Source organism: Heloderma suspectum, chromosome 2 (assembly GCF_057233095.1).
Source record: "Heloderma suspectum isolate Gila_16-S chromosome 2, 16-S_ref, whole genome shotgun sequence".
NCBI lineage: Eukaryota > Metazoa > Chordata > Lepidosauria > Squamata > Helodermatidae > Heloderma > Heloderma suspectum.
In genome coordinates this window covers 345449111-345593289 of record NC_139459.1, presented here as the reverse complement: position 1 = coordinate 345593289, position 144179 = coordinate 345449111, and the positions used below count along the sequence as shown (strand labels likewise).

The following is a 144179-nucleotide window of genomic DNA, read 5'->3' as shown; positions in this document are numbered from 1 at the left end:
TGGTTCTGATGCCTAGTCTCTACAAATGCAGATTCAAGGAAACTCTCAGGCTGCCCCCGGCTTGAAACAAGTAATCAACAATTTCTAAGCAGAGGAGATGAACCAGAGGAGATGAACTGGAGAGAAAGTTGTTGGCAGTTTGGGTAGGAACCTCCTGGACAAGCTAGTTTTGCAGTGAAGCCTCTCCTTTAGGGTGGCTCCCTCCTATGTCGGCTTCCAAGAGTGGCTATCTGGGCGGAGCGTCTGAGCCCTGCCTCTAACTTTTCCTGCTTTGCTTTGTGTTGTGCCCTAGCTTCTCTCAAGTCACGCCCCTCCTCCTCCTCCTCCTCCTCCAAAACTTGCGTTCTCATGGTGGAGGGAGGGGGCAGGGACTCAGTCTGGGCCATCTGTTGGTCAAGGTCTTGGAGGACTCTCTTCCAGCGTTTTGGCTCACTAGGAAGGTCCATCCCCTGGCTGGCTCACTAGGGAGGGTCCCTCCCCCGGCCTCTGGTCTAGCTACTGCTCCAACTCTGATTCAGAATCTGAGCTGTCAGACATCTGAAGACGCTTAGACTCATCCCTGACAGCCTGGTGACTTGGTGGCTGACCAATGAGGTCTTGCTTGGACAACATAGAGGGGGATGAGAAGAGGCCCCCAAAGACCTTCAGCCAAGCCTGGTGCACAGCATCACTGTTTGACCAGGAAGGAAGGAAGGAACAGGAGAGGCCATCCACAGCCCACAAAAGGCCCCTCAAATGGCCTTCGGTGGTGGTGCCTGGAGCCAAAGTGGGTCCAGCTTGAAAAATAGAGAAGATGGCTGTAATAAGTGTGTTTGAGCCTTCATGGAAAAAGGTGGGTGGAGTTTTTCCTCCAATCTGATACTGTGCCCTTGGAGCCATTTAATGATTTGCCAAACAACTCCCTCAGTCTCTGGACTCATTTACTTCTGGCAAAGGTTGATTTCTCAGAAGAGGAATGAGGTTTAGCTTACTTGGAATCCAAAGCTTTCCTCCTGAAAGCCCTGGTGTCTTCCAGTCCCTGAGGGGTAGTGTAGATGTACTCTCTAATTCCCATAGGGCCACAGATTTCTGCTTCCTGCGAATCTCGGTTTTCATTTTGTTTGTGGCTTTTTTGTAGCAAGTTTCTAGCCCATATGTCATTGGGGCTAGAAACATGCTTTTAAAAAAAATGAAAACTGTGATTCACAGGAGGCAAAATCTTTGCATAGTATCACATTCTACAGCTTCTTTGTGGCCATACAGAATTAAAGCATGCATAAAGCATGCAAAAACTATGACTACTGCTCTTTTAAAAATACAAAATAAAACAAACATTAAAACACCACAGGTAACAGCAGGGCACCACATTGCTTAATCTCATCTTATGACTGTGCTTAAAAATGCACAGGTGATAACCTGGTGAATCCGAGAAGCCAGTGGAGTTGCTGAGACATTCCAACTATTTCCAGCATTCAGGCAGTAATGTTCAGCCTCTTGCTTGTGTAGCCAAAATAACACCACCTGGGATCAAGAGGGAGGTATTAGCAGGCTTGGGGGAACCCCAAGGGTTGCAGAAGTACCCCCCCCCAAAAAAATCCTTAGGAAAAAAAAAAACCCATCTTGGGGTAGGGAGCCCAATGGCTTTTACTCAGTGAGGGTGGAATGCTAGCTGACAGTTGGGGGTGGGGGGAATGCAATGGAGTGGCTGGAATCCTGAACAAAAGCCCAGATATTGCAACATTTTGTTGTAGGTACAGCTTGTAAGAATTCTGGTTTCAAGGTTCATTTGAAATTGACCTCCTTTGTGTTGGTGCAGGTGGAGCATTTTAGTTGTTCGTATGGATCAATGGAAACAAACATTAGCCTGTTCTGAGATGGACAAGACAAGATCGTTATCAAACAGACTTTTGTTTGGGGGAAAAGGTGCTCAGTGTTATCTCAGGATTTGGGTAATCTGGAAATGTTAAAAAGCCTTTCTCATTTTTGGATTTCCAGCCATCTGTGCTGAATTATATTTCATCATTTTTTTTTCTAATCAGTATATTACATATTCATGATATTAAAAACATTATATAGTAATTATATAGTTTCATCTTGTTATCCCCATATTTTTGTCTTGTTATCCCCAGTACTTCATTTTTGCTATTTCTTGATTAATTTGGAACTAATCTCCTGTGCGTTCATGCATGCTAAAATTTGCAGCGGTCAAGAGATTTATGCTTCTGCCTTTTATAGCTCATTGACCCTCCCCATAACTTCCAGAAGAGATAAAAGCTAAGCAGAATGATTAATATTAATACTTCTTTATAAAAGAAATATGCAGCATCTAGGCATGCTTAATTTGCATAATTTAAGCAGGTTGCAGAATTTAGCATTAGACCTTGCAAAATTTGCATTACCTGATATAGTGGTGCTTTTTTTAAGAGTATACACGATCCTGGCTGTAGTTAACTTGGAGGTGAGGGAGATAACTGCAGCATTTGGGCATCATGGTTTTTCATAATGGAAATGAGCCTAGGTGAGCTTCAGGTTTGCAGGTTTCCCCCCTCCCCTCTCCTCCTCTGACTTGGCTTCTATAAGGAGATCGGAAGCTATCACTTCCATTTGTTTTTAACCACAATTTAGTGTTACGTCTGAACTCTAAACTGTGGTTAATCCTAACTATGGTTTCTTGAAACAAGCCAGCTTTATAACCCAGGGTTCAAAGCTAGCTTGTTTCAAACAAACCACAGTTAAGATTAACCATGTTTTTTCCAGATCAAATGATGCAGCAAGCTGCGGTTTATCAAAACCAGAAGCGAAAGCTTCCAAATTCTTCCTCGCAGCCACACTGGACGAGAGGGGAGGGGGAGTCACGTGAGCCCGATGTTCACCTAGGCTCATTCCGATCACAGTTAGCTGTGGTTTATTGTGATGTCCAAACACAGCCATTCTATGTACACACTTGGATGTCAGATGTCTTGGAAGGCACCACAGTGGCTGGCTTGTGTGCATCCGCACCTGGATAATATCTCTCAAGTGCAGCAGTCGGGAAGCCTGGAACAGTAGAGACACCCCAGCTATAGCTCCTGATTGAAGGAGGATCAGGGACTACTAACAGAATAGCCTGTGTAGAGCGACAGAAAATCAATGCTTTAATCTTTCTCTGTATCAATACTGGCTCCAGTCAAGGTGATCATATCAGGTTTTGGCAGGCAGGGCGGCAAAGCACGAAGGCCCAGATGGGGATGGGGTGGGGGAGGTAACAAGGGGCAGCAGCAAACCTATGGGATGCCCAAAGCCAGGGCTTTATCTAAATCAGATTTCCTCAAGGCATCTTAGATTCCCCATATGTATTAGGTAGAAGGGAAATCGTGCTTTTGATGATATACATAGAGATTTACTATGTGTACATCTCCAGCAAAGATATAGTGGTGGAAATGCATGCGGTGAGAACATATAGTATTTGAAGGAGCTGACATTACTAGTATAATGGCTATTTTTAATCTAAGTATGTTTCTGTAATGTTAGCATTGTCAGACTGCATTTTATATAGCTGCTTAGAAGGTTCTTCAACATGTAGCCCTTCACGGTACATGTCGCTTTTACAAAAGCCCTGTAAGGTAGGCTGTTACAGGGATCTCTGATGTTACTAATTGGGAGTTGAGGCTGAGATAGGTGGCTTGCTGAAGACCAATTGGCTTTTCACACACACAAATTAATTGGGCAACTGACCCAGATGTCAAAAAATCAGCTAGGCTAGGATGGTAATGATGATGCTGATTAAGCATAGTCCAGTAGACAGAAGAAGGACTAAGTAATCAACACAGCAGAGACACATACAGTCAATATGTGTTGTTATAACATCATAAAGCAAGTTTGGACATTTTGAAATAATTGATCTTCGTTACAAAATTTACTAAAAGTCTGGGTGTTGGCAAGGGGTGTTGGCAAGCCTAAAGGGACCAGGAGAACGTAAGAACCCAAACTACATCAGACCACCAACTTCAGCATCCTGTTTCCCACAGTAACCATCGAGTTGCCTCCACAAAGCCCACAAGCATCAGTGAGTGTTCCGTGACACAGAGGTTTCATAACAGCCATCACAACTTTATTTCTGCATTATTATTAATACATTTATATCCTGCCTTTCCCCCCTCTTGCGAGGAACCCAAGGCGGCATATGTAGTCCTCCTCCTCCTCACCATTTTATCCTTACAACAACCCTGTGAGGTAGGTCAGGCTGAGAGTCACTGCCTGGCCCAAAGTCACTTGGTGAGCTTCATGGCCAAGTAGGTACTAAGAGTCAGATCTCCTGAGTCTCAGTTCAACTGTCTTAACCACTGCACCACACTGGCTCTCAATTTATGTATTATTTAATTTATGTATTATTTACTTAATAATGCAGATCCCACTTCGCATAATAAAATCTCCACTATAATTGCTGCAGATAGACCGGTCTTCAATGAATTTGTCTAACCCCCCAACTTCCCACTTATAAAGCCTTTAAGGGACAGTGCTTCTAAAATGAGCAGGATGTAATCTGGAGGCAGCATTCTTTCCCAGTGCCTTTCCTTTAGCAAATCGGCCGCTACTCAGTGGCTGAGGGTCAGGTTAGAGGAACACTGGCAATTCACATGCGACAGCAACCCAGTAACAGTATATCCGTCCTCGGCACATTCTTGGCTCTGTGCGGTGGCTCCAGGCGGGTGTCACCCGAGCTCCTTGCTTCCCCAGCCAGGGCAGAGGACTGTTTACTCCGGGCAGTCCTAGCAGAGTATTATTAGCTCTCTCTGGTTTCTTGTTTGCATTTGAAGATGCGAAGGTCATCGCTGGAAAAGACACATTCGGTCATGTCTCATCCATCTCTTTCTCCCCCACTCCAGATCCCTGCTGTCCGTTCCTGGTGAGTGGCAATGGAAACTCATAGCCAGGGCTGCTGACTTCCTCAGGAAAGGAAGAGCAGGGGTCTAACAGTTGAGGAGCCCATCCTCTGGAAAACGACAGGTGCGGGGGGCTCCACTGGGTTGGTGGGAGAGGAAAGGTTCCTGTGAGGGCACAACAAATGGCAGGGGGTTGGATCAGGAGTTTGGGTAGGTGGGACACCTTGTTTGTCATCAAGAAGAATGAGGCCTGGGGCCCGGGCTCTGAGGTGTACTAATAAGAAAACAGACATGCACACATTCTCTCTCTCTCTCTCTCTCTCAGCAAGAGATAAGATCCAGCAGTCAGGGTGAGCCCAAGTCATTTTGCTGCCTGAAGTTAAGGACAAGATGATGCCCCTCCCCAAATTCTGCATATAGAAGACAGTTGGACTGGCAGTTGACACTTCAACACTGGTGATGGGGCAGCATGCTCCATCACGCCCGAGAGCAACAGGCTAGCTTGGGGGGCTGAGTATGACACAAACAGCACTGTCCTCCAACACCTCCCCATCACTCCCCGCCCCCGCCCAGCCTCTGCCACCTGAGGTGGCCGTCTCACCTGGCATAACGGCAGGGCCGGCTCTGGCTACAGCCTAGTGTTCTGACGACAGGCTTGTGTCGGTTGTCTGTGTGCTCATTAGGCCAAAAGCAAATGAAGCATCCAGAAAGGATGTCAAAACTGGAAAATGTCCCCTTGCAGTAAAAGGCTTAAGAAGAAGACCACAAAAGCGAAAGGACACATCTGGACTCTCATCCTTTCTCCCATGAGTGGAAATGCAACTCTCATTAATGACTATCCATAGCGGTAGCCCTGTTGGTCTGTTGCAGCAAAAACAACAGAGTCTTATGGCCCTTTAAAGACTAACCAATATATTCTAGCACAAGATTTCATGGATCAATCTGGTGAAATTGATCCTGGTCCATTAAAATGTATGCCGTCATAAATGTGTTTTTAAGGTGCCACAAGACGTGCTGTTGTTTTTACTCATTAATTACGTGATTCGTTTTCCCTGAATTTATTCACATTTTTCTTACTTAAAGCAGCCTTCCCGAATCTGGTGCCCTCCAGACGTGTTGGACTTCAACTCCCATCATCTCCAGCCAGCACAGCCAAATTACCTTTTCAGTAGTGGCCCCTCAACTATTCCTTCTTTTGGGCGGTATGCAATTTGTGTGACAGTTTGCAGATAAAATCGATCATATCCTTGCTGACTTGGATGCCATGGTTGATACAGGTCTGGTGGATGTAACATTGGCTCCTGCTTAAATACATCAGTGACCACCACTTGAATATATTTCAGTGCCAGGCCTCAGTCTTGGCTCATGTAAAGTAACAGTGCAAGAAAGAGCACCTCTCAATGTGCACAAATTGCCTGTCCCATAGGTACACATGGACATATCCTGGGGGTGGGTGGGGAAATACACACAGACCTGCCTTAGGGTCACTGGGGAAGGGAGAAGTCTGCAGCCGCCGCCTCCCTTTCCCAGTAACCCTGATGCAATCGCTGCTTTACTGTCGCCATTAGCTTTCTAATGTACACACTTTTTGCACGCAATTTTACCCATATATAATGCATTCACGTGCATATTTTCTCCTAGTGTATGCATTTGCGGGCATACTTTTTCTCCATGTATGCATTTTTGTGTGTTTTCTGAGTTGCAAATTCCATCGCAGAGTTCTGAAAAGTGCAGATTTCAGTGTGCAATTATTTTCCAATTTGCATATAGATCTGAGAGGTGCGAATTGGGCAGGGTTGTATAAAAATTTGGACCAAGCAAATTTCTCATCCATCCCCAGAGGTGATGGGCAACAACCTAGATGGCTTTAAAGGAGGAAGAGACAAATTCATGGATGATATGTTTATGAGTGGCTACTAGTCATCATGATGGCAATGTATTACTTCTAGGGGCACCATGCCTCTTCATGACAGTTGATGGGCAACAACAGCAGAAGAGGGCTCTTGCACTTGTCCTGCTTGTGGACTTCCTATTGGGGCATCTAGCTGGCCACTGTGCTAGACTAGAGAGGCCTTTGGTCTGATCCAGCAGGGCTCTTCTTATGACTCCTAGGCAGGCTTCAGGTCTGGTGTTTTTTCATTTTACAAACCACACAGCTCACAGTCTTAACTGTTCTTACCAACTAGGCTCTGCGGTCCTTCCTGAAGATGAAGAAAACAACAGTATCACTTTGTGCTCACTCCTCTCCAGTATGCCATGTGTTCAGGTCAGGATTTCTCCCATCATCTTTCCTGTCTGTTTCTTACCACAAGCCCATTCACATGATTGCGCTATTGGATAAGTGTCTATATGCTTCCAAGAAAAGAGGGATACTGCAACATTTCACATCTAGGGGCCAAATATTTCACAGTCATGCCTTGCAGATACTCTCCTCTTTTCCCCCTTCCAAAGTACAGGCATTGTCATAAACTTATCCTGTTTTTGATGGCCTACCAGGACCCCACGGTTCTCCAGGAGGCAAGTGGAACATGGTTAGCACTAGGGACATAGAGATTGTGTTAAATCTGTTCCACCCGGGCTTCATGGCTTGTAAGGTGTCTTTCGTTCCATCATCCGCTCATTGATGGAATCAGATATTTTTAAACCAGCATTTCATTCTACTTGTGCTAATTCGCATTAGCACTAATGCACACTTGCAAAAATGCGCTAATGGATACTAGTAAATGCGCATTTGCTCTAATTCTCACTAATTAATGCACATTAGCACAAATCCTCCCCAAAAGTGAAAAACTGGTCTGCAAATCCTCAGAATCCTTGTGACTCAGAAGAAGCCAGTCCATTGCAGGATCTGCAGGTCAGATTAATAGAAATCTGAACTCATTTGAATCCGTTGCGGATTTCTCTCTTATCCCTAATTAGGACAACATCACAGGCTCAAACTGTACCTATTTGACAAGGATAAATGATATTTTCTATTGTTGTTATTCACCCCTCTCATTAGAGTCCTGTGTGCAGCTGGACTCTATTCTACCACCCATTGTAAGCAATCATACAAAAGATGATGCATGAACAGACTTGCCAGGACTTGTGTAGTAAATGGTCATGCAAGAGTTGGCTTTGAACATATGGATTTGAGTGTGAGCATGTGAAGAGTGCCTTTTTCTTAGCACCAAGTAACCAAATCCATCCCCCAAACATATTAGGATAACATAAAGGCTTTCCAGAGCAGCCAGTGTGGCTTATTCCAGAAAGACATTTGACCCCTGCTCTGAGCCACATTTCATGTTAAGGTTGTAGAAATGTAAGAACTGCCTTGCTGGACAAGACCAAATCTGGTGCAGCTTTCTTTCTGCAACAAGGACCACTGAAGTTCTTCATGGGCAGCTCATAAGTAGGACACAACAGAGACAGCGATCACCTGTATTTGTCCCTAATAGCTGGTACTCAGAGAAGTATTGCTGTTATGTATTCTTGTGGTTCCACATGGACCTATGGCCTGATTGGAGTCCACCAGGAGAAGAGCCTTCAGTGTGCTGGCCCCCTTTCCTTGGAATTCCCTGCCCCTGGAGGTCAGGCAGACACCAACAATGAGTTGTTTTTGGTGCCTCCTGAAAACAGCACTGTTCCGGGAGGCATTCCTTAATTCACCAGTCACAGTTTCTATTGGCATTGTGTTTTTTAAAAAGTATAATTTTAATGTGGTGTTTAAATCTTTTATTCTTTTACTGTTTTATCTTTTGTGCTCACCGCTCCAAAATCTGTTCTAGATGTGGAGCGGTATATAAATATTGCATATAAATATGAATAAATAACGTATTCACTATCAAACCAAGTTCAAGGTTTTGTTGTTTTGTAGCTTGGGGCCAGGCTTTCTAAGAAAGCACATTCTTCCACATAAACCAGCTCATTCACTGAGATCTTTGTCTGAGGCCCTCCTAGTCGTGCCGTGTTTACATCTTACAGCATCTTGAAGAAGGGCCTTCTCCAAGCTGGACCCCATATTGTGGAATGACCCCCCCCCCCCGAGATCTGATGGGAGCCAACATTGCAGGTGTTCCACCAGTTAGTAAAAAATGTACCTATTCATGTGGGCATTTCTGGACATTGATGTTTAGTGCTGGCTTGATTGAATTCTGGATATTTGTTGTACATTTTACTGTTGTTTTATTGTATTGGATTTATCTTGTAAAACTGCCTCATCGTCTTTTATGATGAAAGGCAATCTATAAGTCATTTTAATAAATACATAAATAATGTGCCATAGCCCTGATCATCCTAGGCTCCATGAATTTGTATGATACTTAGGAAAAAGTCATCCATGCATTTGAGTTTGCGTTGAGCAGGGGGTCAGACTAAAGTACCTTCTCCAAAGTACCTTCCAACTCTATGATTCTATGGGTGCTTCCAGACAAAACTTTTATGGTGCCATCTCCCTGCCTCATTCATGGACATTTACTGGGGGCAGGGGGGTGTCCCGATGGCACTGTTTTCTACTTGCACCCTTCTCATGTTTACTTACCACTTCATTCATCTTTTTCCTTAACGCAAAAAATCTGTTCAGGAGAAAAAGACAGAACTGCTGTGCAGTACCTTCTGATTTCTAACACTGAGAGCCCTCCATCTGGAAGCACCATATGACTCCATGAAAAATTCCACGAATGAGGCAGAGCGATTGCACAATAAGAGCCTCATCTGAAGTAGCTGTGATTTCTGCATTTCCTGAGAGGGGGATGCCAAGATGCTTGGATTCCGTGTGGAGACAGCGAAGCCTGATGGGTCCCAGAGGGTGGGTCGTGGGAGGGGGTGGCAAGATTAAAAAGCTCCAGGCTAACAGTGATAGATTTTATGCCTCCCGGCCCCTTCTCTGCATATTGGTTGGGCATGGGGGCATCTGTGATCTAAATTAATCTGTGAATAATTTAGTAGCCGTTTCTCTCTCTGACACCCGCTCTGTGCTGCAGTTGTACCAGATGGGCCGGGTGGGTTTCACAGTCCCAGTGGTGAATAATGAATGAATAAGCCCCTGATAATGATGACTCCATATCCCAGTGGGACGATGAGAGAGCAGAAGACAAATGTGTGTGCCAATGCCTCTGAAAGAGGAAAATAATGAGGTTCTCTGTGGGAACTCCCACTACAAGGAGAAGGGAGGCCACTCATAGTTTTTCCTTTGCACAACACCTGCACCCAACAACCTTTCACTACCTAAGCCTAGGAATTAAATGTAAACTTCTTTCACACAGCTGACAAAATAAACCAGTAGGTCGGGGGTGGGACAGAAGGTAGTTTGGGATCCACTGGTTGATTTGCAGATGATCAGCAAGAGTTTTCAGCTCCCAGTGGTTTAACAATAGCAAGTAACTGCAAGAAACACAGCACATAGTTAAGCTGTGGAATTTGCTACCACAGGATGTAGTGATGGCCACCAACTTGGATGGCTTTAAAAGGGGGTTAGACAGATTCCTGGAGGAAAAGGCTGCCAATGGCTACTAGTCCTGATGGCTATGTGCTACCTCCAGTACCAGAGGCAGTATGCTTATGTACACCAGTTGCTGGGGAACATGGGTGGGAGGGTGCTGTTGTGCTCCTGTCCTGCTTGTGGGTTTCCTGAAGGCAGCTGGTTGGCCACTGTGTGAACAGAATGCTGGACTAGGCGGACCCTTGGTCTGAGCAGCACGGCTCTTCTTATGTTGTTGAATAAATTCTGTACCATGCTGCCTTTTTGTGCAAATTGCTAATCCGTCTCAGTATTCCTCACCAGGGGAGGCTCTGCTCTTAAGCCCCTTCTGTTTGTGGGGCAACACTGTGCCATTTTTTTTAATGCAATTGCTGCTCTGTGGGCCCACGTTAATGAATACAGCACAGTATCCACTCAGTTGGATCTAGGATCTGCCTTTCTCAACAGCATGAGCTCCGCTCATGGAAGGTCCCAATGCCCAATTTTGGGGGATCTCCCCCTTGCCCCCCCCAACTCACCCCATTCAGCAGGATCTCCTGACTGTCTATGAGGCATTTGCAGGGGCCCGGAGAGGCTGCTGTGGGAAGGAGGGGGCGGGGACGAGCAGTTGATCCATCCAGCTGAAATCTGGATCCAACCCAGTGTGTTTATAATGCGGTCAAGTGCCACACACCAATGTGCAGTGTGTCATTGCAGGAGAAGTAGGAGGTGTTTGAAAGGTCAGGTATCTTTCATCGTTTGTGTTTATAGCACATGCCTCAAGCCACAGTATAGTGCTGCAATTGCAGAAGTGGGAGGTCACATTGCTGTTTCAGGCTTGCTTCTTAAAACAAACAAAAACCACCACCAACAACAGCAGTAACTGCATGTGCACCTTCGCAGCTGTGCAGGAATGGAGGTTTTAAAATAAATTGTGCGCTTCATCACAGCTGTGCAGCTACATAGGTGCACAGTGAAAAATAGCCTCAAAACATAACAATCACAGATTTCCTACCTGAAAATCCCATCAAAATCCGTTCAAGGAAAGAGGAGGGACGGGGAGGAGAAAGACACGGGAGGGGTAAGGGGGGGAACGTTGCAAAATTAATTCTTCAACTTTAAAGCCACCCTCACTGGTAAGAGTTATAATGCTGCTAGACTGGAGCACACATGACTTTGTACTGCATGGAAACCACAAGCGCTGAAAAAGTTGTTTATTTCATTTATTTATTACATTTCTATACTGCCCAATAGCCGAAGCTCTCTGGGCGATTCACAACAATTAAAACCATAAAATGCAACATAAGATATAATATAAAAGTTGAACGTGACAGTATAAAAGTAAAAACCAAGATAAAACCTAGCACCAATGCAAAGATTTAAAATACAGTAAGGCAGCAACCCTATGGCCTCTAGACAGCAGCTAGACGGCCATAGGATACGTTGTTTTCTGGGAACTGACCTCGGAGCCTGCACTCTGTCAGTGGGTTCCCGGAGAACCGACTTCCTCGCACTTCCGTGCTGCCTCGGAGACAGCGTGGAACAGCCCTGTCCTCCATGTTCGCAAGAGGAGCATGGAGCGTCTGAAAAGGGGCACGTCTGGGGGCGTTTCGGGGCAGGGAGGACGGAAATGCCTGTACAACATATCCAATGTGCCGTACAGCAGCCTCCTTCCCTGCTCCGTCCTCCCACGGCTAGACAGCCTCAATCGGCTGTCTAGCCAAAAATGCAGAGTAGGAGGAACACGGAGGGAATGATCCCCTCAGTGCTTCTCCTGCCCTGCTTTGGATAGGCGGTCGCCTCCGAGTTCAGAGGCAGCTGCCTGTCTCGATAGGATTGCACCCTAATAGATTTAAAATAACAGCAAATGAAAGACTAAAATGCCTGGGAAAATAAGTTGTCATAATGGTAGTATGGGGAAAACAGAATATTGAGGGAGAAATATTGTCTTGGTGATGGGTTGCGGAGTGGACTGTGTGCCACACGAGTGAGCTAGACATTACAATACTGGGATAAAACACTAGTATAGATTGGCCCCAAGGGTAGTTCCAGATGAGCCTGTTATTGTGGAATTGCCCTGCCTCATTCATGGTACCAGACAATGGGCCAGTTCGCACATCACAATAAGCCACCCTGGAAATAAGCTGTGGTGGCTTGGTTGTTCACTCGCTAAGCATGTTACTCCCGACAGATGGCCAGGCACTCATCAGCTTGCAGTGGCTTGTTTCCCTTTAGTCCTCCCACCACTCCTGGCATGAATCTAAGGAGACAGAAGCTAAGAGGTAAGTGGGCTACAGGAAGCCCAGGGGGCTGCCTTTTATCCTTCTGGGTGGCTGTGAGCTCACCAGGGGCTTCTGAGAGCTCCAACTGAATTGGGGGTGTGTGGCCTGAGTACTCCCAGCAGCTGAGCGGGCGGGAAGCCAGGGGAGTTCAGCAGGGGAGGTGAAGGGGGAGGCCCCTAACATTTTTTTTCATTTTTTTCATTTTTTAACTAACTTTTTTTTCCATTTATTTGTCTTGTAACACACACTTCCACACCAGTGGGACTCTGCTTTTAACCTCTACTGAGTGGAGGAGCAGGCACAGGCTAGTCTAGAACAATCACAAAGCTAGACACAAAAAGGGAAAAGAGGCAGTGGAAAGACAGGACTCTCCAGTGGTGGTGACCTGCAAGGTGTGTGCAATGTTTGTTTTCTTGCCTGAGAACAACATGGGCTACACCTGCAACAAGTGCAAGTTGATCACGCTGCTGGAAGAAAAAGTAAGTGGACTGGAGCGGCGACTGTCGACCCTCTGGGGAATAAGAGAACACGAAGATTTCTTGGACTGAAAGGGGGAACTACAGCAGCAAAGGGAAGACCAGAAGCTTGAAGAGCAACAGCAAGATGAGGCAGTGTGGGAAATGCTGAGGTGAAGAAAAATGGAGTAGAGGATACTCCTTGGAAAAGGGTGACAGTTAGGAGAAGAAGAACTAGACGCCTCTCTGTGCCAGTAGAAGCAGTGGAGCTGTGGAACCGATTCCAGGTACTTGCGGATGAGACTGGAGGACAGCCTGCAGAGGAAGAATCACAGGGGAACCTACATGAGAGTGAGCAAGAGGCTGAAGGTCAGTCAAACAGAGGCGATGAAACCCAGGCCTACAACAAGAAGAAGAGTGGTAGTAGTGGGAGACTCCTTGCTGCGTGGGATCGAGACCCAAGTATGTGGCGAAGACCCGTGGACTCGCCAGGTATGTTGTCTCCTGGGAGGACAGATTAGAGACGTGACTGAAAGGTTGCCTGCACTCATAAAGCCCACTGACAGGTATCCCTTTCTTCTAATCCATGTGGGAACAAATGATACCGCCAAGTGGAGCTACGAAGAAATCACATCAGACTTTGAAGCTTTGGGAAGGAAACTCAAGAACTTTGGGGCCCAGATAGTTTTCTCATCCATCCTTCCAGTAGTTAGAAGAGGGATAGAAAGGGAACGAAAAATACTCCGGGTGAATGACTGGCTATGAAGGTGGTGCCGACGAGAGAGATTTGGATTCTGGGACCACGGGCTATACTTCCTGGAAGATGGGCTGTTGGCAAGGGACGGGTTGCACCTCACAAAGGATGGGAACAATGTGTTTGGCCACAGCATGAAGAACTTCATCAGGAGGGCTTTAAACTGAATCCTACGGGGAAAGGAGATGTAATGGGGGTAACAGTGGACGTAGGCGCATGCACTGTAATGGAGAGAACAGCTCTGATAGCGCCCAATAATAGTCTTCAGATGCATGTAGGAAGAAAGCCAGACTATGAAGCACATGGTCTTCAATGTCTATATACTAATGCCCAGAGTATGGGAAACAAACAGAACAAACTTGAACTCTTAATACAGGAGAGAAATTATGACCTGATAGGTATAACTGAGACTTGGTGGGATGACTCTCATGATTGGAATACAGCAACTGAAGCAACTTGAACTTGTTCAAAAAGAACAGGAGGAACAGAAAGGGAGGTGGGGTTGCACTAGATGTGAAAAATACATATCTCTGCACAGAAATACAGGAGGAGGAGCTTGGTAGCCCCATCGACAGCATCTGGATCAAAATAAATGGAGCAAAGAATAAAAGGAACCCGGTGGTCGGAGTCTACTACCGGCCACCCAATCAAGGAGAAAACGAGGATGAAACTTTTGAAAATCAAATAGGCAATGTTTCAAGGAAGGATGATGTAGTAGTAATGGGGGACTTCAATTTCCCCGATATTTGTTGGGAGACAAATTCTGCAAAATATGGCCCCTCCAGGAAATTCCTGACTTGTGTGGCGGATAACTTCCTCCTACAAAATGCAGAGGAAGGAACTAGAGGATCGGCTATCCTTGACTTGATCCTAACCAACAGAGATGACTTAGTGGATAAAGTAGCAGTTAGAGGAACTCTGGGGGAAAGCGACCATGTTGCACTTGAGTTCTTGGTTCTAAGGGAAGCAAAAGCCGAGTGTAGTCAAACGCGTACCCTGGATTTTAGGAAAGCTGATTTTAATAAACTCAGAACAATGATCAGTAAGGTCCCATGGCAAGCGATGCTAACGAGAAAAGGAGTCCAAGATGGGTGGGAGCTTTTAAAAAAGGAAATTCTCAAGGCACAATCACAAACAATTCCAACAAGAAGGTGGAAGACAAGAGAAGAAGCCAATGTGGCTTCCAAAAAGCTTAGGGATGACCTGAAAACAAAAAAGGACACATATAGGAAGTGGAAAGAAGGCCAAGTAAGAAAGGAAGAGTACAGGCAGGTAGCACAGAATTTCAGGGATGGCGTCAGGAAGGCTAAAGCTGAGAACGAGCTGAGGTTACTGAGGGATGCTAAAAACAACGAAAAGGCTTTCTTCAGCTACGTGCATAGTAAAAGGCAGAGGAAATAAATGGTGGTTCAGCTATTAAATAAGGATGGCAAAACGATAACAGATGGCAAAGAAAAGGCAGAGGTGCTCAATTCCTACTTTGGCTCAGTCTTCTCCCAAAAGAGGGTCTATGACCCCCCTGGCAAAGGCGAAGTACAGGCTGAAGGGGCAGGATTGCAGCTTAAGATCGATAGGCATATGGTCAAGGAACACCTCATTACTTTGAATGAGTTCAAATCTCCAGGGCCAGATGAACTGCATCCTAGAGTAATAAAGGAACTGGCAGAAGAACTCTCAGAACTGCTGTCTATTCTCTTTGAAAAATCATGGAGGACGGGGGAAGTGCCAGATGACTGGAGGAGGGCTAATGTTGTCCCTATCTTCAAAAAGGGTAAAAAGGAGGAACCTGGGAACTCTGACATCAATCCCTGGGGAAATTCTGGAGCAGATGATAAAGCAATCCATCTGGAAGCACCTTGAAAACAATGCCATGATTACTCAAAGCCAACATGGATTTGTCAAAAACCAGTCCTGCCAGACAAATATGATCTCATTTTTTGATCAAGTCACCTCCCTTGTAGACCATGGGAATGCTGTAGACATCATATACCTCGACTTCAGCAAAGCTTTTGACAAAGTGCCCCATGATATCCTGATGAGCAAACTAGCTCAAAGTGGGCTAGATGAAACAACGATCCGGTGGATCCACAGTTGGCTACAGAATCGGACTCAAAGAGTGCTTATCAATGGGACCTTCTCAAACAGGGGAGAGGTAACGAGCGGGGTACCGCAGGGCTCAGTCCTGGGCCCAGTGCTCTTCAACATTTTTATTAATGACTTGGAGGAGGAGGTGCAGGGAATGCTGATCAGATTTGCAGATGACAAAAAATTGGGCGGGATAGCTAATACTTTGGAACACAGAAACAAAATTCAAAGTGATCTGGATAGACTGGAGCATGGGGCAGAAAACAACAGAATGACATTTAATAGGGATAAATGCCAAGTTCTGAACCTAGGAAAAAGAAACCAAATGCACACTTACAAGATGGGGGATACATGGCTCAACAACACTACAAGTGAGAAAGATCTTGGAATGGTTGTCGATCACAAGCTGAATATGAGCCAACAATGTGATGTGGCTGCAAAAAAGGCAAATGCTATTTTGGGCTGCATTCATAGAAGCATAGCTTCCAAATCCCAGGAAGTACTAGTTCCCCTCTATGCAGCACTGGTTAGGCCTCATCTGGAGTACTGTGTCCAGTTCTGGGCACCACACCTTAAGAAGGATGCAGACAAGCTGGAGAGGGTTCAGAGGAGGGCAACAAAGATGATCAGGGGACTGGAAACAAAGCCCTATGAAGAGAGACTGAAAGAACTGGGCATGTTTAGCCTGGAGAAGAGAAGACTGAGGGGAGATATGATAGCACTCTTCAAGTACTTGAAAGGTTGTCACAGAGAAGAAGGCTAGGATCTCTTCTTGATCATCCCAGAGTGCAAGACACGGAATAATGGGCTCAAGTGACAGGAAGCCAGATTCCGGCTGAACATCAGGAAAAACTTCCTGACTGTTAGAGCAATACAACAATGGAACCAATGACCTAGGGAGGTGGTGGGCTCTCCCACACTGGAGGCATTCAAGACGAGGCTGGACAGCCATCTGTCAGGGATGCTCTGACTTGCATTCCTGCATTGAGCAGGGGGTTGGACTTGATGGCTTTGTAGGCCCCTTCCAACCCTACTATTCTATGATTATATGATTCTATGAATCCCATGGGTCCTTTGTGGCACAACCTCAGCAGCCTACTGCACTAATGAATGCAAATCCGCCCATTAGCAGAGTAGAGTGTTTTGTAGATCCCCCCCCCCAAGCTAAATATGAGATTTGCGCATATTTAACTCCCTCCCATCTTTGGGGAGATTTACGCATATTTAGCATTATTTTTTTCACCTTTGGGGAGATTTGCGCAAATTTAACTCTCTTTTTTTAAACCACTTTTGGGGAGATTTGCCCTGTCTGCCTGTCTGTCAGTGCAATCCTATGCATGTTTAGACAGAAAAAAAGTCCTACAACTCCCAGCATGCCCCAGCCAGCATGGGGGCAAATTCAAAGGGAAAAAACAATCAACTTTCAAACACACCAAACAACCACAACAACAAAGTGGTAGACTTTGCTAGAAATGTGTAGCCATTAGATGATGTTCTTGACTCTTACAAAGAGATGTCATCCTTCCAGAATGGGGTGTGAGACTGAACAAAAGGTTGCATGGCTAGATTCCTGCTAGCATACAGTATGCGTGAGAACCAATGCTCAATAATGTGATCATTCTGTGACACGCCCTAAAGTCCATGGCACTGCTGTGTAAGTTTGTTCATGAGAGCGAGCCTCCACATTCTTTGATACCACTGAGAAATAGTGATTTGATGTTTTCCCATTCCTGAGAGATCTCTAGCCTAGCTGCTAATAGACACCGTGATAAAGTCCTTCTATGAGAATAATCCCCATTGTCAGAAATGCCTGAAAGTGCTAAGCATGGATCATATCTCAATTCATGTGGCCAATTATTGGTGTGTTGCAAATAGGATTTACTGGGACTCAGGGTTTGACTCAACAATTCAAGGCTGTTTTTAATCCTCCTTCTCATAGTCTCAAGAAAAGGGGCTTAGACCTTGCACTGAGAGGTTAGAGGCAAGGGAGCAGGGCACTTTTCTCAGGGCTGCCTCATGCCCCTCATTTTAAATTTTAAATTGCCCCCTTCTTCTAGAATGGCCTTCCCCAAACTGGTGCGCTCTGGATGTGTTGGACTTCAACTCCCATAACTCCCAGCCAGCATGGCTTTGGTCATGCTAGCTGGGAATTATGGGAGTTGCAATCCACTTATAATTTAAAACAGCAGAAACTCTAGCAGCAGTTTCCCATTTGAAGCTCGCAGGACTCAGAAGACTGGGCAGGACAGGTAAGCTTTTTCTCATCTCCTAAAGAACTCAGTGGAGTAGGCCTGGCAAATCTCCCTTAGGATGGAGTTCTACAATACAGGTGCCACCACTGCAAAGACCCTGAAAGAAAAGAAAGAAAAGTAAAGCAAACGTAGCATATTGACCATAAGAAAACTTCTAGAATCCATGTTGCTGTCATACTTTTATTAGGCCAACCAAAAGACCAGCAAAAAATGTGCAAGCTTCTGAGATCCCTAGATCGCTTCTTCAGGTGAGATGTTATGAATGGCAGGTTGCTGGGGAGGGGGCACAATGGGGAGGGGAGAAAGGTGACTCGATGGAGAAGTCACATTGTCTGCACGCACAGTCAGACGAATCCCAAGGTGTAGTGTAGGGGTAGAAGTCTGCCGGTCAGTAGGTTATGGGATGGTTAACAGGAAGGTCGTGCTGCTCCTGGTTATGCTGGGAAGAAGGGGGTGTGGGGGAAATGCTGGATCCCTTCCATTTGGCAAGACTGAAGCCCAGCTATTCTCAGAAGTGTTCGACGCGCATGGCCTCCTTTTGCTGGTGGATCACAGAGAGAAATTAGGCAGTCTTCATGTTAATAAAGGAGGAGATAATTTTAGATGCTGTTCTAGGTAATAAAAATCAAGTGAAGCCAAATTTGTTTCTGATGATGGATAACCTAATCTCAAATGGCAATGACCCCTGAAGCAATGTCTTCCCAGCTAATGTTTACGTTTAGATGGGAGGGGAACATGTGCAAGATGGTGAAGTGGATTCCAGACCATGGAGAGCGCTAAAGCAAGGATGTCGAATCTCTTTCAACCTGAGGGCCAAGTTCAATTTTGGAGAAGCTCTCAGGGGCCGCATTCCAGTGGTGGGTGGGGCCAAAGGCCAAAAAGGGCAGAGCCAAAAATGCCAGCATATTTTAGCTTCATGCTTTTACTGCCAGCAACTAAGCCTTAGGAGAGGCATTTCAGCCTTTTTAGAATGGGGGAAAAACACACGCAAAAGCCAGAGAAGCAACAAATGATCACCTGCTGACATGGGGAAGGGGGTGTGGCCATGTGGGTAATCCAAGAGGGCCAGATTTGGCCTGCAGAACTGAGGTTCAATACCCTGCTTTAACCCTCACCCATAAGGGTGGGGCGTCAAACCCACCCCAAGTGCACTTTACATTGCAGAATTTATACAGAAGTGGACTTTCAACATAGTCCCCCATACACATATTGGTGTATTCTGCCACCTGCATGATGTTCCCAAATTGCAGCCACTTAGTACTTACTGCTTTATTTCTGGAAACAAAAACATGCCAAGGGCATAAAATACTCCAATATTCTCTTGATTTTGCCATTGGGTGCCTTTATGCCCTGTGAAGGATTGTTGGTTTCACCTCCAACAACCCTGCAAGGTAGACCAGGCTCAACTAGGCTACACGTTCCCCCAAAGTTAACCCAGTAGCTCCCTTCCAGGTCAATAGGTGCTGCATTTAGCATTGAAGTTATTCAGGACACACCACACCAACTGGAAGTTGGTTAAAAATTTATTAGGTGAAAGGAACAAAGAGGAAGGAATAGGGAGAGGTAGTAGGTTGTACAGGAAATTACAAGCAAGGTACAAAACTCTAAGCAAAACTAGAAACACCAAACACCAAGGCACACATACCCAAGAGCAAAACAATAAAGCTAACTAGTCTATCCTATACATACCAAAGTATGGCCTCCCAGAATAGTCATCAACCAGCAGCACACCCTAGGACCATCAGGGCCAAGAAGAGACACCCACCCCCTCCTTAGCCCCCTTTTTATTACCCAGCCCTAGCAACTCCAGGCAGATGTGAAGCACCCAATCCAAACCCAGTCCCAGGACACCCCGCTCCACCCTCCAAAGGGGTTGCATCTTCCCACCAGGCACGGCTGTTATCATTTTCCCAATTAGCCGGAGCAAACAGTGGCCTTGAGCTGCAGGGCTGAGAAACCGCCAAAAACAATCAACCTCCAGGTGGCTGCTTCATAGTGACTACCCCAGCGGCCCTCATGGCTCCCATTATTATTAACCCATTCTTGACATCCCCCCCTTTAAAGGATGGGAACTCAGGGGACAATTTCCCAATTCTCTGTCTCCCACCCCCTTACATAAAACTCTCTAAAAAACACATTTCACAGAAAAGAAACTAGAACCAGATCTGAAAACCCTCTCACAGACTCCTCCAGCTGAGCCCAATGTGGCCTAGGCTCACTGACTGGAAGCCCCCTCTCCGCGCCACTTGACTCAAACCATGAACACGAGATTGGCCAAAATGTTCTTCTTGCCCTAGATGTGAGAAACAACAAAATCATAGTCCTGGAGGGCTAAACTCCATCGCAATAGCTTCTGGTTTGACCCCTTCACTTGGTCCAACAAGCACAGGGGGGAATGGTTGGTGTGTAGCTGAAACTTTCAGCCCCACAAATAAGGGCGGAGTTTGCCCAAAGCCCACACAATGGCCAGACGCTCCTTCTCCACAGTAGCCAGGCGCCATTCTCGAGGCAAAAGTTTTTTTTACTCAAATAGACTACTGGGTGGAGTTCTTGATCTGGCCCTTCTTGTAGAAGAACTGCTCCAGCTCCTCCAGGCGGTTTAGAGCAAGCAGACGGGTTTAGGGCAAGCAGACTGTAGAAATTATCTCTGGCAATGAATCTGGTCGGCCATGAGCCCCGCCTCTCTCACAGTTCTGGGCCTTCGATCTAATGAGGGCTGCCAGCTCTGAGGGAAGCAGAGAAAGAAATTGCTCCAGCCCCACCAGCTCACGCAGCTCATCCAAAGAGCCCACTTCAGCAGCCTCTAACCAAACATCCAGCGCCTTCACCAATCTTCCCACCAAGGCAACATAGCTTTCCTTCGGTGCAGGTCATAAATTCCTGAACAATTGCCCGCAATGATCAGCTGATGAGCCATAATGTTGTTTTACAAGGACCTTAAACAGCTCGTAGTCATGGGCATCAGGACAGGCCAATGACCCCAGTAAATCAGCTAGTTCTCCCAAAACCTGAGCCCGCAGAATGGCCATACCTTGGAGAGGCAACACATTTTGGTCTTCACACGCCAGCTCAGACAAAAAAACTCAGAACATCCTGTCCCGGCTGATAGACATGGAAAAGCTTGCGATCCAAACGGGCAAACACGTTCCTCTCTCTTGAGGCACGCAACTGGGTTTTCAGCGCCTCCAGCTGTAATTCCATCAGCCTCAGCTGCCTAGCATGAGTCTCTTGAGAAGCGCATCTCCAGTCCCCCACGCTGTCCAGGATACTGTCTGGCTCGGAAGGTGGCACCAGGCTCCCTAACCTCCCAGTAGATGGGGGAGCAGCTTCCTAATCCATAGGCCAGTTCTCCACCTCTGCAGCCGCAGAAAGCGCTCCACTTCCCCCCAGCCCGAAGGCAGAAGCACCCACAACCCATTTGATAACAACCGAACTCCCAGGCTCTGCTCCTGGCAGCTGGGAGGAAACTGCCTCCTCCTGTTCGGAGCCAATCCTAGCTGGGCCTGCATGGTGCCTAACTAGCCAAAACAACAAACCTCAGCAGTATACAACCCTGGCTCCGGCGTCTCCCTCTTCCTGGTTCCTCAATGCTCTCAAGCACCCTGGACAACTTCAGTGTCTTAACCCACTGCTAGCACCATGTGACGGATTGTTGGTTTCACCCCCAACAACCCTGCAAGGTAGACCAGGCCCAACATGGCCACACGTTCCCCCAAAGTTAACCCAGTAGGTCCCTTCCAGGCCAATAGACACTGTATTTGGCACTGAAGTTATTCAGGACACACCACACCAACTGGAAGTTGGATAAAAAATTTTGTGAACCGCCCAGAGAGCTTTGGCTATTGGGCGGTATAGAAATGAAATAAATAAATAAATTATTAGGGGAAAGGAACAAAGCTGGGTAGTCTATCTTATACATACCAAAGTATGGGCCTCCCAGCATAGCCACTGACCAGCAGAATACCCTAGTATCATCAGGGCCAAGAAGAGACACCCACCCCTTCTTTGGTCCCCTTTTTATTGCCCAGCCCTAGCAACTCCAGGCAGATGTGAAACACCCAATCCAAACCCAGTCCCAGGACACCCCACTCCACCCTCCAAAGGGGTTGCATCTTCCTACCAGGCACGGCTGTTATCATTTTCTCAATTAGCTGGAGCAAACCATGGCCTTGAGCTGCAGGGCTGAGAAACCGCCAAAAAACAATCAACCTCCAGGTGGCTGCTTCGTACGCAACCTGGGCCCAGTGCTATACAACATTTTTATTAATGACTTGGAGGAAGAGGTGCAGGGAATGCTGATCAAACTTGCAGATGACACAAAATTGGGTGGGGTAGCTAATACTTTGGAAGACAGAAACAAATTTCAAAGTGATCTTGATAGACTGGAGTGCTGGGCAGAAAACAACAGAATGACATTTAATAGGGATAAATGCCAAGTTCTGCACCTAGGAAAAAGAAACCAAATGCACAGTTACAAGATGGGGGATACATGGCTCAACAACACTACAAGCGAGAAGGATCTTGGAATGGTTGTCGATCACAAGCTGAATATGAGCCAACAATGTGATGTGGCTGCAAAAAAGGCAAATGCTATTTTGGGCTGCATTCATAGAAGCATCGCTTCCAAATCCCGGGAAGTACTAGTTCCCCTCTATGCAGCACTGGTTAGGACTCATCTGGAGTACTGTGTCCAGTTCTGGGCACCGCACTTTAAGAAGGATGCAGACAAGCTGGAGAGGGTTCAGAGGAGGGCAACAAAGATGATCAGAGGACTGGAAACAAAGCCCTATGAAGAGAGACTGAAAGAACTGGGCATGTTTAGCCTGGAGAAGAGAAGACTGAGGGGAGATATGATAGCGCTCTTCTAGTACTTGAAAGGTTGTCACAGAGAGGAAGGCCAGGATCTCTTCTGGATCATCCCAGAGTGCAGGACATGGAATAATGGGCTCAAGTTACAGGAAGCCAGATTCCGGCTGAACATCAGGAAAAACTCCCTGACTGTTAGCGCAACACGACAATGGAACCAATGACCTAGGGAGGTGATGGGCTTTCCCACACTAGAGGCATTCAAGACGAGGCTAGACAGCCATCTGTCAGGGATGCTCTGACTTGGATTCCTGCACTGAGCAGGGGGTTGGACTTGATGGTCTTATAGACCCCTTCCAACCCTACTATTCTATGATTCTACCCCAGCGGCCCTCATGGCTCCCACTAATATTAACCCATTCTTGACATGCCCCAACGCAAGCAACGTACTGGGATGTAAAAATGTCCCATGGATTTCTCCAAAGAAAACGTCTTGGAAACAGACTTAAGTAATCTGGGTGTCAGTTGGTTGGCATAAGCCATGAGATTTCACTGAGAGAATATTTACCTCACCAGAGACAGATTTATTATGGGGGTAGAAAAATACCTCACAACACCCTTAAACATTGGTTCTTAGTAATAAATGTTTTACATAAAGTTATACCTTGACACTTTATGATACTTTTCTAAAATTTTCAGTTGATAACATACTTCTTTTGACACCACAGACACATGACACAGACATATATTGAAATTTCAATCTGTATTTTATTATCTTGTATCTGTGGTTTGTGATTTTGTGAATTGTTGTGAAATGCTCAGAGAGCTTTGGCTATTGGACAGTACAGAAATGAAATGAAATGTTAAAAAATAATGTTTGTGGAGGCATCTTAAAACCCTAGGATATATTGGAAAATGGTTTGAGGTAGTAAAATGTGTGTGTGTGTGTGTGTGTATATATATATATATATATATATATATATATATATATATTTGCAACCAAGGCATGAGGGTTTTAAAGGTCAAATCAACACCTTGAACTTAGAAGCAAGTTGGTAACCAAGCACTTAGTAACCAATGCAATTGAGTTTATTACTCTGCCCTTCCACCCTGCAAGCTGCCAGAGTGAATTGAGCAGGGAATACCATACCATTTTGTGTTTGTCTGTCGAAAGGAAGCATTCCATGTATCTGACTGTCTGTTTTTGTCAAGAAGATGAATGCGTATGATTCATGGGGGTATGTCAATGTTCAGACCTGCAACAGCTCAAGCATTCAGCTGCACTCAAGCAGAAAAACTGGACAAACAAGAAACACAAGACTCAGACGAAATGGGATAAAAACATTGGCAGAGGAAAACACTAAGGCCCTGTTTGCACATAATAACAATCCATTGGTTTAGCCACTAAACAACTCAGCACTTCGGGTTCAGATGTCATGCTCCATAAGCTGATCGTAGACTAAAAACAGAACAACTTAGAGTTCACAACCCAGACAAACCATGGGTTTTCTTCTTGGGTTGTTTGTGATTAACAACCCATAGTTAAAACATAGTTCAGGGTTCACATGTAACAACAACCTATAATTCAACAACAACTTATACTCTGAGTTGTTGTTATGTGCAAACCAGGCCAGTGTCAAGATGCTTTGGCAACTGTGGCTGGGATCCTCAGCATAGTTACTTGGGAGTCAGTTTCATGGAAACCAACCTGTCTTCAAGGGGGTTGCACTCTCCCTGAAAGATCAGGCATGCAACTTGGGGGTACTCCTGGATACATCATTGTCACTCGAGGCCCTGATATACTTGCTGCAATCCTAGCTGGACAGATATTGCCTGGTGACCATGCTCTGGTAACCTCCCAGTTGGATTATTGCAATGTGTTGTATATGGGGCTACCTTTGAAGAACGTTCAGAAGCTTCAGTTAGTTCAAAACAGAACTGCTAGGTTACTAACTGGGACTGGCCAATATGGTCATGTGATGCCAGTGCCTTGTCAGCTGTACTGGCTCCCAGTCTGTTTCCAAGCCAAATTCAAAGTGCTGGTGTTATCCTTTAAAGCCCTAAATGGCTAGAGACCAGAGTAGCTAAAGGAATGTACCTGCTCGGACCCTTAGGTCATCTTTGGAGGCCCTCCTCTGGATGCCCCCACCACAGGCAGCTAGGTAGGTGGCTACAAGAGAGAAGGCCTTCTCGGTGGTGTCATCCCACTTATGGAATAAACTCCCCAACGAGGTTTGCCTAGCGCCTATGTTGTTATCTTTTCAATGCCAGGCAAAGACCTTTCTTTTTCTCCTAGGCATTTTTAGAGACCCAGTTCTAGATTGTACGGCTATTTTATCGATTCCTGTGATGTTTATTATTTTGCATTATATTGTATTTTATTCTTTTATATCATTGCATTGTGTTTTATATTTTTAGGTGTTCTATGGCATTTTAGTTTTTAACTGTTTGTAATGTATCCAGAGAATAGCAGTTACTGGATGGATTAGAAATGTAATAAATAAAATAAATCCAGCGAGATTTAATTCCAAGTAAAGGTGGTAGGTATCAGAGTACAAGGCTGCAGTCCTTTTGCACCCAATAATGTGCCTTCCATTTCCATAGAATTCAGTTGAGCTGGATGCAGGATTGTAGTTTAACCAAGTAGAAATTAAAGTTGCGCTTCAAAATTTCAATTTGCAAATGTTGTTCATTCTCTGCATATTTTCTGAAGGTTTAAATATTGGTCTAGAATTTAATATCTTTCTGCTTTTTTTTTTCAGTGTTGGATAACTGACATTTGGCATTTTACATGCAATGGCAGTTAGTATTTGAATAGGACTGATTGCTGTGTGGACATCGCCTTCTGAAATCTCATTTAGAGATCATTTAGAGGACATTTAGACAGGAAATTTGGCAGATGCAGTTACTGTGCAGATAATTGATGGGCATCTAGGCAGACACAGACCCAGTGCAGACATTACATTCAACCATGGTTAGAGTTTTACTAGTGATTGTAAGCTGCCTTGAGTGCCATTTCTGGTAGAAAGGAGGGGTACAAGTGAAATAAATAAGAAGGTTTATAGTTGTTTGTTTACACTACAACTACTCACATGCTTCCAAGATGCTGAACAGAATATTTCCTGTTTTGAAGTCATTAGGGGACTAAACTGCCTGTCAAGGACATCTGGCCAATTCTAAGTTTAGTGCTATGAACAGCCTGATTTGCATGCAGGGAAGGAGCCTGGGGAAGGAGGACCAGCCAGCAGCTGCACCAGGTGGATCCTGAGCCTGCTTCTGCCCCCGCCCACAGGTACTTAAGGTGGGGCTGCCAGAGGCTGCTCGGGAAGGAGCACGTAGCATCGCACTTGGAGTCGCGTAAGATCTGAAGACCTACCCACCTGCCTCTCCAGAGACACCAGCAGCCACAATACCAGCAGCAAATAGCAGCAGCAGAGGGCAGCAGCTTTAAAGACAAGGGGAAAGGGGCAAACGTGGACTATCTGCTCCTTCTTAGCTGCTGTTCTCTTTTATCTTTTATATTCTTTTAAACTGTTGTGCATTTTATACCCTAACATTTTAATATGTGCCTGGGAGGACTATTGGGCAACTCAGGGGGTTGGGGAGGTGCCACCATAACTATAGTCACGGGCAGGGGGAGGTATGGCATTGGGGGATTAACAGGCCAGCTGAGGAGAAGAGCGGCTAGATACCTTATAGCTGTCCCCTCTTCTGGTTCTTCCCCCAACCTGATGGTTCCTGGCAGCCTTACCAGTCTGCCCTCGGGTCTGGTGGTGCTGCTGCTGAATGCCAGGTCGGCCCAATGATTTGATTGTGGATGGGGGGGCTAACCTGGCATGTATTACTGAGACCTGGGTGGGGGAACTGGGAGGGGTCACTCTCTCCCAGTTGTGCCCTCCTGGGTACTTGGTGCAGCACCAACACCGACTTGAGGGTCGGGGAGGGGGTTGCCGTGGTCTATAGGAATTCAATCTCCCTCTCCAGGCTTCCTGCTCATTCGAGTGCAGATCTTGAGTGTTTGTACCTTGTGTTGGGTACCAGGGTACCGTGCCTGGGCACGGTAATGGACTGGATGAGGGCCAATAAACTGAAACTCAATCCAGACAAGACAGAGGTACTGTTAGTGGGTGGTTCGTCTGCCCGGCTAGGTGATATTCAACCTGTTCTGGAGGGGGTTGCACTCCCCCTAAAGGATCAGGTTCGTAGTTTGGGGGTGCTGTTGGATCCAGAACTGTCACTTGAGGCACAGGTGAACTCAGTGGCACGGAGCACTTTTTATCAGCTTAGGCTGGTATACCAACTACGCCCTTATCTGGACAGAGATAGCCTTGCTACAGTTATCCATGCTCTGATAACTTCTCGTCTGGATTACTGCAATGCGTTATACGTGGGGCTGCCTTTGAAAACTGTCCGGAAACTTCAGCTGGTCCAAAATAGGGCAGCAAGATTGTTAACAGGGACTGGCCTGCGAGCTCATATTACGCCAGTACTTTTCCAGCTGCACTGGCTGCCAGTCCATTTCCGGGTCCGATTCAAAGTGCTGGCATTAACATTCAAAGCCCTTAACGGCTTGGGGCCAGGTTACCTGAAGGATCGCCTCCTCCCATATGTGCCTGCCCGGACCTTAAGATCATCGTCAGTGGCCCTTCTCCGTGAGCCCCTGCCAAAGGAAGTGAGGCAGGTGGCTACTAGGAGGAGGGCTTTTTCTGCTGTGGCACCCCGGCTCTGGAATGAGCTCTCTAGTGAGGTTCGCCTAGCACCTACATTGTATTCCTTTCAGCGCCAGGTGAAGACCTTTTCATTTTCCCAGGCATTTTAGCATTTTAGCTTTCTAAATTTTTATCTTTGTTATTTTAAATCTGTATTTTAAACTCCTGCACTGCTGCTAGGTTTTATTGTGGTTGTATTGTTATATTGTGGTTTTAATGTTCTATATATTTTAAATTGTTTTATTGTGTGTTGTTTGGTTTTAATTTTTGTGAACCGCCCAGAGAGCTTCGGCTATTGGGTGGTATAGAAATAAATAAATAAATAAACAAATAACATTTCAGAAATCAAAGGTCTGGCTGAGCAACATCTCTAGTAATTAGGGAAATCTTCTGTGTCTTATCGCTCCCCTAATAAAAAAGAAATGTGTGCATGTGTGTGTTTTTAATGGCAGAAAAAAAATATTCAAAATAGAAGAAAATGTGCCCATGTGTCTGATCTGCAAAGTTTATACGGGTCACAGAATTCAGCTTTTCTTGATGCCGAATTTGAATTACCTGGGTGCGGAGTTTGGATTTATTGGGCATGCACGACTGAACAACAACAACCTAAACAGCCCTGCATGCGACAGCGCCTCTCGGATGATCGTTCCTTTGGCCATCCGCCCTCCTCTCCCTTCTGTCTTTTTCTTTGCTTGGCTGACCGCTCCGTCTCTCTCGCTCTCTCCAGCTATATTTAACCACATGAAACCCCCTGGAATCAGAGGGAGATAAATCCCGCTCTTCTCCCAGAGGCGCCGAGACCTTGATCCCTGCCAAACCTTGCGTGAGGGGTTTAGTTTGTAACCTCGAAAAGACTGAGGCAAGAACAAAGCAGGTCGTGGGTTGGGCTTGCGGGAGGCGGGGCGGGGCGCGGGGGAGACTTCGCGCAGAACTCCGGAGGAGGGTGGCGGCGGCGCTTCTGCCCGGGCGTTGCTTTCCTCCCCTCTCGGGAGATAATCTCCCTGGGAAATCAAGAGCCTCCTTTCTCCAGCCAGAAAACCGCTCCGGCTGGCAGCGCAGAGCCCAGACGGTTTGGGAGGGGCAGGGTCACGCGTTGTCACATTCATGCACTTAGAGAGACGGGCAGCGACGCCGGCAGAAAACTAATGGGCTTCTGAGGCGCGGCTGTTACTGCTGCTCGGAGGTGTGTCTGTGCGCCTCTGTCCTCCTCTCTCAAGGCCGCTGGCTGTTTCCAGCGTCCCACAAAAGTCGGTTTCCAGTATCACCTTCTTCCGTTCTCCAGAGGGGTAGCCGGGCTAGTCTGTGTCGCAGCAAACGCATCGAAGGGCTTGTGGCACCATAAAGACTAACACATTTATTACGGCACACGCTTTTGTGGACAGGGCAGGCATGGTGGGGCACCTGCTGAGGGCCTACACCCCAGCAGGGGCCCACACATAAGAGGCCCTTGAGAAAGCGGATGAGGAGCAATCGCAGCTAGAGACAATGCCAGCGGGAAGGGAGACTTGCTGAAGGTTTCTGAAAAAGAGCCACCCCAGGAGCCCCGAAGACTCTACCTCTGGACGGATGTAGATGACCAGGGCAACATGATTACAGATGCCATGGTTAAGCGCCTGCTACCTCACGCTTGGTTTGGGATTCCACCCGCCTCCGACCAAGGGGCAGGGGATTCCCAGAGCCAAAGCAAGCAGCGGCAGCAGAAATTCAGCCCTGCAACTTGGATTTAAAAATATGTATTTTGACCCCGCCTTTCAGTTTTAAAAACTTTCAAAGTAGCTTACAAGTTAGTAATAATTAAAATGAAACCATTTTAAAAAAAAAAAAACACTTGCCCCCTCCACTACAAACATGCTGGAAAGCAGAGCAGATAACACCAGCTGTTAGTGACAGCGAAATAATGGTGTCAGCCCAGCAGAATTAAACATTTAAAAATTAACCATTTTTAAAGCCTGAGTAAAAAGAAGCAGAAGTGGATAATAGCACTAACAGCTACCAACAGTAAAACAACAATGTCAGGTCAGCAGAATTAAACATTTTTAAATTAAACATTTTTAAAAGCCTGAATAATATTTTTAAAAAGATCTTTGCCTGGAGGCTGAAGATCAGTTTGGTGCTAGGTAAGCATCCCTGGGGAGAGTGATCCATAAAGGAGGTGCCACACCTGAAAAGGCCCTGTCCTTGGTTACCATCTGCCTGATGTGTGGTGATGGGGATACCCAGATGGGCCTCAGACAATGATCTTAATAGTTGGGCAGGTGCATGTGGGAGAACGTATCCAATCAGATACCCGTGTTTCAAGCCATATAAAGACTAGGCTTGGTTCCAACAGAGGTGGGACCTGCAGGAGCCATTGTGGACTCAGAAGCCTCCCCAGAGTAAAGGAAACGTGCAGTGGTACAGCTAGGGATGGACTTTGGGGCCGAAGTCCAGGGCCCTGCAGCCCAGGGTGGGCCCCAAATGACCACCCAGAGAGCTACAGGTGAGAAGCAAACCCCAATTTATTTCTGTAGTCATGATGGTGCTACGATTTGTGAGTTTAAAATGCAAAACTGTGTGGTATACTGGTTATAGTGTTGGACTGGGATTCAGGTTCTAATCCCCACTTGTCCATGGGGAAAATTCCAGTGTGATATTTGAAGAACTGCTGCCAGTTAGAGCAGGACAGCCATGTATGTTGACTACAACCCCCACTATCCCCAATGGCATTGCTGGCTGTGGATGATGGGGATTGTAGTCCAACACATCTGGAGGGTGCCATGTTGGAAAGGCTGGAGTAGGCCATACTGTGCTAAAAAGGGCCTGACACACTATAGTTCAGCTGTGCTCATATATGAGCCCCACCCCCAAATCCTGAAATATACTTTATTTATTAATTTATTATGTTTATATCCTACATTTTTCCTCTTGCAAGGGCCCCGAAGCGGATCACTTTGTTCTCCTCCTCATTTCCATTTTTATCCTCACAACAACCCTGTGAGGTAGGTTAGGCTGAGGTCAGCGATAGGCCCCAAGTCACCCAGTGAGGTTCATGGCAGCGTGTGGACTAGAACCTGGATCTCCAGAGTTCCAGTCCAACACTCTAACCACTATGCCACTCTGGCTCTCAATAGCCCTCTTTCTTGCTTTCAGACCCTCAACTCCGCACCTTTACAGACCAACAGTTCTCCTGATTCCTCTGGGCTCCAAGCTAGTGCCTTTCTCCTTGAAACCATTTCTCTGTGTGTTGTCGCCTTGTTGTCATCCCCCTTTGCCTTCCCGAACCATAAAGTAGTCACACGCACCCAAGCCGAACCAACCCCAACAATTTCCCCGTTGTCCTCTCCTCCTTCTCTTCCCCCTTGCAGACGTCTTACCCAGCCATCTCTTGGCAGTGCCCTCTGCAGGACTCCCCACTCCCTCCCCCATCGGCCACAATTCATTACATGCCAAACGTCAGCAGGGAGGGAGGGAGGGAGTGTGCCAGGCACAGAAGCTTGGCACCCTGCCCTCTCCTTCCTTGGCTTTTGCTGGCAAAGGAACACCAGCCGGGGAGTGGCCCATCCAGGCCTACGGCAAACAGAATAATTGCTATAGAAGTTAACTCTCCACTTGCTAGAAACTTTGCCCTGTGGGGGATGCCAGCTCCGATCCAGGGCATGTAGTCCAAGGAGGGGAGGAACCCTAGCTCTGTGGAAGAGAACATGCTTTGCCTGGATAGGATGGCCGGTTGTCCTACTTTACAGAGGAGAGCCTCTTATTTGAAGAGCTGTCAGAGGACAATCCTCTATTTGGAGGTGTCCTCTATTTGATGGGCTGTCCAGTCCACTTGAAATTGCCCATCAATAGTTAGCACTTGGAGAGCAGACTGAGCAGGCTCACAAATCATCCCCACTAAGGCGAGATGTGTCGTATTTCTATTTATAGTTATTTCTAACTTTGGGCACGTACCTATACATTAGCATATGCAAATATTATGCAAATTGCACGATAAAAGCTTCAAATGCACAATAAAAGCCTCCTTTGGAAGCAACCCTTAGTTGAGAAGGGGTGAGTTGGGCAAAGAGGGAGGGTGCCAGAGAATAGATGTACGAATCACGACAACTCAGATCTTTTGCTGAGGAGGTTCCAAGCAAGCACACAGTCCATCCTTTGAGATTGCCGAGCTGTTTCCCTTTCAGAAGGTTTTGATTAATGATGCTGCAGCTTCTAGCAAGCCAACTGGAACCATCAGTTCTTATCTTTGGTGTCTGGGATTTGGACAGGAGGAGGAGGAGGAGGAGGAGTCAGTCTGAAGATAGGAGTAGTGGGTGAGCAGGTGCAGGTGTTCCACAGCATTCATAAATAGTAACCTCTGCTAACTGCAAAATGAAAGAAGAGAAGGGGAAAAAATCTAGTTGCATTTTTGAAGATTAAATTAATCTTCATTCAAATGCCCGATTGCCTGACCCCTCCTAGATGACTGGAGGTTCTATATGAGCAACCAAAATGTATCTTAGAATCCTGAGAACCCCAGCTTTTAAAAGTTTCTAGTCCTCACTGTTAGTGTTTGTAATCCACCCAGGGAATGTTCATTATTGGGCAGATTTAAACAAGCATAATTATCATTAACATTGGTTGTGTTCTGTGGATCCTAAGCAAGATTTTCCAAAGGCAACTGCAGCAGTATATCTAGCCACCAGTTCTGCCCAAGCTTGGGACCTAAAATGCAGGAGTGAACAGTTATACCATGTATATTGCAAGTGGTGAAAGGAAGTGAGGTAAGAAGAGGTTATTTTTTTCCTCCAGTTCCACAGCCATTTGATTCTCCTTAACCCACCCTTATTTTTTTTGGTTTGTCAGCCCCTAACCACTACCCATTCTCTCCACCCATGATTTGTCTGTCTGATAATGTAAATGGTAAACTTATCACAGAAGGGGTTGGAAAAGATCTTTGTTACTTACATTTATTTAGCAACAACAGGGATATCCAAAAAAGGGCCAATTGTTGTGAAGTTGAAATGAAATTATGCATGGACATTTTCAGGATTCAAGGTTTTATTATGTTTCAGGAAATGTCACAGGAGGAAAAAACACACACACAAAGTTTTATTGCTGTGTTTTAAGTGAATATCAACATTGTTCCATGTTTCCCCACTCGATTGTTGTTATTGTTGTTCTGCTCCACTGCTTTCCTTTAAAAAGTGGGGGCAGGGAGAGTGTAGGTACAAACAATTGAGGAGAACATGGACAACCTGTTTAAATGCACAAAAATTAAAGGAGACCTATCTGCCTTATTTCCCATGTGGTATGGCCATATTGACAGTAGAACCTTAAGTGGTGCAATCCTATGCAGGGTTAGACAGAAAGTAGTCCTACAATGCCCAGGAGAAAGCTGGGAGTTGTAGGACTTCCTTCTGTCTAAACATGCATAGGATTGCACGCTAAATTGATTTTATACCAGTTTAACTGATCCCACCCCCACTCCCCAATCCTGGAAAATGTAATTTGGTGAGAGTCCCAAGAATTCTCAGTTGGACAACTGTAGCACTGTCTTCCCCTGAACTACCACTCTCAAGATCCTCTAGCAAGAGAACGACTCCACTGATAGGGACTATAGCTCCATCGTACTGCTCATGCTTTGCATTCATAAGAGCTGTAGGTTCAGTCCCTAGCCTGCAGAAGGTCTGAGGTTCAATGCCCTGAATCTCCATTTAAAAAGAAAACAAATATTATAGCAGGTAAGACCGCTCTGTGTGAGATCCTGGATTGCTGCTGCCAGCCAGAGTAGATGGTACTGGGCTAAATGGACAAATAATCTGATTTAGTAGGAAGCAGCTTCTTATGTTCTATAGGAGTATTAAATGTCTGTGGCTATAGATATGCCTTTAAGGCAGTCATCCCCAACCTGGTGCCCTCCCGATGTTCTGGATGACAACTCCCACCACCCACAGGCAGGACACCTTGGGATGATGGGAGTTGTCCAGCACATCAGGAGGGCGCCAGATTGGAGAAGGCTGCTGTAGTGCATCTCCCTCTCTCTTAATACTAGAACCCAATGGGGTCATCCCATGAGGCTGATTGGTGGGAGATTCAGGACAGATAAAAAGGACTTCCTTTTGGGGAGGGGCCATAGCTCAGTGGTAGAGCACCTGCTTTGCATGTAGAAGGTCCCAGGTTCAATCCCCGGCCTCTCCAGGTAGGGCTGGGAAAACTCCTGCCTGAGTCCCTGAAGAGCCGCTGCCAGTCAAGTGTCGACAGCGCTGGGCTAGATGGACCGAGGGTCTGACTGATTATGAAGCGGCTTCCTGTGTTCCTATGTTCTTCACACAGCACATAGTGAAACTATGGAATTCGCTTCCACAAGATGTAGTGATGGCCACCAGTTTGGATGGCTTTAAAAGAGCGTAGACACATTCCTGGAGGAGAAGGCTATCAATGGCTACTAGTCCTGATGGCTATACGCCGCCTCCAGTATCAGAGGCAGTATGTCTAGGTACACCAGTTGCTGGAGAACATGGGCATGAGGATGCTGTTGCACTTGTGCCCTGCTCATGGGTTTCCCTCAGGCAGCCTGTTCGTCAAACTGTGAACAGAACACTGGACTAGATGAACCCTTGGTCTGATCCAGCACAGCTCTTCTTATGTTCTTTATGTTCTTATTTGCCCCTTGCTGTCCAAGCCCTGTCATCCCCCACTCCTTCTGCAAATGCCTGCCTCTCTCCATCCTCTTTCCCAAGACTCTGCAGAAAGCAGAAAGGGCCAGCTGAGGGCTGAATTGTCTGTCAGAGGCAATGGAGTGCAGTTGTTTGATTGGACCCATTGGAATCTCAGCACAAAGGGGGCACAGCCCAACACCACTTCTGAAACTCACAAGCTGCCTCCTCTCATTCCCTCCCTCCGCCCCCAACACATCTTTTCATAGTGCTCTCGCTGGCAGACTAATCCCTTGAGACAGGCTCCCCTTCTTTCCCCCACTCACCCACCCACAGCACCTGATTATTCTAAAGCCTAACCTGTGGAGGCCTATTGATTAACCCTGTCTCAGCTGCACTGTCTGCATGAGGGGGGAAGAGGGGGAGTCAGAACTCATCCTTCCCTTTAGATGGACTAGAGCAGGGGTCCCCAACAGTTTTGGATCCATGGGTACATCTGGGAATTTGAGGCCATGCTGTGGGCACCAGAACAAAATACCTAATCACTGGATTGCCATTTTGGGGTCTACCTGTCACGTCTATGGGTCTTAGGTAGGGATGTACGACACACTTACCTGGTTTCGTCCAGGGACATCCACGGTGGGGGGGAGGCGCTCCATCCCTCCCCCCAAAATCCTCAACGGAGGGGGAGGCGATCTGTTCCTCCCCCCCGGAAACCTGCCCGGCCGGCTCCATTCCGTGGCCAGGCCGCAGAGCCACCAGCTGGGCCAACCCGCAGTGGGGCCTCCAACCGCTGCCGGGCTGGTGCGGACACAAATGGCGTCCTGAGTAGTGGACGCCATTTGCGTCCCTATGGTAGCCCATGATAGGCTACATAAATATTTATGTAGCCTATCACGGCTAAAGCAGGGATGCAAATGGCGTCCCCTACGCCATTTGCATTCCCGTTTTATCCGTGATAGGCTACATAAATATTTATGTAGCCTATGACAGCTAAAACGGGAATGCAAATGGCGTCCCCTACGCCATTTGCATTCCCGCTTTAGCCGTGATAGGCTATGTAAATATTTACGTAGCCTATCATAAATATTTACGTAGCCTATCACGGGCTACCATAGGGACGCAAATGCCGTTCCCTACTCAGGACGCCATTTGTGTCCGCAGCAGCCTGGCAGCAGCTGGAGCTGCTGCCGCAGCCAGGCAGGCTCCGTTTCGCGGGGCTTTCGTGGGGTGGAGGGGCGGGGGGCTCCATTCCACCACGGATTCCGAGGGGCCAAATTCACTGGAATTTGGCCCCCCTGGGATCTGTGGCAGAATTCTCTAACATCCCTAGTCTTAGGCTATGTCTTATTCAGCAAAAACGTTTGTTTCTTGTCTCTTGGACACCTCAATGTCTCTTTAATATGGGATTGCCTAATTCAGCTAATTGCTGGCGGTGTAATATAGCTAATGCTTCTTTTAAACACATGTGTTGGCAATATCCAGTAGTTGCTTCTTTTGGGGAGGAGGTTATTACACAGATAAATTTTGTACTGGACTATCTTTAATATTCACTGATGTACATGCTCTTTTAAATTATTTACCTGCTTCAGGGAAATTAACAAATGGTCAGCATAAATGGATTATCTGCACCCTTTTGAGAGCTAAAAGACTGATATTGCAAGATTGGAAGGATACACACTCACCTCCTATAATGCAATGGATTGAGGACCTTACAGTGCTTTCAGTATTTGAATGGGTGGCATATAGACGCCACCTTCAAATGGATACTTATTTTGATATTTGGTCTGCTTTTATTGAAGCATATGTATAATTGCTAGAAAGTTGTATGCATTTCCTATATATTCATTGCTATGGATATATACAAACCCCGCCAAACAGAAATGAATTTAAATTTTTAAAAAGTTTTGCAGGTGCCCTTGGGTGCCACATTGAGGACCCCTTCACAGGTGCAACTGGAGGTGCCTGTGGGTGCCATGCCACCGTGTTGGGGACCCCTGGACTAGAGGGAAATGGGAAAGTCAGGGTGACAAGTCTCTTGGACTGCTGGGTTACGGAGAGGGCCTGGGTTCCTGAGTTGCTTGTGATGGGTATAGAGCAAGGATGGAGAACTGGGTTGGTCCTGGGGGCTGGATTGCCTCCTGGTGCCAATCCGGGGGGGGGGGCAGATGATGTCAGGGGATGGGCCTTTCCCTCCAAAGCCCCTCCTGCTCCCTGAAGCAGTACCCCTAGATGTTGTCTATCCCTATTCTCCAGGCAGAGGGAGGCATGGGGAGAGTGTTCCATGTTTCTCTCTGCACAGAGAAAGGAGCTAGCAGCCAGCTTCCTCTTCCTCTTTCTGTTGCTGGGAGGAGGGAGGAGCGAAATGGGCTGAGCTGTGGCCTTAAGGGGTGCTCCTTATTGTCATGGCACAGTCGCTCTCAACCCCTCTCCCTTCTCGGAGGGGGTGGGGCATTAGGGAGTGGATGGGGCTTCAAGGAGAGGAAGGGGCTTCAGGGAGGGGAACAATCTTCACCTGAGGTCCTGCAGACTGGAGGGGGTGGCCTAGGAGGCCAGATTCAGCCTGTGTGCCGGAGGTTCCCCATCCTTGATGTAGAACATAATTATTTTATTAGATTTAAATACCCTGCCTTTCCAATAAGGAGCTTGTGGACTTACCTGGTTCTCCCCATCCCCCGCCACTGAATCCTCATAACAACCCTGTAAGGTAGGTTAGGCTGAGAGGCATTGTTTGTGACTGGCCCAAGGTCATCCAATGACCTTCAAGTCTGAGTGGGGATTTGAACCTGGGTTTCCCCTGTCCTAGTCTGACACTCGAACCACCAGACTGTGCTGACTCCATGCATATTGTAGTGCTCAGTTAGGATGTGATTGGTGCTATGGACAAACCCATCACTCCACATATATAAGCAGCCACCAATGCCTGGTTGGACCAGATGTGGAAGGGTCAATAACATAACCAAATGAAGAATTCCTCCCTCCAATCTAGTAAATTGTACAAGGATATACAAGCTGACTAGGGTACAGTGGGTGTGGAAATTCCTTAGATATTATCCCTAGCCACAAGGCAACCCTTGCAGTTCACCCCAGGACAAAAGGAGAATGCTTTTTTATATGGGGAGAAAGAAACACAAGCAATGCATGATGAGCCAGGGAAGGAGATGTACCAACCTGCCTTATCCAGCCATTTGGGCAAAGGCAGGTTGATACAGGGCCTTCCCAATCCTACCCTCTTATTCTTTGTCATTTATTTTCTTCCTAGTAAACGTTTGGGGTGTTTCCCCTTTAGCTTGAACGTGCTCTCTCTCTCTCTAATATAAAGAGTGGCCTTTGTTGAATCAGCTAGCCAAACATTCCTGAACAAAAGGAACACATTCACAGAGCTGTATTGTATTGAACAGTATTTCCCCTGACAGCACTTGCATCAGACTTCAGTAGGCCCAAGCCCGCCCGCCTGCCTGTTGCCATGGCCACCAGTCACTCGCCTCACTATGGCCCCTGACCAACCAGACATGTTTTCCCAGGTGGGTGCGGCATTTTTTAATGGGGCCCGCAATGGCTGTCTGCCATGTTAGATTACCCAAAACACAATAGGTTACCCAGCATCAATGTTAGGTTGGGCATTGCATTTTGGGTCATCTAACATGGTGGATATCTGATGTGTGGCTCTCCCAGATGTTGCTGGACTTCAACTCCCATCAGACTCAGCCAGCATGGCCAGTGGTAAGGGATAATGGGAGTTCTAGCCCAACAACATCTGGAAGGCCAAAGGTTCCCCCCATGAGAACGCCACCAAATTTTAACTCAGGCCTTAGTCCATTTAATTCCTGACTTTAGGAACATTCCAGATCAGGCTCTTGGTACATCTAATCCAATATTGTCTGATTTGCAGAAGCTGTCCAGGGTCTTAGCAGAGGTCTTTCCCAGTCACTTGTTACCTGATCCTTTTAACTGGAGATGTCAGGAAGTGAAGCTGGGACCTTCCAGTTGCAAAGTCTTCTCTACCCCTTAGCTATGGTCCTTCCAAAAGTGAACTGAGCCTAATTTTGCTGGATTAACACCATGGTTGCTGCACCTACCACCTGTCGGTTCATTTGAAACAGTCCATTTGAACAAGGACTAGATCCTGTGATCCATTTGAACAGCAATCTGCACAAGGTTTCACATTTTCCCATGTGGTGCAGGTGCCAGGTACACTGGTTTAGGCACACCTTCATATGCTACTTGTGGACTTCCCAGAAGGGCCGGTCCTATTATTAGGCAGCGTGAGGTGACAGCTTCAGGTGGCAGATACTGGGGAGGCAGGGTACCAGTGAGGTGTTGGAGGGCAGAACTATCCCATTGCCAGTGTTGAAACAAGATTCGACTATCACTTTGGTAAGCTTAGCTTCTGTATGTGGAATGGGGACCATTTGATCCTTTGCCTCAGGCAGCAAAGTAACTTGGGCTGTCCCAGCATCCAAATGGCCACTGTGAGAGAGGCATCTACAGTCAGGGCCAGAAATATTGGAACAAGGATAACTGTTTTGGCAGTTGGCCTCTGTACACCACTACATTGAAGTTGAAAGGAAACACACCCAGATGGGAGCGAAGTCAGGACTTTCAGCTGTAATTCAAGGGGTTTGACAAAAGTGGGGCACTAACCATTCAGGAAGTACAGCTGCCCTAATTGTTTTGGTAGCTGGAGTAGAAAACTCAAAAGCTCCTCCCACACAGACTAAAGAACATAAGGCACCATCCACTTTGTGCTCTTGCCCCGATCCTGTTCATTTTCAACATGCCTTGTGCAAGAGAACTGCCTGTGGCCCGTGGGTCAGAGGCATCTGTCTTCTGCTCTGCTGTCCTTAATGATATCCAGAACCTATTGCCTGAGGCAACCTCCTCACCTTGCCTCGTGACAGGGCTGGCACATTCCATTCACTGCCGCCTCCCAGAGCGAACTACAGTGTCTTGTCCCCAAAGATCCCACAGTGCCTGATCAAAGTGTGTATATAGACAAACCATGAGAAGCTATTTCCCCACCCATCCCCAAGGGACTCGGTCTCCCAGCTTGGATCTAACTCCCCTCCTAGAAAATCCCTTATCTTCATTCCTTTTCTAATCCAATAATTCACCCCGTCCTTCCATGAATGTTCAGGCACAGAGTCAGCTCATGTACTGGATTTGACGCTCGGGAACCCAGGGAGTCCTGTCTCCTTGCCTCTCCCCCACCCCCCGCTGTGTAACTCACTTGAAATTCCAGCTTCCCTGTCTTCTTCTCCCCATCCAGCTGCTCACTGAGTCATTTTCAGTTAATCCAGCAGGAGACGTCTAGACCTGCCCTGCTCAAATCTTTTGCTGCTATTAAATCACTTGTTCAGGGTTGATGTTTTACCTGCCAGGGCCTGCAGCAAGTGCCTGGGTGGCAGGAAATCTGAAAAGGAGCATTATGAGCGTAGACTCAGATCACAAGATCCTTCCACTTGTTTTGGAGACAGAGGCTGTCAACTAAATGTGGCATGGGAGATCCGTGATTTCATCTCCTGACAACTTTTTCTTTGTTTAAAAACAGCCAGAGAGGGGCAATTTAGATCAGGGCTGCAGTGCTGGGGGAGGAGGGAGGATTTGATGCTTTCCCCCATGTCACTTCTCCAATTTAGGTTTCCTCCCTGGAAACTGCTGTTAGCTACTGGCAAGATGGGGTGGCGCAGGTGGGGGGAGATAAGTACCTTCATAACGATGGCTTCAGGGAGTATTTAAATTGGGGAAAGGATGCAGAGAAGAAAAGATTCAACCATCCCTTCTTCCAGCACCACTACAGCATATTTATGTATGTATTTATTTACATGTATATACCACTTTATTAGCTAAAAAGCCATCAAAGCAGTGTACAACAAATTTTAGAAATCACCCCCCCCATCCACCCCATGACTGCTTTTAAAATAGACTTTGGGATCTTCCATGTGTCACATTGATTTGATCTGCTTTCCTTTCTCATACAGTCAGTTCCAAACTGTAGGTAGAACCTAGTAGGGATGTACGAAACTCACTTACCTTTTCGCGGAATTTTTTGCGGTGGGGGAGGAGGCGCTCCGTCCCTCCCTCTGGAATCCTCAACGGGGGGGAGGTGATCTGGTCTTCCCCCCAGGAATCCTGCCCGGCTGGCTCCGCTCCGCGGCAGCTCCACAGAGCAGATTTCCGGATTTCCGGCTGCGGACGGGCTGCTGCAGACGCAAATGGCGGCCACCATTTGCGTCCAGCCAGGCTGCTGTGATGGCTATGTATTTACGTAGCCTATCACGGCAAGCCAATCCCCCCCACAAAAAACGGTGTACGCAAATGGCGGCGGGTATGGCGGCTGCCATTTGCGTTCCCTATTTTTCGCTGTTTTAGTCTACGTAAATATTTACGTAGGCTATTACGGCGGAAAAAAAAGGAACGAAAATAGCGCCCACTACGCTATTTGCGGTCCCCTTCTTTTTCGCCGTAATAGCCTACGTAAATATTTACGTAGACTAAAATGGCAAAAAATAGGGAACGCAAATGGCGGCCGCTGCAGCCGCCGCCATTTGTGTACGCCGTTTTTTTTTTTATTATTGGCTTGCCGTGATAGGCTATGTAAATACTTACGTAGCCTATCACGGCAAAGACCAGGATGCAAATGGTGGCGGCAGCTGGTCGAAAGACCAGCCGCCGCCACTGCCATCTGGAACATCCGCCCCAGGTAAGCCTCGTCCCGGGGGGAATCTGTGGGGGGGCAGGCCATTCCACCATGGATTTCGGGGGGCCGAATGCCAGTGCATTTGGCCTCACTGAAATCCGTGGCGGAATTCTCCGCCATCCCTAGAACCTAGGCTTCTTCCAACATGTAATTGCTCAAGTTCACATTTTTTTCTTTTCAGGTTAAATTAAACATTTCCCACTGATAATGCCCCAAAAGTTTACTTTTTGAAAGTGAGAGAGAAACAGTGATCTGCCCACACAGGAGCCCAGCCTGGTTGGATCCAGACTTAAGGCGCAATCCTATGCATGTTTAGACAGAAAGAAGCCCTACAACTTCCAATATTCTCCAGCCAGCACTGAAGAACCATTCTGGATCCAACCCCAGGAGTAGGGAGTCTGTGACACTCTAGATGTTGTTGGACTCTCAACTCCCATCAGCCCCAGCCAGCATGGCCAATGATCAGGGATAATGGGCATGGTAGTCCAACAACATCTGGAGCACCGCAGGTTCCCCATCCTTGGAGTAGACTCATTGAAACAATGGCTTGGTAAACAAAGTGGTGTTCATTAACAGCTCCATTGCCCAACCAGGGGCATTACTAGGTACTTAAAAGACTGGGAAGCCAGGCCCACAGAACACAAATCTGCATAAAATTTGCATACGTTGCTTTATATCTATATATGCAAAGTTAGAAATAATGACTAGGATTTAGTTAAATTTTGATAGGAGGCAAAGCCAGCCAATTAATTTTTCATCTGGGTAATCTCAAATAAAATACATCCTTCAGTTAATTTGCAACCTGACCCAGATCATCCGAAACCAATGGAAAAAAGTCCTCCCACCCCACTCCCAAGCTTCATTGCCATGCAGGTGAAAATGGAGCGGGTGGGCACTGCAGCATATGGAAAGGGGAGAGTTAACCCTTCCCTCCCCAGCTGCAATCCCCCTTGAAAATTACCCCTTGCATGGCAATTAAGCTGAAAAAAATGACAATTTTCCATTGGCACCAATAGACACAACGGGCTCTGAAGAATAGATCCAGGGCCCTGGGAAATACATTTGGGGCCAGGGTGCAGCAACACCCACGTGCCCAACCTGTCTTACCGTTAGGAAATATGTCATAGGAACATATGACTGGCCTCTCAGGACCTGACCAGTGTTATGTCTCTATCAGTGGCCAGACAGATGTCAATGGAAAGCTTGTAAGGAGGGGATGTTGGGTAGTGTCAGGAGTGCTTCTGAGCGCAGGGAGTGAAAGAGTAGTTCAGATTCTGAAGAAGAACTGCCAGACATGGGGGAGATATGTTCCCAGGCTAGTCCAGCCATGGCTAGGCTGGCTCCTCAGGTTTCAAAGGTCCAGCTGGAGGAGGAAGGTCCCTCTTCACCCCCACCCCACCCCGTGAGAGACCACGAACAGGGAGAGCCAGGGTTCGGGGAATTTGAATTAATAGATGCAAGGCGCAGACGCAGAGCCAAGAGGGAGATGGCTGGGGCAGAACTTAGAAGGAGTACCCAATTGGCCCTGTGCGAACAGCAGCACTTAGAAGCAGAGAGAGAGAGAGAGAGCTCCCAATGCCCCTTAAGTTAGGCTAGTGAGACTGCCTTTCTTTCAAATGGTGGGCAACTTTCGTAACTACCTTTTGAACCCCCTGAAGGCATTTCCTTGCAGACTGAGAGTCACTGAGAATTTGTATGACCCTTTGTGGTAATGGATTAAAAGCTGTGGATTGAAGCCTCTTGTCTGTGTTTGATTCAGCGTTTGAAGTTCAGTGTGGGTAAAAGGAATCCTGACAGGTAGAGATATCCCCTTCTGTTTGTCCCCCAGTATCTGGCACTCAGAGACCTATTGCCCCTGAATATGGATGTTCCTGTTTTAGCTATCACAAGGCTAGATGCTGCGGATAGACCTATTTGTTTAGTTTGATCCTTTGTTAAAGCCAATGATAAGCTGTTCCCATCTTGTGACACTGCATATGTTAATCATGCTCTGGATAAAGAAACTCTTCCTTCAGTCTGCCTTGAACCTGCTGGGCTGGTATTAGAAGAGAAATGACTCTCCCCCAAGTCTCTCCAGTCGTTCATAATATTCTATATCTGTATCTTGTCACTCCTAATTGTCTCCCCTGGAAAGAAAAAAAAAAAAGCCCCAATGCTTAGCCTTTCCTCCTTGGGAAGGTACTCATCTCATTTGTCCCTTTTATTCGCCTTCTCCACCATCCTTTTTGTGACTAGAACTGTATGCAATATTCCAAATGTGTGGACATCATCCATAATAAGATGGTTGATGCGGATACTCAACCTGAATCAACTCCTGTGCACTGTGAGCCCTTGCACTGCTTCTTGGCCCTTCCCTTAATGTTTCTGTCTTCTTGTATACAGCAGTCTCTCCAACTCTTAAGAGAATCATTGCCCATCCATCTTCTCCTTGATCTTCTTTACGCGAGGCTACACCTGTGCAATTCCTTTGGCTTTTTCCCCTCTGATAATCACGCATTCCAAACCAGTAATCATCTGTGTTGATCTCTTCTGAATCCTTGCCAGTGTATAAGGGTCAAATTAGATGTGATGCGGAAAATCCATAAACAGGATCTCTTCCTTGTCTTTTTTTTTTTTTTTAATTAAAAAGTAGCCAAGCTGCAGAGGTTCCATACTGCTGGTGTCAGAGAAATGCATGGACGTCAAATGAAATGCCAATGGCTCCCTTCATTTTACCCAAATCTTGGGTCAGGGCCAGCCTTACCATTAGGTAGAATGAGGCGGCCCTCTCAGGCAGCTGATTTTGGGAGACATGAAACGTCAGTAAACTGTCATTTTTGCATTTTTACTTCCAGGGAGAGGCGTGGGTGGGATTTTCTGTCTCAGGTGCCAACATAATTTGGCTGGCCTTGGGTAGTATGCACTGCGTAAGTAACTTGCGGGAGGGAGTGTGTCCCTGTTTGTTGTTCCACCTCATGGAGCAAAATGTCTTTGGCCAGCCCTGACATCTGAGGGCTCCAAACTGTGCCCACATCAGGGTGCTCACATCTTGCGGTGCATGGATAACAGTGTAAAAATGGTTATTCAGGCTCACAACACAACTCCCTCACCATATGCATGAAGATAATATGTTTAACCCCCTCTACCACAGATTCCCATGACATTCTGGCTTAGAAAACTATTATTTAGGATACTTGTAGCTTTCCCTTTGTGCTTGTTAAGGGCCCTCAAGGCAACTCACCACATAAAACCACCCAGACAATATAATAAAAATAACAATACAATCTGCATCTCAAAACATCATAAAATGCAATAAAAATTCAGCGGCAAAAGAACCATTAAAAAAAATCATTTGCACCAGGGGAGCAGAAATACCACATAAGCCCCTAAGGCCTAGAGGAAGTCCTTGTGCCTTAAGTCATTCCATTGTTTCCTCTTAATGATACCATCTGTAGGTCAGGTTCAAATCACAAGAGTTGGAACAGAGGCAGTTTGGGTGGCTATCCTGCACTCCCCATTATGGGCCTCCCTCCCACTATAGCTATTTATTCTTCCTTTCCCGCATTATGAAACTGTCTAAACATGAACAACTGTTGGTGTTGAGGGTGGAATTTGGCGCTCAAGGTTAAGTCAGGAAAGGGTGGGTTAACTTCAGTTTGATTCTTTTCTACTGGTGGTGTTTGTTATTGCTACTTTTGCTACCTTTTGAATGGGGTTGTGTGCTTGTGTGTGAATATACACCATGCCATCTGCACAGATCGAGCGTGTAGTGGTTGGAGCAGTGACGTTTTGGGCTACAACTCCCACCATCTCCAACCAGTATGGCCAATGTCCATGCTAGCTGGGGATGATGAGGCATGTAGTCCCACACCTCTGGAAGGCACCAGGGTGTGGAAGGCTGGGTGACTGTGCACTGTTAGACTGGAGAGATTCACATTCCTGCTTCAGCAGTAAACGCGACTGGGCGATCTTGGGCCAATTGCTGTCTCTCAGCGTAACCTACCTCACAGGTTTGTGGTGAGGATAAATGGCAGATGGGGTGGGTGGGGGTTCCAGGGAGAGGAGAAAACTATGTATGCTCCCTGGAGAAAGGATGAGATTTTTAAATATGGATAAATATAAAGGGGCAGGACCAAAATACAAAAAAATACCAGCCTGTTTTAGCTTAAAGCTCTTACTGCCAGGAACTAAACTGCAGAAGAGGTATTTCAGCTTTTTAGAATGGGAAAAAACATTCAGAAGCCAGGAAACCAGCATCTGGAGAACCAGAGAGGCCAGATTGAGGCTGGGCAGGCCACATTTGGCCCACATGCCTGAACCTCTGACTTTTTCTCTTTTTCTTTCGTGTGTGGTTATTAAGTCACATCTTCCAGAGCTGAGCCCTAGCACCGAAAGAGGTTCTGGAGCTGTGCTCCTGTAAGCCTTGGCTTAAATAAAGCGGGGGTATTGAACCTCAGGCATGGGTTGAGCTCTGGAAGACATGACTTAATAATAATAATACACAGAAGAAAAAGGAGGGGGAAGGAGAGCCAGAGGGAGTCCTCTGGCACCTTAAAGACAAACAGATTTATTATGACATAAGCTTTTGTAGACTAGAGCCCTCTTCATCAGATGCATCATGAAAGCTTGTGTCACAATAAATCTGTTAGTCATGAATGCAAGACTCTCTTTTGAGTGTGTTTCTTATAGCAGATGAACACGGCGACACGTCTTGTCATAATAAGAATGAAAGGGAAGTGGGAGGAGATTGGCACACACCAATTAGAATAGGTTTCTACATCATTGCGGCACATTCAGATCTCCTCTCCATCCAAACTGGCTCCTGGAGGTAGGGAATGGCCTGGCTTGTAAGTTATATATATATATATCCCCTTTCCCAGTTATAGAAAAAGAATGATAAGCATAATTGTTGTCCCCTAATCAAACTCTCAGATTGGCTTCAGGCTCATCCATGGAAACAAGAGGAACCCTTTGACCTTGGGAAATCCTTTCATAATGTTATGCTCCGATGTTCTCCTAGCTTATTTTCACTTTTTGCTAATTCTGGAATTTCCAGTCCCGAGAGGCACTGTGGAAAGCTCAGGGTCAGGAGGCAAGCAGGACCTAAGTCATCCCTGCAGCCAGGGCATCCAGAGTTTGATAATGGTATGATTCACTTGGAAGCCCTGGACGTTCACTTTATGCCCCAAAATAACATTCTTTGATGGACTGTTGTTGGACAAATGGTTAAAAAAATAAATAAATCCATTCTGATTTTTTTTTTACCTGGCGGAACTAATACCTTGTGTTGAACCTGAGAAAGTTGAAAATTCTCCTTCCCCCGCTCCTTCTCTTCCCCTTGGTGCAGTCGTCTTTTCACACCTGGAACCCAGCTTTTTAGCCCAAACATGCATTTGGGGAGCCACCTTTTAATATTTTTGGCCATATATTTGTATATAGTGGAGGTGAGGAATAGATTTAAGGGATTAGACCTGATAGACAGAGTGCCTGAGGAACTATGGACGGAGGTCCATAACATTGTTCAAGAGGCAGCAACTAAATCCATCCCAAAGAAAAAGAAATGCAAGAAAGCAAAGTGCCTGTCTGATGAGGCTTTACAAGTAGCTGAGGAAAGAAGGGAAGCGAAAAGCAAGTGAGAAAGGGGAAGTTATATCCAACTGAATGCAGAGTTCCAGAGAATAGCAAGGAGAGACAAGAAGGCCTTCTTAAATGAACAATGCAAAGAAATCGAGGAAAACAATAGAATGGGAAAGACTGGAGATCTTTTCAAGAAAATCGGAGATCTCAAGGGAACGTTTTGTGCAAAGACGGGCATGATAAAGGACAAAGAAGGCAGGGACCTAACAGAAGCAGATGAGATTAAGAAGAGGTGGAAAGAATACACAGAAGAACTATACAGGAAAGATCTTAACGTCCCTGATAGTCATGATAGTGCGGTCACTGAACTTGAGCCGGACATCCTAGAGAGTGAAGTCAAGTGGGCCTTAGGAAGCATTGCTAACAACAAAGCTAGCGGAGATGACAGTATTCCAGCTGAGCTATTTAAAATCCTAAAAGATGATGCTGTTAAAGTGCTGCACTCAATATGCCAACACATTTGGAACACTCAGCAGCGGCCACAAGACGAAAAGGTCAGTTTACATTCCAATTCCAAAGAAGGGCAATGCCAAAGAGTGTTCAAACTACCGCACAATTGCACTCATTTCACATGGCAGCAAGGTTATGCTCAAAATCCTACAAGCTAGGCTTCAGCAGCATGTGAACCGAGAACTACCAGAAGTACAAGCGGGATTTCGAAGAGGCAGAGGAACTAGAGATCAAATCGCCAACATTCGCTGGATCATGGAGAAAGCAAGAGAATTCCAGAAAAACGTCTATTTCTGCTTCATTAACTACGCTAATGCCTTTGATTGTGTGGATCACAACAAACTGTGGCAAATTCTTAAAGAGATAGGAGTACCAGACCACCCTACCTGTCTCCTGAGAAATCTGTATGAAGGTCAAGAAGCAACAGTAAGAACCAGACATGGAACAACCGATTGGTTCAACATTGGGAAAGGAGTACAACAAGGCTGTATATTGTCGCCCTGCTTATTTAATTTATATGCAGAGTACATCATGAGAAACGCCGGGTTGAATGAATCACAGGTCGGAATTAAGATTGCCAGGAGAATGATCAACAACCTCCGATACGCAGACGATACCACCCTACTGGCAGAAAGCAAAGAGAATCTCAAGAGCCTCTTGTTGAGGGTGAAAGTGGAGAGTGCAAAAGCTGGTTTGAAACTCAACATTAAAAAAACTAATATCATGGCATCTGGCCCCATCACTTCCTGGCATATGGAAGGGGAAGAAATGGAAGCAGTGACAGTTTTTACTTTCTTGGGCTCCAAGATCACTGCAGACGGTGACTGTAGCCATGAAATTAAAAGATGCTTGCTCCTTGGGAGGAAAGCTATGGCACACCTAGACAGCATAGTAAGAAGCAGAGACATCACCTTGCCGACAAAGGTTCGTATCATCAAAGCTATGGTTTTCCCAGTAGTAACGTATGGCTGTGAGAGCTGGACTATAAGGAAGGCTGAGCGCCAAAGAATTGATGCCTTCAAACTGTGGTGCCGGAGAAGACTCTTACGAGTCCCCTGGACTGCAAGGAGGTCAAATCAGTCAGTCCTAAAGGAAATCAACCCTGACTGCTCACTGGAAGGACAGATAATGAAACTGAAGCTCAAATATTTTGGCCACCTAATGCGAAGAGAAAAGTCACTGGAAAAGACCCTGATGTTGGGAAAGACTGAAGGCAAAAGGAGAAGGGGACGGCAGAGGATGAGATGGTTAGATAGCATCACGGATGCAATGAATATGAACTTGAGCACACTCCGGGAGAGAGCGGGGGACAGGAAGGCCTGGCTGCTATGGTCCATGGGGTCACGAAGAGTCGGACACAACGTAACGACTGAACAACAACAACAACAATAAGTGCTGCTGTTGCGACCCACCTTAGATCAGGCTGTGATCCAGGAGCGGGGCCTCCTGACCAACCACTTGAAGATTTGAAGTAGATTACACTATTATACATTAACGAAGTATTATTATTATTATTATTATTATTATTATTATTCCTACACCCTACTACTGTAGCTAACTAAGTATAACTATACTTAGTATAGTATAACTAAGCCGAAGTACTCATCAGTAAAATAACTGAACATTTTTCTCCTGTGTACCTCTACGTCCATTTCCCTCCTATTCTTCTGCCGTTTCCCCCCTGCCATATTTTAGATTGTAAGCTTCTTGGGCAGGGGTGGGCAACTTGTGGGACCCCCAGATGTTTTAGCCTGCAGCTCCTATCAACCCTCAAGTTTGGCTACACTGGTTAGGGCTGATGGGAGTTGTAGGCCAAATCAAGCCGCCGACACCTCAGCAGGGGTGGTGGTGAGGAGGCACCTGACTTCTTGTACTTGATAAAGTGCGCTGATGGCATAATAACAAGGATCCATCTTTGATCCCCGTCTGATTTGGAGGGTTGATGTTGTAGGGCAATTTCCCTCCCCCACCCCTTTCTGGCAAAGATTCATGGGAAAGGGTGAGAAAGGGTAACTCAAAACTGACTTTGTCTTATCTCACAAAGAAATACAGAGGGGTTCTTTTCTTGCGGGTCGCCTGCTGTCCAGACAAAGAGCCTGAACGACGGGGGGGGGGGGATCTCCAACTTTCCCTTAGGGTAACACCAGCTTGCTTGCTCTCTCTCTCTCTCTCTCTCTCTCTCTCTCCATGCACAAACCAGCGCCACTAAGCCAGGAGAGGGGGGCCCTCTCGGGGGAGGGAAGGAGGGAGGGAGGCCGCCTGCCAACAGCTGAGCAAAAAGGCGTGAGTTAATTTCAGAGAGGCTGGTGGGAAGAGGGGAGGGAAAGCGAAGGCTGGTACAAAGAGAGATGGACATGGCAAAGAAAGAAGGAACAAGGAAGGGGGGGGGGGCACTGCATTCGGCACCAGCACGCCGCTGGCAACCGAGTCCCCGCCCCGCCAGGGCTGGGAGGTGGGGGGAGAGGGAGCTATGCAAATCCTGGATGAGATCAGCCAGGAGCAACTGGCTATGCAACTTCAGAGCAGGACTCTCTCCCTCGTCAGTCGCAAGCCAGAGGGGAGCGGGACTCGTTTTCTGGTTCGTTATTTGTTTGCCCGATCGATTCCCACGGCTTCTCTGCACGTCCCCGCTTTCCTCCGACCGGATTATCAACCCTGCACGGCGAGATTAGGGGTGGATCGCTTGTCTTCTCTGGTCTTTGCGGAATTAATTCTTTTGCTTTAACCCCTCGTCCTGTTGTAATCGGGTGGATTTAACGCTGCTGGAAGTTGGAAGCGGACAAGCCCGAAAAGGTAATCTCCATGTACGTTTTGGTAACCTTGAACCAGGGTTAAGAGTGTCAAATGGTGCTGATATAATTCAAGGCGAGGCAGGAGCCGAAAACCGCGAAAAGCAAATGGAGCTTCTAAATTCGTGATCTCGCCTTGGCTTAAAGCCAGAGTCACCTGCTGTCTGTCTTTGAATACGTAAGGTGTCAGAAGCGGATTTTGGACTGACGAGGTGCGAGTCTGGAGTGAAACCCAGTGAATGGGCAAATCAGGGCTTGATTCGAGTCAGGGCTCAGCAGCCTTTAGCAACAGAATGTTCTCCATGTCCCGTTTAGCCCCGTAATCTGTGAAGTAGTGAAGGAGAGAGCGCCCCTGATCATGGACAGAGTGCCGTTCTTTCACGACTTAAGGGCTGTGGCAAACGTTACAGAGGGACAGTACTTTGGTATGGCAGTTAGGGTGCAATCAGAGTATAACCTATACCAGGGTAACGTATAAATTGCATTCACCGTTGTACACATAGTAAAACACACGTACATTAAATGGTTTATTATATGTATTTGTATGCTTTTACAGTTCAGCATTTGCTGTTTTTTTTAATTATACACATCTCTGATCTCTGTTGGGCGTGGGGGAAAGAGTGTTAAAATTTGCTGCAGACGTATAACAAAGGTATGTTTACATGGAACCGTATGTAATACAAAGGTTGCACTCCACTTTGTACATGGTGCTTTCCGTGTACAAATTCTGTCACGCCTGAAAGTATCCCTACTTCCCCCCCCCCCCCCCGCACCTTTCTGGGATTAGGAAAAAAAAAGATTTTCAGGTAGCCGTGAGCCCCATCACGTTTCCTCTGAGATATATTCTGATCTTGGTTTCCCACACTGCGAATCTTACAAAACTGAGGTTGGATCTCATCTCACCCTTTGATGGATTTTTTCTTAATCTGGATTTTGGGGCCATGAGGTTTCACAGACAGGACGAGCCTGAAACCCCAGCATGTGTGAAGTTGCCCTTCATTTCCCATTTTTCAGTGGTGACGCCAGCTGTTTCGAAAGGCAGGTGGGTTATTATGAGCTTTTGTGCTTCCTGCATATGTGCAGAGAATGCGGACTCCCTTTAATATGCAGCAGAAAAAGAAGCTGCTCTCTGTAAGGTTGGAAGTCCAACAAATGCCATGTTAATAAATGGCAGCAACAAATAATTCATTGGCATTTTTAGACAGCGATCTTGCAATTAAGTTGAATAATCAATACTTCTAATTTAATGCATAGGGACAACAGTGCTAACCTACAATACAAGGGTGTTGTAAGATTTATTATGGAGATAATTCAAGGGAAGCACTTTGGAAAAACACTATATAGAGTTATGTTATTCTCAGCAGCAGCATTAGTATTTATCGTGTATAATGAGTGCATATGTAAGATCACACTGCAAATTTGTCATTTGTTTATGCTTTCTAACCACCTTGTCCTATAAATTGATGTTCTTCAAGAGGCCCCACATGGTTAAAGAAGGGAATCTAATCTTCTTAGGGATTGTGAGTGCAGAATCAGAGAATGTTAGTTCTTCCAGATAGATTAATTCAGGATAAAAGGGTTTGATGGTATGTTTCTATATATATATGTGTGTGTGTGTGAGACACATGGTACTTTTATTTATTGATTTGTCACATTTATATTCCACCTTTCCTCCAAGGCAGCGTACACGATCCTCCTCTCCATTTTATCCTCACACCAACCCTGTGAGGTAGGTGAGGCTGAGAGTCAGAGATATATACAAGTCAGTGAGCTTCATGGCAGAGAGGGGACTAGAACCCAGATCGCCTGCATCCGAGTCCAATACTTTTAACCACTACGCCACACTGTTTCTCACATTGGTTCTGTACTTTAACACAAGAACATAAGAAGAGTCCTGCTGGATCAGATTTCAGCATCTTGTTTCCCCCAATGGCCAACCAGATAACGCTGGGAGGCCAACCAGATAACGCTGGGGAGCTCACACGGCGGAGATAGAATGCCACACTTCCTCTGTATATAGGGGTTTGATACAGCCACAATAACTCATGGTCATTGATAGACCTGTCTTCTATTAATTGGTCTAGTTCCCTTTACTTTTAGTGTGGCATCCCAGCTGTATGGTCTTGCTCTATTCCAACACTACCCTATGAATCGAGTTATTGTTGTTATCCCTGTCGGCAAATCGCATGCATTTCATTATGACCATGGTGTATCCATGTGTGAGGAGGGAAGACTCATAAAGCACAGGGCCAGCGTCAAGGGTAGGCATGGTTGGGCACCTGCTGAGGGCCTAAACCCCAGCAGGGAGCCACTGACAAGAGCCTTCTTGGAGATGCTCCTCCTTTTCACCATTGCAACTTGCTTGTTCACTCTTGCTCTGGCCCTGCGAAGGTGATGGTGAGAAGGAGGAACAGCAGGCACCACTGCATACTTCCTCGCTGGCTCCCTGTCTGTCAAGCAAGCAGGCGGCTGCGAGGATGAAAAGAGGTGGCAATGGAAGCGAGAAGATGGACTCATTGGCCCAGTTCTTGAGGGTGCCTTGTTCAAGGGCCCTCAGAAATGAGCTGGCATTGATAAAGCAGATACAGTACATCTCTGTTTTCAGAGACATATCACACCTCCCGCAGGATCAGCGGGGGCTGAGCCACTCAACATCTGAGATGAAAGGCAACTTATGCCCTCACTCCCAGCGCTGGGTCAGTGTTGGGATTGGGTTAGGGTCTGGAGGCTGAGTAGACTGCAAAATGTTATGCACACTGAATTGTGGGGCAAATCCTCTTTGAGCATGGTGGGACTTACTTCTGGGTAAACATATATAGGGCCACAGGGCCGTGATCCTCTCTGGGGAACCAGTGTGGTGCAGTGGTTAGAGTGTTGGACTAGGGCCAGGAGACCCAGGTTCAGATCCCCACTTAGCCATGAAGCTCACTGGTGACTTTGTGCCAGCCTAACCTACCTTGCAGGGTTGTAAGGATAAAATAGAGAGGAGGAAAACTATGTACACTGCCATGAGTTCCTTCAAGGAAAGGTGGGATGTAAATGTAATAAAGCAAAGGGCCTTGTATGCCACTGTGATTGAGGGGGGAGGGAAGACTTTTCCCTACTGGCTGATCCCCCTTTCTATAAGCCCCCTGCGAAAGAATAGGCTGCCACCACAGGCTGTTCCTAGCCTAAACATTCTGCTACCTAGCTGTTGCCTGCTGTCAAGGACCCCTTCCTTAAGCCCAGTTCTGGAAATATTTAAGAGTAAGGTGCTTTGGATTTACTTTTCCAAAGCCCAAAGGACACAGAACTTAACAAAAACATGTGAAATATCCCAATGACACAAGAGGTATCTTAACAACTTTGCATTTCTAGCTCATGGGAATTTTAGTGGGACATTGCAGAGAATGTCGCGGTGGCTTCGTGGTTAAGACGCTGAACTGCAGACTCGAAGGTCGGCAGGACAGCAGTTCGAGTGAGCTCCCGTCTTCAGTCCCAGCTCCTGCCAACCTAGCAGTTCGAAAGCAAGAAATTTCAAGTAGATAAATAGGTACCGCTTCGGCGGGAAAGGTAACAGCGTTCCGTGCACCTCGGTGTTCAGTCATGCCGGCCAAATGGCCATGGAAGCGTCTGGCTCTTCGGCTTAGAAATGGAGATGAGCACTGCACCCTAGAGTCGGACATGACTGGTTGGGGACACCTTTACCTTTTTACCTTTTTTTCCAGAGAAATACCCTTTGAAAACAAGCCAAATATCCTTGTATATAAAAGGATTTATTTGGGAAAGAGGGGAGGGGGAAGAAAAAACAGGGAAGGCACAGCCTTGTAAATAAAAATCAGTAAAGTCAATCTAGCTTAGCTGGTTACATTTTGCTTTCTTGATAGAATCTTAGGTTTCAGAGCATGTGCAGAGCTCCTTGTACGAAAGATGTTCTGAGAGAGCATAAGAGCATTTTTGGACATGATTTGTATAGTTCTAGAAAGATGAAAAAGTGAAGTGATGCTTCACATATTTATGTGAATCTGAGGCCTGTAAAAACCAGCCTCTCAACATAGATGCATTGTTGTGTAGACCAGTTGTGAGAGGCTCCACTCCTGATGTGAGCGGCCCATGTAGCCAATCAGAAATTAGTTTAGAGGCTTGTTCTACCTCCTTAGTGTTCTGGGACTTCGATTACAAAAGAGCTAGCCAGTTTAGACCAGCTGGCCTATTGTAAAAAAAGAGATTATACTGTGGCCAGGTACTGGGATCTAAAACACAGGATACCTCACTATTCAAGACTTCACTTCAGGAATGCTGAATTGCAGAGACTGCAGGGGGCAATGTTGGTCTGTTTAGAGTATAGGACTTTGTCGCTCACTGCCAACCCGAGCTTGTTGGAGGAAGGGTGGCATGTTGTTGTTGCTGCTGCTGCTGCTATTATTATCATTATAATTATTATTATTGTGAGACCTGCAACAAAATGTTACAGTGTAGAGCCATATCCTCTTGCAGGATACTCCATTTTATTCTCCCTCTCCAACAGTTTCCATTTCCCCCCTTCCAACAGAGACTCATCAGTCTGTACTCACAGTTCTCATTAGTTTAGTTAGTGTAGTTTATTACATTTACATATCGCTTCACATAACCCAAAGGAGTTCCGAACAATTCACAAAGAAGTAATAAAAAAACCTCCCCGGGCCCGAATATAATATACAATAACGTATTCATTGAAATCATACAAATTTACAAAAATATCCATCAGGCTGCCCCCACACTGCACTTTGGGGTTTTTCCTTTTTCCTGCTGACTTTTTGTACATCTGCAACCTTTGAGGTTCCCCAGGCTGGTGATATCTCCTTCTTGTGTATGGATGGTGCCATTTTGGCTACAGACTCAGAGAATGAGTTCACTATTAGTACATGTAAGATAGGTTGATCCTTGGTGATAGTTTCTTGGTCACACTAGTGATAGAACCTTTAGATCTGGTTTTTGTATATGGAGATTATACAGATAAGAGAGCAGAGGCTGTTATTTGTCAAAAGCCTCTCAGCACATGTGCTAGTGAACATGGCAAAATGACATTAACAGCAATGCTCTTTGACAACCTAACACTCGTATGTAAAATCATTAGAGAGCTGTGGTCAACCCTGGTTCCCTGACAAGTGTACCTATATAATATACTTGTTTGCAAACATGTTTTTTGGCTCACTCATATATTACATTTTGATGTGTACACATAAAAGATTTTATGAGAGCACCTTTAAAATGCAGTGTGTGAAGTGGCTCTGAGTTCCTAACATTTATATTTTTTTAATTAATTCATTCATTCAAAGTATTTTTAGTCTGCTCTTCAGCCAAAAGGGCTCCCAGAATGGCTTACCTAAGATCAATAACAAAGCAGACAGTTGCTGCCATCAGGGTTATAGTCTCTTTTAAAGACACAACACAAAAGGGAAAGGTGATGGGGAGGAAAGAGGAAAGCAAGCAAACACAGATACCAGTTCTTAAAGATACAAAACTCCTATAATGACTTGCTTGAACTCTTATAATAACCCTTCAAGTTGAGGGAGAGGAGGAGCCAAATGGAGCTGGGGGTCTCAGCAGAGCTGATGGAGCAGGTCTTGCTTCCCATCTCTTCCTCTGTTGCAGCCAGGTGAAATAGCTGTGAGTGTTACTAGATGACAGTTGAGGGAGAGAAGGAGCCAAATAGAACTGGCATCTCAGTAGAGCTGATGGAGTGGCTCTTGTTTCCAGTCTTTCCCTTTGCTGTCGCCAAGTCATGTGGAATCCTCAAAATGGGATTTTGAGCCAGTTATTATTATCTCATATAAGCCAAAATATAGGTCCTTGCCCTGAAGATCTTATAGTCTAAATTTTGCCCATGGGGTGATAAGGAAATAAAAGGAAGCCCAAGAAGGAAGATAGAGGACAAAGTAGCAAGATTTCCAAAGTTCCTGGCCAGCTTGCTAGCTATTGCACCATAATGGCTCTTCTCACTATATAACTGCAAAATGGAATAGTTAACTAAGCTGACATATTAATAAAGGAAACATATTATTGATCAAGCACTTCACCGATTTAAGCACCCCTACGAATAAGCACTCCTCACAGAATGCTCCAGCTGAATCAGCAGCCTCTGAAATAGAAGCCTGTAGGGAGCTGAGGTGAAGGTATCTGGGGCCATGTAAATGAACAAGGCAGAATGACATTAACAGCAGCGCTTTCTGACAACCCGACCTTCCCACATCCGCTGAGATATTGTAATCAGCCTATACGCAAGCACACACCATTTTAGGACAGTTGCATTGGTTGCAGAGGTTAAGATACATTTAGGTTAAAGAGCAAGTTGCCGGCGCTGCATGCATTTTACTGTGCTGGTTGCACAATTCACCACCCTGAGAATCCCAGACTTCATTGTTTTAGGAACTCAAGTTTCTAGTGCTTATCGTGGCAAAGACATGCTTAAAAGTGGGACCCAGAGTTGGGTCGGGGTGACTTGAACACATTGCACAGCTCTTTGCCCCCAGGGTTCCCATGTGCCCTACTTGACAGAGGACAGTCCTCTATTTGACAGGCTGTCCAGTGCATGTCCAGTTGAAAGATAAAGGATCATAAGGAGGGACAGCAGGGCAGGGGCCTTGAAATTGCCCATCCACCATTTTTTCTTTCATTTATTCATTTATTACATTTTTATACCATCCAATAGCTGAAGCTATTGCCAAAGCCAGTTAGCAACCTAGACAGTTAGCAAAGCCAGTTAGCAACTGGTAGACCAGGCAAGGCACGCAGGTCACCTGGCCATAATCTTGCCCACTATGGTGAGATGTATTTAAATTATACTAATTACATCGTAATTTGCATCTCTACATATAAATTAGCATATGCACATTTTATGCAAATCTGTGTCCACGCCCCCCCCCCCCCTTGGTGATGTGTTTGCTTTTTTTAGGCAATGTGTAAGTGGCAACCCCATTTGCCCCTCCAAGATTAGGGAAAGCAAAGTAAATAAGCAGTCTAAGAACTGGATCCTGTGTATGTTTATAGGTAATGCCATTATGTTCAATGGGTTTTACTCCCAGATAAGTGTACTCCGGGAGAGACCGGAGGACAGGAAGGCCTGGAGTGCTGTGGTCCATGGGGTCACAAAGAGTCGGACACAACTTAATGACTGAACAACAACATAGTGTACATAGGATTGCCTAAGTAATAACGTCTGTAATATAAACAAGCTAGGAAAGGCCCCCTTTTTTAGCGGAAAATTCAGGGAAGGAGGCCAGGAGGCCCCCCTGCCCCCCCAGGAGGCCAAGCCCTCATAATCCTCCCTGCTTTTAGTTGCAACTAGCATATTAACAGTGCAATCCTATATGTGTCTACACAGAATATGACCCATTGAGTGTTGTGCAGCTTACTCTCAAGTAAGTGAGTACAGGGTTGTGGCCTAAATAGCTTTTTCTTAATACATTAGATACATCCATAAAGGATTACAAAAATACAGCCTCCATATTCAAAGACTGTCTACCTCTGCTCACCAGATGTTAAGGATTAATTAAAAAGGGAGGAAGGAAGGATATCTTCATGGTGCCCTGCCTGTGACCTTCCAATCTGGCTGACTACTGTCAGGAGGTAAAATATTGAGATAAATGGGCTCTTGGTCTGACCCAGCTTAGCAGTCTCACATTTTAGTCAGGGAACTGAGGCTCAGTGTGATTTGGGAGGGGTTCTGCCTCAGGCCTTGGCATTCTGATTATAACCCCATGGGAAACCACCCTGCTTGTGGGTTTCCCATGGGCAGCTGGTTGGCCGCTGTATGAACAGAATGCTAGACTAGATGGGGCCTTGGTCTGATCCAGCACGGCTCTTCTTATGTTCTTATCTTAAGACTGTGCAGCCCAGATCTGAGCATACATCATAGATTAAGGTGATCTTCATCTTAAGTTTGGGTCTCTTGAAGCAGCCTCTGTACGGTGGTTGCTTTCCACATGCTCCTTCAGTCCTGCATGGAGAGTTTCCACAGCAGCCTTAGCTACAAAAAAAGAGCTCAGGCTATGTAATGCTTACTTAGGCATTACATAGGACCTCTCCACACCACACCAGGCAGGGAATTCATGCATTCTGGATGTTACTGCAGCTAGCACACAGAAGTTGTTTGTGGCCCTTATATACCAAGCAAGTTCATAGAATAGTAGGGTTGGAAGGGGCCTATAAGACCATCGAGTCCAACCCGCAAGTCCCCCCCCCACAGACACACTGTAGAAATGTATATTGTAAGCTCCTTGGGGGCAGGGATCTGATTGGGGGGGTATGTTATATTGTCCCTTGCAGTACTGCCATTATGTAAAACAAGGGTGCAGAACCTCAGGCGAAAACAACACTATGTTGGTGCCTGCCTGAACTCCAGAGCCAGGGAGTTCCACAAAAAGAGGGCCACCACACTGAAGGCTGTTCTTTGGGTGGACTCCAGTCAGACCATAGGTCCATGCGGAACCACCAGGAGCATGCCATCTGATGACCTCAGTGACTGGGTAGGCTGTCGTTGAATCCTGGGTTGTCATTACATGTGAACCCTGCACTATGGTTTAACTATGCATTGTTACCCGCAAACAATCCAGGAAGAGAAGCCATGGTTTATTGTTGGGTTGGGAACTCTGGATTGTTCATGGTTAATAACCCACAGTAAAACCATAGTGCAGGGTTCACATGTAAAGGCAACCCATGATTCAACAAAAAACCGTGATTCAACAAGAGCCCATACTTAACCTGTATTTTGGGTTGTTGTTACATGTGAACCAGGTCTGTGCTAGACTAGATGGACAAATAGCTTGACTTGGTATAAGGTCGGTTTCCAGGTGGTATTGTCACTTTGACTATGGTGTGTTGTGGTCTATAGTGGCTTTTTCTTAATTGTCTTTGCTAAGATTGTTATTAATATGCCTATTGCTTCATAGTTTAGTGCAGTCTTCCCCAATCTGGTGCCCTCCAGATGTTTTGGACTTCAGCTCCTATCAGTACCAGTCAATGTGGCCAATGGTCAGGAATTCTAGGAATTGTAGTTGAAAATATCTAGAGGGCATCAAGTTGGGGAAAGCTGGTTTAGTGGATGGATGTTGCCACCAGTGCTTGAATTACAGGGGATGGGCATCGGGTAGAGGCCCTTTATCTTTTGTGACAGCTCCCTAACCTACCCTTTTTAGAAAGCTATGTGTGATGGCATGATTCGGCTAAAATTAGGGGAAATCGGAAGATGGAGGTTCTGGATTTCATTAACCATACATGCACATCTTTTGCAGCATTATTTTGGCACTAGTTGCCACTGGTTTTCTCTCTTGTGGGAGTTGAGTGGCCGGATGCAAAGCTAGAGAAGGTTTCTGCACCTTTAAGAGTTACATGGAAGAGGGAACTTCAGTGGCTGCAGCTTTTCTCTTTTCTGATAACCCCTCTACGGTAAGCTGCACATGCTGAAATTCCCTCTTCTACAAAACAGGTAAAGGTCCAGGAGCTGGGTTCTCCTCTGCTTCTGCTTACTCCATGCGGTGTTCTTTTCACAACTACATCTGTTGCACTATATGTGTTGGTTTTTGTCAGATGTTATGAATGTAGTGTCTGTATCTGCCTTGCATGTTGCTGGGTTGTTGTTTTATTGCCATTTTTAGAAAAGGAATGGGACTTTTTTAACAATTTGGATCACTATGGGAATACACGATGGGATCATTTGCCATCTTTCTTCCCAGGCCAGTGCCAGCTCCAAATCTTTGAGAGCCCTTGAGCAGGACACCCTCAATGGGCCCCCTTCCTCAGTGAGTGTGCTTCCTTATCACCATTGTCACCAGCTCCTGTTGCTCCTCTCCTTATCATCGCTACCACTTTCTAGCTTGATAGAGAGAGCCAGCAGACAGGAAGGCAGTGGCATCTACTGCTTGTCCTTCTCACCATCACTGTTGATGGGGTCAGAATGAGAGGCAGATGAACAAGCAGGAGGAGCAAGTCCCGGGAGCTCTTGTCAGTGGGCCCCTGCTGGGGTTTGGGCCTTCAGCAGGAGCCCAACTATGCCTCCCCTTGACACTGTCCATGTCCTTATCCCCCACCTCCTGCAGGGCTTCTGCACCTTTAACAGCTGCATGACAGGCAGAAATCCAAGTGCACCTTTCCCCATTGCTGCATATCTGTATGAGGAAATACTGTACCTATTGATTTTTCTCCTGACACATGCAAAGGCCATTCATCCATTTGTTCATATTAATAGTGACCCTGTCTCACAGTTGTATTCTGAGGATTAAATATTTATTTATGAATGTATTTATTTGTTACAATTATATCTTACCTTTCCTCCAAGGAGCCCAAGGTGGTATACATGATCCTCCTCCTCTCCATTTTATCCTCACAATAACCTTGTGAGATGGGTTAGGCCAAGCGTCAGCGTCCCAGTTCGCACGACTTGTTAACCACTGCTATGTGTACCAGTTGATTTACCTAACTGCCCTCGCTGGGTGTGGCTTGTCATGAGGCCTGACGCGGGCTAGGGTGGTTAACGTGGCCTGTTCTAGGGTTCTTGGATGGTTTATTAACCATCCCAACCAACCACCCTTCCAGCGAGAGTAATTTGGTAAACCAATCGGCACGCAACCAGCATGCACGGGGTTGGTTAACAGGCCAGTGTGGCTTATTAACCACCCTCATGTCATGCAAACCAGCACAGTGACTGACTGAAAATCACTCAGTTAGCTTCATGTCCGAGTGGGGATTAGAACCCAGATCTCCTGAGTCCCAGTCCAACTCTCTAACCATTATATCACACTAGCTCTCTAGTAAAGATTGAAAAGCACTTTGCACAATAAAAGTGCTGTAGAAATTTGTGATCATGGTGGCAACAAGTATTTAGTTATTTATTAGCCTGTCCCAATGTCATAGTAAAGGAAACATTTAAACATAACAAACATTAAAACTCCACTTTATGATTTTCAGAGTTGTTCCCCTCCTCTTTGTACTCTGACTGCTTAAATCAGCCCACAAGCTGATTTAGAAACAAAACAGCCTTAACAGGTGCAATCCTATGAACACATGCCTAGCGGTAAGTCTCATTGAAATCAGCAGAATAGGATTGAATCGGCAGTATTTCTGAAGGATGTTTAGGCTTGATGGGCCTGAAGGGGGAAGAGCTGCAGAGTCAGACAGGCATTTATCTGAATTTGGGTGTGGATGGTATGTTAAAAGAGTATTCCTTGACTGTTTGAAAAGGGACAAAAAGAAGATTCAGGACAGATTCCCTCCAAAAAAAGTACTGCTTCCAACAGTGCCTCATTAACTTATGGCATTCATGGCTGCAAGATGTGCGGCTAAAGGCCATTGGCTCAGCTCATTTTAAAGGGGATTAGACACTGCGGTGATAATGAAGAGGCGAACACCGGTAATGGATGAAATATTGCTGCAACCTTTATTAAATATCACAGCGTGATGTTGGCTGTGACTGTCCAAATCAATCAGTCTCTCTGTTTGTCTGTCTCCAAACGGGGTTGAAGGAAGCAAAAGGAGTGAAGGGGCCCAGTCCCTACACTTCGCATCCAAGGAACTGGCAGTGTAGTGTAGTGGTTAAGACTGTTGGACTGGAACAACCATGGGTTGTTCTAGGGTTATGTGAGAGTTGTTTAACCCTTGCATAACCCATGCTGCCCAGGTTTGCATGACACAACAAGCCATGGTGCATGTGCTGCAGCTTACATATTCAGAATGCCAGCCGGTGCATGCTGCAAAGCCCAGCGGGTTAATTAACCCATGGTGGCTTAGTGTTATGTGCAAACCAAGTCATTGGCTGGCTGGAATCCTGAACAGGGGCACCGTACACTGCAACATTTTCTTGCAGATCTCACTTGTGTGAATTAATAAATAAAAGAGTGCCCCTGAGTATATGCAGTTTATATTTATCTCACCTCTGACTAGCCAGAGCATGCCCCACACTAAGACTGGAGCTACATGTGAAACAGAATTAGGTAGAAAGGTTCTAAAAAGGCTCTCTCCTTGGTGTGGTAATTTTTCTACTTCCAGGGAGTTTTTATCAAATCTGGGGGGGGGGGGCAGGGGAGGGGAGGCATCCAAAAGTGGTGTCCCCCTTTGCAGTCTTAAGTTGTACAGTTTGTTCTCCTGCCTAAGGATTCTATCACCTTATTCTGCTCTTAAGTATAAATCGAGACTAACAGTGCAATCCTATACATGTCTACTTGGAACTTACCCAAGTGTATATAAGACTGCAACATAAATGTGTTGGGGAGTGCAAATTTCTTCCAGCTCATACTTATGCTTGTTTACTCAGAAGTTCTACAGAATTCAATGGGAGTTACTCCCAAGTTAAACATGAATGGGGTTGCAGTTTTTGAGACATGAGATCTGCAGCACCTCTTTTTTTAGAAACTAGCCACTGTGCATCTCTTCACTCACCCGCCCTCTCCTTGGAAACTATTCTTATTCAAAGGCTATCCGCTCACTGCCATATATTTCTCCCCTGCATTAAGATGATTCCTGCAATCGACGTGTCCTTTTTGCTAAGAAGGTTCATTAAAATCAAAAGCTTTTAGCATGGATTTAGTTGTAAGAGACAGTACACTCTCTTCCAGAGTATAATTGGCCTGGCAAAAAGTACGTAACACTCTTGTGTGTGTTTTTAAAAAGATCTGTTCTAAGAGTTTTCCTCCTTAGTAATTGCCATCATTGCACAACCACCAGCCTAGCACTCCCATGTATGGTCAGTGCCAGGATTCCTAAGCCCTTTGACCTTGGTGCCTGTGATTGACAGCCGGCCTTCCAGGATACTCTTTGCAGAAACTTTGCATTAACTCTTGGTTAATGGTCCCAGGGAATCACTCATCTCCCTTCTGGACCATGAATTCTACCCTGGTTTGAATCCCTTGCACTTTTGGGGGGTTGTGCCATGTCTTACCCTTTTCTGCCTACGGAGGGTTATAGAGCCACCAGGCTATGGACTGAGACAAGTCACTGGAAACATACCTTGATGGTATTGAAAGAACTTCACTGGCTTCCAGTCCCTTTCTGAGCATAATTCAAAGTGCTGGGGCTTACCTTTAAAACCCTGTATGGTTTTGTACCTGGGTATCCTCAGGTATCTGAAGGGATGACTACTCTTATACCAACCAGGCCATGTATTGAGGTGACCTTCTGAAGTTCTCCTCCTTCCAGGTGCCTCAACCATGTGGTGTAAGTTGGATGATGACCAGGAAGAGAGCCTTCTTGGTGGGGACACCCTATTTGTGGAGTTCCCAGGGAGGCCTGACTGGCACCAGCACTTGCAAAGACATTTTTACTCTCCCAAGGTTTTTAACATATTTGTCTACTCAGAAGTAAGCCCAATTAAGTTCAATGGGACTTACTCTCAGGTATGTGTTATAGGGTTACAGCCTTAATATATCCCTCCCCACCCCCCTTTTAACATGTCACTTACTATATTTTATTAATGCATTTTATGTTGGTTTTTGTAACTGCCCTGGAAGCTCGGCTGAAGGGCAGTATATAAATCTTTCAAATATATTTTTTTAAATAATAAAAAATAATCACAATGCTTAACAATACAACACTAGAAACCATTAAGAGGAAATGAAACAATAAGAACCATATTTGGAAGGGTCTTTCTTTGGTACGGCTTAAATTTAGGGAACCTTGCTCTTGCAGGAAGCTGGGGTAGATAATTCCTCAGGCCTCTTTCCAAATGTATGAATCATACAGACACAGTGACTGGAGCTATGCATGATGGGAGGGGATTTGAGGTTGGGTTTTGGTTCTTGGCACATGGGGCCTGCGCTAAAGCAAATAAAGCTGGTAGTCAGCCAGTTAGGTGCGCTAGAGAATGTGTGAACACCAGAAATACTAAAAAAGAAATGGTGATGTAACTGAGAATTGTCTAAATATAACACAGACAACTCTGTTTATATCACAGCAATATCTGTGTATTCTGTATGTTAGCATATATAAGTTGCAGTTTTAGCAAGTAATGCCCAATATCACAAAACACAAAAACAGTAGGATTTTACTGGTAATTGTTTTATTAATACTGCAAGCTGCTCTCCTCTGTACTCCTTTTAGAGGAAGGGTGGAGTATAAGGATTTTAAATAAGTAAGTAAGTAAGTCTGATTTTTAAAAGCTGTTATCAGCAGTGCCAACCCATTAAAATACTGTGGCTGTGTTCAATATAACAGGAACATGCCTTATAACTGAGTCAAACCACTGTTCCATCTAGCTCAGTATTGTTGATACTGACACTGGCTGACAGCCTAGGGCTTGTGCACTCCCTCCTGCACATGTGAAGGAGGGACATCAGAAGCTTTCAGTTGTGGCTAGTAGCAAACCATAGTTTGCTATTGTGTGCAAACCATAGTTTTCTGGGTTCAGATGCAACAGCAAACTGTGATTTGCCACTGATTGTAATCAGAAGGATCTAATCTCCTTTTATACACAGAGGAAGGTGAGCAGGGAGTGTACACAAGCCCAATGCTTGTGGCTGCTTGTGCATATAATGATAAAAAGTGATTTAGCTTTACATCTGAATACAGCGAGTATGTATCTGGCAATAACATAAAGACCTTTTGTCGGCCAACAATGGTGTACAATTAGACACACACACACACACACACACACACAGTATGTGTTTATGATATATCTAGGATTCACGTTGCATGTACGTCTGCAGTTTTTAAATATTCTCGTAATGAGATATTTCATTCCTGTGTTGGCTTCTTATGTGCCAAGGAGTGGCATTTGCAAGGGAGAAGTGGCGTGTGGGAGTGCTTGGCCTTTCTGCACTCTCTATTTTCCTCAGCAATTGCTCCCACCAGCTGCTTTTCCCCCAGCCTAATTCCAACACTTCGGAAAGGCAAATGGTGGCAGGAGTTACAGAGCAAAAGCAGATGGCAGGGAAAGGATTAAACACTGACACACACACACACACACATCCATACACACACCTCTGCCTCATTACCACTCCTCATACTAGAGGGAAGCACAGGATTGGGAATACCGTGTTTGTTACCAAACATCTATTTGAGGCCTAAAGTTTTCTGCTTTGCTTGTGCACTGGAGGATATGTTTCGGTGTTAAATACATCAGCCACAAACCCAGTAAGGGCAACAGACATTACTTTAAATCTGTGTCTAGCAGCTTTTTTATTTTGACTCAAAGTAGCCATGGGTCCCCGATTCAGACCAGGACCCTGGTGTGGAGGCAGCGCTGGTGCAAACTCTCCCACCGCCTGAGGCAAGAAAGCACACTCATGCTGCCTGCCACTGCTGCCGCCCTCTCCCTCCTTCCCCTCTGCTCTCTGGGTATGACTTGATGCCCGCCCAGTCTGTCTCCCTCTCCCCTGCCCCCCCATGTCTATCTCCCTTCTCCCCCCACTCCCGGCTGTGTCTGTCAGTCTCCCTCCTCACCTGAGCAGCTGAGCTATCTGAAAAGCCCTGTCGGCTGGACAAGTGGCTGGCACGGCTCTTCAGATAGGCAGCCAGGCCCAAATGCCTGGCTCTGAGGGGACCTTCTTTCGAGCCAGACATTGTGGGAGGAAGGGTGTCCTTGGAGATCACCTGTACCCTGGAGATCGTCTGTATTTCAGAGAGTTTGGCCACCTGCCGGCTCGCTCTGGGAGGATCTGCAGAGCGGGCAGCGGCAACAGGGTAGGAAGGGAGGGAGGGGTGTGTAAGACATGGCTGTGGTGATGGTAGAAGGAGGGTGCACAGTGGCAGGTCCTTCTGGCGGGGAGGAGGCAGCGTGCAATTTGCCATTCCTCCTACTCTGCCACCTGATCATCCTGCCTCATGAGAGGGTCGGCCATGTGTGGAGGGTGGGGGTGGGGGTTAAGTTCCAAGTTGGGGTCTCTGCACCAGCTCTAGAGTAAAAAGTGAAGGGGAAAAAAGTGATAGCTGCTAGACACAGATTTCAAGTAATGTCTGTTTTGGCCCAGAGTGGCTTTAGGCAAGCTGCTTTCTCTCAGCTACAGTACCACACTGCATTGCGGAAGTAAACATTTGTTGTAGGGTCTAGTTAGGGCAACTAAGCATGGCGGCAGCAACACCCGTTTGCTTCTTCACGTGTCTGTGTCATTTGTGTATAAAGCAGCGTGTGAGGATCTAATTGTAATGCCAAAAGGGATGCAAAGGTGAGGGGAGTTAAACTCTCCCCCACCTTAGCTCTCTGCCTGTGATTCATGACCCCAGGTGCTTTTCTCCCATCGCAGCTCACTCCCAGTGTCAAAGGCAGACTGGCCAAAAAGAAAAAGAAGAGTTCAGTAACAGACTTTGGTGAGGCAAAGTAGGGGCGGTATCCCCCTTTTGATGCTAAAATTAGATCCACCTGCCTGCCTACTTTATACATGAATAGGGCAGCAGACATGTGAACAAACAAGCATGGCTCCCGCCATCATGTCTAGCCTGGCCCTGAGATATGCAAAGTGCTTTGAACAATCTGAAGCACTTTACAAATGCTAGTTAATTATATCCCACAAGCAACTCTCCCTTTCCCTGGAAGTAAAAATCCAACAACAATGAATGAAATAATTAGTAGTTTGCTGCCCTTTCATGACACCCAAAATATGCTGTCTGAGGCAACTGCCTCACTCTACCTAATGGTAGGGCCGGCCTTGATTATTATCATTCATCCTACTGATCCCTGGGCTCACTATTCAAATTCAGGTGAACATTTGGGTTTCTTGGGTGAGACGAGTCAGGGTTTTGGAATGAATTATATCTCAAACACTTGATAGGGAGATTTTTAAAAAAAATCAAGGAAAACAGGTGGGGAAAATCCTTTGGAGGAATTGTTCCTGTGGGCTTTATTTCTGAAGCTTTTTTGACTGAGTGACCCAAACTCACGTCACTAATCCTGACCTTTCCCTTGTCTGAAGCTAGACAAGCATCACGATGTGACATTCTGAGCCATCCACAGATGGACTTTCTAAACAGGTTGCTGAGGCTACCTTTGCTATGGGGCAGCAAAGGCCATCCTATAATTAGAGGGAGCATTGCTTGGCGGTGACACTATGTGAAGAATTTATAGAAAAGTCACATATGGATCCCATTTCTGAATTACTTTCCTTTTCTAAAATTGATTTTCCAGCCAATCAAACAAACAAACAAACAAACATAAAAGGCTGTTCTTTTAAAAAAGGTGGAAATGATTTAACCCGGCTCATATATCTGTGTCAGGTTTCGATAGCTTAAAATGTCTTTTTGTATGTGTATCTCTAGAAACTTACATTAAAAAAGTACTCCAGTTTAGAAAGCCTCCATTCTTTCTCCTTTTTCTTTCATATACACTGAGATTGTTATCATTAGTTAGTCCATGTAGCCTATTCTAGTAGCCTAGCCTAGTCTGATTGGCAGTGGCTTTTTAGGGTCTCAGTCAGACGTCTTTTCCACACCTGCTACCTGTTCTTTTTAACTGGAGATCCCAGGGTTTGATCAGGGAACCTTTTGCATGCAACCATGTGCTCTGCCACAGAGCTACAGTCCCACCCATCCTCTTCCACAGTGTCTGAACCATTCATGAATCTGTGGCATGTCCTTTCCCCCTCTGTTTTCTGGCTATTACAGTCAATATTACCCAATATTACCCTATTACAATCAATATTACCCTTCCTCAACCTGGTGCCCTCCAGATGTGTTGAACTATAGCTCTCAGCAGATTGGGGAAGACTGCCCTATAAAAAATTCACAGTAGGATGTTGGAACAAAAGGTGTGCTTTTCTTTTTCTTTGATGCTTTTGAATGCAGCAGTGCAGTTCTTAGGCTCTGGGGTGACTATTAGGCAAGGCCGAAACAACAGGACAAAAGAGGGCACCAGTTTACATAACTTGTGCATATGTTGATTTATATGTGGACATGCACATTTGGAGATCATTTCTATAATTTTAAATTAAGTGGGCACAACTGTGTCCAGGTGACCTGTGTGCCTACTCAGCCTTCTGTCCAGGTCTTAAGTGTTGATGGGTAACTTCAAGGACCCTGCTCTCCCTTTCCTATGGCCATGCTGGCTGGGGGTGATGGGAGTTGAAGTCTAACACATCTGGAGGGCCCCAGGTTAGGGAGGGCTGAAATGGAGGATATAGAGAGCTGTCCTCTGACAGCCCTACAAACAGAGGGGTGTTCTCTGTAAAGTTGGACATATGGCCACTCTACTAGTAAGTAATCAGCACTAGCTGCCCAGATTTGATTTGGATTCATGATCTGGGACCATCTTGATAAGGCAGATGGAAAACAAGTTGTGCGTAAGCTGCTGTTTTAGATGGAGATAGAATGTGTAAGTGGTTGTCTTGATTTTAAAATTTTCTGCTGCCTCAGAGGGGTCAGGGGACATGGCCCAACCAAGCCATGAGGCAACACCTAGTTAATAGTAATGGTTAAAGGGTCAAAGCTAGTAACAAAAGTTTTCTCTTTGCTGCTGTGGATAGCCATCACAGGAATGGTGGTCTGAGCAGGCACTCAGGGTTCAGCATGGATGGAGGAGCTGCACAGGGAAGTAAGTGAGCCTGTGAGCAGTCATGGCATCTCCTTCTGTCTCGCTACCCTTTGCAAAGCCATCACCTTTTCTTTCTGGTCTTTGGCCACCCTGTGTCACTCAGCACAACAGGCCCTGTGGAAGAAACTCCTGAGGAACCACAAAGAGGGCACACGATACTCTTGCAGGCAGCCGGGTCTGAAATGGCTGCGCTGAGCCAGCTGGCACCTCAGCACCCATGTGTGGGATTAGGCAGTTCAAGCATACGTGGTAAATGGAAATGCTGATGATAATCTTTACTCAAACTATTCTGGGAACTGGCCCATTTTTCAGGCTTCTTCAAAAACAAATGGCCCAGATATTTATTTTTATTTTTAAACAGTGTTTTTACTCCTCTTCAGTCAGTAACCCTAGTTAGGAGAGGAGGACCTAACAGTGCTAATGACTGATTGAACTTGTCATTGTCAAGTATATTCCTTTGCCAAGAGGGCAGTGGGCAGGGTAATTAATTGCCAATACTATGCTTCTAATATCTATGTCTATATATTTTAAACTGGCAACAAATTGTATGTAGATCTGTTTTTACAGCAGCCTGACATGCAGATTATACCTAGGTGTGACTTTCCTTCATCACTTTATTTCCATGTCAATTAAAGCTTCACTTGCTGAATTCTGGCAGGATGGGCTACTGCTAATAACAGCCTTTTAAAAGGTACAGGAGCATGGACAAAAGTTGGACATGCATGCTACCTTATACTGAGTCAGACCTTTGGGTCTATCTAGCCCTGTATGCTAGATGCATTCCCAATACTATGGCCAGCAGCAGCTCTCTGAGGATGAAGACAGGGGTCTTTCCAGACCTGCTACATGAGATCCCTTTAAGTGAAAATGTAGGGGATTGAACCTTGATCCTTCAGCATACTTTACCACTGAGCTCTTCCCTAAGGGTAATTGTAGAGGAGCACATATTGCTTAGCCCAATTACTTGCCCACCGCAAGTAGAAAATTATACCTTTGCTTCATTTTCTGGCCACTGACTGATCTGTTAATTTCCCATTTCCTCTTTTAATCGTGTTATCAATTTGAAAACTACAAGTGGCCCTAGGATTCTGTAACAGAATTTATGCTCATCAAATGTAGCTGGTTCAGACACCTTACACTGTGTTGTCTTTCCTCTGAGTTTTACAGTCTGTGCAACAAGCCAAGTTCTTGTGAGCATTTACCAAGTCAAGTTCATTTACCAAATGAGCAGGATGAAAAGGTGACCTAACTAGATGATATATATAGCCATCTAAATTCTGGCTGGCTGGCACTTTTATGTGGCCAGATCAGGAGATATCATGTCACAATTTCCAACATTTATTTATTTATTTTTCATTTATATCCCACCTTTCTTCCATCATGGAACTCAACGTGGCTACATGTGGTTCTCAGGTAGTCTCTCCTCCAAGCACTGACCAGACCCAAACCTGCTTAGCTTCAGCAAGGTGACTGCCTCATGTGCCTTCAGACTATGCCCTGGGACAATCGTGGGTTGTCGTTACATGTGAACCCTGCTCTATTATTTAACTATGGGTTGTATAACCACAAACAACCCAGAGAATTCACAGCACAATAAGAGGTTCTCTTCCTGGGTTGTTCATGGTTAACAACCATAGTTGTTAAACCATAATGCAGAATTTGCACATAACAAGAACCCACGATTCAACAACAACCCATACTCAACCCATACTATGTGTTGTCACTACGTGTGAAACAGGTCACTGGGTGTTCAAAAAGGATTTTTTTCCTGGATCACGAGATTCAACATTGATCAGCTGCACAATAAAAGTAGTCATGTTGAATTAAAACATTGTCAAATTAGAAAGGAGAAAGGAGCAACTCCTCTCCCCCACAAATGAATGAATTCAAATTTGAAACACAGGTGACTCTTGTGTGATCTAGGGTTGGGGCATGAATCTGTTTTTAGTGTGGAAAATCTGAGGTTTAATTCAGAATGAAGTTCCTTAAAGAAATGAAACTTTAGTTTTGCCTTTGTGAATTGCACATGAGATTTTGTGAACTTCCAAAGTGTATGACTTACTTCTGTCAATCTGTATGTGCTTTCTATGTTCGTTTTAGCTAGAAAATTAGATCTGGCCCATAGCTAAAAGATTTTTGCATAATAGCCTGGCATAATAATAATTTCATCCCCACCTCTCTCTCACCCTTGTGGGGAATGTTCTTTGCTTATGCAATTAAACCCATTGCTAGAGGATGGCTTATCTGTACCTGTGGATGCTGAAGGGCAAAACTATATAAAGTTTATAAAGGGAGTGGTAAGTTATGTTAAGTGGAGAATTTTGTGTGTGGAGCTGAGACAAGTTCAACATGTCTAAGAATTTGGCAAATGCTTCAGTGGATGCAGAAGATTAGGTTAGTGGTGTGGGAAACTGCGGTTTCTTAGGCTTTTTTCTTGGATCAGCAGTTTCTGAAGTAGACAGAATCTGTCCAGACTGGGAAAGAGACAGGGAAAGCTGCAGTACTGATTGGATGCACACTGATACAGCTGACTGCTGTAATATACAAAATGAAAGAAGGGTGCACCTCCACCCCCCCCACACACATTTTAATAGCCTGATCGGGGATGGTGAAGAATAAGTGCTTGCTTAATGGGCAGTTCAGTGGCCCACTATCTAAAATCATCTTGAAATCCAGGTCATGCCTTCCTGCCAGGGTGGGGTCTGGAACCAGTTTTACCCACCCTCACCAGGGTATGCATGAGGAAAATTGGAAAGTTTCCAGTCTGGAGGGACAAAGGGGAGCTGAAAGAGGGACAGGCAGAAGTATAAGCAGGCTGTTGCAACTGCATGAGTTTCGTGCCTGGGCAGTAGCCGGAATCAGTTCCCTTGAAGTATACTTACAACAGCATCCCCCAGTGTGATACACTCTAGATGGGTTGGACTTGGACTACACCTCCCATAATCCCAGGCCAGCTAAATGTAGGAGGGGGAAGCCTTGCTCAACTGGCATTGTTGCTGTTGTTGTTTTCTAGTCTGCTGATAATTTTACTTCCATTTGCCCAGTGGGGAATGTGGTGTAGTTAAATGACATCTGTCAACACAGGATAGCGACCACGGCTCTTGGGCTTGGGTCACTTCTGCTAGGGTGGCCACTTATAGACTGAAAAGAAAGAGGAAATACATCACCAAAAAAGAGGACACTTAACGATTTGCATTAAATGTGCATATGCTAATTCAGTGCATATGCTAATATAGTACATTACTATACGTTGAATAGAAATACAGTACATCTCAACATAGTGGGCAAGACTGTGACCAGGTGACCTGTGTGCCTGCTCAGTCTGCTCTCCAGGTGCTAACTGTTGATGGGCCACTTCAAAGACCCTGCTGCTCTCCCTTCTTGGGGTTATTTATCTTTGCATCGGACTTGGACTGGACAGCTCTTCAACTGCAGTGTCAGACCTGTTTGAATGTCAGGCCTCTCGAGCAAGGAATTCTGGGAACTGGAGTTCTGCGAAGGGCTAGAAAACAAAGAATCCTCTGCAAACTACAATTCCCACAGTTCTTGGGGGGGGGGTCTATGCTGGAAGCCATTAAGCGTTAAACCAGTTAAAAAAGTTTTAAAAATTTGTAGTGTAGACATGCCCAGAAGATGGGACTGTCAGGTAGGCTTGTGGCCTACCAGTGGGTTCTTGTCTTTTAGTAATCAAATATTGCCCACTCATGAAAAACATTTACAGAACAATTGAAGTACCTTAGCCTTTGTTACTTCATATGCTGCCTCAGATTATTCTCTTCAGCAGGGAGGGCTTGTGATGACATTCTGCTCTATGGTCTATTTAATATAATGGTTAATTTACTGCTGGCAGCCAGTCAGGACTTTAGGGCATCCACTGAGCTTTGCAGCTCTCCACAGCAGGCCAGTTAAGCTGGGCTGGCACTGGGATCCCAGCTGCCATGCATTCCTGCCGCATAGCTGGGATGCCTCGCCTTCCTTACCCCTTCAATGCATTTTGCCTTTTTCTCCAGGAAGCCCTAGGAGATCTCTGGGCTGCAGGGGGTTAAACAACCAGCTGGGCAAAATGAGGACACCCTCATCAGCTGCAGTCAGAAACTGAGGAGAAAGGAACTGAAGAAATACCCAAATTGGTTATTTGACTGCCATTCATTCTACCCTTTAATCCTGACTAGGCTTAATATGAGCCAGACTTTAGCCCCAGAACATGTTTTTAATGTTAAGAGCTCAGCCCAAGGCACCATTTTAGGTTTAAGTAGGTTTCAGTTTCAGGCCGATGTTTTGCGGGTAGGAGATTTATAGCAGAGTTCAAAGGTCTGATCTTAGACATATTCATAACTCTTACACATTTCAATCTATTATTATTATTATTACATTTCTATCTCACTCTTCCTCCAAGTGACTCAGAGTAGTGTACAAAATTCTCCCCCGCATGCAATTCTATTCTCACAACAACCATCTGAGGTAGGTTAGTTTAGACAGAGATAGTGAGTGACTCAAAGTCACCCAGTGAGCTTCTATGACTGGGCATTTGAAGCTGGGTTTCAGCACCCCTACCCTGACACTTTAACCCTTACACCACACTGGCTCAATAATTTGTAAGGACATTTGTTGTGGTTACTTATCTGAACCCCGCAATAATCAGCAGTATAGGTATTCCAGAGGAATAATCACCAGCAGTCTTGAGTCACAGAAGAGAGGGTTCTATGTCCTGCTTAAACAGACCTGTTCACTCATCCCCTGGTGCACAGTGAAGCGATAATAAAGGAGGGCGTCTGTGCATAGGAAAAGTACATTTTCCTAATGTATACCATCATATGAGGGTATCAGAAAATACAACTTCCTGGACAGTTTGGCACCTCACTTTTTTCAACATATATTTCTACAGCTTCTGCCTCACTTCTCTCATAGCCCCACAATTTCCCATAACCCCCTCAGTCCTCTCCTGACCTACAGCCATAGGAAGCTGCCTTATACTATTTGGCCATGCTATTTGACCATCTAACTCAGTATTGTCTCCACACTGACAGGTAGGTAGCAGTTCTCCAGGCTTTCAGGCAGGGGACTTTCCCAGCTCTATCAGAGATTATTTATTTATTTTATTACATTTTTATACTGCCCTGAGATCTACTGCATGCAAAGCTTTTGCTGTTCCACCGAGCTGTGGTCCATCCCTTAAAGTACAAGTCCCCATTAGATTGAGATCTGAATACTTCCAACTCAGAAGAGCGGTGGTCCCTCCAGCTCTTCTTCTGCCATGTCTCTTTTGTTGGGGTATTTGGCCTGCTTTAGATACGGGATTTATCTGCCCCACTGGATACAGAGGGGGCGTCTGATCAATGCCTTGATTCATCTCCTTTCCCCTTTCACGTTGGCACCCCCCACTACAGCCTGTCAGCTGCTGTTTACTAGCCTTAGATCAGGCAGCTGTTGGAAGGGACATTCCAGCAAAGGATTATGGGAGCAGCTGGCCTACAGCCCTTTCACACCCACACACGCTTTCCCCCCAACCCACTGGTTAAGGAACAGTGGAGGGGGGTGGCCTTGGTTTCTAGGAAACTGGAGATTTGGATGCTTGTGTCTGTTTCTTAGGGACACTGCACGAAGTGGTAGCGTGATTACTTGGGGCACTTTTCCCTCTCCTCACAAAAGGAGAACATTGCCAGCAAAGAAGGATGTTTGATGTGTGGTTGCCTTTTCAGGGAAATGTTCCGTATCTTGTAGGACGTGATATATCAAACCAGTTCTTTGCGCTAATTATCAGGCAATCTAAGTCACTCATTAACTGCAGACTTTGCTGTCTCTGCCTTGGGGCCCATTGTAAACATGTTTGGGGAGAAGGCTGTGAATTTCCAGAGAGAGATCTCTGTCTGGATGCCACAGCACTGAGGGCCAAAGTAGACGTGACATGAATGGTATTGTTGTCATTGTTTTAAAAAAATGAGATGGCAATGAAGGTAAATAGCAGTGGAGGGGGGACCAGTCTGAATTGGGCTAACATAATTATGGGGGCTTTAACCTTTACTCTCACCACACTCCCATATTGGATCCCTGCACCCCTGGTGACTGTTATTTGCCTCAGGAGAAAAACTCCCATTTATTTTTCTGTATTTATTATACTTATATCCCACCTTTTTTCCTCTTGCAAGGAACCCAAGGTGTCTTAACATAGTCCTCTTCCTCTCCATTTAATCCTCACAACAACCTTGTGAGGTAGGTTAGGCTCAGAGTCAGTGCCTGGCCCAAAGTCAGCCAGTGAGCTTCATGGCTGAGTGGGGGCTAGATCGTCCCAGTGAGCAGACAGTTGAGATGCAAATGTAGTATAAATTGTCAGGAAATGTCAGTTCCAGAGCAAATGTTTTAAACTGCTGCAGTATGCTGGAGAGATATGCAAAGCCCAGAATTGCCCACATGAATCATTATACACACACACTCTCTAATAGTGAATGCATTCTCCAAATGTGGATTCTTATGTAGCCAAAAATGATATCAACTACACACAAGGGCCCCATCTACATGAGCCTTTTACTCTAGGGCAGCCGCGTGTCGAGGTTCTTTGGGACAGACGACACAGTCGCCACTTTGCAACCATTCGTGGTTTTCTCCCGGAAAATGCGGATTTCCAAAGAGGCATTTTGCTGCAATGTTTTTGGTTTGCTGCGGAGTCCCGCAGTTGCGAGCTGTCTGTCCCTTCCCCAAACTGACTTTGCATTTTGCGGTGGGCATGTTGTAGGCATACGTAGTGCTTGCATCACTCTGTGATGCCTCTTTACTCCCCCTGTCCCTTTGCAGCTGCACAGTTACAGAGGCACAGAGAGGCGTTTTCATTTATTTAATCACACTTTCGCGCATTTTTGCAGCTTTGTATCTTCGCAACGGTTGCTTTTGGACTCAGTGTCCAAGGGCCAGGGGGGGTCTTGGGGGCGGAGCAACTTTGCTCCGGCCACCATTTCTGAACGATGGGTGAGTACATACTGCTCACACCTTGTGAGTGCGAACCATTGTGAGACTCTCAGGCTGGGGAATTGCCCAAATAGTTGGCGTGGAAATGAAGGAGCACAGAACACCCACTTTTTACCTAATGAGGGACGGACAGACACACAGAACCCCTAAAATACAAAACAGCCACTGAAGTGTCGCACCCCCATGCTCACGGGCCTGCACAGCTGCGCATTAAACTACAATGGCAAAAAAAAGGCATGGTGGAGTCTGTTAGGGAAGCGCACAGTAAATTCTGAGTGTATCGCAGCAGAAGCTAATTCGAAGCTGCAATGGCTGCTCAGTTGCGATGGAATGAAGGGTGAAAGTGATGCCATGTAGATGGGGCCAAGAGCTAAGGTATCAGCAGGCTTGGGGGAAACCCCAAAGTTTACAGAAATACAATAAAAAACTTTTTTGGGGAAACCCCCAAAACAGCCTAATGAGGAGTGAGTATGCTCAGTGGCCACAAGATGTTAACTGACTGTTGCAGGGATGGGATTGGGGTGGAATGGAAGAAAGTATCTTAGAAGAGGACTTTGCCAGCTGACTGGCTGTCAGGAACCCTGAACAGGAGCACTGCACTCCACACTGCAATATTGTGACGACATAGTTTGAAACAGCCTGATTGGGATCTCAGATGAAGGCCTAGCTGTATTATTTGAGACCCCTTAACTGCTTGTGACATAAATCAATAGGGTTGCGATGCCCACCAACTGATGAGTGAAATGTTGTCAGTTGACAGCCTGTTATGGACTATGGTCAAATATTATCAAATCATCCAGATTGTCCTTATGTAGATGTTGGTCTAGCTTTTTAATTATGTTATTAATTGCATCTGACAGCAAATGCAGGAGAGAGGCCTCCTTACTCCTCAGCCCGGCAGGTTCTCCTGGCACTGCACTATTAGCATAACCACATTTAAAAACCAAAGCCAAACCAACCTTTACAAACAAATGCATGCTTTTAAATCCTGATGACAGCTTTGTTTATGGAAAAGCAGCTAGGTAGTGGGAGAGCTAGGGCAGAAAAGCATCAGGGGAGAGTGTGTTTAATCCTTTCCTTGTCCATCTGCTTCCTACTCCCTGGGCATGGGAAAAGCACATTATTCAGTGACCTTGCAGATTTGGATCTTGTCAGTGCCTGGATAGGAGCCAGTATTGCCTTGCATGATGGAACAAAGGTGGTACATAAACGTATTTCATGAATGAATGAAAGAAAAATACTCCCAGTTCTCCCCACAAACCACTTTCCCCCCTACTGGGTTCCAGATATATGTTTACCCCACAAAATAAATGCCCCCTTCTTTGCCCTCCTCCTCCCTTCCATTGTTCTAAATCACCCTCTTCCAAAGCTGCTTTGATAAACAAAGCCGCTGCTGGGACTTAATGTAGGTTTGCAGGTAATGATCTGGTTCACAAATTGTGGGTTTATCATGGTTAATTAACCCACAGTTTGACAGGTATGAGCAGGAGGGAGTGAACGCACCGCCGCCAGCACATTCCTCACTTCCGCTTTCATTTTACAGCCTATGATCACCCCAATTGTAGGTTGCTCTTGTGATGTCCGAACCTGGGCATTCTGGGTTGTTTAGGGGTTGAACAAACCAGAGTTAAACTATGATTTGTTCTTGGGTTAACTCTGGTTTGTTTAACCCCTAAACAACCCAGTGCCTAGGTCTGGACGTCATGAGAGTTACCTATAATCAACATGATTGTAGATTGTAAAATGAAAGCAGAAGTAAGGAGCGTGCTGGAGGCAGCATGCTTGCTTGCTCCAACTCATGCCTGGCAAATTGTGGGTTAATTAATTAACCCACAATTTGCCGTTATATGCGAATTGAGTCAATGTTTAATTGGGCCCTTTCCTTTTTATAGTTGCTATGTGTGTATTTGTTTAATTATGTCTTTTTAAAAAATGTTTATGTTTGGGCTGTCCCTGAAGTTCCATATTAAAAGCCAAGAAGAACTGTTCAGTATCTTGAATATTGCTTGCAATCATTTGTATTTGCATGACATTCTTAGATGGGAGCAACCATCAAAGACTGTTGATTCATTGCATCAGTTGGACTGCAATCCTGACTGGTTAGGCTGCTTAAATCCCACTGGATTTTAGCTTAGATGAATTAGACCAGCCTTCCCTAACCTGATGCCCTCTAGATGTATTGGATTACAACCTTCCCAGCCAGCCTAGCCATGCTAGTTGGGGATGATCGGGTTTGTAGTCCAGCACATTTGGAGGGCACCAGGTTGGGGAAGGCTGAATTAGACAAATTCATGGTAGGGAGATCCATCAGTGGCTATTAGTTGTGACAGGTAAATAGAACCTCCATATTCAGAGGCTGTCTACTAGATGCTTGGGGCAGGCAATAGGGGATGGCTGCTTCCATCTCTCTCTGCTTAGTTGGGGCATTGGCTTGCCACTGTTGGGAGACAGACTGCTGGACAAGACAGGCGGTTGGTCTGATCCAGAATAGGCTGCTGTTATATTTTTTTATGAACTCAGCAGGATTCAAGCAACCTAACTGTGTAAGATTTCCAGCCTTGTATTTGTGTGTGTGTGTTTGCTCTGTGATTAGCATCAGCCTCTCTCTTTGTTTCAGTTCTCGTAAATAGCATCGTTGTTTGACCCTGTCTGAGCATATTTCACCAATATTTAACCTAATTGACCCAGTCAAATGACCGGCCCTGTTGTTCAGTCTTGAGATCTCCCACATGCATGGCATACGCTCAGCTGCAGATTTGGCTTGTGGCCCTTCTGCCTGTGATGATTATGTGTCACGCTGCTACCAGTGTGCCAGCTCCATCCTTTTCTCGTTCAGATAGGAAAGTAAGGACAATAGCAGGATGCTAGTGACTCCTGTCCGTGGAATGTGTGTTATTCAGTAGCACAGGAAAAGTGTCTTTGCCTGGGAAGAGGAAGAACAGGGCTGCCCATTTATGTTGAGTCACTTAGCCATTGAGCTCAGCTCTGCATGTGGTTAACTGTGATGTTCTACCCTTTCAAAAGGCATGAAGACTCAACTGTTGGTGTAACCGATAAGGCCAGAGAGCATGATGGGACCCACAATGCTTTGCTTGCTGTTCTTGGCCTCTGTTGCTGCATCAGAGTTGGAAGAACATTTTGATCCAGGTGAGTGGGATCCAGGTGAGAAAGACTGTGACTTATCAATTGGGGAGAGGAAAAGGGATGATGCTGAAGAGCCAGTTTGTGCCAGGGTCCAGCTCTGTTTTCAGTCCGAGAAAACGTGAAGGAATAGGAAAGCCAAATGCCTTGGGACATATCCCCAGGCACTTATGGGAAAGCAGAATAGCCTCTTAACTTACATAGCGTGGTATGGCTTCCACAGTGGCTTGACCCCTGAAATGCAGTAAATCATAGGTGGGGAAGCTGTGACCCTCTAGATGTTGTTGGACCACAACCCCCATCAGCCCCAGCCAGCATGGCTAGTGGCCAGGAATGATGATAATCCAAAATGTCTAGAGGGCCACAGGTTCCCCCCACCCCTGTAGTAAACAGAGTGTTAAGTATTCAGGGAAAGGGAAATGGCATGAACTAAAGAGGACAAGATGGATTGAACTGATAAGACATTCAAGAATTCTGTTCAAATACACGTGTGTGTATGTGTGTGTGTGTATATGTACATCAGATGGACAGTGTCCGTGAAAGTTTATGCCAGAATAAATGTGTAAGCCTTAAGATACCAAGAGACTCTTTGTTGTTCTTGCTGCAAGAAACTAACATGGCTACCCCTCTTGAAACAATGGGGGTAGGGGGAAGGATGTGCAAAACCATTGGGTTTTGTCGGATTCTTCAGCACTAAGAATTTTTTAAAATCCTGCAGATGAAACGCCTTAAAGCTGTAATCCGTTGCACACCTGGAGTCCAAGGTATGGTCTGAAGGTACATGATCTTTGCTAATGCTCATCTCAACAGGTCTGGTCTGATGAGTGCCAGGATATTTATTTATTTATTTATTTATTTCATTTCTATTCCGCCCAATAGCCGAAGCTCTCTGGGCGGTTCACAAAAATTAAATCCAAGCAACACACAATAAAACAATTTAAAATATACAGAACATTAAAGCCACAATATAACAATACAACCACAATAAAACCTAGCAGCAGTGCAGGAGTTTAAAATACAGATTTAAAACAGCAAAGATAAAAATTTAGAAAGCTAAAATGCTAAAATGCCTGGGAAAATAAAAAGTTCTTCACCTGGCGCCGAAGGGAATACAATGTAGGCGCCAGGCGAACCTCACTAGGGAGCTCATTCCAGAGCCGGGGTGCCACAGCAGAAAAAGCCCTCCTCCTAGTAGCCACCCGCCTCACTTCCTTTGGCAGGGGCTCACGGAGAAGGGCCGCTGATGATGATCTTAAGGTCCGGGCAGGCACATATGGGAGGAGGCGATCCTTCAGGTAACCTGGCCCCAAGCCGTTAAGGGCTTTGAATGTTAACACCAGCACTTTGAATTGGGCCCGGAAATGGACTGGCAGCCAGTGCAGCTGGAAAAGTACTGGCGTAATATGAGCTTGCAGGCCAGTCCCTGTTAACAATCTTGCTGCCCTATTTTGGACCAGCTGAAGTTTCCGGACCGTTTTCAAAGGCAGCCCCACGTATAACGCATTGCAGTAATCCAGACGAGAAGTTATCAGAGCATGGATAACTGTAGCAAGGCTATCTCTGTCCAGATAAGGGCGTAGTTGGTATACCAGCCTAAGCTGATAAAAAGTGCTCCGTGCCACTGAGTTCACCTGTGCCTCAAGTGACAGTTCTGGATCCAAGAGCACCCCCAAACTACGAACCTGATCTTTTAGGGGGAGTGCAACCCCCTCCAGAACAGGTTGAATATCACCTAGCCGGGCAGATGAACCACCCACTAACAGTACCTCCGTCTTGTCTGGATTGAGTTTCAGTTTATTGGCCCTCATCCAGTCCATTACCGTGCCCAGGCACTGATTCAGAGCAGTCACTGCCTCACCTGGTTTTGATGTAAAAGAGAGGTAGAGCTGGATGTCATCTGCATATTGATGGCACCTCAGCCCACACCTCCGGATAACCTCCCCCAGCGGTTTCATGTAGATGTTAAACAGCATGGGGGATAAAATAGAGCCCTGTGGAACCCCATGGCACAATTGCCATGGCACAGAGCAGTAATCCCCCAGCACCACCTTCTGGAATCGGCCATCCAAGTAGGAGCGGAACCACTGTAGTGCAGTGCCTCCTACTCCCAACCCAGACAACCTATCCAGAAGGATACCATGGTCGATGGTATCGAAAGCCACTGAGAGGTCCAGGTGAATCAACAGGGTCGCACTCCCCCTGTCCCTCTCCTGGCAGAGGTCATCCCACAGGGTGACCAAGGCAGTTTCCGTTCCAAAACCAGGCCTGAAGCCCGATTAAAATGGACCTAGATAATCCGTTTCATTCAACAGTGCCTGGAGCTGTCCTACAACACCCGCTTAAGCACCTTGCCCAGGAAGGGGATGTTGGCCACTGGCCTATAATTGTTAACATCCTCTGGGTCCAGGTTAGGCTTTTTCAGGAGTGGTCTAATTACTGCCTCTTTTAAAGCGGCAGGCACCACTCCCTCTCTCAAGGAGGAATTTACAACCTCCTGGACCCAGCCGGACAACCCCTCCTTGTTTGATTTAATAAGCCATGAAGGGCAAGGGTCAAGCACACAAGTGGTCGATCGGACTTGGCCATGCACCTTGTCCGCATCCTCAGGCCTCAGTAACTGAAACTCATCCAATAAAACTGGACCAGACGGTGCTCTGAACGCCTCTACCAATGGAATTTCATTAATGGTGGTGTCCAATTCATGACGAATCTGAGCGACTTTATCCTCAAAGTGCCGTGCAAACTCGTCACAGCGTGCTACCGAGGGTTCCACCATCTCTCTCCCTGGCCCAGAATGTAACAGGCCGCGAACCACTCGGAAAAGCTCCGCTGGACGACACTAAGAAGATGTAATGCTGGTGGAAAAGAACTGTCTCTTTGCCACCCTCACCGCCACAGAGTAGGCTCGATAGTGGGCTCTTACCTGTGTTCGGTCAGACTCAGCACGAGTTTTCCTCCACCTGCGTTCTAGCCGTCTCCCCTCTTGCTTCATTGCCCTCAGCTCAGGTGTATACCAAGGAGCTGGCCGGGCTCTGCTCAGAGGGAGAGGGTGCTTGGGCGCGATCGTGTCAACCGCCCGAGTCATCTCTGCATTCCACAGAGCGACCTGGGCTTTGACAGGAGCACCAGCCATACCAGCAGGAAAATCCCCCAGAGCCCTCTGGAATCCATCAGAATCCATTAATCTCCGGGGGCGGACCATTTTAATAGGTCCCCCACCCTTGCAGAGGGGAAAGGCTGCCAGGAGTCTAAACCTCAGCAGGAAGTGATCTGACCATGACAAAGGGACAGATGTTAATTCCTCCACTTTCAGATCACCATCCTCCTGCCCAGTCGAGAAAACCAGATCAAGCGTGTGTCCTTTTGTATGCGTTGGGCTGATGACATGTTGGGACAGCCCCATGGTTGTCATGGCGGCCATGAAGTCCTGAGCCGCCCCGGATATAGTGGCCTCGGCATGGAAGTTGAGATCCCCCAGGACCATCATCCTGGGGGTCCTCAACACCAAGTCCGAGACCACCTCCGTCAGCTCAGGCAGGGAGTCTGATGGGCAGCGGGGTGGGCGGTACACCAACAGAATCCCCAATCTGTCCTGGGTACCCAACACAAGCTACAAACACTCAAGATCTGCGCTTGAATGAGCAGGAAGCCTGGAGAGGGAGATGGAATTCCTATAGACCACGGCAACCCCCCCTCCCCGACCCTCAAGTCGGTGTTGGTGCTGCACCGAGTACCCAGGAGGGCACAGCTGGGAGAGAGTGACCCCTCCCAGTTCCCCCACCCAGGTCTCAGTAATACATGCCAGGTCAGCCCCCCCATCCACAATCAAATCATGGATGAGGGAGATTTTATTTTGGACCGACCTGGCATTCAGCAGCAGCACCACCAGACCCGAGGGCAGACTGGTAAGGCTGCCAGGAACCATCAGGTTGGGGGAAGAACCAGAAGAGGGGACAGCTGTAAGGTGTCTAGCCCCTCTTCTCCTCATCTGGCCTGTTAATCCCACAACGCCATACCTCCCCCTGCCCGTGACCACAGTTATGGTGGCACCTCTCTGACTCCCTGAGTTGCCCAATAGTCCTCCCAGGCACATATTAAAATGTTAAGATATAAATAGCACAACAGTTTAAAAGAATATAAAAGAGAAAAGAGATAAAAGAGAACAGCAGCTAAGAAGGAGCAGATAAAGTCCACGTTTGCCTCTTTCCCCTTGTCTTTAAAGCTGCTGCCCTCTGCTGCCGCTATTTGCTGCTGGTATTGTGGCTGCTGGTGTGTCTGGAGAAGCAGGTGGGTAGGTCTTCAGGTCCTACGCGACTCCAAGTGCGACGCTAAGTGCTCCTTCCCGAGCAGCCTCTGGCAGCCCCGCCTTAAGTACCTGTGGCAGGGGCAGAAGCAGGCTCAGGTTCAGGATCACCCGGTGCAGCTGCTGGCTGGTCCTCCCATGCATACCTCCTTGAACTCCATTGGAGGAAAGGTGGGAGATACACATACTAAAGACATTACTTGAAAGAAAACCCCACTGGATGCATTGTGATGTTTACTTTGCAGTCTTATGCATTTCTACTTAGATTCCAGAGATTCTTATGTTTCAGAACATGTCCCCTTGATTTCACTGGGGCTTACTCACAATTAAATGAGTATAGGATTGCAGCTTTACTGTCATAGGATTGGGCTGTGGAACTCCAGGTAGAGAACAGTATCAAAATACAAAAATAGTCAGAATCAGAATGGTAATTTGACATCTTTCCAGGTCTAGTACTTTTCACATGTACCCAAAGGTCTCAGATGCCTCAGAGTTTTTTTGCTATCATCTTCTCAGACCAACAAGTGGTTACAGGACACTGCAGTTCCATCATGGACAGTTAAGAGCAAAGTCCTGTCATCATAAGAACATAAGAAGAGCTGTGCTGCATGGATCAGACGATTATTTATTTATTTATTTATTTATTATATTTCTATACTGCCCCATAGCCGAAGCTCTCTGGGCGGTTTACAAAAGTTAAAACATTAAAATACAAGATACAAAGTTTAAAAACCATTTACATAAAAATGTATGGACAGTATATACAAAGATACAACTAAAAACAACTTTGAACTAAAAACAATTTTTAAAGCAACACTGCTTAAAACAGTATACAAAAGTCAGCAAAAGGAACAAGGGTTCTAAAAAGGGAAGGCCTGCCAGAATAATAGCATATTTAATGCCTGCTTAAAAACCTTCAACTAGGTCAGCAGGCGCATTTCAGCTGGCAGGTCATTCCATAATTGAGGAAAGCAAAAGGTCCTCTTGCGTATGGCTGCCAATCTCACATTAGGCAGCTGCAGCAGATAGCCCTCAGAGGGCCTTAGGTGGTGGACTGGGACATAAGGCTCCATCTACATAGAAATGGAATGAGAAGCGCTTTCTGGTTATATCCAGGTTTTCATGAAATTGCTTTGGTCCATCAGGGGCACACGAAGCAAGAAAAGCGGAGTATAAAAAGGTAAAAGGTAAAGGTGTCCCCAACCAGTCGTGTCCGACTCTAGGGTGCGGTGCTCATCCCTGTTTCTAAGTCAAAGAGCCAGCGCTGTCCGAAGACGCTTCCGTGGTCATGTGGCCGGCATGACTGAACACCGAGGCGCACGAAACGCTGTTAGGGGCCGCAGTGGCTTAGTGGTTAAGACGCTGAACTGCAGACTGGAAGGTCGGCAGGACAGCAGTTCAAGACCCGAGTGCTGCGTGACGGAGTGAGCTCCCGTCTTCAGTCCCAGCTTCTGCCAACCTAGTAGTTCGAAAGCAAGAAATTGCAAGTAGATAAATAGGTACCGCTTCGGCGAGAAAGGTAAAAGCGGAGTATACATTACCTAAAAACCTGCTTTCATGGGTCACAGAGCACTTGAAACCCCCATACTTCGTGGTTGGGTGGGTGGAGTAGAGCTGAACGTCATCAACACTGTATGTGCTGTTCAGTGAATGAGAGAGGCTTGTTCCCTGCCCTTGTCCACGCTCCCCTGCTCAGAGAAGTTTACTGGAAGTGATGGATCACTGCCTTGTTGTGGCGAAGGGGCTTGCGTAACTCAGTGAAGCCATAAGCTATGCCGTGCAGGGCCACCCAAGACGGACAGGTCATGGCAGAGAGTTCTGACAAAATGTGGTCCACTGGAGAAGGAAATGGCAACCCACTCCAGTATTCTTGCCAAGAAAACCCCATGGAACATATCACAAGGCTAAAAGATATGACGCTGGAAGATGAGCCCCTCAGGTCGGAAGGTGTCCAATATACTGCTGGGGAAGAGCAGAAGGTATTTCCAAGTAGCGCCAGAAAGAGTAAAGCGGCTGGGCCAAAGCCGAGAGGACACTCAGCTGTGGGTGTGTCTGGCGGTGAAAAGAAAATCCGATGCTGTAAAGAACAATATTGTTTAGGAACCTGGAATGTCAGATCAATGAATCAAGGTAAGCTGGAGGTGGTCAAACATGACATGGCAAGATTGGACATCGACATCTTGGGAATCAGCGAACTAAAATGGACAAGCATGGGCGAATTTAATTCAGGTGACCATTATATCTACTACTGTGGGCAAGAATCCCTTAGAAGAAATGGAGTAGCACTCATAGTCAACAAAAAGGTAGGAAAAGCAGTACTGGGGTACAATCTCAAAAACGATAGAATGATCTCAGTACGAATCCAAGGCAAACCATTCAACATCACAGTAATTCAGGTCTATGCCCCAACCACTGATGCCAAAGAAGCTGAGGTTGATCGGTTTTATGAAGACCTACAACACCTTCTAGAACTAACACCAAAAAAAGATGTCCTCTTCATCATAGGGGATTGGAATGCTAAAGTAGGAAGTCAAGAAATCACCGGGATAACAGGCAAGCATAGCCTTGGTGTACAAAATGAAGCAGGACAAAGGCTAATAGAGTTTTGCCAAGAGAACACGCTGATCATAGCAAACACTCTTTTCCAACAGCACAAGAGGCGACTCTACACATGGACATCACCAGATGGTCAATATCGAAATCAGATGGATTATGTACTTTGCAGCCAAAGATGGAGAAGCTCTATACAGTCAGTCAAAACAAGACCTGGAGCTGACCTTGGCTCAGATCATGAGCTGCTTCTTGCAAAATTTCGGCTTAAATTGAAGAATGTTGGGAAAACCACTAAACCATTCAGGTATGACCTAAATCATATCCCTTATGAATATACAGTGGAGGTGAGGAATAGATTTAAGGGATTAGACCTGATAGACAGAGTGCCTGAGGAACTATGGACGGAGGTCCATAACATTGTTCAGGAGGCAGCAACTAAATTCATCCCAAAGAAAAAGAAATGCAAGAAAGCCAAATAGCTGTCAGATGAGGCTTTACAAGTAGCTGAGGAATGAAGGGAAGCGAAAAGCAAGGGAGAAAGGGGAAGATATATCCAACTGAATGCAGAGTTCCAGAGAATAGCAAGGAGAGATAAGAAGGCCTTCTTAAATGAACAACGCAAAGAAATCGAGGAAAACAACAGAATGGGAAAGACTAGAGATCTCTTCAAGAAAATCGGAGATATTAAGGGAACGTTTTGTGCAAAGACAGGCATGATAAAGGAGAAAGAAGGCAGGGACCTAACAGAAGCAGAGGAGATTAAGAAGAGGTGGAAAGAATACACAGAAGAACTATACAGGAAAGATCTTAATGTCCCTGATAGCCATGATAGTGTGGTCACGGAACTTGAGCCGGACATCCTCGAGAGTGAAGTCAAGTGGGCCTTAGGAAGCATTAGTAACAACAAAGCTAGCAGAGATGACAGTATTCCAGCTGAGCTATTTAAAATCCTAAAAGATGATGCTGTTAAAGTGCTGCACTCAATATGCCAACACATTTGGAACACTCAACCGTGGCCACAAGACTGGAAAAGGTCAGTTTACATTCCAGTTCCAAAGAAGGGCAATGCCAAAGAGTGTTCAAACTACCGTACAATTGCGCTCATTTCACATGCCAGCAAGGTTATGCTCAAAATCCTACAAGCTAGGCTTCAGCAGTATGCGAACCAAGAACTACCGGAAGTACAAGCTGGGTTTCGAAGAGGCAGAAGAACTAGAGATCAAATCGCCAACTTTCGCTGGATCATGGAGAAAGCAAGAGAATTCCAGAAAAACGTCTATTTCTGCTTCATTGACTACGCTAAAGCCTTTGATTGTGTGGATCACAACAAACTGTGGCAAATTCTTAAAGTGATGGGAGTACCAGACCACCTTACCTGTCTCCTGAGAAACCTGTACGAGGGTCAAGAAGCAACAGTAAGAACCAGACATGGAACAACCGATTGGTTCAAAATTGGGAAAGGAGTACGACAAGGCTGCATATTGTCACCCTGCTTATTTAACTTATATGCAGAGTACATCATGAGAAATGCCGGGTTGGATGAATCAGAGGTCGGAATTAAGATTGCTGGGAGAATTATCAACAACCTCCGATATGCAGACGATACCACCCTAATGGCAGAAAGCGAAGAGGATCTCAAGAGCCTCTTGTTGAGGGTGAAAGAGGAGAGTGCAAAAGCTGGTTTGAAACTCAACATTAAAAAAACTAAGATCATGGCATCTGGCCCCATCACTTCCTGGCATATAGAAGGGGAAGAAATGGAAGCAGTGACAGATTATACTTTCTTGGGCTCCAAGATCACCGCAGACGGTGACTGTAGCCATGAAATTAAAAGACGCTTGCTCCTTGGGAGGAAAGCTATGGCCAACCTAGACAGCATAGTAAGAAGCAGAGACATCACCTTGCCGACAAAGGTCCGTCTAATCAAAGCTATGGTTTTCCCAGTAGTAATGTATGGCTGTGAGAGCTGGACTATAAGGAAGGCTGAGCGCCGAAGAATTGATGCTTTCGAACTGTGGTGCTGGAGAAGACTCTTACGAGTCCCCTGGACTGCAAGGAGGTCAAATCAGTCCATCCTAAAGGAAATCAACCCTGAGTGCTCATTGGAAGGACAGATACTGAAGCTGAAGCTCCAATATTTTGGCCACCTAATGCGAAGAGAAAACTCCCTGGAAAAGACCCTGATTATGGGAAAGACTGAAGGCAAAAGGAGAAGGGGACGGCAGAGGATGAGATGGCTAGATAGCATCACGGATGCAATGAATATGAACTTGAGCACGCTCCGGGAGAGAGCGCAGGACAGGAAGGCCTGGCGTGCTATGGTCCATGGGGTCACGAAGAGTCGGACACGACTGAACGACTGAACAACAACAAAAAAGCCTTTGATTGTGTGGATCACAACAAACTCTGGTAAATTCTGAAAGAGATGGGGGTACCAGACCACCTGACCTGTCTCCTGAGAAACCTGTACGAGGGTCAAGAAGCAATAGTAAGAACCAGACATGGAACAACCGATTGGTTCAAAATTGGGAAAGGAGTACGACAAGGCTGCATATTGTCGCCCTGCTTATTTAACTTATATGCGGAGTATATCATGAGAAACGCCAGGTTGGATGAATCACAGGTCGGAATTAAGATTGCCGGGAGAATGATCAACAACCTCAGATATGCAGACGATACCACCCTAATGGCAGAAAGCGAAGAGGATCTAAAGAGCCTCTTGTTGAGGGTGAAAGAGGAGAGTGCAAAAGCTGATTTGAAACTCAACATTAAAAAAACTAAGATCATGGCATCTGGCCCCATCACTTCCTGGCATATGGAAGGGGAAGAAATGGAAGCAGAGACAGATTTTATTTTCTTGGGCTCCAAGATCACCGCAGATGGTGACTGTAGCCATGAAATTAAAAGACGCTTGCTCCTTGGGAGGAAAGCTATGGCCAACCTAGACAGCATAGTAAGAAGCAGAGACATCACCTTGCCGACAAAGGTCCGTCTAATCAAAGCTATGGTTTTCCCAGTAGTAACGTATGGCTGTGAGAGCTGGACTATAAGGAAGGCTGAGCGCCAAAGAATTGATGCTTTCGAACTGTGGTGCTGGAGAAGACTCTTACGAGTCCCCTGGACTGCAAGGAGGTCAAATCAGTCAGTCCTAAAGGAAATCAACCCTGACTGCTCATTGGAAGGACAGATACTGAAGCTGAAGCTCCAATATTTTGGCCACCTAATGTGAAGAGAAAACTCTCTGGAAAAGACCCTGATGCTGGGAAAGACTGAAGGCAAAAGGAGAAGGGGACGGCAGAGGATGAGATGGCTAGATAGCATCACTGATGCAATGAATATGAACTTGAGCACGCTCCGGGAGAGAGCGCAGGACAGGAAGGCCTGGCGTGCTATGGTCCATGGGGTCACGAAGAGTCGGACACGACTGAACGACTGAACAACAAAAGTTTACCCCACACCTCTCTACTCTCATCCACCATTGGGATATTGTGAAAGATTAAAAGATACTGCGCTATTGTGAATGGGAAAAATGGGTTACATAATCTGAATGGGTGAAACAGCTACTGCACTATTCTGAATGACTGAAACAGCGCTTCTGTGATTTTCTGAATGGGAAGAACAGGCTGCAAACTGTGAATGGGTAAAGCAGCTACTGCACTATTGTGAATTCCCGAAACAGCGCTACTGCGATTTTCTGAATGGGAAAAACAGGCTACATACAGTGAATGCAGAAAGCAGCTACTGTGCTGTTGTGAATGCTTGAAACAATGCTGTTTCAATACTTTGATACTGTGAATTGGAAAAAGAGGCCAGATATTGTGAATCGGAAAGCAGCCCTACTGGGAACAGGGAAAAAGAGGGAATGGGGCGGAGGCGTCAGCCCCACCTCTTGACCAGGTCACTGCCAGGTCACAGAAATAGGGATGCCCAGGATTTAATGCAGGGGCACACTACAGTGGAACTGCGCAGGAGCTGCCTTTAAGGAGAAAAGACGCACTAAAAGGACATTCCGAAAATGCACCTTTTCCAGAGGAAAGCTGAAGTGTTGCTGCAGTTTGGCGAAAGCAACATCTGTCGCGAACGGCCCTAATGTGCTGTCACTCCACACTAAATTGGCCATGTAGATTGGGCCCAAGAGTCTGTCTAGTCTGGCATCCTGTTTTCCACAGTTCCCAACCAGATGCCGCTGGGAAGCCCACAAGTAGGGCATGAAGGTAACAGGCCTTCTCTGCTCTTGGTCCCTCCCCCCTGAGCAAGTGGCATATTGCCTTGAAACAACGAGGTTCTGCATAGTCATTCTGACTAATGTCCTGTCATCCTCTTATCCTCCATGAATTTGTCTTGTCCCCTTTAAAAGCCATCTAAGTCAATGGCCATCTCCACATTGTGAGGCAGCAAATTCCATAAATGAATTTCATATGGTGCAAAGAAGTACTTCCTTTTCTCTGCTCTGAATCTATTGCCAGTCAATTTCATTGTGCAACCCCATGTTCCAAAAACTGCTGTGTCCACAGGGGGAGAAAACTGAATCTCTGTCCACTTTCTCCATACCATTCATAATTTTATAAACTTTACAGGGGTCCCCAACAGTTTTGGGTCAGTGCGCACATTTGGAATTTTGAGTGTGAGATGGGTTCTCACAAAATGGCTGACAAGGAGGGGTTGACCAGTCACAAAACACCCATTTCCTAGAAGGCAAACTGGTGAAGCTAAAAGTAACTTACCCAAATACAAGGCAGAGGTGGGGGCTGAGCTCCAAAACACAAAAACACCCATTTGAACCCAGATAAAGATGGCGTTAGAGAGCAGCACTTTGCTTTGCAGCATACTTGCCTCCTAGTTAAAAAAAAAAAAAAGAGGGGCAGGGAACCTGGTGGGTACCAAGAGAGGTCTCAGTGGGCATATTGGTGTCAACAGGCCCCATGTTGGAAACCCCAGTTTTAGCCTTTTTCCTCATAGGGAATGTGCTCCAGTCCAGTCATTTCGGTTGCTTGCTTCTGCACGTTTTCCAGCTTGGTGAAAGCTCTTTTTGAAATGGAGCAACCAGTTCAGTACCCGGTATTCCAAATGTGGCTACACCATCATTATGTATGAAGGCAGGTTAATACTGCAGTTTTATTCTTGGTGTCTTTCCTAATAACCTCTAGTATGGAATTTGCCATTTTAAATATTCCAGACAATATTAAGTATTCCACACAAGAGATTGTTGACCTGAAAGTTTGCAGAATATTTAACACATAGCCTGACTCTAGTAAAGTATATCCTTGCATTTTCAATTTCTGTTCTGGCATCCTTCTCTCTTATGTGAGTTTAGAGTGCCCTCTTCTGCATGACACTGGCACACCAGTACTAAATATTTTGCTTCCTATGGGTAGGAAAACAGCCCCTTTTCTAAAATCTTGGTTCTTGGATTTTCAAAAGGGTGACTTTTTTTTTTCTTTTCACTTTTTGGTTCAAACAATTTGGCTTTAAAAAATTGCTACATGTTACTTAGGTTGGAGGGAGCAAGAACACCTCGCCCGCAACAGAGCCCAATAATCTTTAGAGGTCTAGGATATTTTTAAAGCTTTATAAGCAACTGGCAGCAGAAAGTAAGGTGACTGGATGCAAAAGAGATCAACTTTTAATAGTTGTATAGAAGAGAAAATTTCAGCAGGTATAGGTTGCATGACAAGCTAAACCTATGGAAATTACCTCTTCTGCACAACTATTAAAGGTGCAGGAGCCCTGTTCTTTTTTGTGTCTGGCCATCCTAGCAGGAAATGACCTTTCACAGTTACTCCTTACCCTAACTGTCAGCTTCAAAATGGCAGTATTATTGTAATTATGTTTCTTGAGAACTTTTCAGAGTATTGGCCAAAATCTTAATTCAACAACATTTCAGATCAGTTCAACCTGTTGCCACATTTTGCCCCCCAAATATTCTCTCTGATTTTTTGATGCCTAAAAATCACAGAGATGCAAACATGATATATTGGTTATAATACAATGACCTTAGGGTTTTGTTTTGTTTTTAGCAATCAAAATATATCAAACCCTGTCTGCAATTAAAAAATAATAAGCATTTGCCGATAATTTCATTTTGAATGTTACAAAAGACTCCCAGCTTTTGTTCAGCTTTAGTAGTAACCAGAAATTAATAAGAAATAAATATAGTAAGGATCAAAGTGTATAAAAAGTGATGATTGCGTAAGGGAGAGGATAAACAATATTGTTTGCATAATCTAGCGCAACCTTGTACATAAGCTCACCTGAAAACATTTTTACTAGCCTGCTAAGAGGCAGGTAGCCCGCATTTCCATGCTGGCTGCATTGGAAGGGATGCCCCCTCCTCCATGGCCAGCATGGAAACCCAGGTTATTACTATTAGCCTCTTAACAGGCTACTAAAAAAAATGCCTTCCGTCCAGTGGACTGGCAGGGGAGGAACAGAGAGATCCATCACTACACCAGTCGCCTCACTTCCCCTTACTGAATTACTCACCTTTGGCTAGTCTAGCCAAATGCATGGCTAGTCTAGCCCTTATGATAAAGGTTTATAAAACTATGAATAGCGTGGGAGGGAGGAAGGTGTTTTTCCCTGTCTCATAATCTTAGAGATCAGTATTAGTATAATAGAGGTTGCAGAGGGAAAGTAAAGGAGGCAGAAGAAGGAGAGGGAAGTGCCTTATCCCTCTAACCAGTCCACTGACCCCCCCTTTCCGCCTTCTCTTTCTAATCCCCAAGACCCCATCACTTTCCCTTGCTGTTGGGGGGGGGGCAGCCCAAGGTTTGATGCTGCCTTTGTTGTTGTTTATTCGGTCAGTTGCTTCCGACTCTTCGTGACTTCATGGACCAGCCCATGCCAGAGCTTCCTGTCGGCTGTCGCCACCCCCAGCTCCCCCAAGGTCGAGTCCATCACCTCCAGAATATCATCCTTCCATCTTGCCCTTGGTCGGCCCCTCTTCCTTTTGCCTTCCACTTTCCCTAGCATCAGCATCTTCTCCAGGGTATCCTGTCTTCTCATGATGTGGCCAAAGTACTTCAGTTTTGCCTTTAAGATCATTCCAGCAAGTGAGCAGTCTGGCTTTATTTCCTGGAGTATGGACTGGTTTGATCTTCTTGCAGTCCAAGGCACTCTCAGAATTTTCCTCCAGCACCACAGTTCAAAAGCATCTATTTTCCTTCGCTCAGCTTTCCTTATGGTCCAGCTCTCTCAGCCATAGGTTACTACAGGGAATACCATTGCTTTCACTATGCGGACCTTTGTTGTCAGTGTGATGTCTCTGCTCTTAACTATTTTATCAAGATTTGTCATTGCTCTCCTCCCAAGAAGTAAACGTCTTCTGATTTCCTGGCTGCAGTCAGCATCTGCAGTAATCTTTGTGCCTAGAAAGACAAAGTCTGTCACTGCCTCCACATTTTCTCCCTCTATTTGCCAGTTATCAATCAAGCTGGTTGCCATAATCTTGGTTTTTTTGAGGTTTAACTGCAACCCAGCTTTTGCACTTTCTTCTTTCACCTTCATCATGAGGTTCCTCAGCTCCTTCTCGCTTTCAGCCATCAAAGTGGTATCATCTGCATATCTGAGATTGTTAATGTTTCTTCCAGCGATTTTCACTCCAGCCTTGGCTTCATCAAGCCCAGCACGTCGCATGATGTGTTCTGCATACAGGTTGAATAGGTAGGGTGAGAGTATACAACCCTGCCGTACTCCTTTCCCAATCTTAAACCACTCCGTTGTTCCGTGGTCTGTTCTTACCGTTGCTACTTGGTTGTTATACAGATTCCTCAGGAGGCAGACAAGATGACTTGGTATCCCCATACCACCAAGAACTTGTCATAATTTGTTATGATCCACACAGACAAACAGAAATAGATGTTTTTCTGAAACTCCCTGGCTTTCTCCATTATCCAGCAGATATTGGCAATTTGGTCTCTAGTTCCTCTGCCTTTTCTAAACCCAGTTTGTCGATCTGGCAATTCTCGTTCCATGAATTGCTGGAGTCTACCTTGCAAGATCTTGAGCATTACCTTACTGGCATGTGAAATAAGCGATAGTTTGAACATTCTTTGGTGCTTCCCTTTTTTGGTATGGGGATATATGTTGATCTTTTCCAATCTGTTGGCCATTCTTGTGTTTTCCAAATTTGCTGGCATATGGCATGCATCACCTTGACAGCATCATCTTGCAAGATTTTAAACAGTTCAGCTAGGATACCGTCATCTCCTGCTGCCCTGTTATTAGCAATGCTTCTTAAGGCCCATTCAGCTTCACTCTTCAGGATTAGGGGTGCATGAAAGTCACTTACCTGGTCTCGCAGCTTGCTTCGCGGTGGGGGGGAGGCGCTTCGCTGCTCCCCCCGAAGTTCAGGCCAGGGGGGGAGACTTCCCTCCTCACCCGGCTGAAATTCAGGCTGGGGGGGAGGCTTCCCACCTCGCCCGGCCGAAATTCAGGCCGGGGAGAAGCGCCCCGTCTCCCCGGCCGCGAACTTCAAAAGGGAAAAAAAAAAACGCCCCTGTGATAGGCTACGTAACGATTAACGTAGCCTATCATGGCTAGATCTGCAAAGTCAGCCGTGATAGGCTACGTTAATCGTCACATAGCCTATCACGGGTGACTTTGAAAAAAAAAAAAAAGCACGTACACAAATGGCGGCCCCCATAGGGAGCCGCCATTCACGTTCTTTATTTGGTCCCTGTAGTCTATGTAAAGATTTATGTAGACTACGGCGAAAATAAGGGCAATGCTTACCTATCACAGGGGCGTGTTTTTTTTTTACTTTGCTTGTAATGGCGGCGGTGGCAGCCGGTCGAAAGATCGGCTGCCGCCCCCGCCCCTGACGAAGACCTGCTGAACCGCCGCCGGGACCCGCCGCCGGGAGGGACATTCGTGAAAGGTAAGTCCCATCCTGGCGGGGGGTGGGGGGGCGGAGAATTTCTCCCCGAACAACCTTCGGAGGACCGAATGCGTTGGCGCTCGGCCCCCCGAAGTTTCAGGGAGAAATTCTCCCCCATCCCTATAATTAGGATGTCTGGCTCTAGCTCACTAACCACACGGTCAAATCTGTCCCCGATTTTATTATCCTTCCTATACAGATCTTCTGTATATTCTTGCCACTTTTTCTTGATCTCTTCTGCTTCTGTTAGGTCCTTGCCATCTTTGTTTTTGATCATACCCATTTTTGCCTGGAATTAACCTCCGATGTTTCTAATTTTCTGGAAGAGGTCTCTTGTCCTTCCTATTCTATTACCTTCTTCCGCTTCCACAAATTGCTTGTTTAAAAATAATTCCTTATCTCTTCTGGCTAACCTCTGGAATTTTGCATTTAATTGGGCATATCTCCCCCTATCACTGTTGCCTTTTGCTCTCCTTTCTTGGGCTGCTTCCAGTGTCTCAGCAGACAGCCATCTTGCCTTCTTGATTTTCTTTTTCTTTGGGACGTTTTTTGTTGCCGCCTCCAATGTTGCGAACTTCTGTCCATAGTTCTTCCGGGACCCTATCTACTAAATCTAGTCCCTTAAATCTATTCTTCACCTCCACTGCATATTCATGAGGAATATTCATGAGCTCATATGTAACTGATCTGTGGGCCTTCCCTATTCTCTTTAGTCTGATTCTAAATTGTGCAATAAGAAGTTCGTGATCTGAACTACAATCAGCTCCAGGTCTTGTTTTTACCAACTGCATAGATGTCTGCCACCTTTGGCTACAAAGGATGTAGTCAATCTGATTTCGGTGTCGACCGTCTGGTGAAGTCCATGTATAAAGTCGTCTCTTAGGTTGTTGGAAGAAATCGTTTGTTATGCACAGTGAGTTGTCTTGGCAAAATTCTATCAGCCTATGTCCTGCTTCATTTTGTTCTCCCAGACCATGCTTGCCTGTAATTCCAGGTGTCATTTGACTACCCACCTTAGCATTCCAGTCTCCTGTAATGAAAATAACATCTTTGTTTGGCGTACTATCCAGTAGGTGCTGCAGATCCTCATAGAACTGATCTACTTCTGCTTCTTCAGCATTTGTGGTTGGGGCATATATTTGGATCACTGTGATGTTAAATGGCTTACCCTGAATTCGAATTGAGATCATTCTGTCATTTTTTGGATTGTATCCAAGCACTGCTTTAGCCACTTTATTATTAATTATGAAGGCTACTCCATTTCTTCTGTGGTCCTCTTGTCCACAGTAGTAGATCTGGTGGTCATTTGATGTGAAGTGGCCCATTCCAGTCCATTTCAGTTCACTGACACCCAAAATGTCTATATTTAATCTTGACATCTCCCCAATAACCACATCCAATTTGCCCTGGCTCATGGATCTTACATTCCAGGTTCCTATGGTGTGTTGATCTTTAGAACATCGGATTCGTCATTCACCACCAGCACCATCGGCTGCTAGCCGTCCTTTCGGGTTTGAGCTAGCTGTGTCCTCACATCTGGGGCTAGTTGAACTTATCCTCTGTTCCTCCCCAGTAGCATTTTGACCATCTTCTGACCTGGGAGTCCCATCTTCCGATGGTATACCGACATATCTCTGGTTGTACTGATCCATTTAGTTTTCATGGCAAGAATACTGGGGTGGGTTGCTGTTTCCTTCCCCAGGGATTGTATTTAGTCTGACCTCTCCACCATGACCTTCCCGTCTTGGGTGTCCCTTCACGGTTTAGCTCATGACGTCATTGAGGTGCTCAAGCTTCAGCACCACGACAAGGTAACCATCTCCTTTGCTGAAGTGATGCTGCCTTAGGCAAATTGAAATCTGTGCCATCTCACATCTTGAGCAGCATAACAATAGCACATTCAATTGTGCTGTTTTTCTCCACACTTTCACTTAGCTGCTTCCTGCCCTTTCCATCGGAATCTATGCCCTGGGGCAACCAGTAGAACCCAGAAGGCTTTGGAATGCTGGGGAATGTAACCCAGCTGCTGAGCTGCTCAGTGGCCTCTGTGATTCTCCTGCAAAAGCCTAGGGCCTCAGCAGTGGCCTTCCCGCCAAGGCATATCCATCACAGCGGTGGGGGGTGGAATGCTGGCACCATAGGCAATTGCATGGTTTGCTTGTGGGGTGAAGCCGGCCCTGCAGCTGTTACCAGTGGCTGCTGGCACTCCAGCCCCACTCTCTTGCATTCCTTTATGATATTGTGTAAGGCAGCCTTCCCCAACCTAAGGCTCTCCAGATGGCTTGGACTGCAATTCCCATCATCCCCAGCCAGCAGCAATGCAGGTATGTAGAAGAGGGGATGGCCATAGACTGGAAGCTTAGGAGTGGAGATTGGACAGTCCTCCAAACAAGGGCCTCAGCCCTGCTAAACTGAATCATGACATGCAGGACGATACATGCAGTGCTTATCCAGAAGCAAGTCTCACTGTTTTTGGTGAGGTTTACTCCCAGGAGTGTATAGGGTTGCTACCCAGGCTGGGAGTAACATAGGAGTAAACCTCATTGAATGCTGTGGGACTTACGTCTGAGTAGACATGCATACGATTGTGCTTTAAAGTGTGGCTCTCATGTTTCTATGTTGGCGGCCATCTCTCCCCGCCCCCCCCCCCCCAATAATACTCTAGGATGACTCAACTGCCAGGGGATTGGGGGCAAATGCAAATCTGGAAGCCACTCGGTGCCAGAGCACCAAATATATAGGTACAAAATAATTCTAACAATTTCACAGAAGGGAGACACAGGGCTTATGTCAAGGGTGGACCCTCCCAAGGTGCTTGGGCCCCAGCTTCTGCCCAGGCATGCCTCTTGGTGGTAACGGGTCTGGCCACAAGTCCCATTGAAAGCATTTGGAATGATCAATTCCAGGATAGCATTTGGACACACTCCTTATTTTCATTGGTTTGAATTTATATAGTAGAAACGATGTATGAGGAAGTTGAGTTATTATTTATTTTTAATTTTTATTAGTATTTCGTTAAACAAATTAAATTAATATATTTAAAGCATTAGGACTTAGGTAATCTATGGTTTACTTTTTTCATTGGTTTCAATGAGATGCATTACCAGTAATATTAAAATAACATTGACACTGTTACAGAGAGATATGTATATGGGGGATCTTCACTAGAGAATGTTCTTCAGTCTCTGACTTTTCTTCCCTCTTACAGCAAAGTGCCGCTATGCATTGGGCATGCAAGATCGTACCATCCCAGATGAGGCCCTCTCAGCGTCCAGTGCATGGTCTGACTCAACTGCCGCTAAACACAGCAGGTGATCATAGCTTTTAAACCATAAATGTTGAGCTTAACTGAACACCCATGCCTGACTTTAACCAGTGTGTTTTTTTAAAAAAAAACTTAAAAAAAATATGTGCCAATGAAAGCTGAATGTTGCAAATGAGCTTGCATCATGTGTACAGTTCACACATATTTGCTTATTTTTGCATGCTTTCTTCAGCATAACCAAAAAGTTGCAAGGGGCACTGAATCTCACTCTCTGACAATTGGAAATGTCGTTCAGTATGTGTATATATATGTACACACACACACACACACACACCAGCTTCTGAGATTTCACCAGAAATTACATTGCTGGCTTACTCTCAAGACAATTGTTGCAGCCTTAAGGGCTAGAAACCTGGCATTTATTTATATTTTTAAAAAAGTAAAAGTTGAGTCCGTACCAGTAAGGATTTTGCAGTTGTACAATATACTTGCAGAACACACATGCCCTGCTTGTATGCCATTGTAATCCATGTTATTTGTCTTCATAGAAATTAATTGCTGGACATATGCATATGATTTCTAATAGGCAATTGCCAGACCATAGACAGTTTTCACCTGTGGAGCTTGCACTGACTCTTACATGTGTTGGGCTTATAAAGGTGCTCTTAACTAGAATGCTCATTTGCATGACAAAGGCCTTTCCAAAGCTTTCTCTTCCTTATTATCAATCATTAGATGCTGATGAAAGGTTGTAAAATTTTAACCATCTTTCTCTGCTCCCCCTTCTTGCTCTCCAGGTTGGCGCTGAGTGAGGGGGATGGAGCCTGGTGCCCTGCAGGACCTGTGTACCCTAATGACGCTGAGTACCTGGAGATTGACCTGCGTCAGCTGCACTTCTTAACCTTGGTGGGGACGCAGGGTCGGCACGCAAGCGGCCATGGCAAGGAGTTTGCCCGTGCGTACCGGCTCCATTACAGCCGTGATGGGCACCGCTGGATGCCTTGGCGTGACCGGTGGGGCAACGAGGTAAGCAAGAGATAGAGCGGAATGAGCAAAGGCAAAGGCAGCAGCCAATGAGAATTGGGAAGCCGGCGGAACGTGTGGCTTCAGCGGAATCCACGGCAGAGCTACTCATCAGCTCAAATGCCAGACTAAGCTGGAATGTCACTGGTTAAAGGTGACAGTGACCAAGGCACTGAGTGCCTTAAAATGTAAAACTACAGACAAATAACATCTATAGGATGGACTATGATGATGTAACTGGGGGGAAACGCAGAGGCTCCGCATGTATTAAGAAAATAAATCCTATAATAAAAAAACTAAATTCTTCAACAATCAGAAATGAGACGGATTCTCATAAAATAATTTAAAGGTTTGAAGCAATTTGTTTCTTTGTTTTTAAGTGTTAACCAATGGGGTAGGAAGCTTTTGAATATAGGAGCAATGAGAGATGAAATTTAATAGGAATAAATGCCAAGTTCTGCACCTAGGAAAAAGAAGCCAAATGCACAGTTACAAGATGGGCGATACGTAGCTCAACAACACTACAAGCGAGAAGGATCTTGGAATTGTTGTTGATCACAAGCTGAATATGAGCCAACAATGTGATGTGGCTGCAAAAAAGGCAAATGCTATTTTGGGATTTTCCAAATCCCGTGAAGTATTAGTTCCCCTCTACTCAGCGCTGGTTAGGCCTCGTCTGGAGTACTGTGTCCAGTTCTGGGCACCGCACTTTAAGAAGGATGCAGACAAGCTGGAGAGGGTTCAGAGGAGGGCAACAAAGATGATCAGGGGACTGGAAACAAAGCCCTATGAAAAGAGACTGAAAGAACTGGGCATGTTTAGCCTTGAGAAGAGAAGACTGAGGGGAGATAGGATAGCGCTGTTCAAGTACTTGAAAGGTTGACACAGAAAGGAAGGCCAGGATCTCTTCTTGATCATCCCAGAATGCAGGACATGGAATAATGGGCTCAAGTGACAGGAAGCCAGATTCCAGCTGAACATCAGGAAAAACTTCCTGACTGTTAGAGCAATATGACAATGGAACCAATGACCTAGGGAGGTGGTGGGCTCTCCCACACTGGAGGCATTCAAGATGAGGCTGGACAGCCATCTGTTGGGGATGCTCTGACTTGGATTCCTGCATTGAGCAGGGGGTTGGACTTGATGGTCTTGTAGGCCCCTTCCAACCCTACTATTCTGTGATTCTATGATTCTAAGTTTAACTGTGGGGCTGGCGGGGAAGGGGGATAGGTGTGGAGGGGAAGGGAGGAAAAATTGTGTCATGTTGATGTTAAGGTAGTCTCTCTCCTCCCCATCCCCTCTCTTGATCTCCTCTGTTTCTATATCTTTTTAAAAGAATTTACCAGTCGTCCTCTGCCCCACCGCACTACCACCACTGCCAGTTTTCCTCCATCTCCATCAGAGCTAGAAACATGCTTTATGAACTAAAAGCAAACATTTCCCCAGGACTCCCTTCGAGAAGTAGCTGTCAGGGGGGTCACAAATACTTGTTGGGGTGGGGTAGGGAGTGTCAAACATCTTCATTTGGATCCTTGTTTTTCACTCTGTGGGTCTTTGAGGCTCCTAGATGCATGGAAAGCTGTGCCGATCATATGATTACTAATGTCTTGTTCTCACTCAGGTGGGAAATCTGTTTCTGGACCATCCCTGTTTCAGACTGCAAGTGGGGGCTGACATGAGGGAATGTGCCTCTCCACAAAACAAATCCTTGCAGATAGAAATCTAGCATGACAGGGAACAGGCTAGGCTAGAACTCTTCTTGCCGACCTGCCAGTTTTTTATGTGGAAGTAATTTTTTTCTATGGAGAAACATTCCATCTTGTTAGCCACCAAGGCACATTCTGAAGCGGGACAGCCCAGAGAAAGGTTGACCTCTCAGTGTGGACTGGAATTCTGTCTAATACAGAGAGAGGCGTTTTCCTAGCAAGCCAGGCAGATATGTTGGGTTATGTGCCATTTCTTTACGCGGTGTTAAAATGTAGAATTGACTCTCCAGATTCTTGAGAAATGACAGTGCCTGTCTCTTAGGTGATTTCGGGCAATGAAAATACAGAAGATGTGGTACTGAAGGATCTGGGCCCACCCATCATCGCCCGGTATGTCCGCTTCTATCCCCGTGCAGACCGCGTCATGAGTGTCTGCCTGCGTGTGGAGCTGTATGGCTGTGTCTGGAAAGGTGAGCGAACCAACCTTTGTACCCTTGACATACTACAGTGCCATTCAGCTTTCTCTTACACTCATGTATACCTGTAGAACCAGTGTGATATAACAACGAGAGTGCTGAACAGGGATTGGGGAGACCCGAGTTCAAATCTCCTCTCAGCCATCAAGCGCACTGAGTGACCCTGGGCCAGTCACCTTCTCTCAGCCTAACTTACCTTGCAGGGTTGTTATGAGGATAAAATGGAGAGGGGGAAGATGATGTACCTTGCGTTGAGCTCCTTCAAAGAAAGGTGGGATGTAAATGTAATAAATCAATCAATGTAGCTTATCATTTTCCCCACAAGCTTCTCCCCAATACTTCTTGCTCTGTTCCATGCTACAGAAGCTTACGGTGGGTTTGCATCTGAATTATCTCAGAGGCTGTAATTCTGGTTTGTCAATTGCTCCGCTAAGCATGGTTTCCGATTCTGGTTTTCCAGTCCATTCCAAACGATGAGTTGTCAATTCAGACATCGCACGAAACCACAATGAATGTTTTGACACGATGGCTGGATTGAGCCAGTGTTCAGCCTTTGCAGCAACAAGGGAAAGGGCTTTCGTAATGGTGGCTCCCTGATTATTGAATGCTCTCCACACTGAGGCCCGCCTGGCACCAACTCTGTCATGGTTTGGCACCAGGTTTTGATGGCATATGATGGGGCATTTATGTCAGTTGTTCTACAGTATCTTACTGTGACTGTTTTAGCTGTTTAAAATTGTTTTACATTTTTTGTGTTAAAGAATTTAGATTATGTTTTTATTATTTTGTATATGTGGTTTGTAATTTTTGTGAACCGCCCAGAGAGCTTCAGCGGTATACAAATACAATCAATCAATCAGTGGGAGGTGCTGTGGCTCAGTGGCTTTGCCTGCAGAAGGCCCCAGGTTCAATTCTCAGCTTCTCCAGATAGGGCTGGAAATACTACAGCCTAAAACCCTGGAGAGCCACACCAGTTAGCGTCAACTAGGGTCGATGCACCAGTGGTATAAGGCAGCTTCCTCTATTCCCAGTGAGTTCCTTGCTGAGGCAGTACTTGAACCAGGAACTTCCCAGCCTGTACTTTGTAGAGGTCACACTATGCCTGCTATATATCTACCCTAATGGCTCAGGGGCATAGCATGTGCTTTGCATGCAGAAGATCCTGGCTCCAATCTATGGCATCTCCAGTTAAAAAAAGTTCAGGTAGTAAAGGGATGGGGAAAAACTCTGCCTGAGACCCTGGAGAGGGCCACTGTCAGAGCAGTCCAGCCTTCCCCCAGCCTGGTGCTCTCCAGGTTGGGGGCAACAACTTCCATCATTTCTGACCATTGGTCATGCTGGATGGGGCTGATAGGAGTTGAAGTCCACGACATCTGGAGGGCACCAGGTTGGGGCGGGCTGGAGTAGATGACAGTAGGCTAGACGGACCAGTATTCTGACTCAGTGTAAGGCAGCTTCCTCCTATGTTCCTATTTTACTTACTACCACATTCTGCACTGGCCTTTCAAGCTTGCTCCAAATACCCAGATGCCTTTGCCATGCATGAAGCTTTCTCCTCCTGAGACATTCCACCCACTTGCGTTCCCAGCTGGAGGTCTCCCTTTGAATGTGTGATGCCCTCTTGTCTCCTTCCGCAGATGGCCTTCAGTCGTACACAGCCCCTCTGGGCCAGGTCATGCCGCTAGTCCCAGAACCCGTCAACCTCAACGATTCCACTTACGACGGACACAGCGTCAGCAAGTGAGTGAGTGAACATACTTGAACCCAGCCTTCCCTGACTTGGTGCCCTCGAGATCTGGTTGGATTAAAACTCCCGTGATCGCCAGCCAGTGTTACACATGTGCCCCTGCCCCCAGTATAGCTGGGGATGATGAGAGTTGTAATCCAACCACATCTTGAGGGCACCGAGTTGGGCAAGGCTGCCCTAGTCCATTGTTGCATGCTGGGCTTGGGTAGCCCTCACACATGGTAGTTCTGGCCTGAAACTGCAGCTTCGAAGGCCCAGTCATTCAGATGACCAGATAAGTCACACGATGATGGCAATTGATAGCTGGCTTATTTGACATTTCTGTCATCTATGGACACAGAAGGTCGTGATTAGACCATCTTTTTGTCTCCCAGGAGAAAAGGAAGAAAATTCCCAGCTGATCAGATGGTGGATGGGCTTGCTGATTGTGGGAATCCACCAAAGGGGGGGGGGGGTCAGTTTGTGCCAAAGCAGGGTGATGTAATGGATAGATGTGGGGTTCAAATCACTGAAGCTCACGGGGTAATCTGACGTATAGAAGTAGATAACTGTGAGGAAAAGGGGGAAAGAAGAGAGGGGTGGGACTGAGTGGTAGGAGGGAACTAAATAATTATGCCCAGAGATTCCTAGCTTCATATTACAATAGTCTTAGTTGCATCCAGGTTTGATTATTGAAATGCGCTCTACATGGGGTTACCTGTCTGGGCCCAATTCAGAGTGCTGGTATTGACATTCAAAGCCCTAAACGGCTTGGGGCCAGGGTACCTGAAGGATCGCCTCTTCCCATATGTACCTCCCCAGACCCTAAGATCATCTTTCAGGAGTCCTTTTCTGGGAGCCCCCGCCAAAGGAAGTGAGGCGGGTGGCTACCATGAAGAAGGCTTTTCTGCTGTGGCACCCTGGCTGTGGAATGAGCTCCCTAGAGAGGTTCACCTGACACCTATGTTGTACTCCTTTTGGCACCAGGTGAAGACCTTATTTCCCCAGCATTTTAGCACTCTAATCTCTTAGCTCTGCTGTTTTAAATCTGTATTTTAAATCTCTGCATTGCTGCTAGGTTTTATTCTGGTTGTACTTTTATATTGTACTTTTAAGCTTTCATATTTTATATTGCTTTATACAACATTCTGTGGTTTTAACTGTTGTGAACCACCCAGAGAGCTTTGGCTACTGGGTGGTATAGAAATGAAATGAAATAAATAAATAATACCTTAGAATTATCTTAGGAAGCTTCAGGTGGCCCAGAATGCAGCTACAAGCACACACATAGGATCATGTTGCAGCAATCCTCCAACTGCTGCGCTGTTTGCCATTTTGCTTCTGGGCAAAATTCAACATGTTGATTCTAACCTTTAAAGCTGCAAATGGCTTGGATCCAGTATATCTGAGCGATTGCCTCCTCTTGCCCGGTTCCTAAGATCATAAGAAGAAGCTCTTCTCTGCAGCCTCCCCTAGGATAGAGGCATATTTGAGAGAGAGGGAGAGAGAGAGCGAGAGAGAGCACCTTCTCAATAGCGTACCTGGATTATGGAACACCTTACCCCATGAAATGTGCTTGGGCCCCTTTCTTGCTGTTCTTTTGATGGTTATTTTATCCTGGCAGGGTTTTCTTGGATGTGGCAGATCATTTTTTTCTTACGTTTTGGTTTTAACTGCTGACCCTGTCGTTTCATATTGTTCTTGTGAAATTGTAATCTTCAAATGTTGTAAACTGCTCAGAGCAGTGCTTTTGCACCAGCAGGGCAGGATATATGTTTTCATCAATCAAACAAACAACCCAAAGTGTCTCGGTTGGGATGTCACACCAACAACCTACCAATGAGCTGATTATAGGTTGCTGTTGAAAAGTGGAAGCAGTTTGCATGCAGCACTTGTGTCCCCACAAATCATAGTTTAATTAACCCATGATTTGCCACTTAATAACATCGTAATGTATGAGATGCCACAGTATTTCTCTCCCCATCTCTTGTTGACTTTCTTGTAACTCTGCTTCCATTCTAACCACAGGTTGCACTTTGGGGGCCTTGGCCAGTTGACTGATGGGGTGGTAGGCCTGGATGATTTCACTCAAACCAAAGAGCTACGTGTTTGGCCAGGATATGACTACGTGGGCTGGAGGAACAGCTCTTTTCCTGCCGGCTTCGTTGAGATGGAGTTTGAGTTTGATCAACTCAGAGCCTTCACTTACATGAAGGTAATGGGGAATAGCTGAGCATCCTTCTGGAAAGATTTGTTGGGCATAAACAGAATGACAGGAATGACAGACTGACCCTGTTGGAAGACACCACTCCTGATATTAAAGACTGGGGAAGTGAGATTATGGGGAAAGAAATGAAATGAATAGATGCAACTTATGGAAGAAGGTGATCTCTAGGACTGTTAGAAGTATATGAAGGGAAGAACAGTGAATGTCCAAAATTTGATGACTATCAACATTTGGGCATTCACAAAATCCATCTGCAAAGGGATAAATATTTTTCAATTTTTTGGACACATACCAGTGAATGTCGACAGTTGCATTTAGGTGACTGTCAGGATTCACCTGTGCATCCCTGAGTTTTCAGAAAGCCACAAACTTCATCTGGGATTATAACAATCACATGCAAATTTTAATAGTCACTGACTATTTTCAGTCATTTCAGACATTCACTGTAAATTATATAATTAGTATACACCAAAAAGCACTGTAGGTTTAAACTACAGAAAGGCAGATTGTATAAGAATGAGGAGTTTTGTGGCTCGGATGCCTCAAGGGTGGGAAAGGACAGAAGTATAAGTCCTATTCAGAAAGTACCAGTAGGTACTGAATGCATTAAGGGGCAAGCAGAAGCATGTGGGGTTAGCCCTGCCCTCTTGAAAGCAATGTGGGGCAGCCACAAACCCTCCTGATGGGCTATCAACTCAGTCTGTAGCAGTCTCTCTTCTATATGTGTAGGTTTTCCAATACGGAGACAGAGGCCCTGGCCAATCAGTGTTCTAGTCTCTGTAGAGGAAACTCTATGTGCACAGAAGGTGGCTCCCTTCAGATGGAGCCAATCATGCACCACCCAGGAAGAGGCATAGTTGGCACACATGGCAACTTCAAGTGCCTGGGGCTAGCCCCACATGTTTCTGCTTGCCCATAGGTTTCGAATGCCTGAATAGGGCTGTAGTGGTGGATGGGTGTGGACCGGGACACACAAGTGTAGGAGTAGATGAAGAATAGAATGGTAGAGGAATGAGCTTGTCTGTCATCTATCCCTGGTGGTTCCACATGGATCCATGGCCTGGCTGGAGTCCACCAAGAAAAGAGCCTTCAGTGTGGTGGCCCCCTTCCTGTGGAACTTCCTGCCTTCAGAGGTCAGGCAGGCGCCAATGTTGTGTTGCTTTTGGCACCTCCTGAAGGCGTTGTTATTTCGAGAGGCCTTCCCTGAGTGAGCAGCTGTGGTTTATTAAGTTTGGAATTTGTTCTTTTAAAATGTTTTAATTGTTTTAATTATGGGGTTTTATTCTTTTATGTTGTTGTTCACCACTCTGAAATCTTTGATGTGGAGCGGTACATAAATATTGTAAATAAATAAATGAATCTGTGTCCTCCCTGCCTTTTCATCCTTCTATCTCTCCTGTTCCACCTCAACCCCTCCAGGTCCATTGCAACAACATGCACACGCACGGGGTGAGCGTCTTCCGGCAGGTGGACTGCCACTTCAAGCGCAGCCTGGCCACGGCCTGGGAGCCCGCAGCCATCTCGCAACAACTGGCAGTGGACGTGAGGGACCCCAGCGCCCGCTCCCTCACCGTGCCCCTGGATGGGCGGCTTGGCCTCTTCGTCCAGTGCCATTTTCACTTTGCCGGGGAGTGGATGCTCTTCAGTGAAATAGCCTTTCTGTCTGGTGAGTTGGGACTGGTTGACTGGCTGAGGGCAGGGGCCAATTGAAGAAGCCTTCAAGAGTCCTCAGTCACAGAATCCTGCCAGTTCCACCTCTTAACTGGGCGGGCGCCGTAGAACAGGGTGGAGCCCATCCTTCCATTCAAGGGATCTCAGGTAGCCGGGCTGGGAAAGATCCCTGTCGGAGGGCATGGAGAGCCTTTTCCTGTCAGAATAGGCATTACTGGGCTACAGAGGTCATGGGCTTGGCTCAGAAGAAAGCAGCTTCATGTGACTGAGGGGCAATTTTTATTCTGCACTGGTCACCTTCGTTGAGGAATCTTTAGTTGATTAACGGATTAAAGCCTGCAGCTCCAGCTCGACACAGCTGAATGCTACCTATAGTCTACATTGATCATTCATTTATTTATTTATTCATTCATTCATTCATTTCATTTCTATTCCGCCCAATAGCCAAAGCTGTCTGGGTGGTTCACAAAAATTAAAACCAAACAACACACAATAAAACAATTTAAAATATATAGAACATTAAAACCACAATATAACAATACAACCACAATAAAACCTAGCAGCAGTGCAGGAGTTTAAAATACAAATTTAAAACGGCAAAGCTAAAAGTTTAGAAAGCTAAAATGCTAAAATGCCTGGGAAAATAAAAAGGTCTTCACCTGGCGCCGAAGGGAATACAATGTAGGTGCCAGGTGAACCTCACCAGGGAGCTCATTCCAGAGCCGGGGTGCCACAGCAGAAAAAGCCCTCCTCCTAGTAGCCACCTGCCTTACTTCCTTTGGCAGGGGCTCACGGAGAAGGGCTGCTGACGATGATCTTAAGGTCTGGGCAGGCACATATGGGAGGAGGCGATCCTTCAGGTAACCTGGCCCCAAGCTGTTAAGGGCTTTGAATGTTAACACCAGCACTTTGAATCGGGCCCGGAAATGGACTGGCAGCCAGTGCAGCTGGAAAAGTACTGGCGTAATGGGATCTTGTTGGCCAGTTCCTGTTAATAATGTTGCTGCCCTATTTTGGACCAGCTGAAGTTTCCGGGCCATTTTCAAAGTCAGCCCCATGTATAATGCATTCCAGTAATCCAGACGAGAAGTTATCAGAGCATGGATAACTGTAGCTAGGCTATCTCTGTCCAGATAAGGGCGTAGTTGGTATACCAGCCTAAGCTGATAAAAAGTGCTCCGTGCCACTGAGTTCACCTGTGCCTCAAGTGACAGTTCTGGATCCAACAGCACCCCCAAACTACGAACCTGATCCTTTAGGGGGAGTGCAACCCCCTCCAGAACAGGCTGAATATCACCTAGCCGGGCAGACGAACCACCCACTAACAGTACCTCCGTCTTGTCTGGATTGAGTTTCAGTTTATTAGCCCTCATCCAGTCCATTACCGTGCCCAGGCCCTGATTCAGAACAGCCACTGCCTCACCCAGTTTTGATGAGAAAGAGAGGTAGAGCTGGGTGTCATCCGCATGTTGATGGCACCTCCGGAACCTCCCCCAGCGGTTTCATGTAGATGTTAAACAGCATGGGGGATAAAATAGAGCCCTGTGGAACCCCATGGCACAATTGCCATGGCACAGAGCAATAATCCCTCAGCACCACCTTCTGGAATCGGCCATCCAAGCAGGAGCGGAACCACTGTAGTGCAGTGCCTCCAACTCCCAACCCAGACAACCTATCCAGAAGGATACCATGGCCGATGGTATCGAAAGCCACTGAGAGGTCCAGGAGAATCAACAGGGTCGCACTCCCCCTGTCCCTCTCCCGGCAGTGGTCATCCCACAGGGCGACCAAGGCAGTTTCCGTTCCAAAACCAGGCCTGAAGCCCAATTGAAATGGATCTAGATAATCTGTGACTTAAATCTGTGACTTATGAATTAATAAGTCTCTTCACCAACCTGGTGCCTTCTAGATGCATTGGACTGCAACTCATGGAAATTGCAGCCCAGCACAACTGGACTAGCCATGCTAGCTGGGAATTATGGGAGTTGCAGTCCAATACATCTGGAGGGCATCAGGTTGGGCAAAGCTGGTATAACATCTCCTGTCCAGAGAGAAATGTTTTCCTTTCTTCCTTGCTTCCTTCCTTCCTCTCCCTATATTTGGCAGCCATTGCTTGTCTGGGAAGCCTACCTGCTGCTTCTTCCCTGCAAAGTGACAGTGGACTGTGGAGTCTCTTGGAGAGGAGAAGCGGCAGGGATGCTTAACCCTGTCCTCATCTTTTCCCCTGCAACCCTGCCTCCCACCCGGTGCTTTTCCACACTTGACTTGGCAAACCCCACACTAGGGGAAAAGAGGCAGGGGAGGGGTTCTCTGGAAAAGCAGCAACTGGGGAAGGGCTAAGCAGCCTTCCCCTTGCGTTCCGCTTCTCCCTTGCAGATGCTTCCCTCCTACCACCACTTTGCAGCACAGAAGCTATGGCTGGGCTTTCCAAACCTATTGTTTCAGCCATACTATCCTACTATGTCCTCCTTCTGTTCTTCCCTCCTGCTCTTCCACAGCCCATTATTGTATCCAATATTTTCCTGCTCTGTTCTCATTCATCATTTCATTTCCTTACCTTCCAGACATTGTGGATGACCCCTCTCTCTCTGCTTCGAGCCACCGACCCCCAGTAGTGGTGCTGCCTCGCCCCTCTGGCCACGACACGCCAATCTCCCCAGCCCTGGGTTCTGCACCAAATGAAAAAGCAGGTGTCAACTCAAACTTCACGCTCCAAGGTGAGTCATTTGCAAAGCTGACAACAAAGCTGATTTTCTCACCCTTATAGTACTACCTGTTTCAAAATGCTGGAGTTTGGAGGTCTCAATTAAATTTCTTTTTCTATGTTTTTCCCCTTTAAGACCTTGAGAGTCCAGGGGAGCCGAAATCAGGCCAGCCCATCGCAAAGGATGATAACAGCAACACCTCCATCCTGATTGGGTGCCTGGTGGCCATCATCCTACTCCTGTTGGTTGTGATATTCCTCATCCTTTGGCGGCAATATTGGCAGAAGATCTTGGGGAAGGTAAGCCAGGCGGGGTCAGGGGGAGAAGTACTCTGCAAGCAGTGCCGTAATTAACCCTACTATTGGACTCAGTGGTCTTGTAGGTCCCTTCCAACCCTACTACTATTCTGTGATTCTGTTGGGCAGTGAGCAACATAAAAATCTGCGTTCCCCGAGGTGGCGCTCTTCAAATGTTTGGGGCTACAACTCCCATCACCCACGACCATTGGCTATGCTGGCTGGGGCTGGTGGGAGTTGTAGTCCGAAACATCCGGAGGGTGCCATGTTGGGGAAGAATTACCCACCTGTAGAAGAACCCACCCTCTGTTCCTGCATGTCAGCAATCAAGGAGGGGCTGTAGTTCAGTGACAGCACACGTGCTTTGCGTGCAGAAGCTCCCAGGTTCAACCCAGGTAACAGGTGATGTGAAAGACCTCTGGAGAGGTACTGCCAGTGAGAGCAGACAATACCAGGCTAGATGGACAAATCATCTGATGCTTCCTATGCATTTATGATCTGGATGTGTAAGCTAGGTTTGGAAGGAGATAAGCCCAGGTCAGTGACTCATGCAGATACATAGCAGGCAGTCTCATCTGAGGGAGGACAACTCAGCTGCCTCTCTGCATCAGAAGCAAGCGAGTGAGATATGGGGAAACTGTCTGCTTCCAGCAGAGGCCCAAAGCAGAAAATCATGCAGGGATGCAGCAGGCAGACTCCCTTCTGTGGGTGGGTCCTTTGGGCTCACAGAAACCTTTGCATTATTGAATTAGTTTCTCACCGCACCCTAGCAGTTTCTCTCACAGCACATAGTTGGGAATTCTTGGAATAAGATAATTAGATGAGCAATGATGAGCTCCCTTTTGGAAAAGATGGCAAGTCCAGGGCTGGGCTTCTGAAGCATTGACACATTGGAGGTGGTGGGCGGGGGAGGGGGGAGAAGGGGCAAAAATAGTGCTGGTGGCACTGGCTGGAAATGAAATGCCTCTGATGATCTTTGAAAGGAGGTGGGGGATTGGACCTAGTAGATGCAAGTAGAGAGGAGCTAAGTTTCTACTGCTTCTCTTGAAGGAAGCATGGCTAGTGCAGTGGCATGGAATTTTACATTTTATGTAAAGAATTGCTTTTGAAGGCAGGATCTAAGCCCAGACTTGCCAGCTGTGTGTGTAGATCTTTGGTTTGAAGTGTGAAGGAGAGTAAAGTGGGTAGCCAGGATAATCTTAGGGTTTCTGATGGAGAAATGGGCCTATAACACCCTACCCTCAGAGAACCCCTTTCCAAATTAATTTATGTTACGCTACATTTTTATCCTACCCTTCCTTCCGAAGAGCTCAGAGCAATGTGCAAGGTTCTTCAGCCACATATCCATTTTATCCTCACAACAACCCTGTGTTGGGGGGGGGGGGAGTTAGGCTGAGAGATGGTGACTGGCCCAGGGTTGGTCAGTGAGCCTAACAGTTGTGGGGAGTTGGATCTAAGTCTCCCCAGACCTAGTCCAATACTCTACCTCAGCCATCCCCAACCTGGGGCCCTTCAGAGGTGTTGGACTGCAACTCCCATAATTTCCTGCCACATTGTAGGGTGTCAGGGCTGATCTGTGGGCAGCAGTTTGAGGTGACTCAGGAGCTGGGCACTAGGAGCCGTGTGACAAGCCAGCAGTCAGAACTAAAAGGCAATCCAAGAAACTGGGTTAAGGAGCAAGCCAGGAGCCTGTTCTTTTATACTTCTTCTGGCTCAGGAGGATCCAATGGCCAGCCTGGGTGGGCAGAGTCAGTCTAGGGCCTGAAGCTCCCTCATGGAGAAGCTGCCACCTGCAGTTTAGTGGTTTGTTTGTTTGTTTATTTATTTATTGCATTTCTATACTGCCCCGTAGCCAAAGCTCTCTGGGCAGTTTACAGAAGTTAAAACATTAAATACAATATAAAGTGTTTAAAAGCCTTTTGCAAAAAAGCACATAAAAGCACACAGACAATATACACAAACATTGAACTAAAAACATTGAACTATCAGTCATAACTAAATACACATCCAGGACCGATTAAAACTCATAATGTGCTGCCAAATGTCTGGGAAAAGAGGTAGGTCTTAACCTGGCACCGAAAAGATAATAATGTTGGCCCCAGGCGGTCCTCATCAGGGAGCTTGTTCCACAGATGGGGGGCCACCACTGAGAAGGCCCTCTCCCTCATTGCTGCCTTCCAAGCCTCCCTTGGGGGAGGCACTTGGAGGAGGACCGTAGATGCTGAACATAGTGTATGGGTAGGTTCATTTTGGGAGAGGCATGCCGTCAGGTATTGTGGTCCCAAGCCATGTAGGGCTTTATAGGTTAAAACCAGCACCATGAATTGAGCTTGGAAGCATATAGGCAGCCAGTGCAAGCGGGCCAGAATCGGTCTTATATGTTCAGACCTTCTGGTCCCTGTTAGCAATCTGGCTGCTGCATTTTGCATGAGCTGCAGCTTCCAAACTGTCTTCAAAAGCAGCCTCATGTAGAGCACATTGCAGTAATCTAACTTGGAGGTTACCAGAGCATAGACAACTGAAGCCAGGTTATCCCTATCCAGATAGGGGTGTAGATGGGCCACCAACCGAAGTTGATAGAAGGCACTCCGTGCCACTGAGGCCACCTGAGCCTCAAGTGACAAAGATGGCTCCAGGAAGATCCCCAAGCTACAGACCTGCTCCTTCAATGGGAGTACAACCCCATGCAGAATAGGTTGAGCACCCTCCATCTGGTCAGCAGAACCACCCACCAACAGCATCTCAGTCTTGTCTGGATTTAGTTTCAGTTTATTAGCCCTCATCCAGTCCATTGTCGCAGCCAGGCACTGATTTAGCACATCCACCTGAAGAAGATGAAAAGGAGAAATAGAGCTGCATGTCATCAGCATACTGATGACAACGCACTCCAAAACTCCAGATGACTGCACTCAACGGTTTCATGTAGATGTTGAACAGCATGGGAGACAAAACTGACCCCTGTGGAACCCCATATTGGAGAATCCATGGGGCTGAGCAGTATTCCCCAAGCTCCACCTTCTGGAGCTGACCCTCCAAATAGGAGTGAAACCACTGCAATGCAGTGCCTCCTGCTCCCAGCTCAGAGAGCCATCCCAGAAGGATACCATGGTCAATGGTATCAAAGCCGCCAAGAAATCAAGGAGAATCAACAGGGTCACACTCCTCCTGTCTTTCTCCCGACATAGGTCATCATACAGGGCAACCAAGGCTGTTTCTGTGCCAAAACCTGGCCTGAACCGATTGAAATAGATCCAGATAATAGGTCTCATCCAAGAGTGCCTGGAGCTGATTGTCAACCAGTCATTCAAGGACCTTGCCTTGGAATGGAACATTTGCAACCGGCCTATATTTATTAAGGTTTTCCAGGTCTATGGAGGATTTCTTCAGGAGTGGTCTCACCACCACCTCTTTCAGGCAGCCTGAAACCACTCCCTCTTTCAAGGAGGCATTAATCACCTCCTTAGCCCAGCCGGCTGTTTCCTTCCTGCTAGTTTTTATTAGCCAAAAAGGGCAAGGATCCAGTATGGAAGTGGTTACACGAACTTGTTCAACACCTTGTCCACGTCTTCGAGCCATACCAACTTAAATTTATCCAAGAAAACTGAACAAGACTGTGCTCTGGATACCTCACCAGATTCACCTGCAGTAATACTGGAGTCTAAGGCCCCGTGGATGCAAGAGATTTTGTTCTGGGAGTACCTAGCCAGTGCATTACAGTGGGCCTCAGATGGTTCCATAGTGTCCTTAGGGCCAGAATGTAAAAGGCCCTGGACAATCCTGAAAAGCTCTGCTGGGCGGCATATGGACGATTGAATACAGGCAGTGAAATATTTTTTTCCTTGCTGCTCTCACTGCCTTTGAATATACCTGGCCATAGGCTTGCACCAGGGTTTGACTGCATCCACTAGGAGTTTTTTCTCCACCTGCACTCAAGCCTTCTCCTATTGTCACTATGTGGGGCAGCTGCGGACAGCAGCTCCTTACACCAGAGAAGATTGATTACAACAGGCAAGTTGTTTGTTCATCTGCTTGTCTGCCATTACTGGTGTCCTCATCAAGGAACCTTTGAGAAGCTTTCTAGGAAAGCTTGGAAACCACTGGATTAGACCAAGGAAGAGCCAGTCATTCTGAGTTCTGGAATGATCTGAGGCAGTGGGGAGGCAAGTCTAAAGTGGAGTGTAAGTGGAGAAGGAACTGGAAGCTGAGACTTTTCTGGGTTTCTTGAAGGGGGAGTATTGTGGATTAGGTCTTCTTGAGGAGCAGGGAAATGGGATGCCTACTGTCTCTGCCTGACTATCTTCACTGTCTCTCTAGTCACTGACACTCCGTTGCCCCGTAGGCCCAACGCCGCATCTCTGATGACGACCTCACTGTTCACCTCTCCGCCCCCAGTGACACCATCGTCATCAACAACACAATGGGTTCCCACCGGCACTCGAACCGCTACGAGCGCATCCACTCGGGGGAGACGGAGTACCAGGAACCCAACAGGGCCCGCATGAAACTGCCAGACCTGCCCCACAGCGCTGAGAACTCTGGTGAGGGGCTGATTGTGGGACTGCAGGAGGGAGTGGAGCTAAAATGGGGTGATGGTCAGTAGGAAGGCAAAGCATTTGAGGAGGTAGGAAGCAAATGGGTGACGTTTGTTGAGGGATGGCAGAAGGCAGGAATAGACAGCATCTGTGTTCTAGGAGGCCACACACATGTATGGGGACTAGAACAATACTGATCCTTCATGAATGACTTATGGAGGCAGAAAGACAAGGGTGCAAAACCTCAGGCCCAGGGGCCAAATCTGGTCCTCCAGGGTTCCCTACGCAGCCACGCTCCCTTCCCATGGTCCCGCCCCCTTTCCCCAATCACTGATCCTTTAGTAGTTCTCAGCTTTTTTGCAGTTTTTCGCCCGTTCTAAAAGGATGAAATGCCTCTGCTAGGGCTTAGTTATGGGAGTTACTTTCTCTGCCTTCTTTCACTGGACTTTGACCAGAGGTTTTCATGTTTATCTCTTCAATCATAAGGACTAGGAATTTGCTTTTTCTCAAAAGTGAAAGCTGATATTCTTAGGATGCTAGATTCTGTGCCCAACACCCAATTTGACACTTACGTGGTGTTTTTGTGGAAGTTCAGGGTTTATGCAGCCCAGCAAATAGGGTGTGAGACACTGTTAGTCTTAGTTTGTGATGAAAAAGGCAAGTTGCTTAGGAAGAATCTCAAACTTTTGTTGAGGTGTCTCATCAGGACCTAAGGAATTCACTTTAGAAAAATGTCCAAAAAGGATGAAAGGCTTTTAACTTTATCAATCATCTGTCTTTTAACTGGTGAATTAGTTTTAAATTTAACCTCCCCTAACCCATTTGGGGTCATAATTGACCTCAAAAGGTATAAAAACAAATGCAAACTTCCCCCTAAACCAAGGGTGGGTAACTTCTGGCCCTCCATATGTTTTGGCCTACAATTATCATCAGCCCTAACCAGCATAGTCAATAATGAAGGATCATGGGAATTGTAGGCCAAAACATCTGGACGGCTGCAAGATTCCCCCGTCGCTCTAAACATTCCCCACTTCCTACTTCATGTTTTTCCTTCAAGAAAGAGATTGATCTTTCTGTGATGTTTCAGTCGTACACCTCCCTCCCATTGAGCATTGTGTAAAGCACAGCTGGGCAACACCTGGGCCATAGACCGCATGCAGCCCCTGATGCCCCCCAAAATCAGGGGAGAGGATTTTTTTTTTTAAGGCATCTGTAGTGACTACAGAACATCCAAAGGGTCAAAATTAGCTTGTTTCTAAGCTAAATTTGACCATTTTAGCGCTATTGTAGCTGCTTATAGATGCCATTTTAATTCTTTAATTTTAAATTTTATTTTTGGCACCCACTGGACAAAAATGGTCCCTGGACCTCTCACAGTTGCCCACAATAAAATATGTCTAGAAGGCCTGGGAAAATAAAAAAGGTTTTTACTTGGCACCAAAACAATGTTACATTTGATGTCAGGTGAAACACCCTTGAGAGAGAATTCCAAAACAAGGGTGTCACCACTGAAAAGCCCCTCTCTCCCATCACTAGAAAGGCGGTGAGATCCAGGGATGGGCCTCTGAGTTAGATCAGGTAGGCTTATCTGGGAGAGGGAGGCTCTCGGGGTGCTTAGGTTCCAGTCTGCTTTTTTCACAAGTCTAGGGCCCCATCTACACACACTAGGCTTTTACTCTGGGGCGGTTGCGAGTCGAGGTCCCTTGTGATCAATGATGCAGTCGTGACTTCACAGCCATCCGTGGTTATCACCTGGAAAATACGGAGTTCCAAGGAGTTGTTTTACTGTGATTTTTTGGGTTTGCTGCGGGTTCCCCCATGGTTGCGGGCCGTCTGTTCCTTCCCCGAACCAACTTCACATTTTACAGTGGGCGTGTTGTAGGCGTGCGTAGTGCCTGCGTCACTCTGTGATGGCCCTTGACTCTCCTCATCCCTTTGCAGCTGCACAGTTACAGAGGCACAGAGGGGTGTTTTCATCTATTTAATCACACTTCCGCACAGTTTTGCAGCTTCATACCTTTGCAATGGTTGTGGACTCAGTACCCAAGGGCCAGGGGAGGGGGGCATCTTGGGGAAGGGCCAGCATCGCTCTGGCCACCATTTTGGAGCGATGGCTAGGCATGTAGTGCTCACACTTGTGAGTGTGAACCATTGCGAGAGTCTCGGGTTGGGGAACTGACAAACCGATGGTGTGGAAATGAAGGAGCACAAAACACCCACATTTACCTAAAAAAGGACTGAAAGACACAGCAGAGCCCTCAAATACAAAACAGCCACTGAAGTGTTGTACCCCCACACTCATGGGACTGCACAGCTCCGCATTTCAGTCTAATGGCAAAAAAAGGGCATGGCGAGTCTGTTAGGGAAGCGCGCAGTACATTGCGAGTGTATTGTAGGGCTTGCTGAGTCAAAGCCACATTGCTGCACAGTTGCAACGGGGTGGGGGGTCAAAGCGGTGCCATATAGATGCGGCCCAGTGGAGCAATCCTACAGGATAGGCAGCTGCCTCCAAACTCAGAGGCGACTGCCTATCCAATGCAGGGTAGGAGAAGCGCGGAGGGGATCATCCCCTCCATGCTTCAGCCACCCTGCATTTGCAGCTAGACAGATGATTTTGGCTGTCTAGCTGCAGGAAGTCAGAGCGGGGGAAGTGGCAGCTGGACGACACACTGGATGTGTCATACTGGATTTCCGACTTCCCTGCCCTGGCATACCTCCAGGAACTCCCCGTTTTCACTGCTCTGTGCTCCTCTTCCGACCACGGAGTGTGGGGCCATTCCACGCTGCCTATGAGGCAGTGCAGGAGGGGGTGAAGGTTGGTTCTCAGGGAGTGCGGGCTCCAAGGTCGGTTGCTGGGAACTTACCTATCCTATGGCCATCTAGCCACTGACTAGCGGCCATAGGATTGTGCCCTAGGAGACTGGAATATATTTGCACATTTCCAAGGTATCATGTTAGCTGCCCTTTTATGATATTGAAGGAATATCGGGTTTCATTATGACTAAATAAGTAAAAGCCATTCACCATGGTTATGATGAATATTTTCTTTTGATTTTATATCACAGTAACAAACCATGGCCAAATTTCTTAACACAGAGAGCATGCCCTTGAAATGTAGTCCCATGAATTAAAATTTGCCACACCAATTAAAGTTTTAATTGTTTAACTGCTCAGTTAAAATGGGCAGCCCTAGTATAATATATAAATACTGCCAGCCACTATTATTGTTCAATAGCATATGTTAATGTATTTAAAGCATTTTACCCCACTCTTCAGCCAAAAGGGCTTCTAGAACAGCTTACTTAAGATCAATAACAGTCCCTGCATGTAGGTAGACAGACAAGAAGATAGATAATTTATTCATTATATTTTTAATATGCCCAATAACAAACATTCTCTGGGCAGATTACAAACAGTTAAAAGCCTAAAATGCCATACAGACAGTTAAAAATATACAATAAAATAAAAATATTTAAAAGAATGAAATACATTACAAAACTAACAACATATGAATAGATAAAACATCTATAAAATCTAAGATTAGGTCTCTAAAATGCATGGAAGAAACAAAAAGGTCTTTGCCTGGCTCTGAAGAGGTAACTCACTCTCTCTCTCTCTCTCTCTCTCTCTCTCTCTGTATATATATAACAGACACACACACACACATCCCTCTTCTACTGGATGAACAGTGGCAGATATCAAAGAAGCACCGGGAGTTCAGTTCAGCAAATCCTGCAGCCACTGAAATAATCACCTGGGTTTCACAGTCACCGCAGCCCACTGTGGCTTATTTAAGCTAGGTTGCCAACTCACATCCCCGTCCTGGCTTCTCGTGTCTTCCGAACCAGCGAGGGTGGCTTGTTGGGGTGGTTAATAAACCACCACACAACCCTACAACAGGACATGAGTTCTGGGTGCTTTGCTAACCACCCCAACAACCTACCCTTGCTGGGTCCGGATGTCATGACAGCCTGCACCCAGTGAGGATAATTAGGGAAATGAGCCAGCATGTGCAAGGGTAGTTAACAAGCCACTGTGAGCTGGGCGAATGGCTCATAATGCAGCCACTCTGATCGTTCAGTGTGGGGGGGTTTTTGAATTAGCTGGCAGGAAGGATAGAAAAAACGATGAGGGTGTTCAAGGCTGATTGATGTGGCTGGAGGGAAATGGAAGAACCAGTGTAGAAACAGTGGGTAAAAGTTCTTAATGCATTGTTGTTTCCTTGCATGTATCAATATACTGTTGTGTATTGATAGGCTTTTGCTGTGAACTGATACCAAGCTGTGAATTGTGGGTGACTCTCAAGGAAGGAAAGAAGGAAGCAGAGTGGGGGAGTAAGAAAAGGATGGATGGGAAGCTTAGTTGTTTGTTCACTGTATTTAAAAGGCCATGGAAATGGTTTTCAAGCCAAAAAACAATGGGCTGGTCTACATGTCTACAAAAATTTAAGCCATAAAACCCTTCCTGGACTCTACCAATTCATATTGCAAGTATATGGGTCAGAGTTTTTGATGCTTCACCATATAAAAGAGACTCCAGGCAAATAGAGAGCTTGCACACTTAAGAGGGTGAGATTTCTTCCTGATGTGCTACTCTTCTACATGCAAGGAGGAGCCTTTTACATGAAGGAGCATGCAATAACATCACACCACCTGTGGTCTGGAGCGGTATAGTCTAGAAAGGACCCTTAAGTACATGATTTTGCTAATCATGTAAGTTTGCCCAGTCATTCCCAGTCAGATGGTAAAGAACAGGGAGGAGAAGTGAGAACGGAAGCAAAAGGAGAAATAAAAAAGTGGGATGAATGAAAAATATGGAGAACGAGAGAGAAATAAGACCCTGTCCCATTTTCCTTTCATTTGCACACCCATTTCCCACCCATCTTTATTGCATTTGTTCTCTTCCCCTGTTTCATCTTGCCTGCATGTTCAGCAGCCTGCGTAGAAACATGAAGGACCGTACATTTTTGGCAACTGTTCCAAAGTCAGTTAAGGCTGTCCCCTGAGGCCTAATTTACAGAAACAGCAGACAAGTTGGTAAAACTGTTCCTGGACTGTAGCATTTCATACTGTTCGAAGGGGTTTTACATGGTTGAATGCTTTCCCTTCCAGGGGGAATCTCTGAACATATCTAGGGCACAATTCCCCTAGAACTCTTCTCCTTGACATTTAGGCTGCACTTGCACAGACCGCTAAGCCATGGTTTATGTTAACTGTGGTTTGTTGCTTTTGCTGTGAATTGTCTTGCAGACAAATAAACAAACTGCAACTTGTTTTCTTTATTTCTTGTTTGTTTCTCTCCCACCAATTTTGCTAGCCTTCAGAGCGGTTTTGTTTTCAGGCTGCTCTTTCTGGGAAATGTTTCAGGCCAGACATGAGTGCAAACAAACCAGGGATAATCCACAATTTTGGATTCAGACATCATGACAAACCATGGTTTAAACAAGCCAGGCTTTGCAAGCCAACAACAAACCATGGCTTCTGTTTGTGTTTGTAGCGGGTTAACATATCATGGTTTGTTTGCAGGGATGGGTTCAGACACAATGAAAAGTCGTATTTCAACAAACCATATTATGGCTTTGCTTTATGTGGGCACCAGGCCTTAGTATGCTCTGTGCAGGGAGGGTTTTCTATTTTGGTTGGTTTTTAACACTGAGGAACATTTAGTTGTGTGATACCTCCACCTGCAGTCGGAAGTGGTACAGCCCAAGAACAGTTTTATCACCTCACCTGCTCTTTCCGCGAACTAGGCCTTAATTCTGGGGAGCTTTGTTTCTTGCCTGAGAAGTCCTAGAATGTTTAGTGATTTGCTTGCTAGTGGGTTGAAAACAGACAGGAGGAGTGGGGAACTAAGGGTGAACCTCTTGGGGATCCTTTTGTGGAAGAGAGGACTTAGCGAGTCAGAGCAGGAGGGCTGGAAAAGCCAGGACTCCTGGGTTCCTTCCTTCTGTCCAAAGTGCTAACGATGGCATGTGTACATCATTATACCATATGTCATTTGGTGTCTGTGTCTCTTGCTGCTGTGTTTGGGATGAGAGGCCTCAGAGGGACAGGAATCCCTAAAGTGCTGCCTCTTCTCTGTGTCACGCCTTACCTTTCGTATGCGTCTCTCCATCCGTCTGTCTGTTCCTCATCCGTCTGTTTGTCTTCTCCACCCACCTGCCCTCCCCTTCTCCCGACAGCTCTGCTGCTCAGCAACCCGGCTTACCATCTCTTCCTGGCCACTTATGCCCAGCCAATGGGAAGGCCTGCTTTCCCGCCACCCAACCGGGTTAAGCCAATCAACACCAATGGTAAGGAGGGTGCCAAGCTTGTGTGGCACGACTGGGAACCTGGGTGGCCACACTCCAAGCTAAGAACGTTCTGCCTTCTGCAATTTCTCTCCCTCCCGCCAGGGGGTGCTGTCTGTCTCCATCTCTTCTTCCCCCGCCATTGTCTGTCCCCAGTTCATCTCCCTCTTGTCTATCCTGTGCATGGCTCTAACCCCTCTTGCTGAGACAACGTTTAACCTTCAGCTTTGCAGGTTCTGCGATGCAGCAGCTTCTGGGGTGGACAGGGTGGTTCGGAAGGCAGGAATTCCTACAGGGCTGCTTTGGTCCAAAGCTGAGATACAGCTGGCTCTGAGGTTGCGATGGCTGCTGGGTTCCTACAAGAGCAGCCATACGTGGGGTGGAGCAAACACCTCCCAGTATCGACTGCTGAGATGAACTCACCCTTATTTGTCTCTTTCCTTCCCCAGCATGTGGGGCTGACTACATGGAACCAGAAACCACAGGCAGCCAGATGGGCTTCCAAAACAACGTTCCCCATTATGCTGAAGCTGACATCATCAACCTGCAAGGGGTGACCGGCGGGAATACGTATGCTGTACCGGCCGTCGCGGTGGACGCCCTCGCTGGCAAGGACATGGCGCTGGGCGAGTTCCCCCGGGAGAGGCTCATCTTCAAGGAGAAGCTAGGGGAAGGGCAGTTTGGAGAGGTAAGTCCATCAGTGCACATGTCCCAGTAGAAGGATACAATTCTAAAGGTTGTTATTTATTTATTTACAGCATGTTCCCCCTGCTCTTCAGCCAAAAAAGGCTCCCGGAGCAGCTTACAAAGATTTACTATTACGGCAGCCCTGTCCTCAGGTTTACAATCTAAAAGACGCGAGACAAAGGAAAAGGGATTGGGAGCGAGGAGGAAAAAAGCAAACGCATCCCCGGCTGACGTATTGGGCCTAGTTGGACTTGCTCTTGCCATGTTGTTCTTCTTGGGAGACTGGGGGCGCAGCCTCCTCGTGGCGCTTGGTTCTCTGAGCTATCTTAGATGCTCGTTTCAGTGGAAGGGCCGGGTATACATTTTGAAAAATAACAGAGTATAGACCTCAGTGGTAGATGCTGTTAACTTCCCATGTTCAGTCACTAGCCTCTCTCTTTGGAGGAGGTAGTGCAGGGGTGGGGGAACGTGTGGCCCTCCTGCTATTGTTGGACTGTAGCTCTCATCATCCCTCAACGTTGGCCTGGATGGCTGGGGCACATGGGAGTTGGAGTCCGACAACATCTGGAGGGCCACAGGTGTCACCAGCCCTGATTTAAGGAAGCAAGGCTAGGAAAGGCTAACACTTCAGAGCCTGGGAAGCTGCTGGTTGTGACCGACAGCGCTGGAGCAATGGTTTGACTCTGGGTACGGTTGCCCCTTGGGACTAAACAAGACGTGACAGGGGAGATCCATGATGGGATCTCCCTAACCCTTTTCTTAGGTTAAAGGCAGCCGTGGGAAGGGTGAAATCTGGATCAGGGCTCTGGTGACGGGAGTAGAGGTTTAACACTTAACCCTTTCCTTCCAGCGCCATTTCTTTAATTTAAATGCCCCCTCCCTGCTGCTAACTAAATGAAACTTATTTTCCCCTTCTTCCCCCATGGCTAATAGCAGTTTTGGGGGATGGATTTAAGTTTGGGTGGGGGGACGGATAAACCCCCAGTAGTGTGACCCTGATCCAAATCCCAAACACCCCATGCAGATGCTTTTAACCAATGTTAAAGTCATCAGGAGATCCGATCACATATCTATGTTGCATCTAGCTTTCCCTCTTATTTGGCTACATGCCTTTTCTCCACTCTCACATATTTGTGTCCCTGCCCCCCTTCACTGCCATATAGGGATCATTATACTGACCTATCTTACAGGTTAACAATATAATGCACGTGAAGTACTTCAAACACTCTAATGTTCTATAGAAGTCATTCCCTCTAATGTTGAATGTGAGTGGACCGTGCTGATAGTTTTATTAAGCAAAACGGACCCACCGAGAAGCAGGAGAGAGGTATCTGCATGTTCAGGTACACCCTGAGTTTTGTAGAAGTATAAAAATCTTTAAAAAGAAAGAAAGAGGGCAAACCCCAGAATAACAAATGGCTGAACATGCCTGCACTCACAGAGGGGAATGGGGAAGGAGCAAGGAGTGAATGCAGAAGTGGGGGGGGGGGGCAGGGGGGAGAGATCAGCCAGGTCCCTCTCACAGCATGAGCCACATACAGACCACATTTAGACAGTTGCAGGTGAACAGCCGCTGGCTCTGGGAGGAGGAGGAGGAAGCAGGAAAAAGAACATGAGACAGAGGTGGGGGAGGAAAGGTGAGCAAGGACAGGGGACACGGGGAAGATGGAAACAGGTGGAGGTGAGGGAAGTGGAAGATGGAGCAACAGGGCACAAAGGAAGAGAAAGGAGCAAAATGGAAAGCACAGCAACACACCAGGAACTCAGCACAGTATTTTCTTGCAGGAAATTTGCACTGTTAGCTTAAGAAATCTTTGCTAAACTTAAGCATCCCAACAGGTGAAATCTAAGTTCTGCTTGCAACAGTTTGGTTCTGGTATCTAATAGTTCCTTCAGTAAAATTACCTTAACATGCAAAGGAACTGCAGAGTTTGCAGGGAAGTTGAGGTGTGTGGCTCTGGGGGCTTATTTTTCTCTAGCATTGATCTCTCCTCTTTGGCCATGTATCTTAATTGCCTGTGATGGTGCTTAGGAGATGCCCTTGAAGGGGAAGAACCAAGATGGGGGATGGTACTTGTCATTACCTCTTTTTTTTTTTTTTAAGCAAGAGATGAAGGCTGTGCCAAAGCTGAAATCCCATACACACTTATCTCGGAGAGCCTTGAACTCAATGGGCCTTGAGTAGGCAATAGGCATGTATAGGATTGTGCTATAACTCAAGTGATATGCAAGAGTTTAAAATGCACAGGTCCCTGCCAAATTGGCTTGTAATAATAAAACATTTCTAAGGAAGAGGCAGATTAACATTGATATTTAGTATCTCCTGGGGCCAGTCTAAATGGAAATGCTTTGTGAAGCAATGTCGGCAAAATCCGTGTTTTCATGGAATTGAATTAGCTCTTTCCACAGTACACGCAGCGCTGTATTCCTCTGCTTTTGAAGTGTATACGGGAACTGAAGCCGCATTCGTTGGGGTGGGGTGGGCGAGTCCCGCTGCAAGTAGAAATTAACATCAGCAATTGCGTAGGTGCAGGGCGGCCAATGAGTGGAGGCTTGCTGCCCCTCCCTCGCGTGTTCAACGAAGTACAATGCAGGACTTGCTTACGAGTAGATGTTCATGACAGACTCTGTATACCCCACATACACACACACATTTATGAGGCAGGTAGGCAAGCAGGCAGCCGTTGCTGCCTGGAGACTGAGCAGGAGTGCAAGAGGCTCTGAGAGCAGAGAGCACGGAGCTGGTGAGGGGGGGAGAGTGATTAGCACGTTGTCTTTGATGTATATTAACTCCCCAATCAACAGCCCCCCCCCCCGAAACATGGCTCAGTGTAGTGCTTCTGTGTACATGTTCATGAAAATCATCTGCCCTGGCAATCACCCTTTCTTAGCTGCACAGCTTTGAATCAAAAGGCATCCGCCGTTTCTCAGCTGTGCACCTTTGTAGCTGCACAGTTTCAAAACAGCAGGGCTGGCTCCTATCTCCACTCTCAAGCTGAATGACTATTTAAAGTGAGAGGCAGATACGTGGAACTGAAGGCAATGAGTTACTTCCAGGTAGACAAGTTTACCCCCCTGCTCTCCCCATGACCCCGCCCCACGCTACTTTCCCTTCCTCCAACCAGCGCCACTTCCACCAGCCTGTGCCAAAGCCAGCTGAGGTCGCACAGACTCCCGAACAGCACTGAAGCTGCTGTGACAGGAAAATCCGACACCAAATGAGGTTGAAAAAAACCTGGATTTAGGGCAAGAAATGCCAGCCTAGCTACGGAGAGCAGTATATGTCATCTGACACTATTGATCTGGGGGTGGAGTAGAACTGGAGTAAAAGCCCCATGTAGATGGGGCCCTGTTTAAATTGGAAGATTGTTAGTTATGAATCATTTTTGTCTCATTGAGTCTTTCTGATTCTTTTTCTGACATTTTCTTTCTCTGCTATCTGCTTTCCATCATTCCTCTTCCCTTCTGCTTGCTTTCTATCCAGTCCGTTGCCAGCAGCAACGTTTCACCCTTTGCTGCTACCAGGCCTCTTCCTTTTCAACCCTCTCCTCATCTTTCTCAATTCCTCTGTCTCCCCCTTTGTCTGTAGAAACAGCAGCCTCATGCCATCCTGGCCTCTCTAACTAATTTGCAGTCCTGGCCATGTGAAACAGTCACTTTAGGAGGCAGATTCTCTTGGAGGCCATTTTTTGGACTCTAGCCTGTTTCTCTGTGTATCATTTTAGAAACTGATTTTCAGTCTAAGATGGCGGTAGTGGGCAGGGGGGACAATTTTGTCTTTTTGCTTCTGGAAAAAGATATGGTAAGTAGGCAGGGACAGAGGTAGATCTGGGGGTGGGGGTGGGCAGAGACAGGTTAATGGGCAGATCTTGTCAGGGGAGGGGCTGGTCAGGGGTAGAGCTTGGTGACTGGGGTACACCAGGGAGTGGGGCCTGACTGATTCTTCGCTCCCTGACCCCTTCCTCCAATTTTTAAAAATAAAAACCTTGGAAAATCTTAGGGCAGTCTTTCTCTCCCTTTCTAGCCTCTATAGCCTTGCTCTTTCCTCTCTTCCCCTTTTCCTTGCTATTTCCCCCTCCCCACCTCCCTATTTCTCTCCCTTCCCCACCTCTTTAGTTCACTCTTGACTAGCCAGGCCCCCACAGCAGCCACTATGTAGCTGGCCACATCCTCTGTGGGAGCCATTTTATGGTGGTGCCCACAGCAGTTTCTCAAATTCCCAAATGTGCCCATAGATTCAGAAGGGTTGGGGACCCCTGGATTAGGGTATGGCATCAATAGAATAAAACAATGGAATCCCCATCATAAAGCACCTACTTTGTTGAACAAGATATGTGATTACCAAACCTGAGGCTAAAATACTGAATGGACAGGTAACATACTTGACAGTTGGCAACCATATTTTCCCTTTAAGTGTGAAAATGTCTAAGGCCGGCCAGGCTATTTTGTGATGGAAGGACCAAGAGGTGGAGAAAAGGGGCCTTCCTCTCTGACAGCCGCAACTGTTTCCTCTTCTTTGCCCTCCCCTTGTGATTCGATGGTCTTGTTTCTCCCCACAAGGTTCACTTGTGTGAGGTGGAGAACCCTCAAGACCTTCTAAGCTTGGAGTTCCCCTTCAATGTGCGCAAGGGGCGCCCTCTGCTGGTGGCGGTGAAGATTCTGCGCTCTGATGCCACAAAGAATGCCAGGTGGGCGTACAACCCTCTCTGCCTAGGTAAAACTTGAAAAATAAGCAACACCAAAGGGCAACCCATTATAGAGTCATGGAATTGTAAGGCTAAAAGTCACCAGATGGCACCATCTGGTCCATTGACTTCTGCAGTAACGCTGGGTTATTAGCGTTACCAGTGGAGGCTGGTGGCCGCAGTTTTGGTGGGGTTGTGAGTCCATTCTGGGTTTCAGTCAGAACCAGCCAAAACTCTAAAGCAGCTCTCCAAATTGCTGAGCCTATTTTGGGGATAGGGTTAAGCACCTTGGATAGCTCCTTGAGAGTTCTGGCTGCTTCTGGCTGAAACCCAGAATGGATGCACAGCCCCACTGAAATCTTAGCCACCAGCCTCCACTGGATGTTACTGAAGCCCTATCAGTGGGTTTTATATTGATGTAGACCCCTGGTTTGTCTAGCCCAGAACTGTCTACCGTGCCCGGTGGTGGCTCTTCAGATCTCGGAAAGCGGTCTTTCCCAGCTATGCTAACAGAGACCTCTTTCACTTGGGGATGCCGAGGATTGAAAGATCTTATTCGTGCAAAGCCTGTGTTCTGCCACTGAATGGCAGGCCTTCTTCTGCAGAGGTTTATCTATTCTCATTCATGAAAATCTGATAATGGGATATCCACAGTCCTGTTCCAGCCCTTGAGCGTTACCAGCTGTTCTTGATATGTTTAATCTTTGCTCTCCTACTTTGGATTTTCTTTAGCTCTACCTTCAGCCAGGGCCTATGAGAAGCGAATGCAAGGGGATTTGTCCATGGCTGCAGGCGTCAAGTGAGGCAGGGGCCTCACCTAACAGCTGGTGTCGCCCCATTCCTGTGGCCACACATTTCATCTCCTCTGTTCAAGACCAGTCATTTTGGCCTGGCCTGGGAAATGATTTGAGTGGAACACAGCGTTGCTGCTAAGCAATTTCAGTTAGCCCTCCCCAACCACTTCTGTATGAGCCAAGTTCAGCTTTCATTCATGCCCCTGCATTATCAGAGGGTAAAATCCAACCTAAGTCCCAGTTAGAATAGACCCATTGAAATGAATGGGTCATAACTAACTTAAACCCCTTTCATTTCAATGGGTCTACCCTAATTAGGACTTGCATTGGATTTTACCAAGAGTTCTCAGTTCTATGGAGGCTTCTGCTTGCATTCAAGCAAGCACATGAAGAACTCACACACCCTGCCTTAAGACCTCCCACAACATGGGAAGGTCAGGGATGGAAGTGGGGGGCAGAGACATTGAAGGTGGGGCATGCATGTGTGCCTACATCCCCTCCCCACTTTTAGCCCTCATGTGAGCAGGCTGAAGGCCTGCATAGGGCTCTAGTGAAGACGAGATATATGCTACATTCAAACTTATGTGGGGTATGCAACTCTATTTGGGAATAGTGCTTTTGAGTAGAGAAGATAATAGTCATTCATTCATTCATTAGAATTTGTATCCTGCTCTCAGCCAAAAAGCCTCCCAGAGCAGCTTGCATGCAATTGGTAAAACAAGACAGTCCCTGCCTGCAGGCATACAATCTAAAAAGACACAACACACAAGGAAAAAGGGATGGGGAGGGAAGAGGAAAAAATTAAGGAGTCTGTCAGCAGGGCTGATGGAATGGTCCTGCTTCCCCTCTCATTTCCCTCTGTACAGCCTGCTGGAATGGCTGCTGGTGGCAATCATGTGGATGTTCTTTAATAGGTGACAAAACAGTGGGGTTGGATGGGCTACAACCATATCCCATAACCAGGGCAAAGGTACTGGAAATTGTGTTGGGAGAAGGGTATGAAGATGTTGAAATCGTATTTTAAAACACTGCATCAACCTGGCGGTCAAAAAACGAGATAAAAATCAAATACTTCACGCACACAAAAGATGCTGGGGACCAGCTTTCTTCCCATGAGAGCAGTGAGTCACCCCCTTGTCTGTGTCCTCTTCTGCCTATGAAGGAATGACTTCCTGAAGGAGGTGAAGATCATGTCTCGCCTGAAGGACCTCAACATTGTGAGGCTGCTGGGCGTGTGTGTGCAGGACGACCCCCTGTGCATGATCACCGAGTACATGGAGAACGGCGACCTCAACCAGTTCCTCAGTGGGCATGAGCTGGAAGATAAGATGGGTGGTAGCCCCAGCGGGAAACCAACCATCAGGTACTAACTCTGGATACCTGAAAGCAACACCCAATAATTCAAGACTAGGGCTGGAACAAAATGCTAATCTATCTTCATCTGTACAATGCTGCCCTAGAGAGAGACTTTGTGTATGAAGCGCTTAAGGTATTTAATCAACAAATAAACAAACAAATTTGAGGAGAAATATTCACAAATGCTATAGATTTGACTTTACCTTTTCCAAATTAACTTTATTTCCAAAGCCAGCCAAGAGTCCTGAGCCATCTTAAAGGGAAACCAATTTATTGTGGTATTAATGTCTCATAGGCCTCTTTCCTCAGGACTCTTTGATGCAAGAGACAAACTTGGCTATTCTTTTGGAAGGTTTGTCGGAATTTCCAGTTATAAATACCATTGGATTTAGGGGATGATTTTTTTTTTTTTTTACGTCAGAGGAGTATTGAATTTGGCAAACTGATACATAACAATATTACCTTGGGGGTTCATTAACTAGATTTCATATCTGAACATTTTAAAAGTAGCTATCAAATTTTCAAAGCAAAGTTTGAAATTCAAGAAGTTAAATTTCAATTCTGAAATGTCAAATTTCAAATGTGTGAAATTTTATTTCCTCTCTAGTGTGAGGGGGCTATCAAGATAGAAAGTGCTGGGCCAGCCAACAAAAAGATATGATGTTTAACTGGATTCACATTCATTGGGTCACTAGACTCCTGAGACAAATTCATTTCAGTTTCATTCACCTCCGACCCCCGCAGATGTGTTGGACTACAGCTCCCATAATTCTCAGCCACATGGCCATTATGGGAGTTGCAGTCCAACACATCTGCAAGGCAGTGGGTTGGGGAAAGCTGTTTGAGTTTGGTTAGTTAAGTACCCTAAAGGCAAGTGCTGTACCCAGCTACCCCAGTGTCTGATGGGAACATCCTGTACATCTCTTCTCTCACAGGGTCTTATGAGAGCATTCCTGACACGTCTTTGTTCTTTCTGTCCTCATTACTCAGCTATCCAACCCTGGTTCATGTAGGGGCCCAAATTGCCTCAGGAATGGCCTTCCTGGCCTCCCTCAACTTTGTGCACCGGGACTTGGCTACACGAAACTGCCTAGTGGGGGAAGGGTTCACCATCAAGATTGCGGACTTTGGCATGAGTCGGAACCTCTACGCTGGGGACTATTATCGGATCCAGGGCCGGGCAGTGCTGCCTATCCGCTGGATGGCCTGGGAGTGTATCCTCATGGTAAGAACGTAAATCTGGAGGCATTTCTTTAAGGCAGGGTTAAGCAACCAGGTGCCCTCCAGAGGTTGTGGATTGTAGCTCCCATAAGCCACAGCCAGCATGGCCAGTGGTCAGAGATTATGGGCGTTGTAGTCTAAAACATCTGGAGGGCACCAGCTTGCCCACCCTGCTTTAGGAGTTGCATTCTGGGAGGAAGGGTAGGGCAATTCTTTTGCCTCCTCCATTCTCATCTACCTTACCTTTCTTGGTGGCTGTTTCCTTATCCAAATGGCATCCATACAAGGGTGGCTTTGGTGATCAACAAAAGCAACAAGGGTGGCACTTTAAAGACTCATAAATCCATTGATTATGGTATAAGCTTATGCCATCATACACTTGTTAGTCTTGAAGGTGCCGCAAGACTCTTTGTTGTTTTGGCCGCTACAGGCCAACTTAGCAGCCCCTCTGGAAACTACTGTCATGATCAGATTTGTTTGCAGGGGGCACTGTGTGGCAGTTTTGGTGGCTTTATAAAGCGTTGCTCAGGGACGGGATGGTGCTGCAGCGGGATTGAGGACTTTTTGGTGTGGAGGGTATGTTGGGAGATGGGATTCTCATGCTTTCTAAATGGGAGGCATAGCACAGGAATGGGGAACTTGTGTCCTCCAGAGGATGTGGGACTGCAACTCCCTTTACCCCTCACCATGGGCTATGCTGGCTAGGAATGATGGGAGTTGCCATCCAAAAACATCTGGAGGCTCACACGATTCCCATCTCAGGTATAGCAAATGGAAGGCTGGTAACTCAAAAGGGACCACTCTGGCCTGTGAAGGATTCCACAGATAAATACATTCCCCAAGAGGAGGAGGAGACAAAGCCAAATGAGTAAGAGAGGCTGGTAGTTGAGGCAGGCCAGATAAGTCTTGAGGTGAGGCATTACTTTTAAATAAATAAATGATCTGTGCCCAGAAAACTAAAATTCTGAATAGTACAACTTGTCAATGTTATGCAAGGCGAGCAAATGTGCACAACTTATTTTTTGCATAATGTACTCTGGTTTTGCTGGCTAGTCTTGGGGGCCCCAGGTACATTGTATCCCTGCTCCCAACCATTGCAGTGTCTGTGGCTTCTGAGATTTCAGCAGACATTGAGTGCACACTTTGAGGGCTTCTCTACATGAGCAATTTATTGCACGCTCGTGATTGGCCACTCACAGAAGTTTGCAGGTCCTTTGCATGATGTCATCAACTTCCATGACATCTCCCACACTTTTCCCTGTTTATCCCACTGTCAAGATTCCCTTAGCCCCCACTTTACTTCAACGCCTGCCCGAACATACACAGACTCTATAGCTTTTAATCCATTACTTCACAGTGTCATACAGATGCAAATTCTCAGAGAAGCTCTGTCTACAAAGGAATGCCTTCAGGGGATTCAAATGGGATTTATGAGAGTCCCGCTGTTTGAAGAGGGAGGCGGTCTGGCTAGCCTAACTTAAGGCGGGGAGGTCCTTCTCTTCTCGTGAGGCCTCCAAGCACAGCTTTTCATGCAAGGCCAATCGGGTAGATCGTCTAAGTTCCATCCCTGCCTTCTCTCTCTTTACTCTGTGTCTGCGTCTAGCATCTATTAGGTCATCTTCCCCAAACCCCACCTCCTCCTGTTCACTGCTTCTCACAGGGGTGTGGGGTAAGGAGGGACCCTCATGCTCAGCCATCGGACATTTGTAACCTGAGAAGCACACCTACTCATATCTGGACTAGCCTGGGGAAACACCTCTCCCATGTTTGACGGTTCTCCTTCAGAATCTGAACTGCTATACAACTCCCTGCACTCAGAAACACTCCTGACACCCACTTTCAAAAAGAACAGAGATAAGCTGGAATTTAAAAAAAACGCAGGATGTTGCCTGTGTGTAATGGCGGTATAGTGCTATAATACGGCCACTTGATGGGGCCGTTTCATTGAACATATAGAGCATTGCTAAGAAAGGAAGTTTTCAGTTCCACATCATGTGCTGGCTGTCTAAAGGAGCCCATCCTAATTCTGCAAAGAAAACGGAAGCAGAAAGCCCCGGTAAAGTTGCGGGATTTTAGCATGGTGTAGAAATGTAGAAAGTTCCAAACATATCTTCACAGTCATATTGGCTGGAAGCTTCATTATTTTTAAAACAAAGCTGAGATATTCAGGAAACTGGATCCTGCACCCGGAACCGCATTTTGTGTTTGATCCTGTGGAATTGCAGCATACCTACTCTGAACTGGCTTTGTTCAAGGCATTGTACAGGGCTGGTGAGAAGAACTAAGCCAGAAGGCTTTGGCTTGGGGAGGTCATCTTGGTAATTACCTAGGGTCTTTGCCAAGTGTTTGGGCCATGCTGAGGATGAAGACAGCGTGAGAGGGATGGTAACGGGAAAAGAGGGAGGGAGGGGAGGTGAAAGGATGTGTGAAAGGGGAGGGGCTCTGGAAACCCTTTTATTTTCCCCCTCCTGTTCCGTTTCCCCTCAGGGTAAGTTCACCACAGCCAGTGATGTCTGGGCCTTTGGCGTCACACTCTGGGAGGTGCTTATGCTTTGCCAGGAGCAACCCTACAGCCAGCTCACTGACGAAGCTGTCATCGAGAATGCTGGCGAGTTCTTCCGGCACCAGGGCAAGCAGGTAATGACACGGGTGGCCGGAGTGGGGCGGGGAGGGAGAGGGCTAGCCAGAAGCCACTATGTGCCTAAGGACTTCTGACACTGAGGCTGTGAATGTTATAGGCCAGAATTTTCACTGTATCGATGGACCGACCTAGGAACAAACAGGAAGATGGTAGGGCAGGCCTGCCTAACATGTGACCTGCCAAACTGAAAGCACCCAGCCTCAATGAAGCTCATGTTTTACCAGGCTGGGGTGGGGTGGAGTGTCAAGCACCTGGAAAACCAGAATATGTGGCTTGTGGGCTGCCTTCAGGTTGGTGGCTTGCACATTGTGCAGGCCTGTCTTCAGGATAGGATGGAGCTGGGAGAGGGTGCTTAGGAGAGGAGGGAATTGCAGACCTGCCAGTGGTCTCAATTAAGCATGCAAGATTTGCCTTGCTGGATCTACCTAGCCCAGCATACTGTTGGCTGATTCAACTGTGAAGCCCTCCAGATGTGTTGGGCTACAGTTCCCATCTTCCCCAACCAGCATGGCCAACACACCTAGAGGGCTCCAGGTTGGAGAAGGCTGCTCTTGTGTGTGATCGTCAGAGGCACACGCTCCCCTTAAACATGGAGGATTCATTCTTTGCTGTCATGCCAGTAGCCATTGGGATCTCACCCTCTATGGTTCCGCCTATTTCTTTTTGAAAGCTGTCTGAGCTTGTGGCCACCATCACTGCACCTTGCTAATGATGCATTGTGTGAAGTAGTACTTCCTTTTGTTTGGCTTGCCTACTTGTGAAGGAGACATCCCAGGGTGAGCACCACTCTCTCTCCTGTTTTGACCAGGCGTGTAGGATAGCACCTGTCTCACCACAGAAGGTACTCAGCACTCCCAGACTCAGAGGAGAGCACTTCTGTGCATGTCCAGAATGCTCTTCCCTTACCTTTGCGGCCCATGGAATTTTGGGGAAGGGGAGCAAGCTTCTCTTTTGAGCACCAGGGTTTTCAACAAAGAGAAAGGTACTAGAGATGAAGTCTACTTGCACCTGTTTCCCAAGCCCCAGACGTGAAAGGAGGCAGAATGGGGTTACTTTCTGGCAAGCAAAACATATTCTTCACATACTTCAAGAAACTCGCTACATCACATGTTCCAGGATGGAGCCCTCCCTTTGCGAAGAGGTCTGGGTGTCCTGCTCAAAATTAAGCCCTGGCTAAAAAGATGTGGGAACATACCAGCTGTGTTTGGAGCCTGCCTGCCTCAGGGCCTTGTAACACCTCCCTTTCCCTCCACCCCCAGGTCTATCTCTCCCGTCCTCCTGCCTGCCCCTTGGCTGTCTACGAGGTGATGCTGAGATGCTGGGCACGAGAGGCCAAGGACCGCCCATCTTTCCAATACCTGCACCACTTCCTGGCTGAGGATGCCCTCAATATGGTGTGAACCAGGCTGGCACTGGCCAGTGGTGGCTACACTGAGGAGTCAGGCAGCACTGCAGAGACTGCTGGGGCAGGGTGTGGTTCAGGGGGCCTCGTGCTCTGGAATCTACTCTACTGGGCTGCCCGTGGGGCATCTGTCCATCCCTGGCCCAGCCATGTCCACCCATCGCTCTCCATCCACCCCCAGATACATCATTCTGCATTCGCTCTCTTTCTCTCTCTTCTGCCTACTCATCTCCAAACACCTGTTGACCCTTCCATCTCATGACCCGGAACTGCCATTCAGAGAGACCTGTCCAACACATTCCTCCTTCTCTATTTCTCCAGTCTGTGTATCCACATACATACCTAATTTTCTTTTTGTCCTGTGTCTTCTTTTTCTAATTTGGTTCTGTCCAATCTACCTTAATCTGAACAAACTTCAGTGATACCCACATTTGACCGCGTGTCCATTCGCTGATGTACACGCAGTTGTCTGCATTCTTTTCTATATATATGTGTTCTATTATTTCTCCATATTTCCATCATATAATTTCCTTCCTTCCTTCCTTCCTTCCTTCCTTCCTTCCTTCCTTCCTTCCTTCCATTTCCAGGTTCTCAAAGTGTGAGTTGAGCCTCCCCAGTGGAGCAGGGGTGGTTGGTAGATATCCTAGGAACTCCTCCCTAACCTCATTCCTCCAACCAGAGATAACATGTGTTCTGATTGGTCCAGGAGACAGAATACTCATCCAGTCACTTATTTCTAGTCTGTTCAATGCTGGCCACCTTGTGTATGCTGCTATGACAGCTGGTGTAATACAGTGACTAAGGGGGTGAGCATGGAAGGGCTCAGTTCAGATCTCTCCTCAGCTATAACCTCACCTGGGTGGGCTTAGGCAAGGCCCTATTCCCTCAGCCTTAATCCCCTCATCAGCAACATGAGTCTAACAGTACTGGCCTACTTTACAGGATTGCTGTAAAGATTACTGAGATAATATACACGAAACACTTTTGGACACTCAGCAATACTAAGAATGATCGTTACTGCAGGCTTTGTGCCATCACCCTGTTGGGGCCAATGTGGTTATGGCCTGATTTGGAATTATTTCCTTTTCTTTTGGCTCTTTTTAATTCCCCATGATTCTTCTTTTTGCCAGTCCCAAACCAGTGGCTCTCCAACTGTGGGGCAGCACTCCCTCTCACGTTGCATTTGTTGCGTGGGGAGGTGACTGCTTCCCGACCTCTCCATCACCCTAGCCTGATTTGGGAATAGCTACATCTTTGTTCTAACGTTTCCCCCTGGGTGCGGTTTCAGGCAGGACTGGAGATCTCCTTTCTGATTAAGGGTTGGATTAATGCCCCCATCTGCAGACCCCTGCACACAGCAGCAGGCACGTGACTGCATGCATGGATCTTGACACGCTCTGGGGAACAGATGGTTGGTGGTGGTTTTGGGGAAGTCTGGAAGGCAGGAAAAGCCTAGAAAGGGAGGAAAAGCGCCAACAGGTTAAGACACACTGTTCTTAAAATGCATTGGGTTCCATTTCCCCCCACTATTGGGATGAATCATGGCCATCAGCTGAAACCCCTGTTATATCTCAGTGACATTTGGGGTGGTTGGGGGAAAGGATGCGCAGACTGTGCCTTTTCCTTGCATTATGGAGGCTCACCCTTTTAATCTTTGAGAACACTGGCTCTGTTTCCTTTTTCCTGTTTATACTCTTTTCCCCAGAGAGTGTTGCTCTCTTACTGCCATTCTTTCTGAGAAAGTGTAGTGGGGAGGAGGCACCTAGAACCTTGGGCGGACTCCACAGTGGGGACTGCATCTTTGCCTTTAGATTTCATGGACAACTGGAGTAACACTGGCTAAACAAATAGGACCCTCTGGTCCAAGCACACTGGGATTATTAACTGAGCACTGGATGCTTGGAGAGGCTGGAAGAAGTGGTGTCAAAGGTACTTCACAAATCCATTGTAGGCTGGGGGGACCCAGCACTCGCTGCTCTTAAGGGGACAAGGGGGATACCTCTTGGCCTTACCCACTTTGACAAGTTAAAGAGACAGGAGACCCAACTCGCAAGATCTGACATGGCACAGAATGGACTTCAGGCTAGAAGTGATCATAGTCTGAACTTAAAAAAAAAGAATCAGCGCTGGGTTTCCAAACGGGTCAGTTTTCCATTCCACCTTCACAATGTGCCACAGATCCATCCCAGCTGGGGGCCTGGCCCTATTCTTTGTAAAAAAAATAATAATTCCTTTTTCCTGGAGACTTGAGGTGACGTGATTGTAGATACTGTACTGTACAAAGCGGTGGGGGAAGGGATGCACTTTTCCAAAGCAAGCAGAGCGTCTCGGGGAATCAGTCTGTTGTTTTGCCCCCATTGTGATTCCATTGTGGAGTCGCCCCCAAGGCTGTGTCCTTGAAAGTCAGCACCACCCTCGTGCGCACAGCAGTGGAATCTGTGCACATGCACAGCTGCACATTGTTCCGTGCTGCATCAGGTCCACACAGGCAACTCTTAAGTGATAATCGATGCAATAAGGTTTGCTAATGCTAATACCTTGTTTGGTGGGAAGGGGAGGGAAATGTGCTTTCCCCCTTCCCCTGCAAGTGTTTGGTTTCCTACCTGTGAAAACACACAAAACATATTGCATTTTCTATTGACTGAAATCATCAAGTATCTTTTAAAATGTACGGTTTGTTTAAATGGATAGTTGTAGAAACCAGTTTGGGGTAAGGGTGGGAGATTCTCAAAATATGTCATCAAAATGTTCTAAAACCATTCGAGCTTTCTATGCTTTTTGCTTCAGCTTTTGGCAGGTACACCTTATAAGAAAGTAATCAAGAGAAAACATAAATGACAATTATATATATATACACACACACACACACAAATACATATATTGAGCACCATCCTTCAAAGGTTATGACGTTTAGCCCATTCCTATGTGCGTTTACTCAGACGTTCTGCTGAGTTCAGTGGGGTTTACTGCCAAGTCAGCGTGCACAGGATTGTAGCTTATGTCCCATTCCATTGCTTTTGATGGGTTGGATCCAGAGGTGTCCTGGCAAACGAAATTCTGGCAGTGGCGCTGTTCTATAAACAGTTGTGCAAGACCTAGTGGAAGAGATTGCGCAGTGCCTTGTGCTAGCATGCGTCTTGAGACCTTTTGCAACTGTTTGCACTTACGGATTTCAGTTCTCCTAGCTTGGCTGAGGATCTTGTGCAAAGTCTGAGAAAGGCCTTCTGCGCCTGGACGAGGTCTTCAGCTTACAGAAGGCATGTCTGGATTCAGTCCAGTGGGACGTACACCACAATCCTAAGCATGCTCACTCAGGAAGACATCCCACTGAGTTGAAAGGGGTTTTCTTCCGAGGAAGCATACATGGGATTGTAGCCTTAGACATGACTAACTTTTGCTTAATCAGGACAGACTAATGTTTTGAATATTTTCAACTGTGTGAAATGACTCATCTTAACTAGATGTATATTTCTATTTGAAGAGGTTTCAGTAGCACACAATGCCCATTGTTGCTTCTCCATTTCATTGACTCTACGCTTACCCTGTCGGATTCCTTTTTATTTCATGTTTCCCTGAGGATACTTGTAGCTGTTTGTTTGTTTATTTGTAATGTGCATCAGGATGTGTATATATTTGAAGAGCAGAAAAGAAAATAGACAGATTTTTTACACTAATATATAGATGTTTGGGGTTTTTTAGTCCTTTCCATTTATGTGGTGAAATAAAATACTTTGCATTTTGTACAGTACTTTTGTCCAAGTTGGTCTGTGAACTGGGCAGTGGGGACTGGGGGAATAGAACTGCACAAGGAGATGGGGCAAGTACGGCCCTATCATGAGGTGGTGAAGAAGGCAATATAAGTGGTGGTAGAGTTTGGACATTCTCTGCCCCTTCTCCTCAGACACTATGCAGTGCCATCTGAAAGGCATTATTACCTCCACTGACACAGGAACAGGGCAGACAGCATAACAGGCAGTGGGGGAAGCAGAGAACGAACTGATATACAAAATCAAGAGTAGACCATCAGAAAAGCCAGGCTGGATCAGACCAAGGGTCCATCTAGTCCAGCATTCTTTTCACACAGTGGCCAACCAGCTGTTGAACAGGAACGCACAAGCAGGACATGACTTCAACAGCTCATTTCCCTAGCAAGTGGTGTACATAGGTATACTGCCTCTGATACTGGAGGTAGCATATAGCCATCAGGACTAGTAGCCACTGATAGCCTTCTCCAGGAATTGATCCAACTCCCTTTTAAAGTCATCCAAATTAGTGGCTATCACTACATCTTGTGGTAGCGAATCCCATAGTTTATGTGCTGTGTGAAGAAGTACTTCCTTTTATCTGTCCTGAATCTCCCACCAATCAGCTTCATGGGATGACCCTGGGTTGTAGTATTATGAGACGGAGAAAAATGTCTCCCTATCCACATTCTCCACACTATGCATAATTTTGTACACCTCTATCATGTCTCCCCTTATTCACCTTTTCTCCAAGCTAAACAATCCCAAATGTTGTAACCTTCTCTCATAGGCTCTTGCCCCTTGATCATCTCAGTTGCCCCTTTCTGCACTTTCCCCAGCTCTACAATATCTTTTTTTTAGGTGTGGTGACCTGAACTGTACACAGTATTCCAAGAGCTTTTTCACATGGAGCTTTTATCCTGCTATTGATATTGGTTACTCACGGACGTTGGCGGGTCCTTTACATGTTGTCATCAACCTCCAGGGCATCTCCCACACTACATGACCTTTATTCCATTTTTTTAATGATCAGAGATAATGAGCTATCCAGTTACAGTGTTTGAGTTCTGCTTGAGTTTCCTCATGAAAAAGGAAAAGCTGTAATAAGAGGAGCTAGACCACAGCGCCATCTAGTGGCTGTATAATGAAACATATGAAAGACTCAGAAGGGGGAAGGGGTGGGAGGAAGCACGTGTAAAGGGAGTCCATCGCGACCCTGCATTTAAAACGGAAACAGAAAGCCCCGTTTGAAATGCAGGATTTTAGGCTGGTGTAGAGATGCTCTAAGTGGGGACTACGACATATCTATAGGTAGAAAGTTACCTAATGTTACCAGGTGTGAACCAACAGAGGGGTCAAATTGCAATCAAGATTAGGCATGCCTTTTTTAATTTCTTTAACTCAGAGCTCCCCATCACCTAGGCTTTAGTACTAGACAAGGGGCTCCCTGCCCCTCCTGATTTTTATTTTATGTCTTAGGATTTTTTAAACATTTTCTTTTTAACTGGGAGGATGGCATGCATGCTACAAAGGAAAGTGCTGCATTCCAGTGCCATCTTTATGCAGGTTCAAATGTGGTGTTGTGTTTCAGAGTGCAGACCCCACCTCTGCCTTGTATTTAGGTCCTTGGGCAAATTACTTTTCTATTAGTCTCAGTTTGCCTACTGGGAAATGCGTGTCTTGTAACCAGCCATGTCCACTGTGGCAGAATGGACAAACACTCAATGGTAGCCATGTTGTGTGCATGTCCATGATTCACTCTTAAAACTTCAAATGTGCCCATTGATCCAAAAAGGTCAGAGATCCCTGCACTAGTTTCTAACTCTGCAGGGATGGCTGAATACTCCCCCCACCTCCACCCCATTTGGGGTTGGGGTTGGGAGCAATTTTTAAAAAAACTAAGCACAAGAAGATTTGGATCCCTCCCCAAAACCAGCTGTGGGTCCCCAAACTCCTGATGGGGCTGGTGTTAGCAGGGAGGGAAGGAGGTCTCTATCGCTATAGCCCCCTGCCTCCTTCTCTGCCTCTACCGTTTTTCTCTCCCTCTCTCCTTGGCACTGAAATCACTGCTGCACCAATGATATAAAGGGGTAAGGATGCTTTGAAATGTAGTCTCCTGGAAATACTGCATTTCCCAGCATCCCTGGCTCTGGCAGCACTGCTATAGCAACATTTCAAGTGCCAAGGAGGAATAGGGAAGAAGCTCTTCCTGCTGCAGCCAGGAACGTGGGTGGGAAAAGGAAAGTTCTTTTCCAGCTTGGGGCACACCATGAGCCAGAGAAGAACTAGGGGGCAAGGAATGGCGGTGCCTTAGAATACTGATACTCCTTAGCCCTATTCAGGTGTTCTTTTAAAGTAGGGGTGGAGAACTAAGTGTCAGGGTTGGATCGGAGCCCAGAGAGCCCCAAAGCAGTTCTGATTGAGGAAGAGCTAGAAACCGCGGGAGAGGAACCTGCACGCTGCTCAGAGGAGCAGCCAGGGGGAGAGCCCCTCCCGGTACACATTCCTGAGAGTGATAGTGACCCTGGCAGGGAGAGGGAGGCACAACAGCAGTTTCTGGACGCTAGGCGCCGGCACAGCATCAAGTGGGCGATGGCGGGCGCTGAGAGGAGGTGCTCAGCCCGCTTGACATGATGGCAACAGCGGCGCCCCAATGCCCCACAGGAAAAAGGTGGACTCTCTCCTCCTAGCCCATAAGTACAGAGGTTTCCCGCCTTCCCCTCCAAAAGGAGATCAACTGATTCCCAAGGTTAGAACCCCCGAGTAGGCAGCTCTCTTAAGTCTCACTCTTAGAATCAAGCAGTTAGCATCTGTAATCGTCATTAAATTGAATGGGAATAAAGCCTTGGAAAAGAGCCCTATTGTCTGCATGTTGATCTTGGCTACCTGCGGATTTCAGAAGGCGGCAGTGGCAACCTCCCAACACTAAGGTACTGGCGGGGGTGTTGCCCAGGCCTTCTGTGGGCCGGATGGTGTCAGTGACCATGGCCACACCCAGTGACCTCATGACCCCACCCTGCCCATTTGCCTTTCCTCATGCTGAGAGCATCTCCTCCCAGCACTAGCCAAGTCTCTGGTTTCACACATGCCCACATCCTTTGTGTCATTTCCCACCTGTAATCACAGGGAACTCCCCTGCGCACCACCCGCCCTCCCAAATGGAGACAGATCAGAGATAACACCAGGGATTCCAAGTCCCACCCCCGGGGAATCCATGGAGGTTCTGCAGGCCGGATGGGAAGCCTCCAAAGGCCGGACTCAGCCAATGGGCCAGAGGGTCCCCATCCCAGTTTTAAAGTGTTTGATGAACACATGAAGGGGAGGCTGCCCACATGATGTGGAACCCTGATTTTCCAAGGTTTTACATAGCACAGGGAGTTTCTGTGGATAGAAATCGGTTCCCTGCTGCAGACACTTGCCCTGAGCACGAGGAAGGCGAAGATGGCGGGGAGCTAGCGTGCTGGCCTTGGTTTTCCCCCTCACATGAACATTAAAAAGAATGCCTGAATAGGGCTCTTATCAGCAGGCCAAAGTGATATTCTGAAGCGGTCGTTATGAAATGCGATGACATCATGGGGCAATTTCTTTTTAAAGTACAGCTTTTATTTAGGGCTGTGGGGAAAGATACATTCTAGTGTATAAGACAGTTGATAAAAAGAACCACAAAAATCATCTGAGTGTAGCTATACGTTGATAAAAGTTTAAAAGATGGAAAATGTCAAAATCAAGGCACTTTCTTCTGACACCAGAAATCTAAACAGCTGACTAATCAGGTGGTAGCCAAACGTTTTTGGCAAGCATGCTCCAAGCCACTTCAAAAAAAGATGTCCTCTTCATCATAGGGGATTGGAATGCTAAAGTAGGAAGTCAAGAAATCACCGGGATAACAGGCAAGCATGGCCTTGGTGTACAAAATGGAGCAGGATAAAGGCTAATAAGAGTTTTGCCAAAAGAACACGCTGATCATAGAAAACACTCTTTTCCAACAGCACAAGAGGCGACTCTACACATGGACATCACCAGATGGTCAATATCGAAATCAGATTGATTATATCCTTTGCAGCCAAAGATGAAGAAGCTCTATACGGTCAGTAAAAACAAGACCTGGAGCTGACTGTGGCTCAGATCATGAGCTGCTTCAGGTATGACCTAAATCATATCCCTTATGAATATACAGTGGAGGTGAGGAATAGATTTAAGGGATTAGACCTGATAGACAGAGTGCCTGAGGAACTATGGACAGAGGTCCGTAACATTGTTCAGGAGGCAGCAACTCAATCCATCCCAAAGAAAAAGAAATGCAACAAAGCAAAGTGGCTGTCTGATGAGGCTTTACAAGTAGCTGAGGAAAGAAGGGAAGCGAAAAGCAAGGGAGAAAGGGGAAGATATATGCAACTGAATGCAGATTTCCAGAGAATAGCAAGGGAAGACAAGAAGGCCTTCTTAAATGAACAATGCAAAGAAACCGAGGAAAACAATAGAATGGGAAAGACTAGAGACCTTTTCAAGAAAAGATCGGAGATCTCAAGGGAACATCAAAGACGGGCATGATAAAGGAGAAAGAAGGCAGGGACCTAACAGAAGCAGATGAGATTAAGAAGAGGTGGCAAGAATACACAGAAGAACTATACAGGAAAGATCTGAATGTCCCTGATAGCCATGAGAGTGTGGTCACTGAACTTGAGCCAGACATCCTAGAGAGTGAAGTCAAGTGGGCCTTAGGAAGCATTATAAACAAAGCTAGCGGGGATGACAGTATTCCAGCTGAGCTATTTAAAATCCTAAAAGATGATGCTGTTAAAGTGCTGCACTCAATATGCCAACAAATTTGGAACACTCAACAGTGGCCACAAGACTGGAAAAGGTCAGTTTACATTCCAATTCCAAAGAAGGGCAATGCCCTTTTGGTTCAAAATTGGGAAAGGAGTACGACAAGGCTGTAAATTGTTGCCCTGCTTATTTAATTTATATGCAGAGTACATCATGAGAAATGCCGGGTTGGATGAATCACAGGTCGGAATTAAGATTGCCGGGAGAATGATCAACAACCTCAGATACGCAGACGATACCACCCTAATGGCAGAAAGCAAAGAGGATCTAAAGAGCCTCTTGTTGAGGGTGAAAGTGGAGAGTGCAAAAGCTGGTTTGAAACTCCACATTAAAAAAACGAAGATCATGGCATCTGGCCCCATCACTTCCTGGCATACAGAAGGGGAAGAAATGGAAGCAGTGACAGATTTTATTTTCTTGGGCTCCAAGATCACCGCAGACGGTGACTGTAGCCATGAAATTAAAAGACGCTTGCTCCTTGGGAGGAAAGCTATGGCAAACCTAGACAGCATAGTAAGAAGCAGAGACATCACCTTGCCGACAAAGGTCCGTCTAACCAAAGCTATGGTTTTCCCAGTAGTAACGTATGGCTGTGAGAGCTGGACTATAAGGAAGGCTGAGCGCCAAAGAATTGATGCCTTCAAACTGTGGTGCTGGAGAAGACTCTTACGAGTCCCCTGGACTGCAAGGAGGTCAAATCAGTCAGTCCTAAAGGAAATCAACCCTGAGTGCTCATTGGAAGGACAGATACCGAAGCTGAAGCTCAAATATTTTGGCCACCTAATGCGAAGAGAAAACTCCCTGGAAAAGACCCTGATGCTGGGAAAGATTGAAGGCAAAAGGAGAAGGGGACGGCAGAGGATGAGATGGCTAGATAGCATCACTGATGCAATGAATATGGACTTGAGCACACTCCGGGAGAGAGCGCAGGACAGGAAGGCCTGGCGTGCTATGGTCCATGGGGTCATGAAGAGTCGGACACAACTTAACGACTGAACAACAATAAAGTGCTACTCCAATAATCAACATGCACCCATAGTAATTTCTTTTGGCAAATATTTGCCACTTCATGTACCAAAACTGATAATCTTCTATATATATAACGGTCAAAAACTGTGTGGGTTTGTGTGTTTGTGGCTGGCTGCAGGGCCGTCTGTAACGCAGGGAATAAGGGGGAGCTGCCCTGGGTGTAATCGCAATGTAGTAGGGATATCAGAGAATTCTGTCACGGATTCCAGTGAGGCCGGATTTTTTAGAATCCGGCCCCCCGGAATCCGTGGTGGATCGGTCTCCCAGCCTCCGCCCCCCCACAGAATCCCCCCGGGATGGAACTTACCTGGGGCGGATGCGGTGGTGGCTCCAGTGGCAGCTGGTCTCCTGGCCAGCTGCGGCTGGGCTGCTGTGGCCGCCATTTGCGGCCTTGCAGCCATGATAGGCTACGTAAGTATTTACGTAGCCTATCATGGCAAAGAGCAGGGATGTAAATACTTACGTATCCTATCACGGTAAAGGCAGCCATGCAAATGGTGGCCGCTACTCCATTTTCATGGCTGCCTTTACCGTGATAGGCTACGTAAATTATCACGGCTGCTTGCAAGGATGCAAATGGCAGCTGCTACGACGGCCACCATTTGCGGCCGCAGCAGCCTGGCCACGGCCAGAACTCCGGCTGTGGCCGGCCCTAGCCGGCAGCTCCGTGGAGCTGGCCGGGGAGGATTCCGGGGGGAGAGACAGAGCGCCTCCCCCCTATCACGGATGCCCTGGTGTGGAGCCAGGTAAGGGATTCGTACATCCCTACACTGTAGGGGCCCACTGAGCCTGCCATTTGGGCCCTACAGTTGCTGCCCGTTTTACTTCACATTCTCACTTGCCAGAGTGTATGACAGGACTCACTGGGTTACATTATTACTTTGTTTATACTTTCCCTTACTAACAAGTACCCCCTCTCAGTCATGGTACAGGCCAGGTTTCTGATTTCAGCTACGAGTCACCCTATTGGCCATCTTTCATTCTATTGGTCTCTCTCCCATTCACTCTGACTTCCTTCAACTTGGATTGCCTGGCTGCCGATTGTTCCCTCCCCTTTACTCATGGTTCTTTTCTGACTGTGGAGAGCATTTAGTTTCTCTCCCGTTCCTGCAATATCTAGCAAGGAAGCCTCTGTTGAACATTTTAACAGTGGTATGAGATTCAGTGTGGATTATATTGTAGTAGTGCTTACAGATTCAGTCTCTTGCATTTTTAGTAGTGTTTTTTATTCAATCTGCTCATTATAATTGTTGTGCTTTTTTAATCAAGTCTGGTGGATTCAACTTTTCACCTTTCTTATGTGCTTTGGTCCATGGGGTCACGAAGAGTCGGACACGACTTAACGACTGAACAACAACAACAAATGGGGCCTTTCCGAGAAGCGTAAACCTACCTTAATGTGTTTCTAACAAATAGTGCCTATGACAAAAATACATCCCAGGCAACGCTGGGTATATCAGCTAGTTGTCACTAAAAAAATTCGAAAATTGCTGCCTCCTTGGGCCAGCCATTCTACAGCCTCAACCTGCTGCATATGTAGACCTTATTAGAGGCATTATTGTGAGGAAGGGCTGGTTGCACAACAGGGATTGCCTATGATGATGATTATGAAAAATATATTTCTAGGCTGCCTTTCAGGGCAACAGCTCTCCCAAGGTGGCTTGCAACAGTAAAATTCATATAATAAAAAAGAGACAATAAGGCAGCAAACATTCATAAAACAGCATAATTACAGAAGAACTGCCTGCCTCACAGCTGAACTGGATGCATATGGCATCCATGCTCTT

The 144179-nt window shown here is 46.4% G+C and overlaps 1 protein-coding gene across 2 annotated transcripts; it reads left to right on the top strand.

Moving 5' to 3' along the window:
* The first annotated feature begins 49512 nt into the window (after positions 1–49512).
* Positions 49513–136532, top strand: DDR1 (discoidin domain receptor tyrosine kinase 1). 2 transcript variants are annotated; one of them, XM_084830479.1, is made up of 18 exons: positions 49513–49791; positions 78238–78360; positions 97297–97399; positions 98151–98379; positions 100405–100552; positions 102196–102298; positions 104313–104499; positions 105931–106177; positions 108747–108899; positions 109023–109186; positions 113523–113721; positions 119897–120007; positions 120454–120692; positions 125252–125379; positions 127333–127533; positions 128517–128751; positions 131235–131384; positions 132648–136532. In XM_084830479.1, exons 2-18 carry the CDS (start codon positions 78282–78284, stop codon positions 132786–132788), a joined length of 2817 nt encoding a protein of 938 aa, XP_084686605.1. In that variant the 5' UTR covers positions 49513–49791; positions 78238–78281; the 3' UTR covers positions 132789–136532. The 2 variants fall into 2 exon arrangements, with proteins under 2 accessions (XP_084686605.1, XP_084686606.1); XM_084830480.1 differs by lacking the exon at positions 119897–120007 and having other exon boundaries at positions 49519–49791.
* Positions 136533–144179: the final 7647 nt, after the last annotated feature.

Bases quoted from the DNA above. Each gene is read 5' to 3' on its own strand.
- DDR1 (XM_084830479.1), top strand. From the start codon at position 78,282: ATGATGGGACCCACAATGCTTTGCTTGCTGTTCTTGGCCTCTGTTGCT. The intron at 102,299-104,312 runs GTGAGTGAGTGA...TTCTAACCACAG, and splicing joins GACGGACACAGCGTCAGCAA to GTTGCACTTTGGGGGCCTTG. The intron at 113,722-119,896 runs GTGAGGGGCTGA...TTCTCCCGACAG, and splicing joins CCACAGCGCTGAGAACTCTG to CTCTGCTGCTCAGCAACCCG.